The sequence below is a fragment of the Salvelinus fontinalis genome, chromosome 3, assembly GCF_029448725.1.
Source record: "Salvelinus fontinalis isolate EN_2023a chromosome 3, ASM2944872v1, whole genome shotgun sequence".
Classification (NCBI taxonomy): Eukaryota; Metazoa; Chordata; class Actinopteri; order Salmoniformes; family Salmonidae; genus Salvelinus; species Salvelinus fontinalis.
Window position 1 is genome coordinate 11,985,850 of NC_074667.1, and position 109,887 is coordinate 12,095,736.

Below are 109,887 nucleotides of genomic sequence, written 5' to 3' on the forward strand. Positions count from 1 at the left end.
AAATTGTTAGTCCTGAATTTATTTAGGCTTGCCATAACAAATGGGTTGAATACTTATTGATTCAAGACATTTCAGCTTTCCATTTTTTATTAATTTGTAAAAGAAAAAGAAAAAAAATCCACTTTGGCATTATGGGGTATTGTGTGTAGGCCAGTGACAAAAACAATCTAATTTAATCCATTTTAAATTCAGGCTGTAACACAACAAAATGTGGAAAAAGTCAAGGGGTGTGAATACTTTCTGAAGGCACTGTATATGTAAATTAAAATCACCTGAGATCACAGTTTTGTTATAATTTGTATGAATGATGAACAGAAATTCGGAGAAATCAGCTAAGCAAGTGGGACATGGTTTTCATGGTCTAGAGGGTTTCAACAAGCACAGATGGTTTGACATTTTAACAATACAGCATGATGTTTAAAGGAACTGAGGTGACCGACAGAGATGTCCCTGCCATTTAGAGCATTCGAAAAAAAAATGACTGTCCCTCCATCTTTTTTCCTTGTCTCAAAGAATGACAAAAACTATAGTTCGGGGGAGAAGCTTCAATAAGACAAGTTTCAGTTAGAAACAAACAGTTCTAGATTGTGCTCTGAAATTTAGATTTATTAAAGTGATCTAACATTAAATAGTCCCATCCTCATTTTGACAGGGCTGCCCTGTTTAAGGAACCTGCCTTGAAACAGTTCATGCAACAGGCACAAGATTTCTCACATTTGATCCAGGCTGTCTTTGTTGTCTTTGTTATCTAGATAACACCTGTGTGAAGCTAGCCACAATAAGGATTAACCACGATAGAGGAATTTCACCTTCAAAATAAAAGTGAGGGGGGGGTGTTATAAGTGGTAAATGTGCTGAAAAGGCAGGGCAAACAACGAAACACACACAAAAAAAAAATAGAAATAAATGTACTAAACTCCCACACGCACTCCCACACCTACAAATCACTTCTTTCACATCACTTCAGTAAATAATTAAAAAAAAAAAAAAAAAACAGAGGCAATAAATTCTAGACACTCCAGCTTTACATTTCCAAACTGCTATTGAAGAAACATTCATTTATAGTTGACACAACTTAAATAGTAATATCGTTCAGCGATGTGTAACGCATTGCTGTGAATGAAGCATTTCTGAATGTGAGGTCCTGTATGTATGCGACATGTATGAGGTCCTTATTCATTTTATTTTTTAAAGACTTTGAGAGCATGGAAACCCAAATCACTCTAAGTCACAACGGCCCTGTAAACACTCATGTTGTACAACACATTTGACACAAGGTTTGTTAATTTTTTTACAAGTTTGTCTGCACACCCAGGTTTCACACAATCATGTCAAATTTGTTGTAAGCTACATCAGTTTTACAACCTGAGCATGTACAGGGCAAATGTCTGCAAAATGTTGCCTTGAATAAATAAGCATTCACAATTCCGATGTCTCCAATAGTCTAATGTACACACCGTCTAACTTTTGCTGCCCCCTCTTGGTTTGGAGTGGGACAACAGCATTATGTTCAATGAGTAGGGCAGGGGTATTCAACTCTTATCCTACAAGGTCCAGAGCCTGCTGGTTTTCTGTTCTACTTGATAATTAATTGCACACACCTGGTTTCGCAGATCTAAAAATCAGTCCCTGATTAGAGGGGAACAATGAAAGAAAAAACAGTGGAACTGGTTTCAATGTCCAGAGTTGAGTTTGAGGGGAATAGGCGATTCACTTGACACCGTGAAGTCCAAATGTAGCAACGAAATATTTGTGTAAACAAGCAACAAATATAGCAGTGGTGCACTGTCTCATAAAACTATCAAGCGGAACAAGCATTGTAAAATATCTTACACAATAACTATTATTTTTATTTTTTTTACTATAAAGTTAGAATCATTCACAGCAAATCCTGCTACACACAGAAACACATACTTTGTAAAGTGGGAGGGAGTATCCTGTCATATGTTACACAAATGCATTAAAAAAGCCCTGATTTATGTTTGACATCGTAAAAGTAGCACACTGGGCACAGACGTCAATTCAATGTCTATTCCACGCTGGTTCAACGTAATTTCATTGAAATGACGTGGAAACAATGTTGATTCAACCAGTGGGATGCTACTCAAAACAGTTTAAGCTGGTTTACCCAAAGGAAACACAAGACCCCTTTAAAATCAGTTGCCGATAAAGTTAAACTGCATTGGGGATTAATTCAGAATGTTTATGCTATATCGGAAGTGTGAATCAGGTTTAAATCAACACCTCAATGAGCTGTTTTCACAGACATTGTTCTATATTGGATGCCAAACCACACCTGTAACAGTGTTAACATTCTGAGAGAAGCCACATTGTGGTGTCCCTATTTGTAATTGATTGAATTGGAGTCTTGATGGCAAGCATGTTGGCACAGTATTCCAATGCGTCTCAGTCAAAAGGCAGTGTCCATTTTAAAAACCCTCCCTTAAGAATGTTTTTTTGCAGTCAGAGTGCAGTATAACTGCAGTATGCAGTATTTATTTTTTTACTGCAGTAATTTTGCAGTGTAACTGCAGTTAGAGTGCAAAATAACTGCATTCAGCAATGACTTCATCAAAAATACCGGCGACTGCAGTTACTGCACTTTTACTGCAGTTTCAAAACTGCAATATTTTTTTGTAAGGGCTGCTGTCACTAAGGTGAATGGCCAGAGAAAAGGGAAGAAGCACCATTTTGTTTTGAAAACCAAAAAAACGAAGGCACAGATCCATGCTACCATGCAAACGACCAAGGCCTCTCTTGTTGGAGGGACGGCACACACAAGCGTACAATGGGATCGTTATGTACAGTGCATTCAAAAGTATTCAGAGCTCTTGACTTTTCCCGCATTTTGTTAAATTACATCCTTATGCTAAAATTGATCAAATACAAATTTTTCATCAATCTACACACAATACCACATAATGACAAAGCGAAATATATTTTTTGTGCAAATTTATTCCAAATAAAGATATACCTTATTTACATAAGTATTCAGACCCTTTGCTATGAGACTCGAAATTGAGCACAGGTGTATCCTGTTTCCATTGATCGTCCTTGATATTTCTACAACATGGGTGTCCACCTGTAGTAAATTCAATTGATTGGAAATTATGATTTGTCAAGGCACACACCTACCTGTCTACTGTATATAAGGTCCCACAGTTGACATTGCATGTCAGAGCAAAAACCAAGCCATGAGGTCAAAAGGAATTGTTCGTAGAGCTCCGAGACAGGATTGTGTCGAGACACAGATCTGGGTAAGTTAACCAAAAAAAAGTCTGCAGCATTGAAGCAAGAACACAGTGGCCTCCATCATTCTTTAATGGAAGAAGTTTGGAACCACCAAGACTCTTCATAGAGCTGGCTGCCTGGCCAAACTGAGCAATCGGAGGAGAAGGGCCTTGGTCAGGGAGGTGACCAAGAAACCGATGTTCACTCTGACAGAGCTCCAGAGTTCCTCTGTGGAGATGGGAGAACCTTCCAGAAGGAAAACCATCTCTGCAGCACTGAAGCCACTCTTCAGTAAAAGGCACATGACTGCCCGCTTGGAGTTTGCCAAAATATTTTCTGGTCTGATGAAACCTAGATTGAACTGTTTGGCCTGAATGCCAAGCGTCAGGTCTGGAGGAAACCTGGCACCAGACTGGAGTGAAGGTTCACCTTCCAACAGGACAATGACCCTAAGCACAAAGCCAAGACAACACAGGACTGGCTTTGGGACAAGTCTCTGAATGTCCTTGAGTGGCCCAGTCAGAGCCTGGACTTAAACCCGATCGAACATCTCTGGAGACCTGAAAATAGCTGTGCAGTGACGCTGCACCTGACAGAGCTTGAGAGGATCTGCAGAGAAGAATTGGAGAAACTAACCCAAATACAGGTGTGCCAAGCTTGTAGTGTCATACCAAAGAAGACCCGAGGCTGTAATCGTTGCCAAAGGTGCTTCAACAAAGGGTCTGAATACTTATTTATTTTTATAAATTAGCAAACATTTCTAAAAACCTGTTTTTACTTTGTCATCATGGGGTATTGTGTTTAGATTGACGAGGGAATAATAAAAAAAGCTGTAACGTAACAAAATGTGGAAAAAGCCAAGGGGTCTGAATACTTTCCGAATGCATTGTATATGTGCCTTGTCTCAAGGTACCGTTTTATTAATAATTTCAAATTGAAGGACATTTATATGTATTTTCATAAAATCACTGTAACTATAATAGGTTGGAAGACAACAGCCGTATCATAACACACAATAAATAGTTTTTTCGAACAGTCCTATAACCTTAGAGTTAAAGTAAAACTTGAATGAAAAAAAATCTCTGTTTAAAACACTTTTCAATCCACTGCCTCAATGGAGGTTCAGGGTTAGGACAGAGGCTGTGTGTGTGTGTCCCCTCTCGTTTCATGCACCCGTTGTGTCCCCATAGTCCTTGTTCCAGCGCACATACAGGTCCAGCGTCTGTGGTCCGACACTCTTCTTGATCTTCTTCAGTGACTCCACGAAATCAGAGAACCTGATATTCCTCACCTGCACAAAGGCACAGAACAATACAGTGATGAAGAGTGCAACAACAGCAGGGTGGTTCATTCATTCACAGCAAACGGAAGAAAACAGACAAACTGTGAGGGAACACCTGTCCAATGAGAAGCATTCGTTTTCTGTAGAAAAAAGTTTTGCAAACATTTAGAGTAAAAAAAAAAAAAAAAAGTCACCTTTATTTTACCAGGCCGTCAATTAAGAACAAACTCTTATTTACAATGATGGCCTGGCATGAGGCAAAAGGCCTCCTGTGGGGGAGGGTGCGGGGATAAAAAAAAGTCAGATGGACAACACAAATGGAAGATACTAGGTTGGGACGATATATACAAACTGTCAGGGTTTATTAAATGTATATATTTAACTTTGTGAATGCTGCATGTTGTGAATGCTAAAAATACTTGAGCTTGCCTGTTGCAAATGGAACCAATAGTGGTCCTGCATTTGCTACAGATTTCTAAAAAACGTTTTTTTGCTTTGTCATTATGGGGCATTGTGTGTAGATTGATGAGGGGGAAAAAACGATATAATCCATTTTAGAATAAGGCTGTAACGTAACAAAATGTGAATGCACTGTATATAAGAATGCAGTTCATCGACTACAGCTCAGCCTTCAACACCATAGTGCCCTACAAGTGTATCAATTTTATTTAACTAGGCAAGTCAGTTAAGAACAAATTCTTATTTACAATGACGACCTCCCAAAAGGCAAAAGGCCTCCTGTGGGGACGGGGGCCTGGGATTAAAATAAATAAATAAATACAATATAAATATAGGACAAAACACACATCACAACGAGACAACACTACATAAAGAGAGACCTAAGACAACAACGTAGCAAGGCAGCAACACATGACAACACGGCATGGTAGCAACACAACATAACAACAACATGGTAGCAACACAACATGGTAGCAGCACAAAACATGGTACAAACATTATTGGGCACAGACAACAGCACAAAGGGCAAGAAGGTAGAGACAACAATACATCACACAATGCAGCCACAACTGTCAGTAAGAGTGTCCATGATTGAGTCTTCGAATGAAGAGATTGAGATAAAACTGTCCAGTTTGAGTGTTTGTTACAGGTCGTTCCAGTCGCTAGCTGCAGTGAACTGAAAAGACGAGTGAACCAGGGATGTGTGCGCTTTGGGGACCTTTAACAGAAAGTGACTGGCAGAACGGGTGTTATATGTGGAGGATGAGGGCTGCAGTAGATATCTCAGATAGAGGGGGTTGAGTCATTCAGATTTGGATAGAAAACACTCTAAAGTTTCTAAAACTGTTAAAATAATGTCTGTGAGTATAACAGAACTGAAATGGCAGGCCAAACCCCGAGGCCAAACCATAAAAAATATTTTAAAATCCAGCATACCACTGATTTCAATGCCTGGCACTTTTATAATAGGGCGAAATTGTCCACACAGTTTTGCTTAGTTTTATTATTATTTGTGTTTTATTATTTTCCATATATTCTACATAACTGAGATACCCTCAGGCAAGGCTATGTACTACATTCTCATGCTTTTACATTGTATTTTAAGTTTGCATTTACTTTATCTGGACTGTCCACTTTGAAGTGCTGACACAGAATGGCTATATAAGGAATGGAACATATAGGACCAGGGCCCCGCCACCATTATAACCTATACAGCTGTCAGATGTGGGCGTTAACAAGCAAGAACTGAGACTGAAAGACAATGGTGGCCAAAGGTCAAGGGGAGTTATTTTCATATAGAGGGAGGGGACTCTATATATTATGCAAAGACAGACTACTATAAAGGCAGGGCTCTGTGATAAGAGAATTCAGCTGTTCCATGGAATTGCTCGGCTCTGTTACTTTGTACTAAAGTCTAACTGAATCTACAAGTTCCAATATCTGTGCAAATATTTGACTCAATATTTCCACAAGACCTTCCGGATAGCCTGAGTGCACTTATTTAGCCTGAGTGCACTTATCCGGTTTGGAGCGAGCGGTCGCATTTGCATTCGCTCTGCAGGTAGTATAACTTTTCATTACATTTCATTATAGTACAACGGTTTAATTTGTCTAACCTTAGCAATTTCTTCTTAGCTAGCTACTTAGCCGTCTGTGTATAAAAGATAATTGCGTAATTATCGTATTTCGTCGCCTATCGTAGTCCACACTGCTATCTGCCCAGCAGCTAGCAAACGTCCACCGTCTACCGAATAGTAGTATAACTTTTCATTACATTTCATTATAGTACAACGGTCTGATTTTCATTTTCATTACAGTACAACGGTTTGATTTGTTTGATCTTAGCTAGCTACATAGCCGTCTTTGCATCAAACATAATTGTGTAGTTATTGAGGTTCGCCAGCCAGCTATTTTCGCCCTAACGTAACGCAACGTAGCCAACACTGCTAGCTAGCCAGCTTGCCACCGAATAGCAGCATTGTAGAAACGAGTGCATTACAACGGAACGACTTGATCAGTGTAGTGTTGGCTGACTACACAGTTGTCTTTGCTATCTTTGATTTGTATTTGTTCGATCTTAGCTAGCTACTTAGCTGGCTACATAGCCGTCTTTGCATCGGTGATAATTGTGTAGTTATCAAGGTTCGCTGAGGTTCGCTAGCCAGGTATTCTCGCCCTAACGTAACGTAACGTAGTCAACCCTGCTAGCTAGCCAGCTAGCCACCGATTAGCAGCACTGTAGAAACGATTACATTACAACGGAATGACTTGACTTGTGTAGTGTTAGCTAGCTACATAGTTTTCTTTGCTATCTTTGTATCTAAGATAATTGTGTAGCTTTGAGTAATTATCGGTTAGCTAGCCAGCTATTTTTCGCCTGCCGCGCTGCCGTCCTCCTACCTAGCCAACACTGCTAGCTAGCCAACTTCTACCGAACAGCAGCACTGTAGAAACTTACATTACAACGGAACGACTTGATTAGCGTAGTGTTACCTAGTTGTCTTTGCTGTCCTTGTATCCATGATAATTGTGTAGTTTAGAGAAATTTAGTGAAATTGTCGAGGTTACCTAGCCAGCTTCACTTTCAACAACGTAGCCACTGCTAGCCAGGCTACTTCACCAGCCAGCAGTACTATATCATTTTAGTCAATAAGATCTTGTATTTTATTTTTATTTTTTTGCAACGTAAGCTTAACTTTCTGAACATTCGAGACGTGTAGCCCACTTGTCATTCTAATCTCCTTTGCATTAGCGTAGCCTCTTCTGTAGCCTGTCAACTATGTGTCTGTCTATCCCTGTTCTCTCCTCTCTGCACAGACCATACAAACGCTTCACACCGCGTGGCCGCGCCCACCCTAACCTGGTGGTCCCAGCCCGCACGACCCACGTGGAGTTCCAGGTCTCCGGTAGCCTCTGGAACTGCCGATCTGCGGCCAACAAGGCAGAGCTCATCTCAGCCTATGCGTCCCTCCAGTCCCTCGACTTCTTGGCACTGACGGAAACATGGCTCACCACAGATAACACTGCTACTCCTACTGCTCTCTCTTCGTCTGCCCACGTGTTCTCGCACACCCCGAGACCTTCTGGTCAGCGGGGTGGTGGCACCGGGATCCTCATCTCTCCCAAGTGGTCATTCTCTCTTTCTCCCCTTACCCATCTGTCTATCGCCTCCTTTGAATTCCATGCTGTCACAGTTACCAGCCCTTTCAAGCTTAACATCCTTATCATTTATCGCCCTCCAGGTTCCCTTGGAGAGTTCATCAATGAGCTTGATGCCTTGATAAGCTCCTTTCCTGAGGACGGCTCACCTCTCACAGTTCTGGGTGACTTTAACCTCCCCATATCTACCTTTGACTCATTCCTCTCTGCCTCCTTCTTTCCACTCCTCTCCTCTTTTGACCTCACCCTCTCACCTTCCCCCCCTACTCACAAGGCAGGCAATACGCTTGACCTCATCTTTACTAGATGCTGTTCTTCCACTAACCTCATTGCAACTCCCCTCCAAGTCTCCGACCACTACCTTGTATCCTTTTCCCTCTCGCTCTCATCCAACACTTCCCACACTGCCCCTACTCGGATGGTATCGCGCCGTCCCAACCTCCGCTCTCTCTCCCCCGCTACTCTCTCCTCTTCCATCCTATCATCTCTTCCCTCTGCCCAAACCTTCTCCAACCTATCTCCTGATTCTGCCTCCTCAACCCTCCTCTCCTCCCTTTCTGCATCCTTTGACTCTCTATGTCCCCTATCCTCCAGGCCGGCTCGGTCCTCCCCTCCCGCTCCGTGGCTCGACGACTCATTGCGAGCTCACAGAACAGGGCTCCGGGCAGCCGAGCGGAAATGGAGGAAAACTCGCCTCCCTGCGGACCTGGCATCCTTTCACTCCCTCCTCTCTACATTTTCCTCTTCTGTCTCTGCTGCTAAAGCCACTTTCTACCACTCTAAATTCCAAGCATCTGCCTCTAACCCTAGGAAGCTCTTTGCCACCTTCTCCTCCCTCCTGAATCCTCCTCCCCCTCCCCCCCCCTCCTCCCTCTCTGCAGACGACTTCGTCAACCATTTTGAAAAGAAGGTCGACGACATCCGATCCTCGTTTGCTAAGTCAAACGACACCGCTGGTTCTGCTCACACTGCCCAACCCTGTGCTTTGACCTCTTTCTCCCCTCTCTCTCCAGATGAAATCTCGCGTCTTGTGACGGCCGGCCGCCCAACAACCTGCCCGCTTGACCCTATCCCCTCCTCTCTTCTCCAGACCATTTCCGGAGACCTTCTACCTTACCTCACCTCGCTCATCAACTCATCCTTGACCGCTGGCTACGTCCCTTCCGTCTTCAAGAGAGCGAGAGTTGCACCCCTTCTGAAAAAACCTACACTCGATCCCTCCGATGTCAACAACTACAGACCAGTATCCCTTCTTTCTTTTCTCTCCAAAACTCTTGAACGTGCCGTCCTTGGCCAGCTCTCCTGCTATCTCTCTCAGAATGACCTTCTTGATCCAAATCAGTCAGGTTTCAAGACTAGTCACTCAACTGAGACTGCTCTTCTCTGTATCACGGAGGCGCTCCGCACTGCTAAAGCTAACTCTCTCTCCTCTGCTCTCATCCTTCTAGACCTATCGGCTGCCTTCGATACTGTGAACCATCAGATCCTCCTCTCCACCCTCTCCGAGTTGGGCATCTCCGGCGCGGCCCACGCTTGGATTGCGTCCTACCTGACAGGTCGCTCCTACCAGGTGGCGTGGCGAGAATCTGTCTCCTCACCACGCGCTCTCACCACTGGTGTCCCCCAGGGCTCTGTTCTAGGCCCTCTCCTATTCTCGCTATACACCAAGTCACTTGGCTCTGTCATAACCTCACATGGTCTCTCCTATCATTGCTATGCAGACGACACACAATTAATCTTCTCCTTTCCCCCTTCTGATGACCAGGTGGCGAATCGCATCTCTGCATGTCTGGCAGACATATCAGTGTGGATGACGGATCACCACCTCAAGCTGAACCTCGGCAAGACGGAGCTGCTCTTCCTCCCGGGGAAGGACTGTCCGTTCCATGATCTCGCCATCACGGTTGACAACTCCATTGTGTCCTCCTCCCAGAGCGCTAAGAACCTTGGCGTGATCCTGGACAACACCCTGTCGTTCTCCACCAACATCAAGGCGGTGGCCCGTTCCTGTAGGTTCATGCTCTACAACATCCGCAGAGTACGACCCTGCCTCACACAGGAAGCGGCGCAGGTCCTAATCCAGGCACTTGTCATCTCCCGTCTGGATTACTGCAACTCGCTGTTGGCTGGGCTCCCTGCCTGTGCCATTAAACCCCTACAACTCATCCAGAACGCCGCAGCCCGTCTGGTGTTCAACCTTCCCAAGTTCTCTCACGTCACCCCGCTCCTCCGCTCTCTCCACTGGCTTCCAGTTGAAGCTCGCATCCGTTACAAGACCATGGTGCTTGCCTACGGAGCTGTGAGGGGAACGGCACCTCAGTACCTTCAGGCTCTGATCAGGCCCTACACCCAAACAAGGGCACTGCGTTCATCCACCTCTGGCCTGCTCGCCTCCCTACCACTGAGGAAGTACAGTTCCCGCTCAGCCCAGTCAAAACTGTTCGCTGCTCTGGCACCCCAATGGTGGAACAAACTCCCTCACGACGCCAGGACAGCGGAGTCAATCACCACCTTCCGGAGACACCTGAAACCCCACCTCTTCAAGGAATACCTAGGATAGGATAAAGCAATCCTTCTGCCCCCCCCCCCCCCCCCCCTTAAAAGATCTAGATGCACTATTGTAAAGTGGCTGTTCCACTGGATGTCATTAGGTGAATGCACCAATTTGTAAGTCGCTCTGGATAAGAGCGTCTGCTAAATGACTTAAATGTATGTAAATGTATTTCTCATTTGCCTGAACGATAGCCAGTCAGCTTGAGTGTGCCGAGCCTTTCGCCAAATGCAATTCTTGAGGTCGAGTAACTCTGCAAGATCACGATCGAACCAGTGGCTGAACCTGTTTTTAATTCTCATTTTCTTTATGGTGGCGTGTTTGTTAACAATATCACTGAAAATATAAAAAAAGAAGGTCCAAGCGTCTTCGACAGAGGGGATCAAGCTGATTCTATACCATTTTACAGAGGCCAGATCATGAAGGAAGGCTTGCTCATTCAAGTTTTTTTAGCAAGCGTCTATGACAAATCAGCACAGGTCATTTCACTGAGCAGCCATTACGCACACAGGCTGTACAATAGTGATCACTAAGGTCATTACAGAAAACACCAGGCTGATACCCATCAGGATTATTTGTGAGGATAACATCAAGGAGTAGTCTTTTCTGGGTGTTTGGAGTCATACCTTGTGGGATTGGTGATAATCTGAGAAAGATTTAGGGAGTCAAATCAAATTAAATGTATTTATATAGCCCTTCTTAAATCAGCTGATATCTCAAAGTGCTGTACAGAAACCCAGCCTAAAACCCCAAACAGCAAGCAATGCAGGTGTAGAAGCGCGGTGGCTAGGATAAACTCCCTAGAAAGGCCAAAACCTAGGAAGAAATCTAGAGAGAAACCAGGCTATGAGGGGTGGCCAGTCCTCTTCTGGCTGTGCAGAGTGGAGATTATAACAGAACATGGCCAAGATGTTCAAATGTTCATAAATGACCAGCATGGTCAAATAATAATAATCACAGTAGTTGTCGAGGGTGCAGCAAGTCAGCACCTCAGGAGTAAATGTCAGTTGGCTTTTCATAGCCGATCATTAAAAGCAGGACAAAATCAGACTTAGTGTAAGGGGCCAGGAGAGAGCTTAGGGCAGGTAGGGTACAGGCCGGTGCTGATGGAGGACGATAGCACCCAGCAACAGTTAAAAAATAGCTATTTGAAAGTTTAATGCCTACAACCAGCAAATCAAATTGTTTGGGGACAGACTTGGAGGAGACAACCGAGCACTGAAGGTGATCCTTGGTAAAGATTGCCACTCCCCCACCTTCGGAAGATCTGTCTTGCCGAAAAAGGTTATAACCAGAAAGGATAACATCAGTATTCAAAACACTCTTTCTTAACCACGTCTCAGTAATGACCAACATATCTGGATTGGAGCTGTGAACCCACACTTTCAATTGATCCATTTTAGGTCATAAGCTTCTAGCTTTAACGTACAGAAAACCCAGGCTTTTACGAGAGCAGAAATCAGTGAAGCAGATATTAGAGCACAAGTCAGAATTGGGGCCAGTTACAGTAGATGGGCCAGGGTGTACATTAACATTTCCAGTAATCATCAACATTAATACAATCAAAGCATGGCATAGGACAGGGAGTGCTCTGCAGGTCTGATTTATGACATCTGAATGTGCATCAGATGGCAACAAGATCATATTGTACAACAACATTTTATCAAGTAACATGAATACCAAGCCGGCGAGAGGTGGTTAGAATTGGATGGGAGGCCAAAAGTCTGTGTAACCAATAGAGAGTCAGAGTCCCAAGTGTGGGAACAAACATAATCTGTCCCACGGTTGGGTAAAGAAAGTTTGTAGTCAACAAAGTATGCAGGAATCATGAGGCAAAGAGCAAAATGCATTTTGGCCAATGCGCCGGTGGCCAGTCCAGGCACGGCATCCAGTCCAGCTCCAGGGCAGGAGCCTTCCTCTGCGCCGGTTCCCAGTCCAGGCACGGCGCCCAGTCCCGCTCCATGGCGGGAGCCTTCCTCTGCGCCGGTGCCCAGTCCAGGCACGGCGTCCAACCCAGCTCCATGGCCGGAGCCCTCCTTTGCGCCGATGCCCAGTCCAGGCACGGCGTTCAGCCCTCTCTCACGTGAACGCGCCTGGTCAGCTCGTGGCTCTCTGGCATACCTCTGACTCATTCCCCTCTCATTCGTCCCCACTTCACAGTAGAAGCCTCAAACAAGGTTCTAAAGACTGTTGACATCTAGTGGAAGCCTTAGGAAGTGCAATATGACCCCATTTCCACAGCATCTTGGATAAGCAAAGAGTTGAAAAACTCCAAACCTCAGATTTCCCACTTCCTGGTTGGATTTTTTCTCAGGTTTCGGCCTGCCATGTGAGTTCTGTTATACTCACAGACATCATTCAAACAGTTTTAGAAACTTCAGAGTGTTTTCTATCCAAATCTAATAATATGCATATCCTAGCATCTGGGCCCGAGTAGCAGGCAGTTTACTTTGGGCATGCTTTTCATCCGGACGTGAAAATACTGCCCCCTACCCAAGAGATGTTAAGGGTTCCCTGTTCTCACCTGCTTTGTGGGATATTGTTTTTGAGAGAGTGTATGTAGCACCTCAGTACTGCATGGTCGTTGTTTGTTTCTTGGTTTGTTTTAAGTTTCACTAAAATAAAGATGCGGAACTCCAATCACGCTGCGCCTTGGTCCGTCTCTCCACACGATTGTGACACACTATTGCAGAAACATGAATATTATCCGCCGCAATTGCTATGGTGAAAACAATGTGTGGGGAGGCAGAGGCACAGAAACTCACATCAATACCTTTGTCAGATAGCACTGTTAAAAGAAATAATGATATTGCTAGCAATCAAGAGGAAACGGAACGAATCAAACTCTCCAGCTTATGCTCTCCAAATGGACATTAGCTGTGAGGCCTGAGATGCCCATGCATTGACTTTTATTTGCTATACATGTTGGGGAATGCTCTTCACGAGGACATATTGTTCTGTCTCATGATTCCCAAGCATGAAACGACACAGGGGGTGTTCAGTGTGCTGCGTGGCTATATTGACAACAAACTGATTCCATGAGATGAAATGATGGGCTTATGCACAGATGGGGCTTAATACATGCTGGGACGGCAGACAGGCCTCTCCACTCAAGTTATGAATGTGTCTCCCTCTACCTTATTGACACATTGTATTATACACCGAGAGCAACTGGCGGCACAAGAGCTGAGATATTGCAGCAGGTAACATTGATTGTAAACTACATCAAACCACATCCACTGCGCGCACGCCTGTTCACAAAACTATGTGGAGATATGGGATCAGAGCATGACAATGTTCTATTTCACATTGAGGCTTGGTGGTTATTGGGGGGGAAGAGTTGGAAAGATTTTCTGCATTGAGAGAGGAACTGTCGTCATTCACAATGGATGTAAAAGAAAACCGACTTGGTTGACTTTCTGTGTAATGAAAATAAAATGTGTCTCCTATGTAACAGACATATTTGGATAACTGAATGCAAGCCGGCAGGGGAAATACAAAAACAGTATACAGATGAGTGACCAAATGAGTGGATTCAGAGGATAGAATTCTCATTGGAGAGAGTCTTTCAAAAGCGAACCACACCCCCTTCCTTTGGCTGTGCATGTTTCTAACAGGAAACAGCATCAGTAACTGTCCCACACAAGTGATGACTGCTCACCAACACTTGGAAGAGCATTTTGGGACCTACTTCCCAATCCGTTTGACTGTGATCCTGACATGCTGGTAAGTGAAATCGAACAGCTGATTGAGATGTCATGTGACCGAACGCATTCACAGGCCACTATGGAGGAGTTTTGGTCTCCCTCTGAGCATTAATGCAGCATTCAAAACAACTTGTAAATCTCCGACTTCTGTGCGTTCAAGACAACTGGGAACTCGGGAAAAAACGAGCTCCAACTGGGAAAATCGATTCGAACGGTCATCCAACTCGGGGAACTCGGGCCTCTTTCTAGAGCGCCGACTTTCTGACATCATGATTTGACCTCGTATTTTTCCTGAGTTCCCAGTTGTCTTGAAAGCACCATAAAATTTGTGATACCCTTCGCCAGCTCATATATGTGGCTGGATTCAGTGCTCTCGTCTGCATTAAAACCAAATATCGATCCAGGTTGGATGTGACAGCAGAGATGAGGTGCGCACTGTCGACCATGCTCTCTGACTTTGAGAAGTTCCGATGCAACATGCATCAAGGACAACAATCTCATTAGGGGTGGTGAGATAATGCATCTTATGTCAGACTAATTTGCAAATGACTGTCATAGCCCGATGTCAGAAGTGGGATCGGACCTTGCATCCACGACAGTGCATGTGCTTGGCCAGTGAGCGCGTTCCTATAACATGTTGAGTCGCAAGCTAGCGCGACGACGCTCTCTTTGAAAGGAGGGAGTAGTGTAACGACCCTGGGTTTATAAGCGCGGATATCGACTCTGCCGCTCGAGCATGCTTTTGTGGCACAGTCGATAGCGCGCTGGACTTCGGGCTAGAAGGTCCGAGACCTGCTCCCTGCTGTTTCATTACAGTATCAAAAGGTTACGGTCATGTCTCTAGATGCTGTATTAAGGTTGTTTAGTGTTTTTATGTCACTTCTCAATAAAAGTTCATAAAACTTGTATGGCATTTTTTTTATGAGAATGTGCCGATAGTAAATAAGCACAAAAATAGCACAGTATGGAATTACAGGTGAGATAATATCAGATATTTCGAGTAGCAAAACCTAGAATAGGTTTTCCCAAATATCACCCAATCCCAAATATGATCTAATAAATAACACACCAAGATTCATAGGTAGAACTTGCTGCCTAGGGCACCAAGTTGGCACAGGATGACCACTCTGTAGACAGGCTGCCGAAGGGTACAGTCAACAACTAGCCACTGAATCTCAAACTGAACACTATCACTCAACATGCGTGTTCACGTGCCAATCTCAATTGCTAGTTGTCGAGTCTACGGGCGCTCCACTGAACCTGTTGGCAGCTTCTTTATCGACTGGGCATACTGTGCCGTCTCGGGGCCCTTGACAGCAACTTCTATCCATGAATCTTAACCCGTTACCTAGCAACAACATGGCCACTACTACTTTGCCCTCAAAATAGTCCGAATGAATCTAAGATGATCATTTATTTTTAATTTTGTGCTTGAAGGAGTAGTATTTTGGAAGTTTTAAAAAGAGCATGAAAACTAGTCAGTGCAGTATAGTCTGCTGTGGTCAGCTGACCCGACACTTTAGAGAAACATGCGGTTCTACAGACTGATTTTTGACCACACGTCGACAACTTTATCAGCAAGCTGTAATTAAAGGATAAGCTACACGCTGTTTATCAGTGCCCAAAATCACTAGCTTGTTAGGTTCCATCCCCGTGTTTGTAAGTGAAGCTAGCTGTTAGAACTAGCTAGCAGGCACTATGAGCAGGCAGGCTAAGTCAACTGGCAAGTTGCTTTGGTGCTTTTTTGTGCTGGAGTAGAGATGCTGTTTTGTTTTTCCAAGTGTGCGTCTGTCTGCCCGTGTTTCATAGCGTATTATGCTACAAAACAGGTCGCAGAAGGAGACAATGCTCACAAATGGGTTTTGAATTTTGGAATATTGACAAGTGGCAGTTTGTATACAAGTGGTTGATTGGTCGAAGTTTTTTTTTTTTTATGTATTCAGCCTTAGTGTGATGTATACAGTGAATAGTGTAAACGTACCTCGTTTGCGGCCATGTTCCTGACTTGTTCTGGACGCAACTCTGAGAATTGAAAGAGATTGCATTAGGAAACAATTAGACACGTTTTTGCTGTATCGATTCAAAGGTTTGAATGAATTGTGCTGCTTACCTCTGATGGGACCGAGGGAAGCATCTTTGGCCAGCGAGGTCAGGTCACTGCCAGAGTAGCCTTCTGTCATTCTGCAAGGATTGCACATACACCAGGTATTTCCATTATACCACAATATCTTAAATCTAGATCTCTTAGATCTCTATACAGACAGTTCCAAACTTATTGTCACCATTGATAAAGATGAGCAAAAACGACAAAAATAAATAATTCAAATACTGAGCTATATTGTAGGCTCCAGTTGTTATTTATTTATATTATTCTAATACAATTGCTTAGATAAATAGATTTTGTTTAACAAGTAATATATACACATTTTATTTAAGACAGGTATCTAAATGATTGGCAACCCTAACTATTAATTCTAATCTGAATTTACATTCTACTTTTTTTAAGTTAATCTAATTTTATGGAACTATATTCTGGCTTCCTGTTTCACTGGGGTATAACAATGAGGTAACACGCATGTAAAATCCCTTTGTCATCCATCACCATGGGAAAATTCGCAAACAAAAAAGCGACAAATGGTTGTTGAACATCATAAAATCAGGCAATGGGTACAAAAAAATTGAAGAAAGAAAATAACTATTAGGGTAACAATTAAGAAGTTTCAAACCATTGGAACAGCAGTAAACTTGCCTGGTATTGGACAAAAGTGTATCTTGTCCCCACACACAGTAAGGAAGATAGTTCGGGAGGCAAAGAATATTCAAGGGCCAAAGTTGGAAAATTACAGAACTTAGTCCCTTCTTGGGGTCTCCAAATCTACAATTAGACGCCACCTCCATGCCAATAGGCTCTTTGGAAGGGTTGCCAGAAAGAATAGCGTTTATTGAAAGCAACCAACTAATGTAAACTCCTGGAGTTTGCTAAAGGGCATTAGCACTGGGATTGGAACAGTTGCTATGGTCAGATGACATGAAAATACAGCTTGGCCTTGAAAGAAGGATGCATATGAAGAAAATAACCTCATACCTACTAGGGCTGGGAATTGTCAGGGACCTAACTATACGATATTATCATGATAATTAGGTGTCGACAATATGTATTGCGATTGTCACTATTCTACATGTATTGCGATTCAATACTGTGACTTTATTGCGATTCCATGGTCCAAACATATTGCTCACAACATGTCTGCTGTAGAATGACATGAGAGAGCCATGAGAAAACAAGTTTGGATCAGTCATGGAAATAAGAGTGATGAAAACAAATTGGCTCCCTGTTTAAAAAGAAGATGGAGGACAAGCTATGAAGGAAAAATACTGGACTTTTGGTGCAGTTACAGCCAACTAGCACAAACATGTTGCGATATTGTCAAAAAGAATATCCCGATAAGTAACTATCAACCCCCCCCCCCCCCAATCAATAATACCTACTGTAAAATATGATGGTGGATCTGGGATGTTATGGGCCTGTTTTACTTTCACTGGTCCTGGGTTCCTCGTTAAGGTCAACGGCATCATGAACTGTAGCAACTACCAGGACATTTTAGGCAAAAATCTGGTTGCCTATGCCAGGAGGCTGAAACTTCGCCGTCAGTGGATATTCCACCAAGACAATAACCCCAAGCAATAACCTCAAGCACACATCAGAATCCACAATGAAATGGTTAATTGACCAGAAAAATCTATTTCGCAATGGCCATCTCAGTCTCCGAACCCCATTGAAAAACCTGTGGTTTGAATTGAAGGGGGCGGTCCATAAGCGCAGACCAAAGGATATCAAGGATCTGGAGAGATTCTGCATGTGTTCTCCAATCTCATAAAACATTTGAGAAAAAGGCTCAGTACCATTATCCTTGCAGGGGGAGGGTGCCAGAGTACTGAAAACAGGGGTGCCAATAATTGACGCCTATCTTTTTTAGATGACTTGTTAAACAAAATCTCTTTCTCTGAGCAATTATATACAATAATATAGTTTTGCTCGTCTTTATCAAGGTTGCCAATAATTTTAGACGTGACTGTATATCTATCTCAATCTCTTAAATCGGTATGTAATTCTGAAAGCATAAAGAGATAGCAAACATTTAAAATATACCATTATGTCTCTATTCTTCTTTATATATCAATATATCTATTGGTATCTCTTTATTTATCCATCATTTTGAAAGGATTACAGAGAACAAAACATTCTATATTATAAAGATAGATGGATATCATGATCTATTGCTATATCTATAGCTCTATCAACTACCTTTTGAACAAAGTTCATTCAAACCATGGTAAAGGACATCTAAAAGTACATAACATACTTGGTAGGTTTTAAAGTCAGTTTACCTGGCAAGCTGGGACAGTTCTTTCTGTGTGAGAGGATTCCCGTGCTTCCCTAAAAGGTTCTTGACCAGTTTTAGCCGTGTCTATACACACAACACACAATTGTACACATTTTTGCAGGGAAAATTGCATGGGGAATGTGATTTGTTTACTGTATGGCTACAATTGTAAATGGAATTAATAGGTTTGTTAGCATACCTCTTCTGTTGGTAAAGCCACGTACACCCGTTTTGCAAATCGCCTGTGAATAGAAACAGTTTGAGAATGTGTTACCATTGGGTAAGCCTTGAAGGACAATTCCACCACTTTATAACCAGTTATTATGCTGCTAGGATACACTGAGTGTACAAATCATTAGGAACATCTGCTCTTTCCATGACATAGACTGCTCAGGTGAAAGCTTTGATCCCTTATTGATGTCACTTGTTAAATCCACTTAAATCAGTGTAGATGAAGGGGAGGAGACAGATTAAATAAGGATTTTTAAGCCTTGAGACAATTGAGAGATGGATTGTGTATGTGTGCCATTCAGAGGGTGAATGGGGAAGACAAAATATGTAACTGCCTTTGAAAGGAGTATGGTAGTAAGCGCCAGGCGCACCGGTTTAACTGTGTCAAGAACTGCAACGCTGCTGAGTTTCACACTCAACAGTTTCCTGTGTGTATTAAGAATGGATGGTGGACCAAAGGACATTAAGTCAACTTGACACAACCGTGGGAAGCTTGGAGTCAACATGGGCCAGCATCCCTGTGGAACACTTTCGACACCTTGTAGAGTCCATGCCCCGATGAATTCAGGCTGTTCTGAGGGCAAAAAGGTGTGTAACTTAGACCAAAGGATGTTTTGTACACTCAGTGTATATGAACTACTGTACAATTTGATACACAATGATGTTTTATAGCTTTTGTTAGTCATACTGCATGATTCCTAGTTTGTCATTTTTTAAGCCTCTGCATTGCTCTCGTCTACAGTATACTCAAATCACATTTTATTTGTCAAATGTACCGAAATCAACAGGTGTAGACCTAACCGTGAAATGCTTACTTACAAGCCCTAAACCAACAATGCAGATTTTTTTCAAAAGTAAGAAAATATTTGCAAAAAAATATGAAAAGAAAGCGATGAAGAAAAGTAAACAATTCCCAAGGTGCATTTCACCTCCCATGATGCAATGCTCTTCCCAGTCTGCTATTAGCTTAGCTGGCTAGCAATCCCAGACGAAGCTTATGGCATAAGTTAAGTGCATTTCACATTCCTTTTGGCTTGCATGAATATCATTCTGAATATAGGTTAATGTCACTGTCACCAATCAACTGCATTACACTCAAAAATGATAAAAATTTAGACGCTAACCATAAGTTACTGTATCTGATGGTTAGCTAGCATGCTAGCTAGCACAACTTCTACATCCGAAATAGTGATTCCAACAATAACAGTCAAGTTTAATCTTAGCAACCGTCTTAAACAAATGTCCAAACAACATGTAGGCCTGTTAGAACAACATTTATTATGACAGTAAGTTGAGATCCCGACTGAGTTCCCAAAAATATATACTATATAAAAACACAAAAAATGTATTGGTCCGATGGCCTACAAAAGGGGGCAGCCCACAGTTGCCCATTTCTGTATTAGACGAAGACAACCAGAGCAACATATAGCAGGGAGTTCCAATAAGATCAGAAAACTACAGACATGTTATATAGATAGCTGAAAATAACTGTTCATCATTTATTTTATTAGTCATCTGAGGGATCCTGCTAGAAAACATCACACAGAAGCAATTTCCAGTTTCGCTCATCACTAAACAGTCAATAGCCATGAAATCATAAAAGTACACTAAAACTATGTGTATGACATCACTAAATACTTCATAATAACAAACCAAATGTTAAATGTGGCGAAGTTGCCCTTTAACAGTGCTACCTTGTGGCAGAGAGACCTCACTCAAAAGTAAACCTGGGTTGTGTTCATTAGGCATACAAAAACTTATGAAACAGGTAGGGAGGTACTACCTAAACAATTTGCATGTTTTCCATTGCAATAGCCTGTGTCCTACTGAATACAACCCTGGCTTACTAAAACAAACTGGACATCCCCAGCCACACTGGCCTACAGTACCTAAGAACAGCCTCGTCCAGCTCCTGAGGCCTGTTGGTGGCTCCCATCACCAACACCCGTTCATCCCCACCAGATTGCACCTAAACACACACCCAAATAAATATTATTGGCAGCAACAGTTGCCTACGGAAAGTATTCAGACCCTTTATCCACATTTTGTTATGTTACAGCCTTATTCTAAAATGGATGAAATAGTTGTCCCCAATACCCCATAATGACAACAAAAATAAAAAAATGAAATATCACTATGAAGTATTCAGACCATTGGCAGTGATTACAGCATCAAGTCTTCGTGGGTATGACGCTATAAGCTTGGTACACCTGTATTTGGGGAGTTTCTTCCATTCTTCTCTGCAGATCCTCTCAAGCGCTGTCAGGATGGATGGGAAGCATCTCTGCACAGCCATTTTCAGGTCTCTCCAGAGATGTTCGATTAGGTTCATGGCTCTGGCTGGGCCACTCAAGGACATTCCGAGACTTGTCCTAAAGCCACTCCTGCATTGTCTTGGCTGTGTGCCTAGGGTCATTGTCCTGTTAGAAGGTGAACCTTCGCCCCAGGTCCTGAGTGCTCTGGAGCAGGTTTTCATCAAGGATCTCTCTGTACTTTGCTCCGTTCATCTGTGCCTCGATCCTGACTAGTCTCCCGGTCCCTGCCCCTGAAAAACATCCTCACAGCCTGATGCTGCCACCCCCATGCTTCACCGTAGGGATGGTGCCATGTTTCCTCCAGACATTCAGGCCAAAGAGTTCAATATTGGTTTTATCAGACCAAAGCATCTTGTTTCTCATGATCTCAGTCTTTAGGTGCCTTTTGGCAAACTGCTAGAGGGCTGTCATGTGCCTCTTATGGAGGAGTGGCTTCCGTCTGGCCACACTACCATAAAGGCCTGATTGGTGGAGTGCTGCAGAGATGGCTGTCCTTCTGAAAGTTTCTCCCATCTCCACAGAGGAACTCTAGACCTCTGTCAGAGTGACCTCTCTGACCAAGGCCCTTCTCCCCCAATTTCTCAGTTTTCCCGGGCGGCCAGCACTAGGAAGAGTCTTGGTGGTTCCAAACTTCTTCCATTCAAGAATGATGGAGGCCATTGTGTTCGTGGGGACCTTCAATACTGCAGAAATGTTTTGGTTCCCTTCCCCAGATCTGTGCCTCAACACAATCCTGTCTCGGAGCATTTACGGACAATTCCTTGGACCTCATGGCCTGCTTTTTTCTCTGACATGCACTAACAACTGTGGGACCTTATATAGACAGTTGTGTGCCTTTCCAAATCATGTCCAATCAATTGAATTTACCACAGGTGGACTATCTGACTAGGTTTCCCCCTTTCCCTTTATCAAGTTATAGAAACATCTCAAGGATGATCAATGAAAACAGGATGCACCTAAGCTCAATTTCGAGTCTCATAGCAAAGGGTTCGATTACCTCTGTAAATAAGGTATTGTGTGTAGATTGCTGAGGAATTTGTTTTATTTTTTCTAAAATGGATTAAGGCTGAAACTTAACAAAATGTGGAAAAAGTCAACGGGTCTGAATACTTTCCGAAGGCACTGCATCTCTTGGACAGATTTAATGTGGAAGAGGCCAAATCTTTATGCAGGACATGGACAAGACAAAAAAATCGAAGTACACAGTTTAGCAGATGTTATAGCGAGTGCAGCGAAATGCTTGTCACTAGCTCCTAAACAGACATGGCCGGATGCAGGATGTGGCCATAACAGACAGAAATCATCCAGGAACAAACATTGCACACACGCTCATGAACAAAATTAAAAAAACAGGTGACAAAATGAACACTGGAACACGGACGCGTGCATGCGCAGAAACACACACACAGGGGAGACCTCCTTACCCCATCAAATTCAATCAAGAACTCGGTCTTCAGTCGTCTGCTGGCATCATGCTCTCCCTCTCTCCTTTCACAGAGTAGACTGTCGATCTCATCTGTGTGGGGTAAGTAACAGTGGTCACAATCTGAATGGAAGGGTCCCATTTTCCTAGTATTCTATGCATAGTCGCACTCTCCGTTTCCGTCAGTTATTAAATAGCAAAGTCTCGCCAATATCTGTGCTTATTATTAGATTGCAGGTAATGAAACATCATTATCATGACGTGCTTTCTTGACCAGTTCCTTGCAGCTATGTATTCTTCTATCTAACAAAGTCAAAAGATACCTATGAAGATGATCGAGGGTTGCAGTTCTCTGGCGACGGCAAACAGAGCTCGCACCAGCTTCTCTCCCTCCCCCACCTACAGGGAAAGACCAAAAGAATAGTGAGTTTACTCTTTTTCTACAAGGGTCTACTTGAAATAACTGATAGGGTTTTTTTTCTACTAATAACTCGGTTGAATGCACTGACTAAGTTGCATTGGATAAGAGCATCTGCTCAATAACTAACATGCAAAGAAATGTAAAATGTAACAAATGAAAGTGTAAAGAGATGTTTACGCTGATAATGTACTCACATATTTCGAGGTCAAGCTGGCTGCACTTATGTTGAAGAATGTGGCGTTGGACTCCATGGCCACTGCTTTAGCCTATCAGTAAAAAAAAAAAAAAAAGAGCTCAAATGTAAAATGCAGAACATTATACTTAAAAAAAAATTGTATCAAATAAATGCTCTCATTTTTCCCCCTACTGTTCACTTTAAAGAAAAATGATAACAGCATATCCATATTCCTGCTCTATAAAAACACAATTTGTTTTAATGCAGGTATGACACATTTTGGGAGATGCTAAACTACATTCATGATGGATAATGCAATTTTGTATGAAAGAAAAACACAAAAAATCAAGTCCCTGGGATTTTGCCTATCGGTCATAGTACTCCACTGTCAAAGTACCCACCATGTAAAAAAATACAAAATAAATGTACTTACACATTTAGGCCTAAACCAACTCTACTCTTCGGCAAAGCACCTTGCAGTTGGAGGATTTCAAAACCAGCTAATCCAGTGAAAGGACTCTATCCACTGTCTATATTATAAGTATTATATTAGTCTTGTATTATAAAGATTTTACAAATGTATTGTTTTGTGTGTTTTCTATGACAATGGTTAAGCTATTTCCTGATCACTTGTGGTCTTTGTGAGTCCAACCAAGACCCACTCTACAGTCGTGGCCAAACGTTTTGAGAATGACATAAATATTAATTTCCACAAAGTTCGCTGCCTCAGTGTCTTTAGATATTTTTGTCAGATGTTACTATGGAATACTGAAGTATAATTACAAGCATTTCATAAGTGTCAAAGGCTTTTATTGACAATTACATGAAGTTGATGCAAAGAGTCAATATTTGCAGTGTTGACCCTTCTTTTTCAAGACCTCTGCAATCCGCCCTGGCATGCTGTCAATTAACTTCTGGGCCACATCCTGACTGATGGCAGCCCATTCTTGCATAATCAATGCTTGGAGTTTGTCATAATCTGTGGGTTTTTGTTTGTCCACCCGCCTCTTGAGGATTGACCACCAGTTCTCAATGGGATTAAGTTCTGGGTAGTTTCCTGGCCATGGACCCAAAATATCAATGTTTTGTTCCCCGAGCCAATTAGTTATCACTTTTGCCTTATGGCAAGGTGCTCCATCATGCTGGAAAAGGCATTGTTCATCACCAAACTGTTCCTGGATGGTTGGAAGAAGTTGCTCTCAGAGGATGTTTTGGTACCATTCTTTATTCATGGCTGTGCTCTTAGGTAAAATTGTGAGTGAGCCAACTCCCTTGGCTGAGAAGCAACCCCACACATGAATGATCTCAGGATGCTTTACTGTTGGCATGACACAGGACTGATGGTAGCGCTCACCTTGTCTTCTCCGGACAAGCTTTTTTCCGGATGCCCCAAACAATCGGAAAGGGGATTCAGAGAAAATGACTTTACCCCAGTCCTCAGCAGTCCAATCCCTGTACCTTTTGCAGAATATCAGTCTGTCCCTGATGTTTTTCCTGGAGAGAAGTGGCTTCTTTGCTGCCATTCTTGACACCAGGCCATCCTCCAAAAGTCTTCGCCTCAGTTTGCATGCAGATGCACTCACACCTGACTGCTGCCATTCCTGAGCAAGCTCTGTACTGGTGGTGCCCCGATCCCACAGCTGAATCAACTTTATGAGACGGTCCTGGCCCTTGCTGGACTTTCTTGGGCACCCTGAAGCCTTCTTCACAACAGTTGAACCGCTCTCCTTGAAGTTCTTGATGATCCGATAAATGGTTGATTTAGGTGTAATCTTACTGGCAGCAATATCCTTGCCTGTGAAGCCATTTTTGTGCAAAGCAATGATGACGGCACGTGTTTCCTTGCAGGTAACCATGGTTGACAGAAGAAGAACAATGATTCCAAGCACCACCCTCCTTTTGAAGCTTGCAGTCTGTTATTCGAACTCAATCAGCATGACAGAGTGATCTCCAGCCTTGTCCTCGTCAACACTCACACCTGTGTTAACGAGAGAATCACTGACATGATGTCAGCTGGTCCTTTTGTGGCAGGGCTGAAATGCAGTGGAAATGTTTTTTGGGGGATTCAGTTTATTTGCATGGCAAAGAGGGACTTTGCAATTAATTGCAATTCATCTGATCACTCTTCATAACATTCTGGAGTGTATGTAAATTGCCATCATACAACCTGAGGCGGCAGACTGTGAAAATTAATATTTGTGTCATTCTCAAAACTTTTGGCCACGACTGTACTAATCATTTCTCATTGGGTCTCTTGCCAATACCAAATGGTACTGCACCACACTCACCAGCATCGTCTTTCCGTTGCCAGGAGGACCGAAGAGCAGAAGGCCTCGTGCTGGAGCCCTCAAGCCTGTAAACAACTTGAAAAAGCAACATCTACTCAGCACTGGTTACATGAAGTTCAAAATTACAGAGCCTATCGGAATCATTAAGTGACTGATTTAACATTTACTGTATTTGGTATTTTTTTAGGATCCCCATTAGCTGTTGCAAAAGCAGCAGCTACTCTTCCTGGGGTCCACTCCACACAAAACATGAAAAATAATACAGAATGACATAATACAGAACATCAATAGACAAGAACAGCTCAAGGACAGAACTACATACATTTTGAAACCAGATTTGCTGTTTATTTGAGCAATATATGATGGAAGGAAGTTCCATGCAATAAAGGGCTCTATTTAATACTGTACGCTTTCTTGAATTTGTTCTGGATTTGGGGACTGTAAAAAGACCCCTGGTGGCATGTCTGGTGGGATAAGTGTGTGTCAGAGCTGTGTGTAAGTTGACTAGGCAAACAATATGGGATTTTCAACACATTAAATGTTTCTTATAAAAAGAAGTGGTGCAGTCAGTCCCTCCTCAACTCTTAGCCAAGAGAGACTGGCATGCATAGTACACTGCTCAAAAAAATAAAGGGAACACTTAAACAACACAATGTAACTCCAAGTCAATCACACTTCTGTGAAATCAAACTGTCCACTTAGGAAGCAACACTGATTGACAATAAATTTCACATGCTGTTGTGCAAATGGAATAGACAAAAGGTGGAAATTATAGGCAATTAGCAAGACACCCCCAAAAAAGGAGTGATTCTGCAGGTGGTGACCACAGACCACTTCTCAGTTCCTATGCTTCATGGCTGATGTTTTGGTCACTTTTGAATGCTGGCGGTGCTCTCACTCTAGTGGTAGCATGAGACGGAGTCTACAACCCACACAAGTGGCTCAGGTAGTGCAGTTCATCCAGGATGGCACATCAATGCGAGCTGTGGCAAAAGGGTTTGCTGTGTCTGTCAGCGTAGTGTCCAGAGCATGGAGGCGCTACCAGGAGACAGGCCAGTACATCAGGAGATGTGGAGGAGGCCGTAGGAGGGCAACAACCCAGCAGCAGGACCGCTACCTCCGCCTTTGTGCAAGGAGGTGCACTGCCAGAGCCCTGCAAAATGACCTCCAGCAGGCCACAAATGTGCATGTGTCAGCATATGGTCTCACAAGGGGTCTGAGGATCTCATCTCGGTACCTATTGGCAGTCAGGCTACCTCTGGCGAGCACATGGAGGGCTGTGCGGCCCCACAAAGAAATGCCACCCCACACCATGACTGACCCATCGCCAAACCGGTCATGCTGGAGGATGTTGCAGGCAGCAGAACGTTCTCCACAGCGTCGCCAGACTCTGTCAAGTCTGTGACATGTGCTCATGTGCTCAGTGTGAACCTGCTTTCATCTGTGAAGAGCACAGGGCGCCAGTGGCGAATTTGCCAATCTTGGTGTTCTCTGGCAAATGCCAAACGTCCTGCACGGTGTTGGGCTGTAAGCACAACCCCCACCTGTGGACGTCGGGCCCTCATACCACCCTCATGGAGTCTGTTTCTGACCGTTTGAGCAGACACATGCACATTTGTGGCCTGCTGGAGGTCATTTTGCAGGGCGCTGGCAGTGCACCTCCTTGCACAAAGGCGGAGGTAGCGGTCCTGCTGCTGGGTTGTTGCCCTCCTACGGCCTCCTCCACGTCTCCTGATGTACTGGCCTGTCTCTTGGTAGCGCCTCCATGCTCTGGACACTACGCTGACAGACACAGCAAACCTTTTTGCCACAGCTCGCATTGATGTGCCATCCTGAATGAACTGCACTACCTGAGCCACTTGTGTGGGTTGTAGACTCCGTCTCATGCTACCACTAGAGTGAGAGCACCGCCAGCATTCAAAAGTGACCAAAACATCAGCCAGGAAGCATAGGAACTGAGAAGTGGTCTGTGGTCACCACCTGCAGAATCACTCCTTTATTGGGGGTGTCTTGCTAATTGCCTATAATTTCCACCTTTTGTCTATTCCATTTGCACAACAGCATGTGAAATGTATTGTCAATCAGTGTTGCTTCCTAAGTGGACAGTTTGATTTCACAGAAGTGTGATTGACTTGGAGTTACATTGTGTTGTTTAAGTGTTCCCTTTATTTTTTTGAGCAGTGTATTTATAGCAGCCCTCTGATTACAATGAAGAGCAGAACGTGCCGCATACATGGACACACATGCTGTGTTTAATTGCCATTGGCATAAAGTCACCCAACATCAATGTAACATCAATGATTGGTGAGAGCATGCCAAGACACATGAAAGCTGTGATTGAAAATCAGGGTTATTCCACCAAATATTGATTTCTGAACTCTTCCTAAGTTAAAACATTAGTATGTTTTGTTTAAAAATGTTTTGTTTAAAAATTAATATGAACTTATTTTCTTTGCATTATTCAAGGTCTGACAACACTGCATATATTTTTGTTCTTTTGACCAGTTGTCATTTTCTGCAAATAAATGCTCTAAATGACAATATTTTTTATTTGGAATTTGGGAGAAATGTTGTCAGTAGTTTATAGAATAAAACTAAGATGTTCATTTTACCAAAACACATACCTATAAATAGTAAAACTTGGGTCTCTTAATTTTTTCCAAAGCTGTAGATAGCTCTTAATCCACGATATGGCAGAGGTTGAAAAGCCATAACACATACGGTTTTTCAACAGGTTATGGCCAATAATATCAAAGGCTGCACTGAAATCTAACAGTACAGCTCCCACAATCTTCTTATTCTCAATTTTTTTCAACCAATCGTCATTTGTGTCAGTGCAGTACATGTCGAGTGCCCTTCTCTATAAGCATGCTGAAAGTCTGTTGTTGATTTATTTACAGAGAAATACATACATTATAAAGTGGGTAAAACAGTACGTAAACATTACTAAAGTGACCAGTGTTCAATGACTATGTACATACAGTTGGACAGCAGTCACTAAGGTGCAGAGTAGAGTACCAGGTGGTAGCCCGCTAGAACAGTGGCTAAGGTTCAGGGCAGGGTACTGGGCAAAGGCCGACTAGTGGTGACTGTTTGATGGACTGGAGATAGAAGCTGTTTTTCAGTCTCTCTGCCCCGGCTTTGATCCACCTGTATGGTCTCCGGCTTTCTAGATGGTAGCGGGGTGAACAGGCCGTGGCTCGGGTGGCTGAGGTCCTTGATCTTCATGGCCTTTCTGTGACACCAGATGCTGTAGATGTCCTGGAGGCCAGGCAGTGGCCCCGGTGATGCGTTGGACTCATCGCACCACCCTCTGGAGAGCCCAGTGGATGGTGCAATTGCCGTACCAGGCGGTGATACAGCCCGACAAGATGCTCTCAATGGTCCATCTGTAGAAGTTTGTGAGGATCCTAGGTGCCAAGACGAATTTCTTCAGCCTCCTGAGGTTGAAGAGGCACTGTTGCGCATTCTTCACCACGCCGTGGGAGACCATTTCAGGTTGTCAGTGATGCTGCATGCTGACCCTCTCCACTGCGACCCCATCGATATTTCCTGGCACCACTCTGCCAGGGCTCTCACCTCATCGTTGTTAGTAAAATCAGGCCTACAACTCGTTGTAACTTGACTGAACATGATGTTAATCGCCCGCAAATCGTTTAAGAATGGCTCGCGACACGGTCTATGAATGTAAAATCCGGCCTCGCCAAAGGAGATGCATCCAGCTGCAGCGCCAATGCGCAATACACTTAAAAAACGTAGCACCAGTAATATGATCAACGTTTGTAATAATTGTGCAACCGAAAGCTTTTTATCTCTACGGCACATGGAAACAGTGGTACAGCCAAGCCTAACCATTACAACATTTATTAGCTGGCTGATTCTTTTTGTAGGTGCACCAGTGCGCCAAAATAAAAAATAATTCCCAGTTGAACAGCAAAATAGGCTCTCCTATGAAGCTTGAACACATGTACTCGTATCCACGGTTCCCCCCTTATTCATTATGATTGAAAAGGCAAAACCGATCCTAGATCAGCACTCATACTCTGAGACACTTTTGTAGGCCGTTATTGTAAATAATATTTTGTTCTTAACTGACTTGCCTAGTTAAATAATGGTTAAATCAACAAACAAACAAAAAATACAGACCATTATGTTAGGACTGCCCACATTAACAGTTGCGGCTAAAAAGTTTTTTTCTGACAGGTGATACTTTGTAAGAGGCTGCCCATAACAACCTTTGAAAAGACTACCATATACAGTCGTGGCCAAAAGTTTTGAGAATGACACAAATATTAATTTTCACAAAGTCTGCTGCCTCAGGTTGTATGATGGCAATTTGTATACACTCCAGAATGTTATGAAGAGTGATCAGATGAATTGCAATTAATTGCAAAGTCCCTCTTTGCCATGCAAATAAACTGAACCCCCAAAAAACATTTCCACTGCATTTCAGCCCTGCCACAAAAGGACCAGCTGACATCATGTCAGTGATTCTCTCGTTAACACAGGTGTGAGTGTTGGCGAGGACAAGGCTGGAGCTCACTCTGTCATGCTGATTGAGTTCGAATAACAGACTGGAAGCTTCAAAAGGAGGATGGTGCTTGGAATCATTGTTCTTCCTCTGTCAACCATGGTTACCTGCAAGGAAACACGTGCCGTCATCATTGCTTTGCACAAAAAGGGCTTCATAGGCAAGGATATTGCTGCCAGTAAGATTGCACCTAAATCAATCATTTATCGGATCATCAAGAACTTCAAGGAGAGCGGTTCAATTGTTGTGAAGAAGGCTTCAGGGTGCCCAAGAAAGTCCAGCAAGCGCCAGGACCGTCTCATAAAGTTGATTCAGCTGCAGGATCGGGGCACCACTAGTACAGAGCTTGCTCAGGAATGGCAGCAGGCAGGTATGAGTGCATCTGCACGCACAGTGAGGCGAAGACTTGGAGGATGGCCTGGTGTCAAGAAGGGCAGCAAAGAAGCCACTTCTCTCCAGGAAAAACATCAGGGACAAACTGATATTCTGCAAACGATACAGGGATTGGACTGCTGAGGCCTGGGGTAAAGTCATTTTCTCTGATGAATCCCCTTTCCGATTGTTTGGGGCATCCGGAAAAAAGCTTGTCCAGAGAAAACAAGATGAGCGCTACCATCAGTCCTGTTTCATGCCAACAGTAAAGCATCCTGAGATCATTCATGTGTGGGGTTGCTTCTCAGCCAAGGGAGTCGTCGCACTCACAATTTTGCCTAAGAACACAGCCATGAATAAAGAATGGTACCAACACATCCTCTGAGAGCAACTTCTCCCAACCATCCAGGAACAGTTTGGTGACAAACAATGCATTTCCAGCATGATGGAGCACCTTGCCATAAGGCAAAAGTGATAACTAAGTGGCTCGGGGAACAAAACATAGATATTTTGGGTCCATGGCCAGGAAACTCCCCAGACCTTAATCCCATTGAGAACTGGTGGTCAATCCTCAAGAGACGGGTGGACAAACAAAACCCCACAGATTATCAATCAATCAATCAATTTTATTTTATATAGCCCTTCGTACATCAGCTAATATCTGCTGTGAAGTGCTGTACAGAAACCCAGCCTAAAACCCCAAACAGCTAGTAATGCAGGTGTAGAAGCACATTATGACAAACTCCAAGCATTGATTTTGCAAGAATGGGCTGCCATCAGTCAGGATGTGGCCCAGAAGTTAATTGAGAGCATGCCAGGGCGGATTCCAGAGGTCTTGAAGCAGCAAACTTTGTGGAAATTAATATCTGTGTCATTTTCAAAACTTTTGGCCACGACTGTACACTCCATGGTCAAGTGAGTTGCTGTTCCTCTCTAATCTCACCTCAGGCCTCAGTGCAGGCAGGATGACTATTTCCTGTAGGGCCTGCTTAGCCAGCTCCTGGCCAGCAACGTCCTCAAACCTCACAGATGAGCCACTGGAACACACACACGAGACTGGTCTGAGTGCTCATTCCCATACAGAAATATAGACATACTCAACTCTGCTTGGGTTGTGTTAATTAAACAGCAAAGACAGACTGAAACAGGCAGGCTGGACTTTTCAGTGTAAAAACGTTATAAAAAGTGTTGCATTGGTGTGCCCTATTGAACACCACCCACGTCAAGCAGTCAACGTCTATTGCGTTCCAAACTGAGACATCTTGCAAAGAACATGCTTTATGTCCAGTGAATAATACACAAGACACCCCCCTAATCATTGTCTTTCACCTGTCTATGATCTCGCTGAGGATGAGGTTGGCAAGCTTGCTGTCCACATTCTTCAAGTTCTTCATGTCCCTCTTCTTCAGTGGGGACATGGATGTGGGAGTGGTGGTGGTGGTGGGTTTACAGTTTTGCCGGTTGCCCGCTTTACTCTATAACAAAAAGAACCATAACTTCAGATTTGGTTACGATTTTCAACAAGCTAATCTCTTGTGATGATGATTGGAAATGCTCCTATTTTCTTCTTATGTTTGTCAATTTTGTCTTCCCTTCAATAAAAATGGATACAGACTGGAGATGTTCTTTTAGTATAATGTTTTTCTTTATAGTCCATGGCTATAGTGCTAGTCTAGAATCAGTTATTCCTTTTAGAGCATAATGAATAAGATTACATGAACAGGGAGGAACTGATCCTAAATTAGCATTCCTGCTCTGAGACACTATCAATTATGGGCCCTGGACTCTTGATTCGATGTGGAGTTAGTTGAGGAAAGACAATCTGGGTCTCACCTTGTTTCTGTTGGACTGGGGGGCCAGTCTGTGCTGTGTGTGACTGCTGGAGGGCCCATTGAAGCTGGGGGAGCGCTGGAGGCCCCCGTGGCCTGCCGCCGAGGTTTTTTTAGGCGTATGCTTTGGTCGTGGGAGGGAGTGACTGGAGTGAGTAGTCAGGGAGTCCCTCTTTTTGGGTACGGCTCCACTCACTGCCAAGAGCAAGGAGACTGTTAGAACCATCGAGATATATTAGCGAGTATTTATCAGTATGGTAGGTTAGGACATTTAATTAAGCTATGTGTGAGCTAATGTCCCTTCAATGGATGCATATGATTCTCCAGGCCTGATTTAGTCTTAGACTGCGTGAAAGATGAAATAAGAAAAAACAGGAAAAGTCAGGAAAAGTAGGATATTGGTTTGGAGGTAGATCAATTTCAATGATGTAAACTCAGCAAAAAAAATAAACGTCCTCTCACTGTAAACTGTGTTTATTTTCAGCAAACTTAACATGTGTAAATATTTGTATGAACATAACAAGATTCAACACCTGAGACAAACTGAACAAGTTCCACAGACATGTGACTAACAGAAATGGAATAATGTGTCCCTGAACAAAGGGGGGGGGGGGGGGGGGGGGGGGGGTCAAAATCAAAAGTAACAGTCAGTATCTGGTGTGGCCACCAGCTGCATTAAGTATGGCAGTGCATCTCCTCCTCATCGACTGCACCAGATTTGCCAGTTCTTGCTGTGAGATGTTACCCCACTCTTCCACCAAGGCACCTGCAAGTTCCCAGACATTTCTGGGGGGAATGGCCCTAACCCTCACCCTCTGATCCAACAGGTCCCAGACGTGCTCAATGGGATTAAGATCCGGGCTCTTTGCTTGCCATGGTAGAACACTGACATTCCTGTCTTGCAGGAAATCAAGCACAGAACGAGCAGTATGGCTGGTGGCATTGTCATGCTGGAGGGTCATGTCAGGATGAGCCTGCAGGAAGGGTACCACATGAGGGAGGAGGATGTCTTCCCTGTAACGCACAGCGTTGAGATTGCCTGCAATGACAACAAGCTCAGTCCGATGATGCTGTTACACACCGCCCCAGACCATGACGGACCCTCCAACTCCAAATCGATCCCGCTCCAGAGTACAGGCTTCGGTGTAATGCTCTTCCTCCGACGATAAACGCGAATCCGAACATCACCCCTGGTGAGACAAAACCGTGACTCGTCAGTGAAGAGCACTTTTTGCCAGTCCTGTCTGGTCCAGCGACGGTGGGTTTGTGCCCATAGGCGACGTTGTTGCCGGTGATGTCTGGTGAGGACCTGCCTTACAACAGGCCTACAAGCCCTCAGGCCAACCTCTCTCAGCCTATTAAGAACAGTATGAGCACTGATGGAGGGATTGTGCATTCCTGGTGTAACTCGGGCAGTTGTTGTTGCCATCCTGTACCTGTCCCGCAGGTGTGATGTTCGGATGTACCGATCCTGTGCAGGTGTTGTTACACGTGGTCTGCCACTGCGAGGACGATCAGCTGTCCGTCCCCTCTCCCTGTAACCTGTCTTAGGCGTCTCACAGTATGGACATTGCAATTTATTGCCCTGGCCACATCTGCAGTCCTCATGCCTCCTTGCAGCATGCCTAAGGCACGTTCACGCAGATGAGCAGGGACCCTGGGCATCTTTCTTCTGGTGCTTTTTCAGTCAGTAGAAAGGCCTCTTTAGTGTCCTAAGTTTTCATAACCGTGACCTTAACTCCCTACCGTCTGTAAGCTGTTATTGTCTTAACGACCATTCCACAGGTGCATGTTCATTAGTTGTTTATGGGTCATTGAACAAGCATGGGAAACAGTATTTAAACCCTTTACAATGAAGATCTGTGAAGTTATTTGGATTTTAATTAATTATCTTTGAAAGACAGGGTCTTGAAAAAGGGACATTTCTTTTTTTGCTGAGTTTATGAAGAGAATAAAGCCAGAAAAACTGAAATTCCTGAATAATCAGGAACAAGGACACCCCTGAAAACACTCATAAGAAACCAGTCATGACACCTGAAAGCAGATTCCCGGTAGCACCCACCTGAGCGTAGATAACCGTTATGGTATGACTGGTTTGAGCTCTCTGCATAGATGTCTCTCTGAGCTGGCCCTGAACGCAGCTTTTCTACACAACAGGAATGACAATAACAACAAAAACAAAATTGGGAAAGGGAATAGGAGAAGGGAGGGAAAAGGAGAAGAAAAGGAAATTATATTTGAAATAAACAAATAAAATAAGGGGCGCCTACGCCATGACTCTTTGAATGGGGGACGAACAGCAATGTGTTGGGATGGTGCCTAAGTTAAGTTGTCATGCCACATCCAAGAATGAAGCATATGGGATGGTGCTGAGAGGATTGTCAACATTTCAGTGTCGAGGCAGCAAAGCCAAACATAGCAGCCATGTCCAACCAGGATGAATCAAACACCAAGAGTAGGGTGTCGTGTTCATTAGGGAAATGTTTTCAAATGTTCTGCAACGCAAAGGGAAAATTAGCATTTCTTATTGGACAAGTCTGGGTTTGTTATCTTAGGTTTTGTGCCTAATGAACATGATTCAGGATAATGTTGTAGCCAGCTGTAGAATGACAAGAAGCTTCTGAAACAACTTTGGGGGACCGCTGAGTAGATTTTTACCATAATTTACAAATTCTATCATTGAAAGTATTAAAACATGTTTTGGGGTGTCCATTACGGGTTTAATAAAAAGGCACTGGAGTATTTAGGGCCTAATCCCTTTTGGTGCATAAAGGACATTGTAGTTTGGAAGTCATGTGATGTCAATACAAAAAGTATGTACGTGAATTTACACTGAGTGTACAAAACATTAGGAACACCTTCCTAATATTGAGTTGTCTCCCCTTTTGCCCTCAGAACAGCCGGAATTCGTCAGGGCATGGACTACAAGGTGTAAAAAGTGTACCACATGGATGCTGGCCCATGTTGACTCCAATGCTTCCCACAGTTGTGTCAAGTTGGCTGGATGTCCCCTGGGTGGTGGACCATTCTTTATTTTATTTGCCCCCTTTTCTCCCCAATTTTGTGGCATCCAATTGGTAGTTACAGTCTTGTCTCATTGCTACAACTCCCGTACGGACTCAGGAGAGGCGAAGGTTGAGAGCCGTGCGTCCTCTGAAACACAACCCAACCAAGCAGCACTGCTTCTTGACACAATGCCCACTTAACCCGGAAGCCAGCCGCACCAATGTGTCGGAGGAAACACCGTACACCTGGCGACTGTGTCAACGTGCACTGCACCCGGCCCGCCACAAGAGTCGCTAGTGCACGATGGGACAAGCACATCCCTACCGGCCCTGGTGGACCATTCTTGATACACACGGGAAACTGTTGAGCGTGGAAAACACAGCAGCATTGCAGTTCTTGACACACTCAAACCGGTGCGCCTGGCAGCTACTACCATACCGTGTTCAAAGGCACTTACATATTTTGTCTTGCACATTCACCCTCGGAACGGCACACATACAGAATCCATCTCTCTCTGAAAAAATCCTTCTTTAACCCGTCTCCTCCCTTCATCTACACTGATGGAAGTGGATTTAACAGATGACATCAATAAGGTATCATAGCTTTCACTGGATTCCCCTGGTCAGTCTATGTCATGGAAATGTTTTGTACACTCAGTGTATTCAGGCTTTACATGTTTTTTTTTCTCCAAGAGATACAAATCTATGGAGCGATTTCAGTGCCAACAGCAATTGTATTTGAATTCCATAATTTTTTATATTTAATTTCGCTTAAATCATTTTGAATTTGTAATCGACAAATTGAATGAATAATTTAATTTTGTTTTAAAATTATATTTCAATTTAATTGAATATTCAATTTCAATATTTATGCATTCATTGTCTTGTGTACGAAGTTAAACTATAATTTCAAGTTGATCAAAGTTTCATATATTCAACTTCTCAGATGCATTCAGATTCCCCCAAAAATATTCAGCCCTCTAAATTCTGATTCAAAACCAGAGACAACATCATGTTACTTTGCCAGCCAGGAATGGTACAGGAGAACAGACAGAATCAAACTCTCTCTGTGGTAAATAGAAGCTTCTGGTGGTTTCTAAAGCCAATGTGGCATGTTAGGCTCCCAAGTGGCACAGTGGTCTAAGGCACTGCATCTCAGTGCAAGAGGCGTCACTGTAGTCCCTGGTTCGTATCCAGGCAGCATCACATCTGGCAGTGATTGGGAGTCCCATAGGGCGGCGCACAATTGGCCCAGCGTCGTCCAGGGTTTGGACGGAGTAGGCCGTCATTGTAAATAAGAATTTGTTATTAACTGACTTGCCTAGTAAAATAAATGTTTAATTTATTTTCTTCCTATGTATTTTGCTCTAGTGTTTGGGCTATAAAATATTACATTGGGGATGTCATTTGGGAGTCAATTGTATTGTAAATAAGAATATAATATTTTTCTAAACACATCTATATTAATGTGGATGCTACCGTGAATAATGATGAGTTAGAAAGTTAGAGGCATAAATATCGTACCCCCCCCAAAAATGCTAACCTCACCTGTTATTGTAATGGTGAGAGGTTATCATGTCTTAGGGGTATGATATTTGTGCCTCTAACTTTCTCACTCATCAATATTCACGATTCATTCAGGATTATCCGTAATCATGGTGGCATCCACATTAATGTAGAAGTGTGATGTGACAACGGTGGTGGGCCTGATCACCAACAAAGATGAGACAGCTTTTAGAGAGGAGGTCAGAGACCTGGCAGTGTGGTGCTAGGACAACAACCTCTCCCTCAATGTGGACAAAACAAAGAAGTTTATCGTGGACTACAGGAAACAGAGGGCCAAACATGCCCCCATTCACATCGATGAGGCTGTAGCGGAGCGGGTCGTGAGCTGCAAGTTTCTCGGTGTGCACATCGCTAAGGACCTATCATGGTCCAAACACACCAACACAGTTGTGAAAAAGGAACGACAACGCCTCTTCCCCCTCAGGAGGCTGAAAAGATTTGTCATGGGCCCTCAGATCCTCAAATTGAGGGCATCTTGATTGGCTGCATCGGCATCAGACGGCAAGGCGCTACAGAGGGTAGTAAGTACGGCCCAGTACATCACTGGGGTCAAAATCCCTGCCACCCAGGACCTCTATACCAGGCGGTGTCAAAGGAAGACCCTAAAATTTTTTAAGACTCCAGCCACACAAGTCACAGCAAGTGGTACCACAGCACTAAATCTGGGACCAAAAGGCTCCTGAACAGCTTCTACAACCCCAAGCAATAAGACTGCTAAATAGTTAAGCAAATAGCTAGCGGGATTATCTGCATTGACCCTTTTTGCACTAACTATTTTTCACTCTATGCACACACAGTGGACTCTAACCACACATATAGTACTTACACTCCAACACACACAACATGCACACACACACTGCCGCTACAGTCTTATCTATCCTGTTGCCTAGTCACTTTACCCCTACCTATATGTACATGCAGTATCTACCTCAATTTCCTCGTACCCCTGCACATCCACTTGGTACTGGTACCCCGTGAATATAGCCACGCTATCATTGCGTATTTATTCCCCATTGTACAGTCGTAGCCAACAGTTTTGAGAATGACACAAATATAAATGTTCACAAAGTCTGCTGCCTCAGTTTGTATGATGGTCATTTGCATATACTCCAGAATGTTAAGAAGAATGATCAGATGAATTGCAATTAATTGCAAAGTCCCTATTTGCCATGCAAATTAACTGAATCCCCCAAAAACATTTCCACTGCATTTCAGCCCTGCCACAAAAGGACCAGCTGACATCATGTCAGTGATTCTCTCGTTAACACAGGTGTGAGTGTTGACGAGGACAAGGCTGGAGATCACTCTGTCATGCTTATTGAGTTTGAATAACAGACTGGAAGCTTCAAAAAGAGGGCGGTGCTTGGAATCATTGTTCTTCCTCTGTCAACCATGGTTACCTGCAAGGAAACACGTGCCGTCATCATTGCTTTGCACAAAAATGGCTTCACAGGCAAGGATATTGCTGCCAGTAAGATTGCACCTAAATCAACCATTTATCGGATCATCAATAACTTCAAGGAGAGCGGTTCAATTGTTGTGAAGAAGGCTTCAGGGCGCCCAAGAAAGCCCAGCAAGCGCCAGGACCATCTCCTAAAGTTGATTCAGCTGCGGGATCGGGGTACCACCAGTACAGTGCTTGCTCAGGAATGGCAGCAGGCAGGTGTGAGTGCATCTGCACACACAGTGAGGTGAAGACTTTTTTGAGGATGGCCTGGTGTCAAGGAGGGCAGCAAAGAAGCCACTTCTCTCCAGGAAAAACATCAGGGACAGACTGATATTCTGCAAAAGGTACAGGGATTGGACTGCTGAGGACTGGGGTAAAGTCATTTTCTCTGATGAATCCCCTTTCCGATTGTTTGGGACATCTGGAAAAAATCTAGACCAGAGAAGACAAGTTGAGCGCTACCATCAGTTCTGTGTCATGCCAACAGTAAAGCATCCTGAGACCATTCATGTGTGGGGTTGCTTCTCAGCCAAGGGACTTGGCTCACTCACAATTTTGCCTAAGAACACAGCCATGAATAAAGAATGGTACCAACACATCCTCAGAGAGCAACTTCTCCCAACCATCCAGGAACAGTTTGGTGACGAACAATGCCTTTTCCAGCACGATGGAGCACCTTGCCATAAGGCAAAAGTGATAACTAAGTGGCTCGTTGAACAAAACATCAATATTTTGGGTGCATGGCCAGGAAACTCCACAGACCTTAATCCCATTAAGAACTTGTGGTCAATCCTCAAGAGACGGGTGGACAAACAAAAACTCACAGATTATGACAAACTCCAAGCATTGATTATGCAAGAATGGGCTGCCATCAGTCAGGATGTGGCCCAGAAGTTAATTGACAGCATGCCAGGGCGGATTGCAGAGGTCTTGAAAAAGAAGGGTCAACACTGCAAATATTGACTCTTTGCATCAACTTCATGTAATTGTCAATTAAAGTCTTTGACACTTATGAAATGCTTGTAATTATACTTAAGTATTCCATAGTAACATCTGACAAAAATATCTAAAGACACTGAAGCAGCAAACTTTGTGAAAATTAATATTTGTGTCATTCTTAAAACTTTTGGCCACGACTGTACGATTTTTTTTTTTTTTTTTTTTTATTGTATTCTGCATTGTTGGGAAGGGCCCGTAAGTAAACATTTTAATGTTAGTCTACACCTCTGTACAAAGCAAGTGACAATTAAAATTGGATTTGATTTCAATATTCAATTAAATTGAAATCGAATTTTAAAACTGAATGCAATATTCATTCAATTCAGTTCCAAATCCTGAAAATACAAGTACAAGTACAAATATCGTTATACAAATTCAAAATGATGGAATTCAAATACAATCTCTGTTGGCACTGAAATCAGTCCATATAAAGCTAACAGACATACTATATCTAAGCTAACATGAAAAGCAACAAATGTCACACAATAAAACAATGTCCTGCCACGCATTCAACATGCATGCAGCCATTCAGAAGGTGCCATGCGGTATCAGCATGCACAGGGAAGGCAAGACATTCAAAAATGTGTCCAAATGCTTGATTCTCACCTAAAAGCTCCAGGCGATCCTTTGCCATGATCAGATTGGTGATCATCTTGGCCTGTAGACGTTTATCACGTTCATATTTCTCGCCTGGAAGAGAAGAGAGAATAAAAACCAATCTATTAGTAAAATAGCAGTTTTCATCCTTGGAGAACTCTGCTGTAGCAAAGGATAAAACAACTCCAGTCTTAGAGCTACTGGGTATGCAGGTTTTTGTTCCAGCCCAGCAGCCACAAACTAGGTGATTACAATAATCAGCTGAGCATGGTCTTCAATCAGGACCACAGTTAGCTGAACCATGTGTGTTAACGCTAGGCCGAAATAAAACCCTGCATATCACTAGCTCTCCGGCACCAGAGATGTTAAGGAAATCTGCACTACAGTCGTGGCCAAAAGTTTTGAGAATGACCCAAATATTAATTTCCACAAAGTTTGCTGCCTCAGTGTCTTTAGATATTTTTGTCAGATGTTACTATGGAATACTTAAGTATAATTACAAGCATTTCATAACTGTCAAAGATTTTAATTGACAATTACATGAAGATGTTGCAAAGAGTCAATATTTGCAGCGTTGACCCTTCTTTTTCAAAACCTCTGCAATCTGCCCTGGCATGCTGTCAATTAACTTCTGGGCCACATCCTGACTGATGGCAGCCCATTCTTGCATAATCAATGCTTGGAGTTTGTCAGAATTTGTGGGTTTTTGTTTGTCCACCCGTCTCTTGAGGATTGACCACACGTTCTCAATGGGAGAACGGTCTGGGGCGTTTCCTGGCCATGGACCCAAAATATCGATGTTTTGTTCCCCGAGCCACTTAGTTATCACTTTTGCCTTATGGCAAGGTGCTCCATCATGCTGGAAAAGCCATTGTTTGTCACCAAACTGTTCCTGGATGGTTGGGAGAAGTTGCTCTCGAAGGATGTGTTGGTACCATTCTTTATTGCTGTGTTCTTAGGCAAAATTGTGAGTGAGCCCACTCCCTTGGCTGAGAAGCAACCCCACACATGAATGGTCTCAGGATGCTTTACTGTTGGCATGACACTGATGGTAGCGCTCACCTTGTCTTCTCCGGACAAGCTTTTTTCCGGATGCCCCAAACAATCGGAAAGGGGATTCATCAGAGAAAATGACTTCACCCCAGTACTCAGCAGTCTAATCCCTGTACCTTTTGCAGAATATCAGTCTGTCCCTGATGTTTTTCATGGAGAGAAGTGGCTTCTATGCTGCCCTTCTTGACACCAGGCCATCCTCCAAAAGCCTTCACCTCACTGTGCGTGCTGATGCACTCACACCTGCCTGCTGCCATTCCTGAGCAAGCTCTGTACTGGTGGTGCCCCGATCCCGCAGCTGAATCAACTTTAGGAGACAGTCCTGGCGCTTGCTGGACTTTCTTGGGCGCCCTGAAGCCTTCTTCACAACAATTGAACCGCTCTCCTTGAAGTTCTTGATGATCCGATAAATGGTTGATTTAGGTGCAATCTTACTGGAAGCAATATCCTTGCCTGTGAAGCCATTTTTGTGCTAAGCAATGATGACACGTGTTTCCTTGCAGTTAACCATGGTTGACAGAGGAAGAACAATGATTCCAAGCACCACCCTCATTTTGAAGAGTCCAGTCTGTTATTCGAACTCAATAAGCATGACAGAGTGATCTCCAGCCTTGTCCTCGTCAACACTCACATCTGTGTTAACGAGAGAATCACTGACATGATGTCAGCTGGTCCTTTTGTGGCAGGGCTGAAATGCAGTGGACATGTTTTTGGGGATTCAGTTTATTTGCATGGCAAAGAGGGACTTTGCAATTAATTGCAATTCATCTGATCACTCTTCATAACATTCTGGAGTATATGCAAATTGCCATCATACAAACTGAGGCAGCAGACTTTGAACATTTATATTTGTGTCATTCTCCAAACTGTTGGCTACGACTGTAGGTCCTTGGAAATACTAAATACAGCAAAGTATGCACAGTCAACTCACCATTTTCAGCTACCTCGATCGCGATGCCCCTCTCGAGCTCTGCGATTCCGCGTTTGTACCACTGGACTGCCTGTTCCTTGTGCACTAGTAACACACAAACCACAAGGTCGGGCCAGTCAGACAGGCACAGAAAAAAAGCATTTTGAGGTTAGAGTACATTCAAAATCATTGTTCACAGTCAAATAAGAGCCAACGTAAAATGATGAGATATTTAGTAATTTTGCAGGAGGCTAAGCATCCTTTAGTCTACAATACATATTTTACATGCATGAGGCCAACATGTTTTAGCCTACATATTTTACATGCTTTGGGCCTACATGTTTTAGCCTACATATTTTACATGCTTTAGGCCTATATGTTTTAGCCTACATATTTTACATGCTTTAGGCCTATATGTTTTACATGCATTAGGCCTACATGTTTTACACGCTTTGTGTTGCCTAAAGGTATAGCATCTCAAGAGGCATTGGAAGAATAGCAAAAACAAACATTTGGCATGGCAGACAGTCAATCATGACCTCAAACAAAAAGTACAGAGACTCGTGGATCAAACCATAATGACGCGAACTATAATGTATCATTTCACATGACTGACCCAGTCTCTTAAACCCCTCTGGCGTGGAGCAGTGTCAAGTCATAAGACTGATTTTCATAGCTGTGGGAATATACAGCATATCCACTCCTTATGAGTGATTCTGAGTATTATTGAGACCGGGGCTCCATAATCCCCAAAGCAGGCAGACAGGCCTGAAATTCTATTGGGTTCAGCCGATAGTGCCAAAACTGAAAAACAGCCTGAAACAGGGAGGAATTGTCAAATAAGAACCGCCGATTTCAGTTTTTCCGTTGCATGCCCTGATGAACAAGACCCTGCTGTGGCATATGCGTTACTTCTATTAGGATCCTACCAATATGAGAACTGTCATTGTATCCTCTCTAGCCATTTAAAGACAATGATAGCTGCCACTCCGGCCCTCCTCCATTTCAACATATAAATAAATAAGATGAATTTGACTTTCACTTCAAACCACCACTCATCTCTACAGCTTTATGTTATTTAGGGGCATGAGATAGGCCAGAGCCTTCAATTGCAAATAAATAGACGGATGTGATATAGGCTTAGCCTTCATTGAAAAGGTCATGACTTATGATAAGATATGAAAAAAAGATCTATTTTCATATATAGCGCTAATGTCCAACCATGATAAAACATAAAGTAGGGCATTTAGACCAAGACAGGGACTGGGAATGCCCCATCTTTCAGTGAGACAACCCAACAAACCTAGATTTCAATAACACAGTTGTTTGCTTCAAAAGATGTGGGCCAACAGTGTGGCATACTGGGGGACTCATGTTCAAAGTGATGGCATTCTCCACACTCCCAGAGGGAGAGCTAAGCGTACAAAAGCCTCACAAAAGAGTCCAAGGCCCTCGTTGAATCAGGCCCTTTGTTCCGTGAGGCCAAAACCATTTTCTCTCCCCATGCCATCACAATGGTGCTACACAGAGAAACTGGATGTCTGATATGGGAGGGGCCTGGTTGAAAAAGAGCACAAGAGGTTTCCTACACTACAATATATGCCTACTCGAAAAAACACTGAGTGGTAGAAATATACAATACACAGTCAGCCCTTGAATGTATGAAATGGTTTGGGACTGGTGTGACTGTGTGCACTAGGCTAAACCTGAGCGGGTACAGTACAGTGGTAGAGTACAGTAAGCCCCTTGGTACGTCACTCCAGCCAGTTCAGTAGGTCAATCGAACATTGGCAGAGAAGACGTGGATGCAGATATGGGGGGTTTCCAGAGCTGGAAGATTAGACTGGTTTCAAGTATCTCTGCTTTACTCCAACTACTATGCTAAAGCAGATGATCAGATGTCTGCCTTCAGCAAAGTAAGGGTTTGGCTTACCTATATACTCAAGACGCTGCTGTGCAAAATAGCTTGGGGACGAGGTTAGCTTATGACAGACCTAGGACTCTGGGAGAAACATAATCAATACATTTTGGGTGTGTGCATTGAAATCACGGGTCTAACTAACCAAACTCACCAACTTGATGAATGTATAGCCTATGCCTTTCAAAACATAGCAAAAGGCCCCACTGACTGTATGTAGCCTGTTTTCCTATGTGCTCCGGCCCCTGTGTATTGAGTGGAAGCGTTTCTTAAACGCAAGCAAGCGGAATGAAACGGGGAGGGACCTACCTGAATTTGTCCAATAGAAACTTTTGTTTTAGTTGCAAAACCTTCCTTTTCCCAACTGTTTGGACTAATGATTACACCCCAGTTACAGTACATTGGAACATTGTAAATAGTCAAGGAGGAACTCAATTCATTCAGTTCGCCCATGCATGATGACATGGCCAACTCGGGAGAGGAGAGAGAATCGGATGGCATTTTCCACCCTGCTGACGATAACAATTAATGTCAGCTCACATCATCCCAGCACATGTCTATTGATCCCCTGTGATCACACAGATTGGAGCAAGGCACATGCAGATAGGCAGTAGACCTCATGCTGTACTGTATATCCTACTGTGTGTGTGTGTGTGTGTACAGTATATTGGGAATATAAACCATCCTGGTTTCCAAAAGATGGTGGCACGAAGGAGGACCAAGCCTATTTATTTTCTGGTTTTAGCATATCCACATTCATTGGCACCTTAATTTATGCAGGCTAGCCCATCTTTGTTATTTTCCTTTTTTTAACAAACGGTAAAACATTTATTGGCACCTTAAATTATGCATGCTAGTTAGACTAGATCATCATGATAAAAAAATAAAGCAGCGAATTGTGGGCTGGGTCTAGTGGTGGGTCTCCCTCGCACTCGTCGTGGAAATCTTGGTTCAATAATATCTCTCAGATACCGGAACTTGTGAATTCAAATAGACTTTATTACAAAGTAACAAGCCGAGTTGGTCCATGGAGCAACTGCCGGACTCAGTCTCAGTCCACTACTTTTGTACAGTTTCATGCTTAAACAAGTTTCATAGTCCCCCCACTTTATGCTAATAACCATATCCCCTTGGCTTTACTCCACCATTGTTTCCAAATCTAAGTTATTTCCTCTACGCGGGGTTTCCCCTTCCTTGGATCAATTTTATTGGTGGCGGAGCCAATACATTATTTACCAAAAAATAATAAGTACAGATTACTATAGGCAATTATAAGATTGCTACATGCCATTAACGGACTATAATATTACTAATGGCCATTATAGGATTAAGTACAGATAACTATGGGCCATTACAGAATTATACCAATAAATACACTTAATCTCAGGATTACACATAGTGCTTTTGCTTATTCCCTTTAGTGCTATTCAGCCTTTTAACAAGAAACACATTCTCTTAACAGAAAACACCCATATATTCAGCCGCTAACTAGAGGTCGACCGATTATGATTTTTCAACACCGATACCGATTATTGGGGGACCAAAAAAGCCGATACCGATTAATCGGCCGATTTTTTAAAATGTATTTGTAATAATGACAATTACAACAATACTGAATGAACACTTATTTTAACTTAATATAATACATCAATAAAATTAATTTAGCCTCAAATAAATAATGAAACATGTTCAATTTGGTTTAAATAATGCAAAAACAAAGTGTTGGAGAAGAAAGTAAAAGTGCATTATGTGCCATGTAAAAAAAGCTAATGTTTAAGTTCCATGCTCAGAACATGAGAACATATGAAAGCTGGTGGTTCCTTTTAATATGAGTATTCAATATTCCCAGGTAAGACGTTTTAGGTTGTAGTTATTATAGGAATTATAGGACTATTTCTCTCTATACCATTTGTATTTCATTAACCTTTGACTATTGGATGTTCTTATAGGCACTTTAGTATTGCCAGTGTAACAGTATAGCTTCCATCCCTCTCCTCGCTCCTACCTGGGCTCGAACCAGGAACACAACGACAACAGCCACCCTCGAAGCAGCGTTACCCATGCAGAGCAAGGGGAATAACTACTCCAAGTCTCAGAGCGAGTGACGTTTGAAACGCTATTAGCGCGCACCCCGCTAACTAGCTAGCCATTTCACATCGGTTACACCAGCCTAATCTCGGGAGTCGATAGGCTTGAAGCAGAGCGAAGAGCTTCTGGCAAAACGCAGGAAAGTGCTGTTTGAATGAATGCTTACGAGCATGCTGCTGCCTACCACCGCTCAGTCAGACTGCTCTATCAAATCATAGACTTAGTTATAAAATAATAACACACAGAAATACGAGCCTTAGGTCATTAATATGGTCGAATCCGGAAACTATCATCTCGAAAACAAGACGTTTATTCTTTCAGTGAAATACGGAACCGTTCCGTATTTTATCTAACGGGTGGCATCCATAAATCTAAATATTCCTGTTACATTGCACAACCTTCAATGTTATGTCATAATTATGAAAAATTCTGGCAAATTAGGCAGCCCAAACTGTTGCATATACACTGACTCTGCGTGCAATGAACACAAGAGAAGTGACACAATTTCACCTGGTTAATATTGCCTGCTAACCTGGATTTCTTTTAGCTAAATATGATGGTTTAAAAGTATATACTTCTGTGTATTGATTTTAAGAAAGGCATTGATGTTTAGGTACACATTGGAGCAACGATACGCACCGCAAACGCAGGACACGCTAGATAAACTAGTAATATCATCAACCATGTGTAGTTAACTAGTGATTATGATTGATTGATTGTTTTTTATAAGATAAGTTTATTGCTAGCTAGCAACTTACCTTGGCTTCTACTGCATTCACGTAACAGGCAGGCTCCTCGTGAAGTGCAATGTAATCATGTGGTTAGAGCGTTGGACTAGTTAACTGTAAGGTTGCAAGATTGAATCCCCCGAGCTGACAAGGTAAACATCTGTAGTTCTGCCCCTGAACGAGGCAGTTAACCCACCGTTCCTAGGCCGTCATTTAAAATAAGAATGTGTTCTTAACTGACTTGATAAGTTAAATAAAGATTTAATAAAGGTGTCTAAAAATACCGAATTCTGATTGTTATGAAAACTTGAAATCGGCCCTAATTAAATCGGCCATTCCGATTAATCGGTCGACCTCTACCGCTAACATATTGCCCCCTTTCGCCCCTGGGCCTACCATATGGCTGACTGTATTCAGCCAGTCTGAGACCTAGGTTGAGTAGGCAGGAATATTCTCCAAGCCATATTGAACAGTCTGCATAACTCTGTCAACCGCCTCAACAGTAAGCTATTGTAGTAATAGTGTGGTGGTATAATGGACAGATATGTATCTGTAGTCCAATAAGCTAATATCGCTATGTGATTGCAGACAATGTCATTGACAGAACAACTGTTCTCTCTCTGTCTGCATGATGACATTATAAAAACTGTGGCGGTTTCTACGGAAAGCCCCATAAATACACAAGATATCATGGGATCAACACTTCTGCGCCACACCTTTTATCATGCAGAAAATCACAACTTGAACCAGTAAGTCAACTGACCGCTCTCTTTCTTTACTTCCTCGTTTGCATTTAGAATATAATAATAATTGTACATGCTCCATTGCGTTGCTGTGTGGGTACAGAGCCTGAGTTTGAATCAATAGTTTGAATCAATAGGCCTAGTTAAATTTAACCAGTTTTGTTTCAATCTGTATTGACAGTAGTATCTTTCTTTGCATTATCCACACATGGGTTTATACCAGTTGATAACGTGACAACTGCTGTTAAACCCAGCTACACAACAGTCAGTGGTGCTGCTGTAAATAGCAGTCACACTACACTGAAAACATACCTTTGTCATCCTCGTCAATTCGCAGAGCCACTGAGATGTACTCGAATGCTTGTTTGTGGTGGTTTCGGATCTGCTCGCCGATGTCCTGCTCGCACACCTTGTTCGCATGCTCGTCTGCTGCCCGTTGTTTGGGTCTCGCAGCCATAGCACGAGACATCCGCTCGCACAGCCAGGCGAAGAGTTCGCCAAAATGCAAGACGAGGACACGGAGCACTGCAAACAACGCCAGCAGTGGGTATGAGAAGTAGTACAAATTTCGTTTATGTAGTGACACCTGGTCGCAGGTGGCCCCTCCGTCGGGCGGGGACCCTGCAGGGCCTCGCTTCTTTCTGCTGCCTCTTCCTCCCGGAGAACTCATTCACCCGATGGCTCACTATCGTATCCATAACATAACGGTCTTGCCTTTTGCTTGGGTTGCCTCTCAACCTTTGCAGCGTCTACAGTTGCCACATATTCTCAGACATGGTGGTCTAAATATTGATAAAATTGGACGGGGCGGTTACCAAACGAACAAAAGGGAAAGAGAGGAGTGGCACGCTCACTCTTGTCCTATCATAGACAGTACGTAACTGAAAACAAGATTTTACGTAGACCACGCACATTGCGTAAATACCAACAACAAACATGGCGGACGGTAAGTGAAATGTTGTTCGTTTATCGGCACTTTTTGCGTTCTATTATAGTTGTAGCGGTACATTTAGCTTGTATTATTTTCGTATACCCCAACAATTTGTTTAATCCAGTCTGTTCTGTCAGCAACAGTCATTGGTTCACGGTGGAAGGTCGTTGCTAACATGATAACGTTAGCTAGCCAACGAGCTAAAGTAACGTTAGTTTACCCGCCACTTGAATTCATATATTCATTCGACATTACTGTAGCGAGCCTGCCTGTAGGGTACTTTCTTTGACTTGTAAGAATGGATGGTACTCCTATGTGGTTATCTACCTGAATTTAATCTGGAGTAAGTGTGTGTATTTTACGTTCTAGTTAAACGATGACAGAACCACCGTCCTTGCGGTTGTTGACATTTTGATATTGTTGCTGATCTGTCTCCGAATGATTCTGAAGACTTTTACGTTAACTGACTATCCTCTTCCTATTGCCTAGAATGTAGGTAGCTGACGTTAATGTATGTTTCTCTCAGATCACACGGACGCAGACCAATCTATGGAGGTGCACACTCCAGTAAGTCTAATGCAGATGTAGTTAGGGATTTTAAGTGGTTCTCTTCATTTAAATGGTGTGTTTAATAGACAATTTTTTAAATAAATACATATTTCTGCTCCTTTTTAGACAGCTGAAACCCCCCATTCTGAATATGGACTGACGGAAAACATCCAGGTATGACAATCTATACGATTATTGTGCCTTTCAGAAAATCATGTCCATGAAAAGGGGACCATTTCAAAGACTCAAACATCACACTGCATTATGATAGTTATGGTAACCTTGATTGTCTACTGAATAAGCAATGTATGCACAGCTCTCTAACATAGCATGCACTAATGTGTGAAGCCTATACATTTTGGTACAAACAAATTGGTTAGTCTACATTGTATGAGATTGCAATTCTGAGCACTTTTGAGATGCTTACATGCATGGATAGTGGCGGTAACTGTTGATATTTCTGTATCTCTGCTACCTCTTTCACCACCACATTATGTAGAGAATAGTGGAAAATGAGAAAGCCAACACAGAGAAGGTCTCCAAACAGAAGGTGGATCTGCAGTCGCTCCCCACGAGGGCATATTTGGATCAGACAGTGGTGCCCATTCTTCTTCAAGGCTTATCTGTGCTGGCCAAGGAAAGGTATGTTGAAAATGTCTTTGCAGGGGCTCAGATTTTTTTCACATTTCTGCATGAAATGCTTGGAAATGTATTTGTAAAAAAATTATAGAACAAGCAGTACTATGAAAAGGGAAGAGCATTTGGGTTTCAAGTAACTTTCAAGCTACCAGACTTTGTTAAAGATGTGACGTTCTCCATTTTGTCTTCTCTTTCAGACCTGCAAATCCTATTGAATTCTTAGCAGCCTTCCTTCTCAAGAACAAATCACAGTTTGAAGATCGAAATTAAGCTCCAGACGGATGGAAATGTGCACTTTGAGGCCATCTGTTTAAAATCAAGGAAATGGTTGTTTGTCATTGGTTATGTTTGCTAATGATACTGTATGTAGTTTTTTAAACCATAATAAAGATGGTGCTGCAGGGAAATATGGTACTCTTCTTTTAGGGCAAATGTCAGAGGTAAACTAATATATACAAGACACCAACTACGTTGCACCTCTAGTTCCCTTGCATCATGGTCCCCTTCAGGGCAAATTTTTCTAAATTCAAATTCAGTCCATTTACCAAAATGCTTACAAGAGGAAACATTGCTTTCTAATTAACAATGTCATGTTTTCATATTGCCAAATGACACATGCATCATTCCAGTGCCATGTTTTATTCTACCACTAGTTGAGCTACAGAGCTGGTGATGAGCCCCTTTGATAAAAGGGTCAATCTAGGACGCCCCAAACTCCATTCTATTAATCATAAGAAATACAAACAAGGAAGTTGGTGCTAAATAACCCTAAACTGTCATTTTAGAATCACCCTTTCATCCATTGTTAGATTTCTGCTCTTGGAATTAATTTAGCAGATGTACCACTTTATTGCACACCACAATGAAAAAAGTACAACAAAAAAAGAATACATCGAGAACTTCATTTAGGTGTATTAAGATAAATAAAATGTTACGCCATTATTACATTCTATAAAAGATATATTTTCAATATAAAGACTACACACTCATTGCATGTAAATGCACTCCAAACAGCAGACCGGTATTTTACTACCAAGTTGGTCTTCAGTGAGCAGTTAGAACCTAGACTGCAATACAAACTGATAAACAGAAAACATCAGTTTGGATTTCAGGCTAGTTAGGACCACAATGCTTCATGTTTGTTTGAGCACTCCGGGATTATGTTTCCCCTAAGTACAGATCTAGCATCAGCCTCTCCCCAATCCTAAACTTAATCATTAGTGGGGAAATGCAAAACTGAACCAAGAGCAGTATCTATGGGCAACATCACCCTACACCTTTTGGCACCCTCCTTCACAATACATGGCAACTCTGCAGCAATTAGCAAACTGGAGTATGCTTTGACTTCCATTTAGATTTTTTTTTACAATTAGAAAATAAAAAATGTCAAGTTAAATAATTTCCTACGAGTCATACAAGATTGAATCAATTGTTGAAGAGTGCCTCAAACAAAACTTTCATTTTAATCTATGCTTGTTCTATTTATTTAATTCACTTGTTTACAGAAGGGCAATAGGGGGTTGGAATCTTGATACCTCATTTATCAAGTAAAAACTGTCGAAGTGAAGCCCTAAAATATATTTGACCTTTTGGGTTTCCGCTTTCTCAAGACATTAAAGCTCCCATGCAGTTTTAATGTAATTTTTAAATCACTGTGTCTAATAAATTACTGTTTATTTCATGAAAATAACACCAAATACACTCAGTGACCTCAATGGCTGTCTGCCTGCTTTATATAGCAAGCCACAGCCACAGGATTCACTCTGTAGGAACGAACCATTTTTGTGAATGGGGGTCATTGGTCAGAATAATCAGATCAGATTGTGATGTCATGCTGTGGGCCAAAAACTCCATCCCACCTGAACAGGCTGAAATTCCAGGTGTAAAAAAAATAAATAAAAACTCTTACACTAAGAAAGGCAGCATTATCATTTTCACAATTTTAGTTATTTTGAACAACATGAAAATATAAAAAAATGGAAAATCAAGTTTCGGCCTGCACTGCCCCTTTAAAAACCAGTAGCCTTGAGCAGATATTTGAGGGGGAATTGATTTTAATGGATCACTGCATTATGTTTTGACTGTTCAAGTTACCACTTCACTTGTGATCTATTGAAGTGCCAAGTTATCCTCAAAATAACCCAAAGTTGGTTGAGTGGAACATAAATGCCTAATTCAAATTGATCTATAGTGTGTAATAACAAATGTGATTTCTCCTGATAATTCACAATGTCCTGTTTCTGACCTGCATTTTATCAAAATTGACTTATCTAATGAGAAGAAACAACTTGACGCCATCCTATATCTGGAAAATAAGAACTGAGACAGACCGATACACCCGTCTTGTATCAATGTATTACTGTACATCTGCCACATGAAACAATCCTAGATGCATTTTACCCTCATTTGTGGTGACCTGTTAGCAAAATATACACAATCTGATTAAAAAGCATTATAGTCCCCCCAATCAAATCCTTGCTCACAGACTACCATTGGTGGAAAACACGAGAACAGGCGTGGGGGAAAAAATTGTTGTGCGTTCCATTGACCCCCAGATGGGAAGTCAGATGTAGAACTGGTGGGCAGCGAGGTTGTCCATAAAGGGGCGGACCAGGTTGTCTGTAGAGAAGTAGAAGACCAGGCCAAAGGTGATGGAGATAGGGAGAGCTGGGAGGGCCTTCTTGAATATGGCCAGCAGCAGAAGAGTGAGGCAGAGTCCCTGTGAGACACAGGGACTCATTAAAGAACATTTCAAATCCACAAAATGGGCCACATTTGGTGCTTTATCATACAATTTTTAGGGCTATCTCAGCTTAGCCACCACACTAAATAGGCTAGCAATCAACACCCATTCCAAAGTTTCTGCTGAAACTGCCTTTCCAGTTTACTATGAGTCTGCTTATCATGAACATTCGTTCAGACATGCAACTGAACAGTTAAAAATACAACTGGAAAAAACAAATAAAGTTATTCACTATAATTGTAGGCTAACTCTTTAAGCCACTCTGCACAATCAATGAACCAACAGCATCACCTAGGCCTATACGTTCACTCCCAGACTCATGGATAGAACGTTTGGAGTGTAGAATAGGGTAACCAGTCCATCCAGTATGCATAATAATACAGTCCACACTAGTGGTCGAACGATTAATCGGAATGGCCGATTAATTGGGGCCGATTTCAAGTTTTCATAACAATCGGTAATCTGCATTTTTGGACACCAATTGTGGCCAAATGATTATACATTTTTACCTTTATTTAACTAGGCAAGTCAGTTAAGAACACATTCTTATTTTCAATGACGGCCTAGGAACGGTGGGTTAACTGCCTTTTTCAGGGGCAGAACGAACGATTTTTACCTTGTCAGCTCGGGGATTCGATCTTCCAACCTTCCGGTTACTAGTCCAACGCTCTAACCACCTGCCTTACATTGCACTCCACGAGGAGCCTGCATGGCAGGCTGACTACCTGTTACGCGACTGCAGCAAGAAGCAAAAGTAAGTTGCTAGCTAGCATTAAACTTATCTTATAAAAAAAACAATCAATCTTAACATAATCACTAGTTAACTACACATGGTTGATGATATTACTAGTTTATCTAGCGTGTGCTGGGTTGCATATAATCGATGCGGTGCCTTAATTTCTCATCGAATCACAGCCTACTTCGCCAAACGGGTGATGATTTAACAAGCGCATTCGCGAAAAAAGCACTGTCGTTACACCGATGTGTACCTAACCATAAACATCAATGCCTTTCTTTAAAATCAATACACAAGTATATATTTTTAAACCTGCATATTTAGTTAATATTGCCTGCTAACATGAATTTCTTTTAACTAGGGAAATTGTGTCACTTCTCTTGCGTTCCGTGCAAGCAGTCAGGGTATATGCAGCAGTTTGGGCCGCCTGGCTCGTTGCGAACTGTGCGAAGACCATTTATTCCTAACAGTGACCGTAATTAATTTGCCAGAATTGTACATAATTATGACATAACATTGAAGGTTGTACAATGTAACAGCAATATTTAGACTTAGGGATGCCATCCGTTAGATGAAATACGGAACGGTTCCGTATTTCACTGAACGAATAAACCTTTTGTTTTCGAAATGATAGTTTCCGGATTTGACCATTTTAATGACCTAAGGCTCGTATTTCTGTGTGTTATTGTGTTATAATTAAGTCTATGATTTGATAGAGCGGTCTGACTGAGCGGTGGTAGGCAGCAGCAGGCTCGTAAGCATTCATTCAAACAGCACTTTCGTGCGTTTGCCAGCAGCTCTTCGCTGTGCTTCAAGCATTGAGCTGTTTATGACTTCAAGCCTATCAACTCCCGAGATTAGGCTGGTGTAACCGATGTCAAATGGCTAGCTAGTTAGCGGGGTGCGCACTAATAGCGTTTCAATCGGTGACGTCACTCGCTCTGAGACCTTGAAGTAGTTGTTCCCCTTGCTTTGCTTTTGTGGAGCAATGGTTAACAATGCTTCGAGGATGGCTGTTGTCGATGTGTTCTTGGTTCGAGCTCAGGTAGGGGCGAGGAGAGGGACGGAAGTTATACTGTTACACTGGCAATACTAAAGTGTCTATAAGAACATCCAATAGTCAAAGGTATATGAAATACAAATGGTATAGAGAGAAATAGTCCTATAATTCCTATAATAACTACAACCTAAAACTTCTTACCTGGGAATATTGAAGACTCATGTTAAAAGGAACCACCAGCTTTCATATGTTCTCATGTTCTGAGCAAGGAACTTAAACATTAGCATTTTTTACATGGCACATAAAGCATTTTTACTTTCTTCCCCAACACTTTGTTTTTCTGACTGCAACACTCACTATGAGAATGGCCACGAAGCAGGCCAGCGTGGTGTTCCAGTCTCCTCCGGTGGAGGCAGCCTTCCCCACCAGCACACTGTAGAAGATGAAGTCCCCCAGTCCCAGCTTGACTCCTCCTGCAGATTATACCACAAGACAGCATGTCCATTTGGATTAGATTCACACCATAAGAAAACACATTTATTACAAAATTCTAAAAATAATTGAGGACATTTTTTTTTTTTGCTATGGGAGATGTTCGTCCAATCCCCAATCAACCCCAAGAACCATACCCCCTATACATTTGTGGAGATCTGAAAGGATTGGATAGAAATGGCAAATGGCTGCATTTTGATAGGCTTGGTGTAATGTTCACCACCATTGCTTACACCTATCTGATCCTTTCAGATCCTGTGCCTAAGGGGTAGGGGCTAGTGGTTGATTTAGGATTCAGGAAGTACTCACGGTCTTCCTCGTCTAGGTCGTCCTCGGTTGAGTAGGACCTGTTCATCCCTGAGGACACTTGAGTCTCTGGCTCTACCCAGTCGCTCGCCAGGGCGCTGCCCTCACTCTGATGTGCCTCCTCATCTGAGGAACCGAAAATGGCAAAAGTTTATTAATTTTAAGTCCTTCATTCAAATCTACAGTGCACTCATCCAAAAAACGTTAATGTGAAACCTTTGAAACCATAGACACACACACACAGAGTTGAAGTCAGAAGTTTACATACACTTAGGTTGGAGTCATTAAAACTTGTTTTTCAACCACTCCCCAAATTTCTTGTTAATTAAACTATAGTTTTGGCAAGTCGGTTAGGACATCTACTTTGTGCATGACACAAGTAATTTTTCCAGCAATTGTTCACAGACAGATTATTTCACTGTATCTAGTGGGTCAGAAGATTACATACACTAAGTTGACTGTGCCTTTAAACAGCTTGGAAAATTCCAGAAAATGATGTCATGGCTTTAGAAGCTTCTGATATGCTAATTGACATCATTTGAGTCAATTGGAGGTGTACATGTGGATGTATTTCAAGGCCTACCTTGAAACTCAGCGCCTCTTTGCTTGGCATCATGGGAAAATCAAAATAAATCAGGAATTGTGAAAAACTGAGTTTAAATTTATTTTGCTAAGGTGTATGTAAACTTCCGACTTCAACTGTACATACATACATACATACAGTTGAAGTCAGAAGTTAACATACACCTTAGCCAAATACATTTAAAAATTAAATTTTTCACAATTCCTGACATTTAATCCTAGTAAAAATTCCCTGTCTTAGGTCAGTTAGGATCACCACTTTATTTTAAGAATGTGAAATGTCAGAATAATAGTAGAGAGAACAATTTATTATTTCAGCTTTTATTTCTTTCAACACATTTCCAGTGGGTAAGAAGTTTACATACACTCAATTAGTATTTGCTAGCATTGCCTTTAAATTGTTTAACTTGGGTCAAATGTTCCTGGTAGCCTTCCACAAGCTTCCCACAATAAGTTGGGTGAATTTTGGCCTATTCCTCCTGACAGAGCTGGTGTAACTGAGTCAGGTTTGTAGGCCTCCTTGTTCGCACACGCTTTTTCAGTTCTGTCCACACATTTTCTATATGATTGAGGTCAGGGCTTTGTGATGGCCACTCCAATACCTTGACTTTGTTGTCCTTTGGAACGACTTTGGAAGTATGCTTGGGGTCATTGTCCATTTGGAAGACCAATTTGCGACCAAGCTTTAACTTCCTGACTGATGTCTTAAGATGTTGCTTCAATATATCCACATAATTTTCCTGCCTCATGATGTCATCTATTTTGTGAAGTGCACCAGTCATTCCTGCAGCAAAGCACCCCCACAACATGATGCTGCCACACCAGTGCTTTACGGTTGGGATGGTGTTCTTCGGCTTGCAAGCCTCTCCCTTTTCCTCCAAACATAATGATAGTCATTATGGCCAAAAAGTTCTATTTTTGTTTCATCAGACCAGAGGACATTTCTCCAAAAAGTACAATCTTTGTCCCCATGTGCAGTTGCAAACCGTAGTCTGGCTTTTTTAATGGTGGTTTTGGAACAGTGGCTTCTCCCTTGCTGAGCGGCCTTTCAGGTTATGTCGATATAGGACTCGTTTTAACTGTGGATATAGATACTTTTGTACCTGTTTCCTCCAGCATCTTCACAAGGTCCTTTGCTGTTGTTCTGGGATTGATTTGCACTTTTCGCACCAAAGTACATTCATCTCTAGGAGACAGAACGCGTCTCCTTCCTGAGTGGTATGACGGCTGCGTGGTCCCATGGTGTTTATACATACTATTGTTTGTACAGATGAACGTGGTACCTTCAGGTGTTTGGAAATTGCTCCCAAGGATGAACCAGACTTGTGCAGGTCTACAATTTTTTTCTGAGGTCTTGGCTGATTTCTGTTAATTTTCCCATGATGTCAAGCAAAAAGGCACTGAGTTTGAAGGTAGGCCTTGAAATCCATCCAAAGGTACACCTCCAATTGACTCAAATTATGTCAATTAGCCTTTCAGAAGCTTCTAAAGCCATGAAATCATTTTCTCTATTTTTGTCTCATCAGACCACATGACCTTCTCCCATCAGACCACATGACCTTCTCCCATTCCTCCTCTGGTTCATCCAGATGGTCATTGGCAAACTTCGGACGTGCCTGGACATGCGCTGGCTTGAGCAGGGGGACCTTGCGTGCGCTGCAGGATTTTAATCCATGACAGCGTAGTGTGTTACTAATGGTTTTCTTTGAGACTGTGGTCCCAGCTCTCTTCAGGTCATTGACCAGGTCCTGTCGTGTAGTTCTGGGCTGATCCCTCACCTTCCTCATGATCATTGATGCCCCACGAGGTGAGATCTTGCATGGAGCCCCAGACCGAGGGTGATTGACCGTCATCTTGAACTTCTTCCATTTTCAAATAATTGCGCCAACAGTTGTTGCCTTCTCACCAAGCTGCTTGCCTATTGTCCTGTAGCCCATCCCAGCCTTGTGCAGGTCTACAATTTTAGCCCTGATGTCCTTAAACAGCTCTCTGGTCTTGGCCATTGTGGAGAGTCTGTTGGAGTCTGTTTGATTGAGTTTGTGGACAGGTGTCTTTTATACAGGTGACGAGTTCAAACAGGTGCAGTTAATAGAGGTAATGAGTGGAGAACAGGAGGGCTTCTTAAAGAAAAACTAACAGGTCTGTGAGAGCCGGAATTCTTACTGGTTGGTAGGTGATCAAATACTTATGTCATGCAATAAAATGCTAATGAATTACTTAAAAATCATACAATGTGATTTTCTGGATTTTTGTTTTAGATTCCGTCTCTCACAGTTGAAGTGTACCTATGATAAACATTACAGACCTCTACATGCTGTGTAAGTAGGAAAACCGGCAAAATCGGCAGTGTATCAAATACTTGTTCTCCCCACCGTATATAGTTGAGACTAGGAACAAACTGAGCATTATTAAAGCCAAAGTGTTATAAGCAGAAATTAGACAAAACATACCTGTATCTTGATTTGTGGCCTCTGCATTTCTTGCTGGGTTGGCCATCCCAACCATCCATATCATGGCAGCTAAAAAATAATTTAAAGTCCTATTAGTAAACTGGTGCAATTCTGCAAGACTCGTAATTTTGGTCGAAAGGCATTCTTATTGAAGGAAATTACGAACCATACCAAAGGCTCGAGAACCAACTCAAAGAAACCGAAACAGACATTTTGGTCAAATCTAAATTGAACTAAAACAAACACTCATAAAGGGCCCCCGTGCACCAAGACAAGGAGCCGCTACTTTGCATGATGCCTATTCCCTCAGAGTTGGGTCTTGTTCATTATGTGCACTTAAGCAAAACACGTAACCCTAAATTACTCCAGATGATAATGGCAGACTGTGGCCGTGACCACTCTCTCTCGTGTCTCAGGGGGAATAGGGCGATTTTTTTTTAAACATCAAAAAGGACAAATATAAGCAACCAACATTTTAAAAAATGTCATAGAATTGTAAAAATTAAGAAAACGCTCGTATGGTAGCAAAACATTTTTGCAACAAAAAATGAAATTAATTTATTGGACAAATTCAGGTAGGTCTCTTTGTTCCGTTTGGTTTGAAGAGAATACACCCCCTGAACTTGTTTAACAAGATACACTTTCTGTTGCAAAACAGTTTGCTACGGTATGCCCCAATGTACAAAACCTTGTACTTACATGAATATATGAGAGCAGGGAAGATGGGCTCGTTACGCTCCTGTGCGGTCTCTACAAGCATCCTGAGAGGACCCTTAGGGCACAAGACCGCAACCAAATCTGCAAACAAAGGACAGAAGCATGACACAGGAATTTCTGAATGAGCAAAAAAAAAGGTACTGAACTACTGGAACAAAGATTGCAACATTTATACATGATGAAATAGCACACTTTTTGATAGATGGTGCTCAGCTAATAGTCGAGGTCTGTACAGCAGTATGATAACTGGTCTACCATCACAGTTAAAAAGAAGCATCAATTTAACACCTATGCCATTAAATCAAAGGGTCAGTCCAGAAACAACCTGTAGTCTCTACCCCTCTTGGCTATTCACAAAGATCTGAAAAGTATTAGATAGGTATACGGAATAGGATAGTACATTCACACTGGGATAGGCTAGTTGGAATTTATACCCATCCAAGGACCTTGCACCACCAATACTTTCAAATCAGTGGAAATCATTATCTATTCAAGGCCCTTATATCTATCCAATCGTTTCAAATCATCTCAGTGTCTAGACTAGAGACTAAATTGCTAGGGGTTGTTTCCGGACGATGCCAGACAGTATAAACCAACAGCAATATGTACTCTGAGCCCTCCTACTCACCGTAGACGGAGATGGCTCCCAGGATGACCCAGGCGGACCACTCGGGCAGGTACTTGATGAACACTAGGGCCATGAGGGCCGAGATGGCGATGAGGTAGGCCTGCTGCAGCTGCAGAGGCCCCTTCCAGTGTATACAGATCATTCCTACCGCCCCAAAGTTCCAGATGATCATGGCTACTGTGGGGTAATCCATGGCCAAGTTGTAGGTTTTAAATACCTCCCTGGATAGGAGGAGAGAGACCTGTCAAATCGAACTTAATTTAAAGTGCATTCAAACCTCAAACCGCTTTACAGACAAGGGATGTATCTCAATGATCACTAGTGGCTTACTTTCCTCACCTCCTATCCTTCATCCATAGTGATCTGAGTAGGACAGATGTATACCCTTCCTTTCATCTGTCCTGTCTTTTAGGATGAGGAATTCACATTAAACTGTTCCCATCCAGCGTGTGAACTGAGTAATTAGAATAATGCGTTGATGTACAGTACCAGTCAAAAGTTTAGACACACCTACTCAAAGGTTTATCTTTATTTTTACTATTTTCTACATTGTAGAATAATCGTGAATACATCAAAACTATGAAATAACATATGGAATCAAGTAGTAACCAAAAAAAGTGTTAAACAAATCAAAATATATATTTTGTGTTTTAGATTCTTCAAAGTAGCCACCCTTCACACACTCTTGGCATTCTCTCAACCAACTTCATGAGGAATGCTTTTCCAACAGTCTTGAAGGTGTTCGCACATATGCTGAGCACTTGTTGGCTGCTTTTCCATCACTCTGCGATCCAACTCATCCCAAACCATCTCAATCGGGTTGAGGTTGGGTGATTGTGGAGGCCAGGTCATCTGATGCTGCACTCCATCACTCTCCTTCTTGGTCAAATAGCCCTTACACAGCCTGGAGGTGTGTTGGGTCATTGTCCTGTTGAAAAACAAAATGATAGTCCCACTAATCCCAAACCAGATGAGATGGCATATCTCTGCAGAATGCGGTGGTAGCCATGCTGGTTAAGTGTGCCTGTCACGCCCTGACCTTAGAGATAATTTTATGTCTCTTTTTGGTTTGGTCAGGGTGTGATTTGGGGTGGGCATTCTATGTTTTGTTTTTCTATGATTTTCTATTTCTATGTTTTGGCCGGGTATGGTTCTCAATCAGGAACAGCTGTCTATCGTTGTCTCTGATTGGGAACCATACTTAGGTAGCCCTTTTTCCACCTGTCATTGTGGGAAGTTGTCTTTGTTTGTTGGCACTATTGCCTTTAGCTTCACGGTTTGTTTTGTATGGTTTATTGTTTTTTGTCAGCGTCACTCTTAAATAAAGTAAAATTCCCGCTCACCACGCTGCACCTTGGTCCTCATCCTTCAACAGCAGTGACAGAACTTCCCACCACCAAAGGACCAGGCAGCGTGGTAAAGAGGACTACTGGACATGGGAGGAGATCCTGGATGGTAAGGGACCCTGGAGGCAGGCTGGGGAGTATCGCCGTCCACGGGAGGAACTGGAGGCAGCTAAGGCGGCGCGGCAACGTTATGAGGGAACACGGCTGGCAAGGAAGCCCGAGAGGCAGCCCACACGGGGAGTTTGGCAGAGTCAGGTTGGAGACCTGAGCCAACTCCCCGTGTTTACCGTGGCGAGCATGTGACTGGTCAGGCCCCGTGCTATGGGGTGATGTGCACTGTGTCTCGGCCGAGCATTCACAGGCCGGTGTGCTCGGTGCCAGCGTCCCGCATTTGCCGGGTGGAAGTGGGCATCCATCCAGAACGGGTGGTGCCAGCTCTACGCTCGAGACTGCCAGTGCGCCTCCACGGCCCAGTGTATCCGGTGCCTCGGCCAAGGAAGAGGCCTCCTGTATGTCTCCCCAGCCTGGTGAGTCTGGTGCCTGCTCCCAGAGCCAGGTCTCCTGTGTGCCTGCGCCCAGCCCGGAGCCCCCAGAGACGGCCTCCAGCCCGGGGCCCGCTACGAGGGTCCCCAGTCCGGGGTCGGCAGCAAGGGCCCCCGCACCAGAGGTGCCACCAAAGTGGGGTGAGCCAGCGGTGGAGTGGGGTCTGCGTCCCGCACCTGAGCCGCCGCCGCGGACAGATGCCCACCCAGACCCTCCCGTATAGGTTTAGCGGCCAGATTTCGCACCTTTGGGGGGGGGGGGGGGGGGGGGGGGTTACTGTCACGCCCTGACCTTAGAGATCCTTTTTATGTCTCTTTTTGGTTTGGTCAGGGTGTGATGATTTGGGGTGGGCATTCTATGTTTTGTTTTTCTATGATTTTCTATGTTTTGGCCGGGTATGGTTCTCAATCAGGGACAGCTGTCTATCGTTGTCTCTGATTGGGAACCATACTTATGTAGCCCTTTTTCCACCTGTCATTGTGGGAAGTTGACTTTGTTTAGGGCACATAGCCTTTGAGTTTCACGGTTTGTTTTTGTAATATTTATTGTTTTGTTCGACGTCATTTTGATTTATTAAAGAAAATGTACACCACGCTGCACCTTGGTCCTCTCCTTCCAACGGCCGTGACAGTGCCTTGAATTCTAAATAAATCACAGACAGTGTCACCAGCAAAGCACCCCCACACTTCTTCCATGCTTCACGGTGGGAACCACACATGCAGAGATCATCCATTCACCTACTCTGCGTCTCACAAAGACACAGCAGTTGGAACCAAAAATCTCAAATTTGGACTTACAAGAACAAAGGACAGATTTCCACCGGTCTAATGTCCATTGCTCATGTTTCTTGGCCCAAGCAAGTCACTTCTTCTTATTAGTGTCCTTTAGTAGTGGTTTCTTTGAAGCAATTTGACCATGAAGGCCTGATTCACGCAATCTCCTCTGAACAGTTGATGTTGAGATGTGTCTGTTACTTGAACTCTGTGAAGCATTTATTTGGGCTGCAATTTGATGCTGGTAACTCCAATGAACTTATCCTCTTCAGCAGAGGTAACTCTGGGTCTTCCTTACCTGTGGTGGTTCTCATGAGAGCCAGTTTCATCATAGCACTTGATGGTTTTTGCGACTGCACTTGAAGAAATTTTCAAAGTTCTTGAAATTTTCCAGTTTGACTGACCTTCATGTCTTAAAGTAATGATGGACTGTCGTTTCTCTTTGCTTATTTGAGCTGTTCTTGCCATAATATGGACTTGATATTTTACCAAATAGGGCTATCTTCTGTATGCCACCCCTATCTTGTCACAACACATCTAAATGGCTCAAATGCATCAAGGAGGGAAAAAATCCACAAATTAACTTAAAGCACACCTAATTAATTTAAATGCATTCCAGGTGACTACCTCATGAAGCTGGTTGAGAGAATGCCAAGAGTGTGCAAAGCTGTCATCAAGGCAAAGGGTGGCTACTTTGAAGAATCTGAAATATAACATATTTTGATTTGTTTTACACTTTTCTGGTTACTACATGACTGTATATGTGTTATTTCATAGTTTTGATGTCTTCACTATTATTCTAAAATGTAGAATTAGTAAAAATAAAGAAAAACACTGGAATGAGTAGGTGTTTCCAAACGTTTGACTGGTACTATAAGCGAAGACAGTGGCGTTCTGTTTAAGTTAAATCTCTGGCCCAGGGACTAAGGTGATCTTTCAGATCGGTCAGACAGTTCTTTAAATAACAAAAGCAGAATGGGGAGAAGTTTGACCCAACAAAGTAACTTAATACACTAGTGTGGTGGAAATTGCTTTAAGGCAATATTTTTGGGAAAATTGTCATTAACCACAGAGAAAAGTAGCATCAAAATACTGATGGATTCTGGGTACTAACTCAAACTTGGGATAGGGTTAATTATCAGGTATCCTATTGAAATTTTGAGTGCTTAGATTTAGAGGGTCTACACCAGAAGTTAATGGTCATCTGTAGGAGGAAGGTATTTGCGTGTGCAATTAAGCTTGGAATGTGCTGAGTGCAGGGGAAACGATCACGTGGCAGCATTGACAAGGGGAGAGAGCCATGGATTAGTGATGAAGGGGGTCGAGGTCAGGTCATGTCACATTAAGGGAGAAAGAAAAGTGTATTACCAGTATCACTTTGTACCTTTATTGCTAGGCAGGAAACTAAGTTTAGCGAAAAGGAGGAGACTCCACCCAAAGTGGGGTACACATAACCACAACTATTCTAAACATGTCTTTGTCTGATGCAGCTGTATTGACCCTCTGGGAAGAATATACTTGGTTTGAGCTTTCATAGGGTCCGTCAAGTTTTTAACTCTGAAAATATGTATTGTTAGGTTCTAATTAACAAGTTCTGCTTCCAACGAAGCAGCTGTATCAGTTCCCCTTGCTGTGTGTATCAATAACGCCCGGCTAATGCAAGCATTGTGTGGCCACACACACACACACACAATTTAACTAGCCCAGAATAACCATAGTGCAGAGAAGCACTTCCAGTTTACTGTCCCAAATGTATTTGGTGCGTTGGGGTGTAAAACAAGTGACATCCTATTCCCTATATAGTGCACTACCTTTGACCAGAGCCATGAACTAAGCCCATATAAAGAGCCTATATATGAGACAGCCTTCCTGTCCCACTCTCTTCTTGAAACAACCACAACAGCCAGGCAACATAATACCATACGGCTGACTACAAACAATTCCAGGGATGTACACTCACCCCAGGTACATGAAGCTGAACCAGAAGAGCATCATCAGCGAGGACAGGATGAGCCATCCGTGAATGAACTAGGACGACACAGAGCATTAGAATATAGCACTCCAAGCTTGGGGCCTGTTCAGGAGGATGTAACATTACAGAATGTTTAGATAGAAATGTAGGGTGTAAAACAACAGATATGATTACCTGTCAGACAGAATGAATAGAGTGGACACAATTCCCTGGTATTCTATCTGCAATGTTCAGAATGTTTCACATTACTGAATACACCCTTGGTCTGTCTCACCTTGTAGCAGCGGTACTTGTAGAGCACGACCAAGAAGATGGTCATGACCACGATGACGCTGATCATGATGATGGTGTTGAGCACAGAGTTGAGCAGCCGCTCACCCACTGTGTCTGTGTCCTCTGTGAACGGCGTATAGATCCTAACAGGGCCAGAGTCAAATCAACAATCAAGAAAATCGGCCTGACGCAAATGCTATCTTCCGTGGTGTAGTTTCTCCCTAGGTACAGATCTAGGATCAGCTTCACCTCCCCCAATCCTAACCTTAACTTTTAGTGGGGGAAATGCAGAACTGACCTTGGATCAGCATCTAGGTGCAACTTCACTCTTCACTCTAACCTAATATTATCTACACCTAATATTTATCTCATGAGTGACCAACCCTCCTTCTCAGATTACTAGCTAGCTACCCTCCTGCAGGATTTTGCTGCAGCCATTCTCAAACACACCTTATTCTACAAAATCAGGTTCTGGATTTTAGGCTGTTATAGTAGGGCTGGAGCAAAAGCCTGCACACCCAGTAGCTCCCTATGACCAGAGGGAGGGTTGGCCAACCCTAATTTAGCCTTAGTTCCAGTGAGATAGATATGAATTTAGCTTCTACTAAAGCGTGGGAAAACCTGTCGTGTAACATACTCAAGTTATAAAGACTTTAGTGTCTACTAAGTTCCAAGCATGTTAGTGTCAAATCACAGGAAAAGTTCCATTAAGGTTCTGTCATAAAGATATGCGAGAACCACCGCTTCTCATAATGTCCTGCATAGAAGCATCTCATCTCATATTATCACGCAAAGAAGCATCTCTTCTCATATTACACTGGGTCGTGTTCATTAGGGCACACAACAGAAAAAGTTTTGAAATGGAACACAAAAAGGTGCAATTCTTATTGGACAGGTACAGGTAACAGCCCCTCCCCACTTCTGTCCGTTTTATACCTCAGAACATAACCTAAGCTAGGCTACTAAACGGAAAAAAACACTTACAGCTGCTGTCCGTTCTTCTCAGTGTAGAAGCTGACCGACTTGATGGTGGCTACGACGACCACCATGCAAAGGGTGACGGGGACGAACAGCATGATGACATGCTTGGCGCCGTACTTGAGGGTGTGCTCCTCCTCTTCCTCCAGGTCTACGGGCTCCCGCTCCACGGCACTCCTGTCCAGGCTGGGGGGTTCAGCTGCAGGCTCTGGGGCCACCAGGCGGCGCTGCAAGGTAATGGAGCACTTTCTAGCATTGCTTATTACATAGAAATAGTACACGGTGTGAATAATAGTGTTATTATTGCACTATGAAGGTTTAAACAGAAAATAGCAAGTAGTGGCTGTGATACCCACAGTATATATTCATCACAATCACCACTATCCAAGAGTTGCGGACACTTGATTCAAAGGCTCATTCTCAAGTCATCCTAAATTCCTTGCATCCTCTCCCCTTGCCGACTTCTCAAAATGCGTTGGGGAGGGTGCAGGGAGGGACCTTGGACCATCTCCTCCAATACATTTGCAAAGGAGGAGAGGAGATAGGATACAAGGAATCACAAAGAACAATTAAGATGGATCAATTCAATGGCTCTACGGTGTCCCTGCTCTGGGAAGGGCATTTGCCCAACAGCGCAGAGGACACCTACCCTGGGCTCCATGTCTGCAGGCTGGGGTTGGTCAGGGTCTTGTTGGTAAGATGGCACAGAAGGTATCTCGGATGCAACCAGAGCTGTCCTCTCATTGTAGGAGTCCTCTTCACTGTCTGAGGTACTCATGGATGGAATGTTAGCGACGGCAGAGGAGTGGGACACAGCTGCAAAATTCTACAAATTAGTCAAGACAAAATTAATTTGCGATGTTATTTTTTTGGGGGGGGGGGGACTGCAACTTTACTGACGCCCAATCATTATAGTTCCGCAGGGACTGACTGGATTATCGACTACGTTGATATCGAAAAACGTAGCCTAAAAGTACATACATAATTTCAGGATACTCTAACGTTACTGTAGCTAGCTAAAAGGAGGTTTACCGCAATGGCACTACAGTCTGGTATTTAGATTAAAGTTAGCTTGATGGCTAGCTAGCAAGAGCATTAGTATAATTAAAAAGCTGTACGTTCTATATTAAAGTGAGTTATTAAACGTGTCAAAGTACCTTCTTAATCCACAATTTGACATAAACAAGACCAAGAACACCGCGTCCGTTCTTGGATGAAAGGAAGCGCTTCTGCAATTGCTCTTATCTGACGACAAACAGAACGGCAACAAGGAAGTCATCAGCTGATGCCTGGTGGACCACGTGATCCGTGCTTCTGTAAAGTCACTAGACAACTTGTGACTTCAAATACTTTTGCTTTGTAAAAATACAACAAAAAAATAACGTTAAAAGTAAAAATATATATAAAAAATATGTTTATCAAACTTGCAAATACCAGCCACTCATCTTACAGTGCCTATAGAAATTCTACACCCCCTTTCAAATGTGTTGTTGCCTTAAAGCCTGCATTAAAATGTAGCCGTTGAACAAGTTGAGAAGATTCAATGACTTGGTGTTTTTACCTTAGATTGTAAACTGTCATGGTCAAAACATGTAGATTCAATGGTTGTAAAGATAGGGAGAGGTCTGTGAATAGTAAAGAGATGCTCTACTTTTTTGACACCACACTAAAAAAAGCAACTCCTGCAGGGTCAAGTGCTGCAAAGAAAGACATAGTTAAGCTGCAGCTGGCCCAGAACAGAGGCACGTCTTGCTTTTTATTGTAATCGGAGGGCTAATATAAATACTATGCATGCCAGTCTCTCTTGGCTAAGAGTTGAGGAGAGACTGACTGCAACTCTTATTTTCAAAAGAAACATTAATGTGCTGAAAATTTAAATTTGTTTACATAGTCAACACAGCACTGACACACACGCTTACCCCACCAGACATGCCACCAGGGGTCTTTTCACAGTCCCCAAATCCAGAAAAAATTCAAGAAAGCGCACAGTATTAAATAGAGACATTATATGGAACTCCCTTCCATCTCATATTTCCCAAATGAACAGCAAATATGGTTAAAAAAAACAGACAAAGCAACACCAAGCTCCTCCCCTATTTGGCCTAGATATTTTGTTTGTATGTATTGATATGTGAGCTACGTATGCCATTTTTTAATTCATGTTAATTTTATCAGGTAAGTTGACTGAGAACACGTTCTCACTTGCAGCAACGACCTGGGGAATAGTTACAGGGGACAGGAGGGGGATGAATGAGCCAATTGTAAACTGGGGATTATTAGGTGACCGTGATGGTTTGAGGGCCAGATTGGGAATTTAGCCAGGACACCAGGGTTAACACCCCTACTCTTACAATAAGTGCCATGGGATATTTACTGACCTCAGAGAGTCAGGACACCCGTTTAACGTCCCATCCAAAAGACGGCACCCGACACAGGGCAGTGTCCCCAATCACTGCCCTGGGGAATTGGGATATTTTTTTTTATACCAGAGGAAAGAGTGACTCCTACTGGCCCTCCAACACCACTTCCAGCAGCATCTGGTCTCCCATCCAGGGACTGACCAGGACCAACCCTGCTTAGCTTCAGAAGCAAGCCAGCAGTGGTATGCAGGGTGGTATGCTGCTGGCTATGTAGTTCTGACCTTGAGCTGATATTGTCTATGAATGTTCTGTATTGTGTCTTTCATTGTCCCTTTCCAGCCCACTTTCCAGCTCACACTCTCAAACACGTAGATCCCCTGAACGCAGCTCACTCTCCAGATCCCAATCACCTGAATTCTGATCACCTGTTCACACACCTGTGTGTCATTATCACACACTATTTAGTTTAGTTCCTTGCACCCCATAGTTGTGAGGTATTGTTTGTTTTGTGACATACTTCTAGTTGGAGCAGTGGGTTTCCTGTTATTTAATCCTCCAGTGTATAATAGTTTTTGCCTGCCTCACTAACGACGCCTATTCCCTGCCTGTACTTTAGCCTATTGGATTTCCTGTTATCCACTTATTTCCTGATCTCCCGGACAACGATACTAGCCTTTTCCCTGCCTGTACTGTTGCCTTGTTGGACCCCCTGTGTACAACCTTCTGCCTGCCCCTGGATCCAGCTACCTGCCTCCTCCTGTGGTCCTTTACAAACTAACACCTGCTGCGCCCTGCGCTTGAAACCAGCTCTCTGTCTCCCATTGTGTTCATTACAAAAGTATTTTTACTTTTACTCAAATATGACAATTGTGTACTTTTCCCACCACTGCTAATAAAATAATAAATTCTCAAATGTTCCCTATGCCCATCATGAGGTTGCTACAACCAAGCCTACGAATGAAATGTTTTAGTAATCAAGGTGACTGTGACGCAATCAATATCGCCTTGCACACTTGCCTGCATCTACCTGATCTCAGGTGTAATCATCAAATCAAATGGTATTTGTCACATGTTCTGAATAGAACCGGTGTAGACCTTACTGTGAAATGCTTACTCACAAGCCCTTAACCAACAACGCAGTTCAAGAAAGACAAAGTAACACACAAATGAGGCTATACTGTATACAGGGGGTACAGGTTAGCTGAGTTATTTTGTACGTGTAGGTAAGGGTAAATTGACTATGCATCGATAATGAACAGCTAGTAGCAGCAGTGTAAAAACAAAAGGAGGGGTGTGTCAATTAAAAAAATCTGGGTGGCCATTTTATTAATTGTTCAGCAGTCTTATGGCTTGGGGGTAGAAGCTGTTAAGGAGCCTTTTGCTCCTAGAATTGGCGCTCCGGTACCGCTTGCTGAGATGTAGCAGAGAGAACAGTCTATGACTTGGGTGACTGGAGTCTTTGACAATTTTTGGGGGCCTTCCTCTGACTCTGCTTAGTACAGAGGTCCTGGATGAGAGGAAGCTTGACCCCAGTGATGTACTGGGCCATTCGCACTGCCCTCTGTAGAGCCTTACAGTCAGATGCCAAGCAGTTGTCATACCAAGCGGTGATGCAACCGGTCAGGATGCTCTCGATGGTACAGCTGTAGAACTTTTTGAGGAGCTGGGGGGGGGTCGTCGTGCCCTCATCACGGCTGTCTTGGTGCGTTTGGACCATGACAGTTTCAAGGAACTTGAAGCTCTCGACCCGCTCCACCACAGCCCCGTTGATGTTAATGTGGGCCTGTTCGGCCCGCCTTTTCCTGTAGTCCACGATCAGCTCCTTTGTCTTGATCACATTGAGGGAAAGGGTGTTGTCCTTGCACCACACTGCCAGGTCTCTGACCACCTCCCTACAGGCTGTCTCATCGTTGTCAGTGATCAGGCCTACCACTTTTGTGTCGTCAGCAAACTTAATGATGGCGTTGGAGTCGTGTTTGGCCACACAGTCGTGGGTGAACTGCGAGTACAGGAGGGGACTAAGCATGGACCCCTGATGGGCCCCAGTGTTGAGGATCAGCGTGGCAGATGTGTTGTTGCCTACCCTTACCACCTGGGGGCGGTCCGTCAGGAAGTCCAGGATCCAGTTGCAGAGACAGGTGTTTAGTCCCAGGGTCCTTAGCTTAGTGATGAGCTTTCACATTCACGCAGATGAGCAGGGACCCTGGGCATCTTTCTTCTGGTGCTTTTTCAGTCAGTAGAAAGGCCTCTTTAGTGTCTTAAGTTGTCATAACCGTGACCTTAATTGCCTACCGTCTGTAAGCTGTTAGTGTCTTAACGACCGTTCCACAGGCGCATGTTAATTCATTGTTTATGGTTCATTGAACAAGCATGGGAAACAGTGTTAAAACCCTTTACAATGAAGATCTGTGAAGTTATTTAGATTTTTATGAATTATCTTTGAAAGACAGGGTCCTGAAAAGGGGACATTTCTTTTTTTGTGGAGTTTAGCTAGCTGCATTCATTGGCTATATAAGTGGAAGTGAAAAATATATAGTAAGCTCTCTCTCTTGCTTCTCCTTTATTTAAGAAATTAATTTTAACTATTGTTCTTCTCTTAGAGTCAACTACTCACCACATGTTATACACTGCAGTGCTAGCTATCTGTAGCTTATGCTTTCACTACTAGATTCATTCTTTGATTGGGTGAACAACATGTCAGTTCATGCTGCAAGAGCTCTGATAGGTTGGAGGACATCCTCCGTAAGTTGTCATAATTACTTTTTAAGTATATGGAAGGGGGTGAGAACCATGAGCCTCCTAGGTTTTGTATTGAAGTCAATATACCAAATATCAGCCATGCGCAGTTAAACACAAGTTCACTCAACTTTCTATCAACGTTTCCCTTTACTGTGGGAATTGTGACTGAATCAACGTAATATTAGCTACTTTCAATGCAACATACCGAAACACAACAAACTATTCAAGACTTTGTATGCAAATCTAATTTTGAAAGAGATTTTCTTGTAGGCAGAATGCATCGGAGTAGGATTCTATTGACACACATGACTCAGCCCCTACTCTACAGACTAGTGCGACATAACCAATCAGAGCTGCAGTGGGCCTATATGCAAATAGACCATTGCCATATATGGATCTGTGCCATTCACTTTGAACTGGACTGTGTTTACAGCATGAGTGGTCGTGAGTAGATTAGCTTGTTTTCAGATCAAAGTGAGAGCTGCATGTAGCCACGTGCACATTTGTTCAAATTCATAATTTGTCTGATTCTCTGTAATAATGGCATAGGAATAATAATGCAGTTTATTTAGTAAAGTGCTTTCTTGCATCAAACAACAACATTTCCAGTCACCTCCTAGTTTGAAGAAAAAGTTGACACACAGGTTAATTTCAAGCCCTGCATGTCTTTTTCAAAAGTTTCATAGAATATAGGCCTACATTGAACACCACACATTGGTTGCTACTGTAGGCTGAAGGATAGAACAGCTGTTTCCATGTTAAAATATTATGGGATGCATTTTCAAAAAAACTATTATGGGACGCCGCTCTGGTAGGTCTACATAATGATCAAATAGCCACAGTAGCCTACTTAACCACCATCTGAAACTGTAACTTAAAGTGGGTACAGCCTAAGTGTTCACAGTAAACACACGCTGGAAGTTGCACAGAATTTTCACAACATTCAAGGTTGTGCTCAGTTTTCATCAATTATTTATTTGGTGACGTGAATATATTTAGTTCTATCTAAATTCACATCACGGGTATGGAGAGCCTTTATGGAGAAGCTCGGGGTCATGGTCAGCCTCACTTCCGGGTATAGGCCTCAGTCTAACGGGCAGGTGGAGAGGATGAACCAGGAACTGGGTAGGTTCCTGAGGAGTCACCGCCAGGACCGGCAGGGAGAGTGGGCCCGATTCCATCCATGGGTGGAGTACGCCCATAATTCGTTACGTCACTTTTCCACTGGGCTGACTCCCTTCCAGTGTGTTCTGGGTTTTCAGCCAGCCCTGTCTCCATGGACCCCGGAAAAGACCGAAGCTCCTGCGGTGGATGAGTGGTTCAGGCGCGCAGAAGAAGTGTGGAGCAACGCTCACATGAGACTCCGGCGCACCGTCCACCGTCAGAAGTAGCAGGCAGACCGCCACCACAGTGAGACTCCCGTGTTCCATCCTGGGGATCGTGTCTGGCTCTCTACCAGGAACCTCCAACTCTGCCTGCCCTGCAAAAAGTTGAGCCCCCGATTTGTGGGGCTGTTCAAGGTTCTCCGGACGTATAGGTTACAGCTTCCCAGTGACTACCGTATCTCACCTTCTTTTCATGTCTCCATTCTCAGGCCGGTGGTTCCTGGTCCCCTGGCTGATGCTGTCCCCCACGACACCCCTCCGTCCCCTATGTCGTCAGATCCCTACTGGACTCCCGACATTGTGGGGGTCGGCTCCAGTATGGCCCAGAGGAGCGGTGTTGGGTTCCGGTGGAGGACATTCTGGATCCCAACATCATCCGTGATATCCATCTTCGCTACCCGGACAGGCCCGCTTCTCGTCCTTGGCGGGCGTTGTCGGGGGCAGGGGGGGGGGGGTTACTGTCACGCCTATTCCCGCTCTTCTCCTCTGGTGTTCGACCTTGCCGGTCCTGGCAACCATTATTACACGCACCTGTGCATCATGAGGCACACCTGGACTCCATTACCTCACCTTTATCTGGCACTCCCTTTAGGTTCATTCCCCAGACAGTATTGTTTCTGTGTTTCATGTCAAGACGCTACTCCTATGTTGTATCGTTCTTTGTTTTTATTAAACTTACCATCTGCACCTGCTTCTCGACTCCCATCGTCTAAGTTACACAAGGAGCTTTCAAAAGAACTCTGTGACAAAGTTGTGGAAAGACACAGATCAGGGGATGGGTATTAAAAGATTGTCAAAGGCCTTGAATATCCCTTGGAGCAAGGTCAAAACGATTATTAAAAGAAGTGAATGGTGTATGGCAAGATCCTGCATAGATCAGCCTCTCCCTCAAAACTGTAAGACCCGAGCAAGTAGGAGACTGATCAGAGGCTACCCTGAGTCCAATGGCAACTTTGAAAGAGCTACAGGCTTTTATCGCCAAGACTGGTCAAAGTGTGCATGTGACAACAATATCCCAAGCACTCCACAACAGTGGAGGCTGGTGGGACGAGATAAACGAGGACAGGCTCATTGTAATGGCTGGAAATGAATAAATGTAACGGTATCAAACATGTGGTACCATCAAACATATGGAAACCATGTTTGACTCAGTTTCCATTTATTCCATTCCAGACATTACAATGAGCATGTCCTCCTATAGCTCATCCTCCTCTGCTCCACAAATCTGGCATGTATGATAGGGTGGCAAGATAGAAGCCATTATTCATGATATCCCAACTAAAACTGAACTTTTTGGCCTAAATGCAAAGCGTAACTTTGGCCCAAATCCAACATGGCACATCACCCAAACAATACCACCCCACCCTGTTATGGGGATGATTCTCATCGTCAGGGACTGTGGCACTCATCAGGGGCCTCATTTATAAACGTTGTGTAAGCACAAAATATGCCCCAAAACATGCGTGCGCCAGTTCACGCAAAAGTTGGCATTAATAAAAACTGAACTTGACGTAGGCTACGCACAGTTTCTAGTGTAGTATAGCATTGCAGGAAGGCAAAAGTAGCTTTATAACATACAGAATAATTTACGAGGTGAACAGACAGTTGATATTTTGCATGGAAGTGCACAGGCTACCACTGTAAGTAGGCCTAATGTATAGAAGAAAAAAATTAGCAGACAATGTTTCAGAATTCAAGGGTATTGCAGCATATTTACGTTCGGGAAAAAGTTCATGCAAAACATTATTGAATTCAAAAGATAGGTTTACAGGTCCACAACAATTTGCAATCGTTTTGGTCTTTCAGATACAGCAAATGTCACTGCATTAGAAAATAATCTTTCAGCACCTCTGTCACCTGTTCTCCCTCTCCACACCTGTCACCATCGTTACGCGCACCTGTGCGTCATAAGACTCACCTGGACTCCATCACCTCCCTGATTACCTTCCATATATGTCACTCCCTTTGGTTCCTTCCCCATGCGTTGTTTTTTTCAGTTTCATGTCTGTGTGCTGTTCGAGTTTCTTGTTTTGTATTATGTTGCGTTTATTTATTAAAACACTCACTCCCTGAACTTGCTTCCCGACTCTCAGCGCACATCATTACAACCTCGAAAGACATCTGATCAAGTTCGCAATTGCTATTTACTTTAGATCCTGTGTTGGCCTAATTACAATACTTACAAAGTATACAGCAAAAAAGGGTGATATTTTCACCATAAAAGGTGAATGGTGATCATTATTCAGGCGGAGTCATAATGTTTATTCATGCGAGCACAGTTTTACGACAGGTCTGAAACATGCATATGTATGATGTGCGGCCAGTTTATAAATCAATGTTTTTGTGCGTGCAGTCTTTAAAGAAATTGATATTTAATTACTTTAAAATGGACACAACATTTATAAATAAGACCCCAGGATAGAAGGGAAAATAAATGGAGCAATGTACAGAAAAGTCTTTGAGGAAAACCTGCTGCCCTCTGCAAGAAAGCTGATACTGGGGTGAAAGTTCACCTATCAGCATGACAATGACCTGAAGCACACAGCCAAAGCTACAGTGGTGTGGCTAAGGAATAAAAAGGCAAATGTCCCAGACAGAGTCCCCACCTAAATCCAATCAACGCTTCCCAAGGGACTTGACAGAGCTTGAACAGTTTTGTTAGGAAGAATGGACGAATATTGCCAACTCTACGTGTGAAAAGTTGGGAGGGACCTATCCCAACAGACCAAGTATTAACTCAGGGGGGTGGAGACTTATCCAATTATGATATTTCAGTTTTGTATTTTTTTCATAATAAAAACAAATTCTCCTTAAAAGTGTGGAGTATGGTGTGTAGATAAGTGTGGGAGGGATGAATGAAACTCTGGGGCACTGACACAAAATGTGAAAGTTCAAGAGACTTTCTTTAGGCACTGTATGTCTTTGAAACATTAAATCATTCAAAACAGTTAAGAAATGTGGAACAATTTAGTGGATTACGTGGATTACTTCACAGGTTAGACAGCACCTGCCTCCTCAGTTTATGCTGCAGACCGATCAGTTTCCTCTCTAACTGCTCTCCCAACTCCACAGCATCTTCGGGCAAGTGCTGGCTTAACTGTCTGTTGTATCTTCTTGATTAAATAGCATTATGGCTAAAAGGTCAGCTTCACTGTCAAGTTCCAGGGAAAGCATTCCCAACTAGGGTTGCAAAGGGTCAGAAATCTTCCATGGGAAGTTAAGACTGGGAATTTGGAGAATTTTGCTTACATTCATCAAAAATGTTAGCTTATAACAGTAAACCTTTTTTTGTGGAATACACAAGGCAATTCCCCAATTTAATGGAATTGCAACCCTCTGCATGCACAGTGCATTCTTCCATCACATGCACAGCTGATTCTCAATATCTTACACACTAATGAGATGCTATTGAGCCCACACTATTACACTGTCTGTGTCACGTTCCTGACCTATTTCTGTTAGTTTGTTGTATGTGTTAGTTGGTCAGGACGTGAGTTTGGGTGGGCATTCTATGTTGTGTGTTTCTATGTTGGTTTAGGGTTGCCTGGTATGGCTCTTAATTAGAGGCAGGTGTTTTGCGTTCCTCTAATTGAGAGTCATATTTAGGTAGGTTGTTTCACTGTGTTCGTTGTGGGTGGTTGTCTCCTGTGTCAGTGTTTGTCGCACCATACGGGACTGTTCGGTATGTTTGTTCATCGTCATTTATGTGTAGGCTATTCTCCCTGTTCGTGCGTTCTTCGTGTTTATGTGAGTTCGTCGTCCAGGTCTGTCTACACCGTTTGTTGTTTTGTTAGTTTAGTCAAGTTCGTGTTTTCTATAAATCATTATGTATTCACAACCTGCTGCGCTTTGGTTCGATCACTACTCCTCCTTTTCGGTTGAAGAGGAGGAGGACTACCGTTACAGAACCACCCACCAATCCAGAATCAAGCAGCGGTGTAAACGGAGTAAGGGACATCGCTAGAAGGAGGAATGGACTTGGGACGATGTATTGGACGGTAAAGGTTGCTACACATGGGAGGAGATCCTGGCTGGAAGGGATCGCCTCCCATGGGAACAGCTGGAGGCACTGAGGAGAGCAGAGGCTACCGGAGTGAAGAACCGGAGTTATGAGCGTCTAGCACGGAAGCCCGAAAAGCCCGTGAGTAACACCCAAAAATGTCTTGGGGGGGGGCTAAGAGGCAGTGGGCCAAGGGCAGGTAGGAGACCTGCGCCCACTTCCCAGGCTAACCGTGGAGAGCGGGAGTACGGGCAGACACCGTGTTACGCAGTAGAGCGCACGGTGTCTCCTGTAGGTGTGCATAGCCCGGTGCGGGTTATTCCACCTCCCCGCACTGGTAGGGCTAGATTGGGCATTGAGCCAGGTGTCATGAGGCCGGCTCAACGCGTCTGGTCTCCAGTGCGTCTCCTCGGGCCGGCATACATGGCACCTGCCTTACGCATGGTTTCCCCGGTTCGCCTACATAGCCCGGTGCGGGTTATTCCACCTCCCCGCACTGGTCGGGCGACCGGGAGCATTCAACCAGGTAAGGTTGGGCAGGCTCAATGCTCAAGAGAGCCAGTACGCCTGCACGGTCCGGTATTTCCGGCGCTACCTCCCCGCCCCAGCCCAGTACCACCAGTGCCTACACCACGCACCAGGCTTCCAGTGCGTTTCCAGAGCCCTGTTCCTCCTCCACGCACTTTTCCTATGGTGCGTGTATCCAGTTCGGTGCCTCCAGTTCCGACAACACGCACTAAGCCTCCTGTGCGTCTCCAGAGCCCTGTACACACTGTCCCTTCTCCCCGTACTCGTCCTGAGGTGCGTGCACTCAGCCCGGTGCCACCAGTGCCGGTACCACGCACCAGGAATATAGCACGCTTTGAGAGTCCAGTGTGCCCTGTCCCTGCTCCCCGCACTAGGCTTGAAGTGCGTGTCTCCAGTCCGGTGCCTCCAGTTCCGGCACCACGTACCAGGCCTACAGTGCGTCTCAGCCGGCCAGAGTCTGCCGTCTGCCCAACGGCGCCTGAACTGTCCGTCTGCCAAGCGCCGCATGAACTGCCCGTCTGTATTGAGCATTCAAAGCCGCCCGTCTGCCATGAGCCTGCAAAGACGCCCATCTGCTATGAGCCTACAGAGCCTTCCGCCAGACAGGAGCCGCTAGAGCCTTCCGCCAGACAGGAGCCGCTAGAGCCTTCCGCCAGACAGGAGCAGCCAAAGCCTTCCGCTAGACAGGATCAGTCTGAGCCATCCGTCTCCGCAGCGCCATCTGAGCCATCCGTCTCCGCAGCGCCATCTGAGCCATCCGTCTCCCCAGCGCCATCTGAGCCATCCGTCTCCCCAGCGCCATCTGAGCCATCCGTCTCCCCAGCGCCGTCTGAGCCATCCGTCTCCCCAGCGCCGTCTGAGCCATCCGTCTGTCCCGAGCCATTAGAGCCGCCCGTCTGTCCCGAGCCGTCAGAGCCGATAGTCAGTCAGGAGCCGCTAGAGCCAGTCATCAGTCAGGATCTGCCAGAGCCGCCAACCAGACAGGATCTGCCAGAGCCGCCAACCAGACAGGATCTGCCAGAGCCGCCAACCAGACAGGATCTGCCAGAGCCGCCAACCAGACAGGATCTGCCAGAGCCGCCAACCAGACAGGATCTGCCAGAGCCGTCAGCCAGCCATGAGCGTCCAGAGCCGTCAGCCAGCCATGAGCGTCCAGAGCCGTCAGCCAGCCATGAGCGTCCAGAGCCGTCAGCCAGCCATGAGCGTCCAGAGCCGTCAGTGAGCCATGAGCGTCCAGAGCCGTTAGTGAGCCATGAGCGTCCAGAGCCGTCAGCCAGCCATGAGCGTCCAGAGCCGTCAGCCAGCCATGAGCGTCCAGAGCCGTCAGCCAGCCATGAGCCTCCAGAGTCGTCAGCCAGTCATGAGCTGTCCCTTAGCCCAGAGAGGCTATTTACCCAGAACTGCCCCTCAGTCCAGAGCTGTCTCTCTGTCCGGAGCTGCCTTTCAGTCCGGAGTTGCCCCTCTATCCTAAGCTACCTCTTTATCCTGAGCTACGTCTCTATCCTGAGCTATCCCTCTGTCCTGAGCTACCTTGTCCCGGAGCTGTCCTGTATCTTGGTGTTGCCCCTTAAATTAGGTGGGGGAAATAAGAGGGTGGTCATGATAGGGGGTAGACGTAAGCTGGGATTGACTATGGTGGGGTGGGGACCTCGTCCAGAGCCTGAGCCACCACCGTGGTCAGATGCCCACCCGGACCCTCCCCTAGACTTTCTGCTGGTGCGCCCGGAGTTCGCACCTTGAGGGGGGGGTTATGTCACGTTCCTGACCTATTTCTGTTAGTTTGTTGTATGTGTTAGTTGGTCAGGACGTGAGTTTGGGTGGGCATTCTATGTTGTGTGTTTCTATGTTGGTTTAGGGTTGCCTGGTATGGCTCTTAATTAGAGGCAGGTGTTTTGCGTTCCTCTAATTGAGAGTCATATTTAGGTAGGTTGTTTCACTGTGTTCGTTGTGGGTGGTTGTCTCCTGTGTCAGTGTTTGTCGCACCATACGGGACTGTTCCGTATGTTTGTTCATCGTCATTTATGTGTAGGCTATTCTCCCTGTTCGTGCGTTCTTCGTGTTTATGTGAGTTCGTCGTCCAGGTCTGTCTACACCGTTTGTTGTTTTGTTAGTTTAGTCAAGTTCGTGTTTTCTATAAATCATTATGTATTCACAACCTGCTGCGCTTTGGTTCGATCACTACTCCTCCTTTTCGGTTGAAGAGGAGGAGGTCTACCGTTACAGTCTGAGCCAAGGACTACATGCTTTCTGGTAAGTTTTGATTACAATACTGGGTGGGGTGAATATATTTTATATGACATACATTATTTATAATAGTTTATAATAGCATAAAGCAAAGTGTGTTTAAATCATTTCTAACTTGTTAAAACTTCTGCTAGTTCATTTTTGATACCATGTGGGTTTTTGCTTGCTTGAGCCTGCTAACTGAGGAGTGTTAATTCACCTGTTTCCATACATGTTTAATTTTTTTTTAAGTATCTTACAAAGGAGTTGTTTAATCTAACCGCTTAACTATTTATCTGTACATGGAATTGTATATATTTTTTTTGTACCATTTTTTTTCTTCTAATCTTTACAGGAAAATGCCACGGGCACTATCTGATGTGTGGAGACATTTCACTGCAGTAGAAAGAAAGAAAAGCTGTGTACATTTGTAGAAAGAAAATGTACACAGCTTTTCTTTCTACATTTGTAGAAAGAAAAGCTGTGTACATTTGCAAATACTGTGCCAAATCATATGTGAAGAATGCAACAAAGATGCAGAATCATCTGGCCAAGTGCATAAAGTTCTCTCAGCGCTCACAACAAGCAACCTCCGACAAAAGTACCTTTACTTCTATTCGAGGGGGAAATGATGAATCGGACACCTTATCGATAGCAACAGCTCATGGTCATCCTGGAATCAGAAGTTTTTTTTTACTCAATGGAGGAACAAAGTCAGAGAAATTCTGATGATTGTCTTGCTCGAGCTGTGTATGCAACTGGTTCACCTCTGATGCTCACAGGCAATGTGTATTGGAAGATATTTCTGAATGTTCTTCACCCAGCATACACCCCTCCAACCAGACACGTTTTATCTACTCATTTTCTGGATGCAGATGAGTAGACCCCAAGTATGCTGGCAGGAGTATCCTGTCTGGTGCAGAGATCAACAAGGTCTATGGTGTCATCACTACTGTGTTTCGTCACCTTGGCCTGGATGAGGGCAAGGTTCTTGGCAGTCTGGGGAAGTACACTTCCAAGCAAAGGCTTTGGGATGGAGATGCAATATGGCAGTGGTGCCAACATATCTCATCAGCCACCTGGTGGAAGGGACTTTCTGCATCCGAGGCTCTTTCCCCTGTTGCCTCTATCATCCTCCAAATCCCACCAACATCAGCCGCCTGAGAGGGCAACTGGTCCTTGTTTGGGAACACACACACCAAAGCACGCAACAGGCTGACCAATACAAGGGTTAAGAAATTGGTGGCCAACCGGGCAAATTTGAGGCTTTTTGAGCCTGACAACGAGCCATCCTCAACAAGGTTGGAAAGTGACAGTGAAGATGAAGCCTCGGAGTCTGATGTTCAAGAGGTGGACATTGAGGAGGTCCAGGGAGAAGACATGGAAGCCTGAGAGGAAGACAACCAAAGCTTTAGTTTCTAGACTATCATTTTACAGATGTATGTTGAAAACGTTTTTGGGAGATGCGATGGATCATTGGGGATCATTCAATATTCCCTTTCTTTTGTTGTTCAGTGAAATAATTTTATTAAAATTCAATTCGTAACTAAATATATTTTAATTTTTTTCTCCCAATTATGTCTACTTATGATAAGGTAAAATGATTGTTTCTGTCTCCATATGATATGGTAAATATATCCAATGCAAAAAACATCTACATTTAAATGGTTTTAATATTAATTTGCAAATATTTTCATTATTTCCCATATATTACCGTTAATTCCCACAGAATGTTTCCACCTCTGAATCTTCCCCAAAATGTGTAACCCTATTACCAACCCTCATTATTTGATTGTGCAATAATAGGCCTACTACACCGAGCTGGCCAGTAAAAGAGGAAATGGTCATTTGAATGTCTGACTCACCCTAACATAACTGTCTGGTATGATAAAGACTTCAATAACAAAAGATGCAACGAATCCAAGAGATTATTTCATGATTTGGATGATCAATACAATTGCAAAAACACATACACTACCGTTCAAAAGTTTGGGGTCACTTAGAAATGTCCTTGTTTTCCATGAAAACATACATGAAATGAGTTGCAAAATGAATAGGAAATATAGTCAAGAGATTGACAAGGTTATAAATAATGATCTTTAATTTAAATAATAATTGTGTCCTTCAAACTTTGCTTTCGTTAAAGAATCCTCCATTTGCAGCAATTACAGCCTTGCAGACCTTTGGTATTCTAGTTGTCAATTTGTTGAGGTAATCTGAAGAGATTTCACCCCATGAGTCCTGAAGCACCTCCCACAAGTTGGATTGGCTTGATGGGTACCCTACTGTCAAGCTGCACCCACAACAGCTCAACAGGGTTGAGATCCAGTGACTGGCCACTCCATTATAGACACAATACCAGCTGACTGCTTCTTCCCTAAATAGTTATTGCATAGTTTGGAGCTGTGCTTTGGGTCATTGTCCAGTTGTAGGAGGAAATTGGCTCCAATTAAGCACCGTCCACAGGGTATAGAGGGATAGCCTTCCTTCTTCAAGATCCATTTTACCTTGTACAAATCTCCCCCTTTACCACCACAAAAGCACCCCCAGACCATCACATTGTCTCCACCATGCTTGACAGATGGCGTCAAGCACACCTCCAGCATCTTTTCTGCGTCTCATGAATGTTCTTCTTTGTGATCTGAACACCTCAAACTTCCAATCTTCTTCTGTCCAGTGTCTGTCCTTTTGCCCATGTTAATCTTTTATTTAATGGCCAGTCTGAGCTATGGCTTCTTCTTTGCAACTATGCCTAGAAGGCCAATGCTGATGCTCCAGATACTCAACTAGTCTAAAGAAGGCCAGTTGTCAGCTATGCTAACATAATTGCAAAAACTTTTCTAATGATCAATTAGCTAACACAACGTGCCATTGGAACACAGGAGTGATGGTTGCTGATAATGGGCCTCTGTACGCCTATGTAGATATTCCATTTAAAAAAAATCTGCCGTTTCCAGCTACAATAGTCATTTACAACATCAATGTCTACACTGTATTTATTTTTTAAATTTATTTATTTATTTATTAAATTTTATCCCCTTTTCTCCCCAATTTTCGTGGTATCCAATCCCTAGTAATTACTATCTTGTCTCATTGCTACAACTCCCGTACGGGCTCGGGAGAGACGAAGGTCGAAAGCCATGCGTACTCCGAGGCACAACCCAACCAAGCCACACTGCTTCTTTAACACAGCGCGCCTCCAACCCGGAAGCCAGCCGCACCAATGTGTCGGAGGAAACACCGTGCACCTGGCCCCCTTGGCTAGCGCGCACTGCGCCCAGCCCGCCACAGGAGTCGCTGGAGCGCGATGAGACAAGGAAATCCCTACCGGCCAAACCCTCCCTATCCCGGACGATGCTAGCCCAATTGTGCGAACCCAGAGACTCTGGTGGCGCAGTTAGCACTGCGATGCAGTGCCCTAGACCACTGTGCCACCCGGGAGGCCCCCTACGCTGTATTTATGATCAATTTGATGTTATTTTAATGGACAAAAAAATGTGCTTTTCTTTCAAAAACAAGGACATTTCTAAGTGACCCCAAACTTTTGAACGGTAGTGTATATCTCTCTGCAAAAACAGACACGTAGGTTTTAGTGTACACATTTTCAAGGAAAATAAAGATTTAGCTGATTAAGCTAAGTCGAATTTCAAGGTCCTTGGTGTCCACATCACCAACGAACTACCATGGTCTAAACACACACTGACTCGGTATCAGTACCCCCCGTATATAGCCTCGTTATTGTTATTTTTTACTTTAGTTTATTTAGTAAATATTTTCTTAACTCTTTCTTGAACTGCATTGTTGGTTAAGGGCTTGTAAGTAAGCATTTCACGGTAAGGTCTACACCTGTTGTGTTTTGCGCATGTGACAAATACAATTTGATTTTATTTGTCGTGCGTCATCCCAGTGCATGAGAAGTGAACTGGATGGAGCTGTGTTGACTACTGTCCATTTGACACAAAGATCCTGATGAAAGGTGGGACGATTCAGTTCTCCATAAGTGGGGATCTGACGTTTTTGGTTTAAAAATAGTTTCTGTGGAAAGCAAATTTGGCCGTTTTTGAGAATTCAAATAGATTAGAAAACATCAAATTCCCAGGCTGTGTGGCTCAGCACAGCTTTCAGAAAACCTGCCATTTTAGTGTGTTTGAGGCAAACACTTACATCTTGATATTTGTTACGAATCCCTTTGGCCCAACAGTCTAGGGGGGGTGGTAACGAGACCTGTAACATACCTCACGCAAATTATAGTAGTGAAATGTAACAGTGAGAACAAATAACCACGACAACTTAAATCTACCGTCAAACTCTCAGGGTTTATTAGTAAACACACGGTAATGGGGGGGGGGGGGGGGACGACGACAGGAAAAGGGGCTGAGCTGGACCCAAGGAAAGAAACAAATATCCCAAAACACCCCTAAGCTAGACTAGCCTACTTCAACAACAGCTAACCAAAAATAGGGGGGGTGGGACAGGAAAAGGGGCTGAGCTGGACCCAAGGAAAGAAACAAATATCCCAAAACACCCCTAAACTAGACTAGTCTACTTCAACAACAGCTAACCAAAAATACAGAGGGTGGTCCACCCAGTTCTAAATAGTGTATTTAGACAAAGTTTACCTACGGGCAGTGTATGCTCATGGGCGACCTGTCTGGTTACCCCCTTTTCCCACCGTCAAACAAACACCATAACAAAACCAACACTCACAGGTGGGGACAAAGTGACATGTAGTTGCAAAAACCAAACAAGAGATCTACAGACAGATGGCTGTAACGGCTGTCGACGTCGTTCTCCTCCTCAGACGAGGAGGAGCATGGATCGGACCAACACGCAGCGAGGTATGTAGACATGATGATTTTAATAATAATAATGAAGATGAAAATACACTTGAACAAACTACAAAACAACAAATGACGTTAAACAGACCTGAACATGAGAACTTACATAACACGAAGAACGCACAAACAGGGACAGACTAAACAAACTAAACAGTCCCGTGTGGTGACGAACACAAACATGGAAGACAATCACCCACAAACAAACAGTGAGAACAGCCTACCTTAATATGGTTCTCAATCAGAGGAAACGTCAAACACCTGCCTCTAATTGAGAACCATATCAGGCAACACATTTAACCCAACATAGAAAAACATAACATAGAATGCCCACCCCAACTCACGCCCTGACCAACTCAACACATACAAAAACAATTGAAAACAGGTCAGGAACGTGACAGAACCCCCCCCCCCTCAAGGTGCGAACTCCGGGCACACAACCAAAGTCTAGGGGAGGGTCCGGGTGGGTATCTGTCGACGGTGGCGGCTCCGGACGTGGTCCCCACCCCACCATAGTCAATCCCCGCTTCCGTAGCCTCCACCCTCCAAATTAACCCCACTGGATTAAGGGGCAGCACCGGACTAAGGGGCAACACCGCAATGAGGGGCAACACCGGAATGAGGGGCAGCTCCGGACTGAGTGGCAGCTCCTGACTGAGTGGCGGATCCTGGCTGGCTCTGGCGGATCCTGGCTGGCTCTGGCGGATTCTGGCTGGCTGGCTCTGGCGGATCCTGGCTGTCTGGCTCTGGCGGATCCTGGCTGTCTGGCTCTGGCGGATCCTGGCTGTCTGGCTCTGGCGGATCCTGGCTGTCTGGCTCTGGCGGATCCTGGCTGGCTGGCGGCTCTGGCGGATCCTGGCTGGCTGGCGGCTCTGGCGGATCCTGGCTGGCTGGCGGCTCTGGCGGATCCTGGCTGAATGGCGGCTCTGGCGGATCCTGGCTGGCCGGCGGCTCTGGCGGATCCTGGCTGGCCGGCGGCTCTGGCGGATCCTGGCTGGCCGGCGGCTCTGGCGGATCCTGGCTGGCCGGCGGCTCTGGCGGCTCCTGGCTGGCCGGCGGCTCTGGCGGATCCTGGCTGGCCGGCGGCTCTGGCGGATCCTGGCTGGCCGGCGGCTCTGGCGGATCCTGGCTGGCCGGCGGCTCTGGCTGCTCATGGCTGGCCGGCGGCTCTGGCTGCTCATGGCTGGCCGGCGGCTCTGGCTGCTCATGGCTGGCCGGCGGCTCTGGCTGCTCATGGCTGGCCGGCGGCTCTGGCTGCTCATGGCTGGCCGGCGGCTCTGGCTGCTCATGGCTGGCCGGCGGCTCTGGCTGCTCATGGCTGGCCGGCGGCTCTGGCTGCTCATGGCTGGCCGGCGGCTCTGGCTGCTCATGGCTGGCCGGCGGCTCTGGCTGCTCATGGCTGGCCGGCGGCTCTGGCTGCTCATGGCTGGCCGGCGGCTCTGGCTGCTCATGGCTGGCCGGCGGCTCTGGCTGCTCATGGCTGGCCGGCGGCTCTGGCTGCTCATGGCTGGCCGGCGGCTCTGGCTGCTCATGGCTGGCCGGCGGCTCTGGCTGCTCATGGCTGGCCGGCGGCTCTGGCTGCTCATGGCTGGCCGGCGGCTCTGGCTGCTCATGGCTGGCCGGCGGCTCTGGCTGCTCATGGCTGGCCGGCGGCTCTGGCTGCTCATGGCTGGCCGGCGGCTCTGGCTGCTCATGGCTGGCCGGCGGCTCTGGCTGCTCATGGCTGGCCGGCGGCTCTGGCTGCTCATGGCTGGCCGGCGGCTCTGGCTGCTCATGGCTGGCCGGCGGCTCTGGCTGCTCATGGCTGGCCGGCGGCTCTGGCTGCTCATGGCTGGCCGGCGGCTCTGGCTGCTCATGGCTGGCCGGCGGCTCTTGCTGCTCATGGCTGGCCGGCGGCTCTGGCTGCTCATGGCTGGCCGGCGGCTCTGGCTGCTCATGGCTGGCCGGCGGCTCTGGCTGCTCATGGCTGGCCGGCGGCTCTGGCTGCTCATGGCTGGCCGGCGGCTCTGGCTGCTCATGGCTGGCCGGCGGCTCTTGCTGCTCATGGCTGGCCGGCGGCTCTTGCTGCTCATGGCTGGCCGGCGGCTCTGGCTGCTCATGGCTGGCTGGCGGCAATACATTTTTGGGCTTGACTAACAGGCTTCCTACCGCGTCGTCGTGCTGCCTCCATTCGCCGGTATCCCTCCTCACACTGTGCCAGAGAATCCCAGGCGGGCTCCGGCACTCTCCTTGGGTCGATCGCCCACCTGTCGATCTCCTCCCACGTAGTGTAGCCCAGATCCTTCTCCTGCTTCCGTGCTGCCTCCTCATACCTCCGCCTCTCGGCTTTAGCTGCCTCCAGCTCTTCATGAGGGCGGCGATATTCTCCAGGTTGAGCCCATGGACCTTTACCGTCCAGTATTTCCTCCCATGTCCAGAAATCCTGCGATCGCTGCTGTTGCTTTTCACGCTGCTTGGTCCTTGTTAGGTGGTTGATTCTGTAACGGCTGTCGACGTCGTTCTCCTCCTCAGACAAGGAGGAGCATGGATCGGACCAACACGCAGCGAGGTATGTAGACATGATGATTTTAATAATAATAATGGAGACAAAAATACACTTGAACAAACTACAAAACAACAAACAACGTTAAACAGACCTGAACATGAGAACTTACATAACACGAAGAATGCACGAACAGGAACAGACTAAACAAACGAAACAGTCCCGTGTGGTGACGAACACAAACACGGAAGATAATAACCCACAAACAAACAGTGAGAACAGCCTACCTTAATATGGTTCTCAATCAGAGGAAACGTCAAACACCTGCCTCTAATTGAGAACCATATCAGGCAACACATTTAACCCAACATAGAAACACATAACATAGAATGCCCACCCCAACTCACGCCCTGACCAACTCAACACATACAAAAACAATGGAAAAAAGGTCAGGAACGTGACAATGGCATTGACAGATAGATTGAGCTCTAGAGAGAACAACTGACAGGGTTTTTAAAGCAAGGGAAAGGGGTTGTGATAGGGTAATGGAAACAGGAGGAGGTGTCTTCTGATTAGCGACTGATTGGTGACTGATTGGGGAATGATGATTTTCACCTGTGAGGGGAGAAGGAGAGAAAAAAAATACACAGGATACACACACACACACAGGATACCTGTATCCGTAACAATATTATATGAAGTAATAATCTAAAATGTAATCAGCTGTTTTTAAGAATGTAACTGTTATCCGATTAAACATTTTATTTAACGTAATTTGGTCCGATTACAGTTACTTCATTTTTGTAATCTGATTATGTAATCCCTGTTATGCGTTAGTACCAAAACCTGCTCTTCTCTCACGGTACAATGTCACTGACATTGGAAGACTACCGAGCTCCTTTTGGAAAACAATTTATTCCCTTTCCAGACAGAGTGCCTCGTGGAAAATGTTATACATTCTTGAGGAGATTGAATGGCCAAGGGCCAACTCTGATCACTCATCATTTTCACATGATTAGAAAAACAACAGTATAGTGGTATATGTGGTAGGCAAAGACTGGAGGGCAATGTTGTTAATGATTTTGTCTAGGTCTATTCATTCTGCAATTGTACATGTAAGTTATCCTTTACTTTAAAAAAACAATATGTATGTATATAAAAATATGTATATCATGAAATCACTCCTTAGGTTTAAAAAAAAAAAAATAGATATCATCTTGGTGATGTTTCACACTCAAATTATAGTAGTGCAGAGAAGTTACATACAAACTACTTACATAAAGCACACTTACTTAACCAGCAAGATCATGATCCTTCTCAGATTTCAACAGTGACTGAAACATGAGAGACTCCGGTTGTTTTAAAAGGGGAGGAGTTGGGAGTGGTATGTGTGCCTCTCCCATTCACACACGTCTCAGACCAGCATACACAGATGGAGGCTACTCGCTCTTGACAGAGTGGGGACCGTGGAAGCTTTGCTGGACACAAGGACCTGAAGGAAGAGAAGGAGAAGAAAGGAGAGAAGGATAATAATGGAGTGCAAGGAGAATGTGATCCACTACCTCAGCTGGGGATTTATCGTCGGTGCGGTGGCGTATCTCCTTCAGCAGACCAGGACCCAGACCCCGTACGGACGCTACGTGACCTCGGATGGGACCCCAGGGAGGACCTGCCCTGCCAAGCTGGCCTGGTTCCTCCAGGAACTGCCTTCTTTCCTGGTTCCCATGCTCCTTCTGCTCTCCACCGACACACAACCCAGCCTGGGAAAAGACCTGCTTCTCTGGACCTTCTGTCTGCACTACTTCCAGAGGTATGTGTACACATTAGATTGGTGCCCGATCTGTAAGTATTGTCTAGCCACGTGGCTAGACAGCAGAATTAGATATGTGATGGTGGGACTAGACTATGTCCACATACCAACTTTCAATTGAGTTTTGGATCTTTTAACTCATAAATCAGCTGAAACATATGGACACATTTTTTGGGGTAACAGCAGATATATTTCACTTAAAAGGTGTTGAACATACAGTTGAAGTTGGAAGTTTACATACACTTACGTTGGTGTCATTAAAACTCATTTTTTAACCACAAATTTCTTGTTAACAAACTATAGTTTTGGCAAGTCGGTTAGGACATCTACTTTGTTCATGACACAAATAATTTTTCCAACAATTGTTTACAGACAGATTATTTCACTTATAGTTCACTGTATTACATTTCCAGTGGGTCAGAAGTAGAGGTCGGCCGATTAATTGGAATGGCCGATTTAATTAGGGCCAATTTCAAGTTTTCATAACAATCGGAAATCGGTATTTTTTGACACCGATTTTGCAGATTTTTTTTTTTTACACCTTTATTTAATCTTTATTTAACTAGACAAGTCAGTTAACTTCTACTTGGTCACAATCCCGGATCCGGGAGCACTCTCATCAGTAAAAAAGCTGACTAGCATAGCCTAGCATAGCGCCACAAGTAAATACTAGCATCTAAATATCATGAAATCACAAGTCCAAGACACCAGATGAAAGATACACATCTTGTGAATCCAGCCATCATTTCTAATTTTTAAAATGTTTTACAGGGAAGACACAATATGTATTTCTATTAGCTAACCACGATAGCAAAAGACACAACTTTTTTTTCTCACCATTTTTTTACTGCATAGGTAGCTATCACAAATTCGACCAAATAAAGATATAAATAGTCACTAACCAAGAAACAACTTCATCAGATGACAGTCTGATAACATATTTATTGTATAGCATATGTTTTGTTAGAAAAATGTGCATACTTCAGGTATAAATCATAGTTTTACATTGCAGCCACCATCACAACTCTCACCAAAGCAACTAGAATAACTACAGAGACCAACGTGAATTACCTAAATACTCATCATAAAACATTTATGAAAAATACACAGCGTACAGCAAATGAAAGACAATGATCTTGTGAATCCAGCCAATATTTCAGATTTTTTAAGCGTTTTACAGCGAAAACACAATATAGCATTATATTAGCTTACTACAATAGCCAACCACACAACAGCATTGATTCAAGCCAACAATAGCGATAACGAATAAACCAGCAAAAGATATAAATTTTTTCACTAACCTTCTAACTTCTTCAGATGACAGTACTATAACATCATATAACATCATATTACACAATACATATAGAGTTTGTTCGAAAATGTGCATATTTAGCGGAAATCGTGGTTATACAATGAGAATAGTAGCCAAGCTGCAAACAAAATGTCGGGAGAAATCTTGGGAGAGGCACCTAATCTAATCAATAACTAATCATAAACTTGACTAAAAAATACAGGTTGGACAGCAAATGAAAGATACATTAGTTCTTAATGCAACCGCTATGTTAGATTTTTAAAATGAACGTTACTACGACATACAGCGTGCGTTAAAGCGAGACCGCACCGAAATTAATGGCGGAATAGTAGCTCAACATTTTTCAACAGAACAACGAATTAACTTCATAAACAGTTCTTACTTTTTGATGAGCTTCCATCAGAATCTTGGGCAAGTTGTCCTTTGTCCAGAATCATCGTTGCTCGGTTGTAGATTGCCGTCTTCAACTTAGGAATTAGCAGCAAACATTAGCTATGTGGCCCAGACGTGCCCAACTCACTATAACGCAGCACAAAGAAATATCCGAAAATCGCAATATACTGATATAAACTGATATAACTCGGTTTAAAATAACTACATTATGATGTCTTTAACACCTATATTGAATAAAATCAGAGCCGGATATATCTAAGGCCTATAACGAGAGCTTTTCAGAATGCCATCCTGAGGTCTGTCTCGCGTCATGGCGAACGTTGAAAAGAGTGCACCCCACGTTCCAAGACCATTTATATGGCCTCAGATCTGCCTAGCAACTCCATTCCAATTCTCACTGCTTGCTGACATCTAGGGGAAGGCGTATGCAGTGTATGTCGACCAATAGAATACATGCAAATGAATAAACTGACCCTGGAACAGATTGCCTGATTTCAGATTTCTCATTTCCTGACAAGAAGTTTGCTCCAACTTGAGTTCTGTTTTACTCACAGATATAATTCAAACGGTTTTAGAAACTAGAGAGTGTTTTCTATCCAATAGTAATAATAATATACATATTGTACGAGGCAGTTTAATTTGGGAACAAATTTTTACAAAGTGAAAACAGCACCCCCTATTGAGAAAAGGGTCAGTTAAGAACACATTCTTATTTTCAATGACGCCTAGGAACGGTGGGTTAACTGCCTCGTTGAGGGGCAGAATGACAGATTTTCACCTTGTCAGCTCGGGGGATTCAATCTTGCAACCTTACAGTTAACTAGTCCAAACGCAATAACGACCTGCCTCTCCTTTCACTCCACAAGGAGACTGCCTGTTACGCGAATGCAGTAAGCCAAGGTAAATTGCTCGCTAGTATTAAACTTATCTTATAAAAAAACAATCAATCAATCATAATCACTAGTTAACTACACATGGTTGATGATATTACTAGATATTATCTAGCGTGTCCTGCGTTGCGTATAATATATAATTTGACTGAGCAAACAAGCATACAAGTATCTGACTGAGCGGTGGTAGGCAGAAGCTGGCGTGTAAACATTCATTCAAACAGCACTTTCGTGCGTTTTGCCAGCAGCTCCTCGTTGTGCGTCAAGCATTGCGCTGTTTATGACTTCCAGCCTATCAACTCCAGAGATGAGGCTGGTGTAACCGAAGTGAAATGGCTGGCTAGTTAGCGCGCGCTAATAGTGTTTCAAACGTCACTCGCTCTGAGCCTTGGAGTGGTTGTTTCCCTTGCTCTGCATGGGTAACGCTGCTTCGAGGGTGGCTGTTGTCGATGTGTTCCTGGTTCGAGCCCAGGGAGGAGCGGGGAGAGGGACGGAAGCTATACTGTTACACTGGCAATACTAAAGTGCCTATAAGAACATCCAACAGTCAAAGGTTAATGAAATACAAATGGTATAGAATATTGAAGACTCATGTTAAAAGGAACCACCAGCTTTCATATGTTCTCATGTTCTGAGCATGGAACTTAAACGTTAGCTTTCTTACATGGCACATATTGCACTTTTACTTTCTTCTCCAACACTTTGTTATTGCATTATTTAAACCAAATTGAACATGTTTCATTATTTATTTGAGGCTAAATTCATTTTAATTTATGCATTTGATTAAGTTAAAATAAGTGTTCATTCAGTATTGTTGTAATTGTCACTATTACAAATACATTTTTAAAAATCGGCCAATTAATCGGTATCGGCTTTTTTGGGCCTCCAATAATCGGTATCGGCGTTGAAAAATCATAATCGGCCGACCTCTAGTCAGAAGTTTACATACACTAAGTTGACTGTGCCTTTAAACATTTTGGAAAATTCCAGAAAATGATGTCATGGCTTTAGAAGCTTCTGATATGCTAATTGACATCATTTGAGTCAATTGGAGGTGTACCTGTGGATGTATATGCCTACCTTCAATCTCAGTGGCTCTTTGCTTGACATCATGGGAAAATCAGAAGAAATCAGCCAAGACCTCAGGAAAAAAATTGTAGACCTCCACAAATTCTGGTTCATCCCTGGGAGCAATTTCCAAACGCCTGAAGGTACCCCATTCATCTGTACAAACAATAGTACATAAGTGTTAACACCATGGGACCACACAGCCGTCATTCCGCTTAGGAAGGAGACGTGTTCTGTCTCCTAGAGAAAAGTGCAAATCAATCCCAGAACAACAGCAAAGGACCTTGTGAAGATGCTGGAGGAAACAGGTGCAAAAGTATCTAAATCCACAGTAAAACGAGTATATCGACATAACCTGAAAGGCCGCTCAGCAAGGAAGAAGCCACTGCTCCAAAACTGCCATAAAAAAGCCAGACTACAGTTTGTAACTGCACATGGAGACAAAGATCGTACATTTTGGAGAAATGTCCTCTGGTCTGATGAAACAAAAATATAACTTTTTGGCCATAATGACCATCGTTATGTTTGGAGGAAAAAGGAGGAGGCTTGCAAGCTGAAGAACACCATCCCAACCGTGAAGCACGGGGGTGGCAGCAGACTTTAATGCAGAGAAACTTAAATCAGTTCTACCAAATTTCCATCAACATGTTAAATGTGCAACCAGAGGGAAAGAAAATCTAAATCACCTGTACTCCACACACAGAGACGCGTACAAAGCTCTCCCTCGCCCTCCATTTGGTAAATCTGACCACAACTCTATCCTCCTGATTCATGCTTACAAGCAAAAATTAAAGCAGGACGCACCAGTGACTCGGTCTATAAAAAAGTGGTCATGTCCAGTATGGAAAAATGTTTCGAAACGGGGAGGTAATACCTGAACTTGTCCAATAAGAAACAATATTTTTAGTTATGTTGCAATATTGTGTTCCCCACTGAACATGACCCTGGGCTTTGTTAAACACTACCCACTCGATCAGTGGGGCACAACTTTGTAGTTGCAGATTGTTGAACGTTGCAGATAGAAATGTAATGAAGAGAAAAAAGAAAAAAAATCATATTTTGTTAACCAGGTAGGCAAGTTGAGAACAAGTTCTCATTTACAATTGCGACCTGGCCAAGATAAAGCAAAGCAGTTCAACACATACAACAACACAGCTACACATGGAGTAAAACAAACATACAGTCAATAATACAGTAGAAAAATAAGTCTATAGACAACGTGAGCAAATGAGGTGAGATAAGGGAGGTAAAAGGCAAAAAAAGGCCATGGTTGCAAAGTATATACAATATAGCAAGTAAAACACTGGAATGGTAGATTTGCAGTGGAAGAATGTGTAAAGTAGAAATAGAAATAATGGGGTGCAAAGGAGCAAAATAAATAAATACAGTATAGGAAGAGGTAGTTGTTTGGGCTAAATTATAGATGGGCTATGTACAGGTGCAGTAATCTGTGAGCTGCTCTGACAGCTGGTGCTTAAAGTTAGTGCGGGAGATAAGTGTTTCCAGTTTCAGAGATTTTTGTAGTTCGTTCTAGTCATTGGCAGCAGATAACTGGAAGGAGAGGCGGCCAAAGGAGGAATTGGGTTTGGGGGTGACCAGAGAGATATACCTGCTGGAGCGCGTGTTACAGGTGGGTGCTGATATGGTGACCAGTGAGCTGAGATAAGGGGGGACTTTACCTAGCAGGCTCTTGTAGATGACCTGGAGCCAGTGGGTTTGGCGACGAGTATGAAGCGAGGGCCAGCCAACGAGAGCGTACAGGTCGCAGTGGTGGGTAGTATATGGGGCTTTGGTGACAAAACGGATGGCACTGTGATAGACTGCATACAATTTATTGAGTAGGGTATTGGAGGCTATTTTGTAAATGACATCGCCGAAGTCGAGGATCGGTAGGATGGTCAGCTTTACGAGGGTATGTTTGGCAGCATGAGTGAAGGATGCTTTATTGCGAAATAAGAAGCCAATTCTAGATTTAACTTTGGATTGGAGATGTTTGATGCGAGTATGGAAGGAGAGTTTACAGTCTAACCAGACACCTAGGTATTTGTAGTTGTCCACATATTCTAACTCAGAACCATCCAGAGTAGTGATGCTGGACAGGCGGGCAGGTGCAGGCAGCGATCGGTTGAAGAGCATGCATTTCGTTTTACTTGTATTTAAGAGCAGTTGGAGGCCACGGAAGGAGAGTTGTATGGCATTGAAGCTCATCTGGAGGGTTGTTAACAGTGTCCAAAGAAGGGCCAGAAGTATACAGAATGGTGTCATCTGCGTAGAGGTGGATCAGAGACTCACCAGCAGCAAGAGCGACATCATTGATGTATACAGAGAAGAGAGTCGGCCCAAGAATTGAACCCTGTGGCATCCCCATAGAGACTGCCAGAGGCCCGGACAACATGCCGGTTGTGATGACGTGATCCCTTATTCTACTTGTTACAGGGGAATGTTTGTTCTACATAATCTATTTCTATCTACGTTAAGAAACACGGCCCTGCATGGCTTCCAGGTACTCACAGTTTGTACACAGCAGTGCTATATTGACCCATCTGTGACTTGATTTCTTTAATCAATATTTTTCTATTTTTTGCAAGAACGTTCATCTACTCCTTGCTGACCAAAGGCCGCCCTTCCCCTCTCTACATTGTCTTCTCTGCGGGAGTCTTCTGTTCCGTCAACGGTTTTCTCCAAGGCCACTACATGCTCCACTGTGCCACGTACGATGACGCGTGGCAGACCGACATTCGTCTAGGCACCGGTAAGTGAGATCTGAGATCCAAGCGGAAATGGTTTAGCAGTCTTTTCTCAGCCATTATTCGGAATATTACAGTGCCTGGATGATGTTCACAGACATGTGGCAGTCATTTGGTATCCTATGTCGAAGCCCTAAATAAATGCTATAAATTTATTTACAAAGTAATGTAATTTCAACCTTTTAAAGGGTAACATTTGATAACTGCTAGAGCTACTGTAGATTAAGTCTGAGATCATTTAAAAAAATGTAATTGGTTAGGAAAACACACAACAGGAAAACCAGCCGTGCAGTCTGGGAGACTCTAATCTGGTCAGAGAACTTTCAGGCTTTCAGCCTGGAACTGTGACGAAACAAGTTGGCATTTGCTTCATCCTTGCCAATGTTCTGTGTTTATTGGTCAGTTAATGAGGCTAGATTCTTCAAAACATGCATCTTTTGGTCCCAGCAGGATATGGGATGACTATTTTGACAATATTCTTCCACAAGAAAATAAATAATGATTTGTTGACAAAGTCTGAGTTTGGGGTCGCATTGTACAAGCTTCTGCCAGCATGAAAGCTTTTAACAGCTCATACATTTTCGTTTTTTTTATAGAACTAGAATGTGGTTTGCAATAAGCACCTGTATTGTTTTTTTCAGGTTTGCTGATGTTTTTCCTGGGAATGGCCATCAACATTCACAGCGACCACATTCTTCTAAATTTGAGAAAACCCGGAGAGGTTGTTTACAAGATTCCAAAAGGTACCAGATGGAATTCTGGATAACAGATGTCCAGCAGTGTTTTGGCATATGTTCCAGTCTTGTGAAACAATAGCAAAAACGTGGATCTTTAGGCAAATAACTATGTTCTGTACTCTTTACTTAGTCACTGTCCGCACAACCATGTGATGATAAACAGAACAAGCAGAGCATATTCAGAACATTCTGGTGTCAATGTGACCTTTTGCATTTATCTCTACTTCCTTTTGCTTTGTAAGGGCTATGCCTGTGCTGATCAAAAAATGTTTTTAAAGGCCCAGTGCAGTCAAAATGCATTTTTCCTGTGTTTTTTTATCATACTGTACAACAGCTAATGACACTAACACTGTAAAAGTGTGAAAAAAAACTATTTCCTGATAATTGCTGGTTTTGGCTTTCCATGATAACATCACAATGTGGTAAATTGGTTACTAGACCAATAAGAGTTCCAAACCTCTCTGCCAATAACAGCTAGTTTTCAGTTTCCCCCTCCCCACTCAGACAGTCCTGGCAAAATTCTAGATTGAGAAAGATTTTTTGTTGTTGCTAAAAAGCGTTTTTTTCCCATTTGAATAGAAATCTATTACAGTAAGGTACTTAATTGTTACCCAGAAATGATTTGATATTGATATAAGAACTTCTGCATTGGGCCTTTAATTGCTAATGGGTCGTAGAAGATTGTGAGCAACGTACACAAGGCATTCAAAGTTTGGCCAAGAAACTTCAGACACAGGAAGCAAACATTCCAGCTTTCTGGGCCATTACTTCACGGACAGGTTCAAAAGGAACATCTTGCAACTATTATCAGAACCACGCGGAAAATGAAAAATGAAACAGAAATGAAAACCACAGCAGATCTGTTTTCATTCACCTTCGGGTTGAATTAAATATCCAAGTAGTATATTCAAACATGGGTCCCTTGACATGGGGTGCTGGATCAAAAAAAAATATGATATGAAGTAGGGTCTGAAAGGTCAGGGATTGAAATGTTGTGAACTACTTTTAAGGTATGAGTGTACCTGAGTGTACTACTTCATTAGTACTGTACTGAATTAACTGTCGGACACTTTATATTCCAGGGGGAATGTTTGAGTATGTCTCCGGAGCAAACTTCTTTGGAGAGATTCTGGAGTGGTGCGGGTATGCCCTAGCAACGTGGTCCCTGGCGACGTTCTCCTTTGCCCTTTTCACTGTGTGCTCGATTGGACCGCGGGCCTACCACCACCACAGGTACTAACAGTTCCAACCTCAAGAGCCTTCTGTAATCTCTTCATGCTCACACTCACACTGATACACTCATGTTCACTGGTATTGATACAACTATAGATCTTTCAGCAAAGCAATAAGCCCGGACTGTCTTGTTGGCATTTTACAATGGAAAAGCATGGTAGTAGGATTCCTTCAATCTGACACTCTCTTCTCTTTCAGGTACTACCAAGAGAAGTTTGAAGACTACCCTCGGTCGAGGAAAGCTGTGATACCTTTCATATTATAAGAAGAACAGCAAACCAGAGGAGCCTTAATAAATGGACTGACCTAGCTAAAATTATTAGTCATGATATTGGCATTTACTGAACTCTGAAATGAAATGCTTGTCCTATATTGCTCTTTTCTGTGGAGCCCATTTGACCAGGCTTTAGCTTTCATTAGCAAGACATATTGAACCTATCATGTCGTTGTACTCAGAGCTATCATATTCCACACTTGCAGCAACATATCTGTAATGCCATACTCCAAAATGCTTGGAGGAATGAATTATGTGGCAGCATTCATCATGGTCAAAGCTCAATGAAGGATGAAGAATTCAGGGTGAAGAGAACGGTGAGTGGGTGGGCAGGTCTTGAAGAATAACATATTTTATGCCGAAAGGGATGACTGACTGCCTTTTCTTCTTTGTGCAAAAAAATGTATCTCTTGGACAAATGAGCTACTTCACTTTTGGAAAGGCTCGTTAAATCTCTGCTTATTAATCACAAATATTATGTGAGTAATAACTGCTGCATATGTTATTACACTTTAATTTCATACTCCCTTGGTTGATTAGATAAGTCCAAAGGCAATGTCATCCTTCATTACGTGGGACAAAGGCTCAGCTTACTGGAAATCATGTAACTTGAATATCTGGCTACGCAGTGACATTCATCAATCAAGTTCCAGAGAGATGCCATCCTCTGGAACTAGTTGAGCTAGTGCATCACTGAGGTTCTTGACAGACAAGCCTAACAGTACGTGTTATGACTGTAGTTGTAATCCTCCTATTCTACCCCTAGAGGGTAGTATAAGCTTTTTTATGTGGGTATCATGTTTTAGAGAGCGCAACATGATAGTCCACTAAAAGCAGACATTGGTCACATCAATATTTCAATCCAAGGTGGCTTTCTAATTTCCTTCATTGGCACTGATCTGGAGAAAGAGCAGTGCTGATGATGGAAAGATTAAACTCTTTCCACCTTACTGAGCCAGCCAAGCTGTATTGCGCTGGCCTGGTTACGCATGCACCATCGTTTCTGGAACCGTGCTGGAAAGGAGCATGTGAAAATAAAATCCCTGAACCAGTACAGTTTGGGTCAGCATGATAAAGTGAAAAAGGCTTTAGAGATGTTTAAGATGGAACATGTTAAGAATGGAGGTCCCAATATTGACTTGCTTAGTTAAAGGTTAAATAAAAAATATTGCACTCAATTGCGATGGTACTTAAGCCCACTCCTTGGTCTAATTTAATATAATCTCAAGTTTTGTTGCAATGGAAAGAATCAAATGTTTGCTTTCATGACTGACATTTTAAATGTAATCGATTATGTAATGTCTGTAAAGTGTCTTGAAACGCAGCCCTGGTCTTCCCTAGGTGAAATATGTTCATACTCCGCACACCTGTTAGCAAGTTACTCTGCAGTTTGACTTATTGTGAAATTCATCGTTTAATTTGATCTCTAACAGAGGAATAACATTTACAGCTAATCAAGCACAGGAAATTACATCATTATCTTGAGTTCAGAACTCAATTCCATTTACTCCACACGTGAGTCGTTAAATAGATAGTAGTCCACTGGCAAAACGCCTCACCACCAGCCACTCCTGGGAATCCTTCTCTTTCAGTGCCATCTCAGAGCGAGCGACGCTTCTCATAGCCCTCTGCATGAGCCAGGTGGTTAAATGGATGCCAAGAAAGGACCCCCCCGAAACCAGTCAGCCAGTTCTTCAACCAGCTCTGGGGCTTCATAGTCTCAGTCCACTATATAGCCTAGTAGGTGTTCCCCTTTCTGAAGGATGTGTACGCCACTGGAACAAAAGAGAGAAAAATGAAGATACAAGTTACTCGTGGTTCCCTACCATGTCAACTCAGACAGAAGGTGATCTACACAACTGAAGGATGTGTCACTTTAAATACGTTTAGGCGACGACAAGACCTTGACATGCCTTGGATTAGAGTACCGAGAGAAATTGTCACATACTACATCAAGACTGATAGGAGGACAATCATGATTCATGACATAACAATAATAAAGAGCTCCAGCATGCTTTCCTCACTCTCCTTCGCCAGCTACTTTGCCTTGGCAGGGGCTTGAGGTGGCGAAACATATGCCACAATGCCTGGTTCGGGAAACATAGTCCTGTTTATTCTTGTGTAGCGCAGGGTGCGACTTGACATTGTACCAACCCCAGTGTATGAGTTCAAGGCTCGTGCCCATAACAATCAAGACTTTGTAATTATTCCAGGTAGTCCGCAATCCCATGATTGAAAGGCACTTGGCTCAACTAAGGAAAACATGTATGTCAAGAAGCATTGGTTTGTTAATGCATTATAACCTGCTATTCAGTCAAACTGTAGACTTTTTTTTTTTTGAAAGGGTGTCAGGTCCCATACATTTATTTTCTCTTGACAGTTTTCAATTGTTCAACCGGTCAGTCATCAAATTGCAATATAGCACGAATAGCTGTTTTGCTTGGGTTAGACTTGCCATTTGAGTCATTTAAGCACAAGGCTATTCTCTGCCAGAGCACAGCTAACTTAGCTAATTAGCTAAGTTATGTACAGCTTTTGCTAGTGAAACAGCTGACTTTATGATACATTCAGAGATCCTTAATTCATAATGCTTCATACATAGAATGACACACATTTTTCATGTTGTGACCTTCACTAATGTCGTATTTCACCAAATGTAAAAGCTGGCAGGCTAACTGAAAGTTTGGTAACAAGTGGCTTGGTTTAGCTAGCTAAATAGCTAGTTCTCGCCTTCAGAATCAGCTCTTTCTCGTACGCCCACCATTGCTGGGTCCTCGCAATATTGTCGACATGAAGATGCCTGAACATGAGCTAATTGTGCAATGTGGTTAATATCAGCAAAGAGAATCAACCTCTCTTATATACATATTAGAAAAGTAGATGTTTCACTGAAAACGAATTTTCCACTCAATATTTGAAACAAACGTTTTTAAAAACGACCTAATATTATGCAGGCAATATTTCAGCCACCTAATGGTTAAGAGCGTTGGGCCCATAGAGAATGATAGAGGCCTCTAGTGGCCAAAAGACCGTTTTTGCATGGGCAATAACACTGAGGGCTGCCATCATTTTAATGAGGTCAACTGTGTGGGACTTCCAACTTCATTGGCTGATACCTCCTGGTGACGTTGTTGGAGTCATGTGCACCTGGGTCATCAGGAGGGATCAGCCAATCGTGAAGAAGAAAATAGACTACTTCAAAATGGAGTTAGTCTCAATGGCAATGCCCTTGAGCAAGGCACTTTACCGTATTTGCTCCTGTAAGTCGCTCTGGATAAGAGCGTCTACTAAATGACTACAATGTAAACAACATTTGTTTGCGACTTTGCCAGGACGAGAAACTGTGTTCATGCGTTTTCACAATGTCATGTTGAAGTGGTAAGCAGAAGCTATGTTCATTTGGCTGGTTAAATGTTGACAATTCATCGTTGTTACATTAATAAACAGTTATCTCTGAAGCTCTCTAAAATGTATGAGAGGTTTGGGCCAGCAGAGGGAGCTGTCTGCCTGTGTATTTCTTAAATTCTTACCAGATGGATTTCTTTCTCTCTCTCTCTCTCTCTCTCTCTCTCTCTCTCTCTCTCTCTCTCTCTCTCTCTCTCTCTCTCTCTCTCTCTCTCTCTCTCTCTCTCTCTCTCTCTCTCTCTCTCTCTCTCTCTCTCTCTCTCTCTCTCTCTCAATTCAATTCAATTGACTTTATTGACATGGCAAGTTCATTATTACTTACATTGTCAAAGTATACATATCGAAAAATAAAAATCTAATATATATGTATATATATACAAAATATATATATATTTATATATAAATAAATGGTGGGACCAACAGTAATAATAATAGTAGTAGTGGACATGGGATCACCATTAACAACAACTACAACAACAATATTAATCAGAACAACAATACATTAAATCAATGGTAGTAGGCCAGTGTCAACATGACATCATCTCTCATGTCAACATCTCTCTCTCTCTCTCTCTCTCTCTCTCTCTCTCTCTCTCTCTCTCTCTCTCTCTCTCTCTCTCTCTCTCTCTCTCGCTCTCTCTCTTTCTCTCTGTCTCTGTCTCTCTCTTTCTCTCTGTCTCTCTCTCTGTCTCTCTCTCTCTCTCTCTCTCTCTCTCTCTCTTTCTCTCTCTCTCTGTCTCTCTCTCTGTCTCTCTCGACCCAGATTCCAGGAAGAAGAAAACATTTGTTTGCGGAGGCATGGAAGAAAAAATGTGTTTGTGGAGGCATGCATGTAAAATAAGCTAACATGGTTAATTGGCCTACTCAACAATGTCAACAGACCACACACTGCATGGAAACCAAAACCATTTTTCCCCCCTGTCTACTACTATCCAGTCTGAACCCAAAATGTAGTGTAAAGAGGAGGTGTAGCTATACAGAAGATACTGTATATAGAGCTGCATTGTGGTCAGCCATCATTGAACCGGAATGTAGAAGGCTTAAGGCCTGGAAAGTGATGAGGAGCAGCGTCATGGCCTGTCTGTGCAGCACAACAGTTGGACAGTAATACTCTTGTGACACGAGGTAGAAAGATAAGGTTCGGTGGTGGCTTGAACCGCAGATGATGCAGACCAGATACTGACAGAGGATTAGTGTGGAATGAATGAGGAGGCCTGAACTTGGTCGAGGATGAGTGAAGAGGAGAAAGAGTCACTCGAAGTTGACGACTCCCCCATTCTTTTTGGATCAGCTTCAAGATTGCAGACTCACAGAATTGTTCTGATTATTTCTCTGACTGGGACAGTTGGAAACGTGGGGGTACAAGCACAACAACTTATGACTTCAAAGTATTATATATGATCTCATAACAATCCGTTAGCCTATACAGTATTTGTTGGCCTTATTTTAAGTGTTACCAAATAACCTATTCAGTTAGAACTAAAGCTAACAATATTTGAAAAAAGCAAAGTATGTACTAAATCGGAGATGGGCAACTCCAGTCCTTGGGGGCCTGATTGGTGTCACACTTTTACCCCAGCTCCAGCTAACACACCTGACTCCAATAATCAACAAATCATGATCTTTTGTTTAGAATGCAATTAGTTTCATCAGCTGTTTTGATTAGGGTTGTGGAAAAAGTGTGACACCACTCCGGCCCCTGAGGACTGGAGTTGCCCATACATGTGCTAAATGCAAACTTTTTTTTTAAATCAGAAAAAATGTCACCTAGGGACACTGCATCAAGTGGGATTCTGGTTAGTTACAATGTGGTTGGGAACAAAAGGTGCAGCAGTACAATGAAGAAGTTGGCCTTAAGTGGCCAGTGATAGCTGAGCCTCTATCAGTCATAATAGTCCCAAACTCCCTGTGCACCACAGTATACATCACTTCTTATGAGAACCAGGAACTAAAGCCACGTTGGCCCATTTTTTAAAGGCTGTGAGAAATGGGAGCTTCTTTCAAACCGGTCCTTTTCAGATGTCTTGGGTGGGACACACTGACGTGTTCTCTCTATTGATGAAGAAGCTTATCTAGATCTGTCTGCCCTGTGGGGCAAACTGCCGACAGTTTTCTAAAGCCATGAAAATATACTTTACTGAACAGCAAGCAACCTCAGGGTGTGAAGAAAATCAAAGTTGTGACAATGCACTTCAGTTGGCCTCAATACATGGACTATCATGCACGAATGTTGTTCGTTTAAACAAACAGTGACAACATTTAAAGCCACAACTGCATAAAATCAAACATTTTCGTAAACAACGGGTGTGGACTAACTGCTTACTTACGGGGCCTTCCCAAAAAAATGCAGAGAGAAATAAAATAGTAGAAGTACAGGGTCTTGGTTCAGTTATATCTGTTTGGTTTGGTCTTGTTCTAGGCTGTGATCGTCCAGGTTCGGACTGATTAAACTTGATATAGCGAATCCCAGACTTCATTTAGGGAAGACCTATGTTGCCCAAAGCAGCTGTGGCTACTCAAAGAGTTCCTATGGGTGTAGGGAAAAGGGGGGGCTTTTATGGACTGGCCAGACTCTAGCAGTCACATCAGTCTGGCCAATATCCATGTGAGTGTGTGTGTGTGAGAGAGAGAGTGAGTGAAGGAAAAGATAGAGATAGAGAAGGGGGGCTTTAGTGGGGAATTTCATCTGTGCAATGTCAGCCCTTACACCAGAGGAGTCTGGTGGGAGGAGCTATAGGAGGATGTGCTCATTGTAATGGCTGGAATGGAATCAATGGAACGGAGTCAAACATGTGGTTTCCATATTTTTGATGTGTTTACCGTTCCATTAATTCCATTCCAGCCATTACAATGAGCACATCCTCCTATAGCTCCTCCCACCAGCCTCCTCTGCCTTACACCCCTTTTTGGGTCACCAAGGCGTTTGTCACGAGACGACCATCACCGTACACACACCCACACGTACACACTTTGACACACCCCAATTCCCCAAATAGCCCCCATCTCTCTCTCTCTCTCTCTCTCTCTCTCTCACACACACACACACACACACACACACACACACACACACACACACACACACACACACACACACACACACACACACACACACACACACACACACACACACACAGCCGACTCAGAAATCAAGGAATGTCTTGGGTTCATCATGTCCTGGTATGAATGAGGGATATAAAGAGAGGGAAGAGGGATGGCTGAAAATAACCATTCACTTAGGGCCATGTGACGTTGTAAGCCTAATGGTGTTTGAAGGGCCACTGAGTTATCCAATACTAAGCACTCACCTTTAATCATTCAAAAATGTTTTTATGTGTTTCAAACTGAACCATCCAAACCCCATCAAAGTGTTAGGTGCATGACCCATGATGATCCTAGCCTGGTACCAGATCTGTTTGTGTCTTGCCAACTCCCATGGTCAATGTCACATGCAGAGTTGTGTGACAGCACAAACAGATCTGGGACCAGTTTTGAATGTCAGTGCAATATCAAGAAATGACAAAACAACCCATTGCATGGCAACGCTTGTGCGCGAAGCGTGGAGTCAGTCAGTCAGTGCTAATGTTTATGGTTAGCTTGCAAATGGGTCTCTCCGCAATCTTGCCGAGAGTAATTCGATAAAAGGGAGATATTCCAAGCATGGCCCGCAACCTGGATCCCGGCCAAAGGCGAAGCAATGCGGGTTCTTAAACTCGCCACTTATTTCGCTCCCACACCCATTACACATAGTAATGGAGGGAGGCATTTCAGCAACATTCCCGTTGCGTTCCAGTTCTAATATTAGTATTAATTTCAAGAACGCAGGGCATGGTGATTGCAGATGGAGAAAATACTATTAGTGTCATTAGTTGTTTATTAGAATTAATTCATATATTAATTGCTTAGGCTATTCATGGTTTGAAATGTAACATACATTTGTAATGTGCTGTAACTACATTCTGAAACCACAGCTACTATTCCTGAATCTTCACTGAATATAGGCTAATATATGTCAATATGAACTAGTCTGGAGAAAATACTTGAAAAGTTCAGTCATTGGCCAGAAATAAAAATAAAAGTATCTCTGTTCTATAGAACTAACTGTACCATCATTCATTCCAACGAGCAAGAGAAGAGAGGCATATAAAAATATTTTCCCTGCATCAATTTGTTGATTTACCTCCCAGTCGTATGGCCAAATAGCTCTTATATCCATGACCCGCCCATGAAATTCTGTGTCTAACAAGGTTCGCTACGTATCATATTACATAGACAGTTAATTTTTTTAATGCAATTCCAGTGGAATATTTTTTATAAAACCACTTACTCAACATTGCATCTGGGGGCTTTTCGGAGAGGGGCTTGACCTTGTTCTGGCTTGTCTTAATGAAAACGAATGTGTGTAAGAAGTTTCAAGACGAGACAGTGGTCTGTGTTGGTGTGCATGGTCTTACAGGAGTGACTTGGTCTCCACAAGATGGCGCTGTTCCTTTCATTGGTATGTGACAAGACTGTTCAGGGGCTCTCTTTGCATCTTTGTTTACAGGAGGTTGGCAAATTAGCCAAACTTGGTGCAAACTTCCCCTAAATTGTAGAATTTAGCCTTTTCGTTGTTTTGAAGACTTGGAAGCACATTTCATTCATTTGATTAGTATTAACCAGTGGAGGCTGCTGAGCGGAGGACGGCTCATAAAAATGTCTGGAATGGAGCAAATGGAATGGTATGAATTTGATACCATTCCACAAATTCCGCTCCAGCCATTACCACAAGCCCGTCCTTCCCAGTTAAGTTGCCACCAACCTCCTGTGGTCTTATCTGTGCCTTTAGCCTGGTAAAAGTGTCTTGACAAGTGTCTTTCTGGGAAAATCTGCCTACTCTCACATTTGTTCCCACGGTGGATTCCAGTCTAAAATACAATCATCATTCACACTAACCAGCCAAATGTCAAGGGGTTAACTACAAGGCTTGGCCGCACCAAGAAAGTCTTCCACCAATGTAAATGCCCTCATAATTTAGAGTAGATCCATCTTAAATCTAATAGGTTATTTTGCCACAGCTACACCTATTCTCGAAAAGACAAAAACCTAAGAAAGCCATTGCCATCGGTGAATCATCATGAAAATCAGCTATTATCATTTTACTAGACTCGTGAAGCAAAGTTTCCCAGAAATATTATATTTTGCAGTGAGAGGTCTGCAGAGAGTGGGCAGCAACTATTCATCCTTGAAAGAGAAGACAAATCACCCGATCCCATCTCCTTTCTTAATTTCTTTCTTTTTGCCTTTTTAATAGCGTAATTGTTGGTTTTGAGGAGGGGTTTCTTGTAGGGCTGGGAATTGCCAGAAACATCACGATACAATATTCACACGATACTTAGGTGCTGATATGATATGTATTGCGATTCTCACGATTCTCTGTGTATTGAAATTCGATACTGCGATTTTCTTGTGACTTGGTGTTCCAAACATATTTCTCCCTATATGCCTGCTGCAGAGAGACAAGAAAGAGCCATAATAAAAACGAGTTCTGGTGCCAGTTCAGCCAACTAGCTTTAGCTTACGCTACCAAAAAATAAATCATATTGAGATATGTAACTGGAAAAGGAGATGGACATAGAGATAGTGTAACTATGGAAGATGGATGGACAGGTCATGCGATAAAGATGATGAGGATTGAGCGACATGAGGGGAGGCAACAGAGAGATTCAAAGAGCAAAACAGACAGAAAGGGAGAGAAAGAGGATAAAATTGAAATTAATAGAGGAGAGAATAGAGACAGAGAAAGAGTGCGTAAACTATATACAAAGTGGTAATTGAAGAGTATCACAGCCCTGCCTGCTTAGCAGTAGGAAATAATCTCGCTCCTATCATTTACGTCTCGCTCTCTTATCCTTGCCACTTATCCCTGTGTGGTGTGTTGTGTGGTGTGTCTTTGTTGTCTGCGGGGGTCGTGCACATCGCTAACCCGTGGCAGGTCACCCCTCATTGTCTGACAGTGTGGGAACCCTGTAAACTGGAGCATCTTCAGGTTCCACCCCCAGGGGAATAGGCTAAAGACACCAGCTGGTTATCTGAATGGAATTAGGTAGGAAGATACCATCCCCGGGATGGGGGGAGGAGAGTCGCTAACTGCTTGAAAGTTTTCTATTTTCTCCAAAGTGAAAATCTATGGATGTGATAGACTTTGAAGTTCAGTTTCATATGTGTGTTCATTCTGCATTTATAAATTCCATTGCCTTTATCATTATTTAGCAAATAAATAGTATTGACTGGCTATTGTTTGAATCAGGGTCACTGTATAACTCCAGTTATACAGTGAATTGAAGTACATCATATTCTTATGGAGAAATTCCATGTCAAAATCCACAGACAGGAATTGAACTGGAATTTACTTTAACTCTGGAATTAATCTGAACTTGGGTGACCTAACTATCAGGATTTGATCCCCCCCAAAAAAGCATGCATACACAAAAACTGTTGCTTGCTTAGACAGAGCAGACAACCGATAGACAGCTTCGAGAGAGAGGTAATGTCTGTGCAGGTATCCACATGGTGACAGGATCATTTTTGTTCCAGTCCAGCACTAACACACATCATTTAGCCAAGGGCTGGATGATCACCTAGTTGAATCATCTAGTTGTATTAGAGCTGGGAAAAAACTGCGCGGTCCTGTCTGTACGCCCCCAGGACTGTCTGGAGTTGAGAAACACTGTCTGGCACCGACCCATTCAAAGAAAGAGATAACGGGAGACCAGACCAAAAAATTGGCTGGAGACTCATTAGTAAGTCTAGGTCTAGGTCATCGTTTAACACGACCCCCATTGTGATAAGTACTCATAAGTACGTACTCATAAGTAAGTACTCATAAGTAGAGAGAGGAACAGGAAGCGAGGTTCCATTGTCATTAGCATCATTTTGTTTTTAGATTACAGGACACAAGACTTAATTCCCATCCAATCAAAAAGCCACTTTGTTGCAGACTCGCAGTAGAGACACATGGCAGTTCCACTTAGCAGCCTTGAGGCTATAATGTGTGTGTGTGTGTGTGTGTGTGTGTGTGCCTTTTCAGAGATTGTCATTTAAGCCCCATTTCCTGTTATCAGTGATAAAATCAGCAAGGGGCAGAGCTGAGGTTGAAGAAACTTTACACTGTGTGTGTGTGTGTGTGTGTGTGTGTGTGTGTGTGTGTGTGTGTGTGTGTGTGTGTGTGTGTGTGTGTGTGTGTGTGTGTGTGTGTGTGTGTGTGTGTGTGTGTGTGTGTGTGTGTGTGTGTGTCTGTGCGTGCGTGAGGGCAAGCACACACACATGAAAAGGGGAGACAAAACGAGATGATTGAGAAAGAAAGTTTGGAGGGAGGGAAACATGGTGAAAGCATTTTATTGATGGTCTGGGGGCAGCTTGCTGGTGTTGAGTTCTCGTCTACTGTTGGCATGAATAACATTACGCAGAGAGAGACCGGACAACAGTGGCAGACAGCAAAAGATATGACTCAGTCAAACACGTAGGACTTGTGTTCCCAGACACAGATTGAGCCTCGTCCTGGACTAAAAGGCATGTTCAATGGAAAATCCCCTTTGAGCATTATTCTTAAGACTAGGTTTAATCTGTGCCTCCAACAATCGACAAGTGTCCTAGTCCGATCGCTGTGTATTACGTGTATTCTGATCGGCATGCATGTTATGTCAATGTGATTTGACCGAAGGCTACAGTTGCCATTTTGTGTTTAAAGTTAGTAAATAGTGTGTTGAGTTAAGAGTTTAAATCCCATCCCTCAGAGTTGTAGCATTGATGCGTAGGCTACATTAGCTATTTCCCGTCACATTTTGTACAACCGCCCTGAATATATCACGGGCATTATGAACGTCGTAACAATTTGCTAAATCTTATAATACGAAGCTCAATCTACAACATGGGTAGGGGAACCCTGCGGGCTCACGCGGATGTATGGGCCAATGTTTTGACTGGTCTTTTTCACAAGTGTACATTGTTTGTTTAAACGCTGTGATGGGAGTGAATGAATTCCATAGAGGGAGACTGAGCTCTGTGTGGTTGCTGCTGGTGATTATAGTATAGCGGGCAGCTCACATGCACGAGCACATGCAACATACACACACACACAAAAAACTCACAGACAGGCACGAACCACACACACATACCAACAGACTCTCTCTCTCTCTCAGTCTCTCTCTGTCTGTCTGTCTCTCTCTCTCTCACACACACCATTCCAGATGTGTTATGTCCAAGGATTTGGGTTCCATTACATGGTCTCTGCCATGGTATATATCTCCAAAGCCTCATTTGTCTATTTGTGTAGCTAATTCGACATGACATGGCAAATTGAGAAGGGACTCTTTTTCTCCCCCTGTAGATTGACGACTCGGGATCCGTGCAAAAGTGGATGTGCAAAAATGCTTAATGATTTGGTGTCTTTAGTGGCTATGATGCAATTATTAGTTGTCTGTAGCAGTCTAGACCATTTTTAACATTATTAATGATCAAGGTCCCCTTTAGCAGAGTTGCATTTTAATTGCTTTTAAGGCATGTTTTGCACAAGGAAGTCACTCTGGATCCAATACTTTGAATTCATATTTTTTTAGCAGAGAAAATCCTGCTAGGCCATAGAGAAAGGTGAAAACACAATACTACAGCATCCATATTAGAAAGTTGTCAGTCGTCAGAGTTTTGTCTGACAACTACCTAATATGGATGCCGTACAATATGCACATTTTGTACATAAAGCATAATTCAGGCTAGAGGTGACTGACTTTGTGTTGATATCATGGATATCAATTTGATACCCTAAAGGGTCAAAAAGAAAAAGTACTGCGCAGAAAGCCAGAGATGTGTCTGTCCAATCCAAGCTGATGGACCCACTGACTCCCTAAAACTCCCTGAGACTGTGTAAAGGTTTTCCTCTGGTATGTACACTTAGAGTTCCCATGGATTTAGAAAAGCGAGCAGAAGCTCAATGACCTTCGTGCACCAGCAGTACATGCATACGTTTCCACTCACATCAATTAGTATCGCGACTTATCTATATGGGAAGCAGAACTATTCAGGGCCTGAAGAGCTCAGTTGCGGTCAATTCCATTTGAACTGAGTCAACACAGCAAATTAATTGAAATTCAATATATTTGAACTGATAAATAAAACCTTATTGTTAAAAAATATTATTGTGAGGAATACATCTTATTGGTAAGCATAAATCTTATTCTTAAAGTTATGGGCAATTTTCAATAAGTGTATTAATGTCTTGCATTAAATTGGTTGAAATAGATCTCACTCAACCCTGTTCAAGAGTGAGAAAGAGGATAAGAAAGTGTGAGGAGGGTGAGGGTGAGAGAGGGTAAGGGTAGATGATTAAATTGGCAGAAAGTCCGGGCTTGACTTCAGCCCTGACCAGAGAGCTACGCCCACCCCTTGCCTGATAGGCTGATCCACTGAGTCCTTTACTGGCAATCACGAACCATACTTGAAGGGACACACTCTTCTCACTTTGCCCGGAAGGCTGTGCTATACGTCACGATGGGCGTGGGTTTCAAAGTGCAAGGACTGCCACGTTCTCCTGCGAACCCTCCGTCTGAGACCACATTCATGAATGAGTGGTGGGTTTATACTTTATAGTTTCCAATTGCACTTTCACATTAGTTCATCATTTTGCTTTATTTGAACTTAAAACTGTCTGGACCAGTTTCCCCAACCAACAACGTCAAGCTAATCTACTAAATTTAACTGAATAAAATATATGAAACTGATCATCACTAGATTTAATATATTTGGTTAGTCAACACGCAATAATACCTATATACTGTCAATCAGTGAGATTAATGAATTACGTTGCTGGCTTCATTAAAAACGGTTAATCTGACCAATTTTGGGTATTCTTGGTTTTATTTATTTGGTCGAGGGCCTATAAATGAGGCTAGCTTTACCATATTATCCTGGAGGCATACTTACCCACCCAGTTTCAATACTTTGCGTGAATAATATCTCTGAACTCTACACAATGTGAAATTCGAATACAAAATCTTTCTATTTCTAATTCTTTCTATTCTGTGACTGCATGAAATAGCAAACATAATGGAAATTCAACGACTACATTTGTTTACTTCATCTTTGTGGCTCCCTGATGAAACAGTAACATCCATTACAGTAGTTAGGTTTAGCCAACCTGTACTCTATGGTTTAGCGGTTGTGTGCTTGGCTTGTTCTCAACACTGTGCGCACCCATATGCATGCTGAAAATCTACACCCACCGTGACGTATAGCACCGGCCACTGGGCAAAATGGCTTGAAAAGAGTCATGTTTGAAAGGACAAAAGTGGCAAAAAAAACTCAAGGAAGCATATGGCTGAAACAGGGAGGGACCTACCTACATTTGTCCAATAAGAAAATCTT

At 43.5% G+C, this 109,887-nt stretch overlaps 4 protein-coding genes across 10 annotated transcripts; 2 read left to right on the forward strand and 2 right to left on the reverse strand.

The window, feature by feature from the left end:
• Positions 1-585: 585 nt before the first annotated feature.
• Positions 586-48,249, reverse strand: spast (spastin). Of its 3 annotated transcripts, XM_055906210.1 has the most exons (17): positions 47,726-48,249; positions 41,958-42,041; positions 39,983-40,066; positions 34,422-34,505; positions 32,364-32,554; positions 31,860-32,005; positions 31,474-31,567; positions 25,628-25,702; positions 23,359-23,430; positions 23,067-23,142; positions 22,745-22,836; positions 20,895-20,974; positions 18,974-19,016; positions 18,779-18,858; positions 16,500-16,570; positions 16,371-16,411; positions 586-4,522 (listed from the first exon to the last, which is right to left on the reverse strand). In XM_055906210.1, the coding sequence occupies exons 1-17, from the start codon at positions 48,081-48,083 to the stop codon at positions 4,397-4,399; spliced, it is 1,797 nt and encodes a 598-aa protein (XP_055762185.1). In that variant the 5' UTR covers positions 48,084-48,249; the 3' UTR covers positions 586-4,396. The 3 variants fall into 3 exon arrangements, with proteins under 3 accessions (XP_055762185.1, XP_055762193.1, XP_055762200.1); XM_055906218.1 differs by lacking the exon at positions 25,628-25,702; XM_055906225.1 differs by lacking the exon at positions 34,422-34,505 and having other exon boundaries at positions 47,726-48,248.
• Positions 47,398-49,939, forward strand: LOC129838975 (protein dpy-30 homolog). 3 transcript variants are annotated; one of them, XM_055906253.1, is made up of 5 exons: positions 47,398-47,419; positions 48,871-48,911; positions 49,020-49,067; positions 49,393-49,535; positions 49,730-49,939. In XM_055906253.1, exons 2-5 carry the CDS (start codon positions 48,894-48,896, stop codon positions 49,800-49,802), a joined length of 282 nt encoding a protein of 93 aa, XP_055762228.1. In that variant the 5' UTR covers positions 47,398-47,419; positions 48,871-48,893; the 3' UTR covers positions 49,803-49,939. The 3 variants fall into 3 exon arrangements, with proteins under 3 accessions (XP_055762228.1, XP_055762217.1, XP_055762224.1); XM_055906242.1 differs by lacking the exon at positions 47,398-47,419 and adding an exon at positions 48,254-48,359; XM_055906249.1 differs by lacking the exon at positions 47,398-47,419 and adding an exon at positions 48,388-48,687.
• Positions 49,940-50,357: 418 nt separating this feature from the next.
• Positions 50,358-66,367, reverse strand: psen2 (presenilin 2). Of its 2 annotated transcripts, none has more exons than XM_055906233.1 (11): positions 66,229-66,367; positions 65,721-65,887; positions 65,078-65,298; positions 64,095-64,236; positions 63,809-63,876; positions 59,187-59,407; positions 58,541-58,639; positions 57,842-57,910; positions 54,813-54,935; positions 54,369-54,484; positions 50,358-52,251 (listed from the first exon to the last, which is right to left on the reverse strand). In XM_055906233.1, the coding sequence occupies exons 2-11, from the start codon at positions 65,847-65,849 to the stop codon at positions 52,096-52,098; spliced, it is 1,344 nt and encodes a 447-aa protein (XP_055762208.1). In that variant the 5' UTR covers positions 65,850-65,887; positions 66,229-66,367; the 3' UTR covers positions 50,358-52,095. The 2 variants fall into 2 exon arrangements, with proteins under 2 accessions (XP_055762208.1, XP_055762209.1); XM_055906234.1 differs by having other exon boundaries at positions 65,721-65,897.
• Positions 66,368-87,013: 20,646 nt separating this feature from the next.
• LOC129838994 (3-oxo-5-alpha-steroid 4-dehydrogenase 2-like) lies at positions 87,014-97,276 on the forward strand. Of its 2 annotated transcripts, XM_055906264.1 has the most exons (5): positions 87,015-87,433; positions 93,685-93,848; positions 94,485-94,586; positions 95,663-95,813; positions 96,012-97,276. In XM_055906264.1, the coding sequence occupies exons 1-5, from the start codon at positions 87,156-87,158 to the stop codon at positions 96,076-96,078; spliced, it is 762 nt and encodes a 253-aa protein (XP_055762239.1). In that variant the 5' UTR covers positions 87,015-87,155; the 3' UTR covers positions 96,079-97,276. The 2 variants fall into 2 exon arrangements, with proteins under 2 accessions (XP_055762245.1, XP_055762239.1); XM_055906270.1 differs by lacking the exon at positions 94,485-94,586 and having other exon boundaries at positions 87,014-87,433.
• The last annotated feature ends 12,611 nt before the right edge of the window (positions 97,277-109,887 follow it).

Bases quoted from the DNA above. Each gene is read 5' to 3' on its own strand.
- spast (XM_055906210.1), bottom strand. From the start codon at position 48,083: ATGAGTTCTCCGGGAGGAAGAGGCAGCAGAAAGAAGCGAGGCCCTGCA. The intron at 31,568-31,859 runs GTGAAAGACAAT...TGTGTGTTCCAG, and splicing joins CTCAGCGAGATCATAGACAG to TGGCTCATCTGTGAGGTTTG. The intron at 23,431-25,627 runs GTGAGTGTGGTG...TTTTACTGATAG, and splicing joins GCAACGGAAAGACGATGCTG to GCTAAAGCAGTGGCCATGGA.
- LOC129838975 (XM_055906242.1), top strand. The intron at 48,912-49,019 runs GTAAGTCTAATG...GCTCCTTTTTAG, and splicing joins CTATGGAGGTGCACACTCCA to ACAGCTGAAACCCCCCATTC. The intron at 49,536-49,729 runs GTATGTTGAAAA...CTTCTCTTTCAG, and splicing joins TCTGTGCTGGCCAAGGAAAG to ACCTGCAAATCCTATTGAAT.
- LOC129838994 (XM_055906264.1), top strand. From the start codon at position 87,156: ATGGAGTGCAAGGAGAATGTGATCCACTACCTCAGCTGGGGATTTATC. The intron at 87,434-93,684 runs GTATGTGTACAC...ATTTTTTGCAAG, and splicing joins TGTCTGCACTACTTCCAGAG to AACGTTCATCTACTCCTTGC. The intron at 93,849-94,484 runs GTAAGTGAGATC...TGTTTTTTTCAG, and splicing joins CGACATTCGTCTAGGCACCG to GTTTGCTGATGTTTTTCCTG.
- psen2 (XM_055906233.1), bottom strand. From the start codon at position 65,849: ATGAGTACCTCAGACAGTGAAGAGGACTCCTACAATGAGAGGACAGCT. The intron at 65,299-65,720 runs GTAGGTGTCCTC...ATTACCTTGCAG, and splicing joins CTGCAGACATGGAGCCCAGG to CGCCGCCTGGTGGCCCCAGA. The intron at 54,485-54,812 runs GTGAGTACTTCC...TATAATCTGCAG, and splicing joins CGACCTAGACGAGGAAGACC to GAGGAGTCAAGCTGGGACTG.